Source organism: Mesocricetus auratus, unplaced genomic scaffold, assembly GCF_017639785.1.
Source record: "Mesocricetus auratus isolate SY011 unplaced genomic scaffold, BCM_Maur_2.0 Super-Scaffold_100676, whole genome shotgun sequence".
NCBI classification, from domain to species: Eukaryota; Metazoa; Chordata; class Mammalia; order Rodentia; family Cricetidae; genus Mesocricetus; species Mesocricetus auratus.
The window spans coordinates 41,826,204-41,970,382 of NW_024429266.1; the positions used below are offsets into that span (position 1 = coordinate 41,826,204).

At 36.8% G+C, this 144,179-nt stretch overlaps 1 pseudogene; it reads right to left on the minus strand.

Moving 5' to 3' along the window:
- Window positions 1-2,014: 2,014 nt before the first annotated feature.
- LOC101832193 lies at window positions 2,015-65,543 on the minus strand (annotated as a pseudogene).
- Between the last annotated feature and the right edge of the window lie 78,636 nt (window positions 65,544-144,179).

A 144,179-nucleotide genomic window follows, 5' to 3' on the forward strand; every position in this document is an offset into this window, starting at 1 on the left:
AGCAAGCCTCCTAGGGAAATCCACACAGCATAGGCTCATAAGACACAACAAAAGTAGTGAAAAAGAGGCTTGCCTGCCACTGTGCACCACTACAATACCAAGTGTCTGGTGGAGAATGGGAGAGAAAGAGAAGCAGAGCAGCTCATGTCCTGTGAAGAGAGGAAGAACTGGAGACTCCAAAGCAGTGAGAAGCAGCCTGATGTGAGAGGTCTTCACGGCCACATGAGGCCACATGGTGTCTTGGCCTGTGCTGCTACTGAGGGCCACACCTGGGTTTGTGTTGATGTTTGTGGCCTGTATGACCACCAAAAGCCACGTAGATGCTTGCGGTCTGCTGCCTAAAGCCATGTTGAGGGCTGTGGTGCCCATGTTAGCCCCTGTGCCCCTCCATGGCCCTGAGAACTGGTCCCGCCCCTTGATGAAGTTGACCCTGTCCCTGGTAGGTTGCAGTAAGGAGGCTTCAGTGGTGACATGGACCCAGGAGAGCTGGCCCTAACACGTTCCTGAGAGGAGTTTCCTGGGAGAGGACCAGCTGTCGAACTCAGTTGGAACCCTGGTCCACATCCAGGGATTTCAGTTGGCTCAAAAAAATGTCTACTCCATCTATGACCTGCTGGAGTGTGTGAAGAGACTGGTGCTGTGAAACCAGTGCCTCAGGATCTCCATGGACAACAGCAAGATATATTAGAGGAGTTTTGGTGAAGGTATAGTATTAATGGTATAGAAGAAGCCAGAGGCCTTGAACCAGACCAGCTACTCATTGTAATGAACATTTTGAAACTAAAGCTGTTTGGGCAAAAGGGGATACACCGTAGGTCTCACAGCCACTAAGACAAATGAATATGTGATGGAGAGGCAGGTAAACCAGAGGAGCAAAGCTGGTTTCTGCTTTTTTTTCCAATCTTTTTTCTTTTGGATGGAGAACAAATCTGGAGGGACTGGAGAATGAGAGGCATTGAGTTGCATGATGTGAAATTCCCAAAGAGTCAATTAAAAATTGTGTTATAAAAGAGAAGTGAGAAAGAGATTCTTCCTCAAAACAAGCTGGAAGGGGAAAGAATTAAGTTATGAAATTCGTCTTCTGATATATACCTGTAGCACAGGTATAATCCCCATTCACATTAAACAAACAAACAAATAAATAAGTCTACACATAAATAAATTTCAGAAGAGATTTGATGTAAACACACTTCTGACAGCCCAAAGCAGAAGGATAGTATCACTAAAAGAAAAAAAAAATGTGTCACAAGACTAGGCTTGCTACAGAAGACCTCTAGAAGGATCCTTCCTTGTCTCTTTAACATCTTAATGTGGCCATAATAATTCACTTTTTTATTCCAGTACCTTTCAACCTTTTTGCAGCTCAGATTCAAATTACCTTCTCTATGTCCTTGTCAGCTCATCTCTGTCTTGCCTTAATAAGGACACTAAAGTCAGTCTTTTCAGATCATGTTAAGTGAATCAGGGTGGTCTCAGGAAGACAAACTTTGTGTTTTCTCTCATTTGTGGTTCCAAGATTTACAGACACATGAAGTCACATGAAAAGTAGAAGCAATGGGAGTAGAAGGAAAGCTACTAAGGGATGCAGAAGACTAAAGAGGGGAATGGCAAGGAAGGGAAAATAGCGGGAGGATGTAGGGCAATATACTCATCCTAAAATACATATGTTTGTAAAACTTGGAATTAACTTATCTTCATTGTGTTGCTTTATTCAGTTCGCTCCGAGGGCAAAATCAATAGTAGGTATCAAAACATTATTCTCAGAGGCTCACAATCCTGATCAGTAAAATCTGAAAAATAGGAAGTGTTACCCAGGTTGCAAATAAAGCCTCCTGGAGTTCAGTGGCATTGTAGTGGTGTAAGGAAAGTAAATGTGACAGGTGTTAGCATCTAACACAATACTTTAAGCCTGCTCAGCTGAAAACAAATCTGGGACCCTTGTTGCAAACGCTGAATATACCAATGCCTGCTTCCTTTCATAGGAAAGATGACAGCACAGAACTCTTCCCAGGCCTTACTCTTGCTGAACTTAAGTGGTTCCTATTCTCACAGCACTGTCATATGAAGCCAGGATCTTCAATAGCTGTTTTGTTTCTAGGGTCCTTTGGACCTCCTTAAACCAGGCCTCTGCCACTCTTCTGGACTCCTCTTATAACTGATTGACAAACTTAGCTGCCTGCTCCAGGTGATTACATTCAATGCATATGAGAGAAAGTTAAATGTGTTTCTATCTTCAGGGTGGAGCTTTGCATTGGTTTTATTTGCTCAGGTGGGAACTGAAGTAGGGAGTACATACAGTAGGAGAGGAAGACTTGACACAGGTTATTTCTGGTTTCATCAATCATTGCTACCTTTCAGGCTAATTTTGAGCAGCATAGAAATGGGTTTTTAGGGTCTTCTTAATGTCTATCCCTAGTGTCAGGATCTCTGGGGTGGTGTCTGCAGTTAAAACCTGGCAAATTCATTATCAGAACAGTTGCCTCAACTATATTCCCCAATGGAGTAGTAGGTGTTTCTGCAGATGAGGTTTTTCATGCTGTGCTTTAATGCCTCTAATCAATGTTGGAGCTAATGGGCTTTTCTAGCAGTTTCTTCAGCAACTGCATGAATCTGAACAGACTGTCCTCAGCCCGGCATAAACACTGCTCAAGTCCAGACTGAAATTGTCAACTCATTCTTGTCTGTGACAACGAAACTTTAATTCTTGCTCAGAGAGTTTCTCAGACAGGCCCTGCTCAAATTCACACTTCAGCTCCCATTACTGCAACTTGAGGACATCTCATAAATGATCGGTGTGGGCATCTGCCTGTCAGTGAAGCTGGGTAAACATTTCACTCTCCATGGCATCTCTAGCTTATACTACTTTCTGTCCTGCTCAGCCTGTGTTTCATCTGTGTGCTGCTTCAATGTCTTTGCCTCTGAAGAAACAAAGGCCTGCTGTCCTTCTAGCTTTTGCCTTTCCAAGGCTAGCTCAATGTGCTGTTTCTCTGTGGCTCTCTGCTGCACTAGCACTCTGTGAAGCTGGTTGATGCTACCATAAGGCATGAGCAGTCAGAACATCTAAGACTAGGTCATAAATATCCATTTCCTTCTAGGAGTGAGTGACACCTGAAGTGATGTTGTTCAGCTCATTTCTAAATCTGTCCCTTGCTTGACCACAGATTCACGATGCTGAGACAGGATCATATCCTCCTACTGAGCAGTCTGGATCTTTCTGACCACATTATCCAGAACAACTATAATGTTGTGAAGTACCCCAATACCCCATCTGGGCCAATTACATTAGGTTTACACTTTTCACCTTCTCTAAGTCCGTTTTAGCTTCATTACTACCTTTCTTCTTTGTTCCTTCAGTGCACCCTCTGCTCTATGACACTGTGCCAACTTCTCAGCCATTTTGTGGTATTGTCCGTGACTGCTTTCCCTATGTTGGAGTGTGCACTGGTAGCTGAACCACAGCATTCTTGACTGAAGTAGCCTGCAGAATGATGGGCACAGTCTGGCTCACACAGTCTTCTAAGCCCTCAACTAGAGCTGACAATACAGAAGGGGGTTTTCCTTTATCAATGTTAGGCCAATTGTTATCTTTGTAGCATCCTCTTGAAGCACAAGGGCTGGGATTGGAAAGAGCATCACCTGCTGAAGCCAAAGTGTCTCTCTTCTGTTTTGGAGCCTGGGCTACAGGCAGTTAGGAATCTTTCATCACCTCTGATACACTGGAGAATTTTAGTGGACTAGACTGATTAAGCTTCCTTAGTGACAGGACAGTAGAAGGTTCAGAAACAAGAACCATCTCAAATAGCTTGTTTCAGTAAGGTATGGTTTCTTCTATACTTTCCCAAACAGGACTTGCAGTTAGGGTTACAGGAGAGTTCCTCAGGTCCTTCTACGAATGAAGAAAAGATAAGCTCCAGCACTTTTGCCAGCAGTCAATACAGAACTGTTTGAAATGAAATATCCACAGCATGGTCTCAGTGGATGGAGGACAAGTTACCCCCACAGACAACTATGGGTCACAATGGTCATACTGCATAAGGGATATATCCACAGCATTCTTGCTGAAAGGACAGTGCTCTAGCTGGTGTACATGGCAGTAGCCATGGTGGTACAAGAAGATGACATGAGTCCTCCTGTATATGCCTGAGTGTATACCTAAGCTTATTTTTAAAGATATCTTTTGATTTTTTTAAATTATATTTTTAGCTAGGTGGAGTCTCTCTCTCTCTCTCATCCCCCCCCCCACAAATCCAATACTCAAGGAGTAGAGTTCAAAGCCATCCTGGTAAGATTCAGCCTACCAGGGGTTAAATCTACATAGTGGAATCCCATCTCAACAACAACAACAACAAAAATAAATGAGGAAAGGAAAGAAAGAAAAGAAAACAAATACTTCTTTAATTTCTTGAATTTTAACGGATTTTACATATGTTTTATAGGTCTTTTATGATAATTATATTTAGCAAATGTTTCTCCTGTTTTGTTGCTTATGTTACTTGTCTTTAAGAGTGACTTTTTCACAGAAAAGAATTAGTTTTGTTGAGAATCATCATTTCAATTATTTTTCATTGTAATTGCCAGTCATGACATATTTAGATTGTTTAGATTGTTTTTGTGTTATCTTAGAGGAGTTTTGCATTGAGTTCATTTTTGTAAAGAACAATGTTTGTGTCCGAATTCACTCTTTTGCAAGCAGGTTAGTGGGTGTTTAGCTGTCTGGCGTGATATGCTTGAAATAACAATTTCAGTCATTACATTATATTTTCTTTTCATTGCATTCAGAAGTGTGTGTGCGTGTGTGTGTGTGTGTGCGTGAATGTGTATTTATAAGGGTTTATTTTAGTCCTCACTACTTTGTAAATTAATGAAAATGTGGAAAACTATTGCATATAATATGCCATCAGGGAAAATGCTCTAAAACAATAAGATACCACAACACACCCATTTAGGTGACATAATCCAGGATGTTGTGAAGAAAATCATGCAGTGAATACCTAGAAATCAGATCTCAATTTGTTAATGATGTCAACACAATGGTACAGCCACGTTAGAAATACTTTAGTTCATTCTTAACATTCTAGATTTCAATCACACACAATGTTTTAAGGCTTGTGTTTTAAAACATCTGCACAGAGAAGTTTACAGTAATGTATATATTATTGTCAAAATTTGGAAGCAAAACAAATATCTGTACATGTGAGTGGGGTAAGTAATGTGTGTTACATATAGACAGTAGACTATTACTTAGTGCAATGGATAGCTCTGACAGAAATTGACACAGTGGCAATTTTAGTGCATAATATTTTACATAAAAGACATCAAACTGAAAAGGGCCACATAGTGTGTGATTGACACTCAGAAAGAGGCAGAACTATAAGGACATAAAATAGGTTAATCCGTGTCAGATATTTTTGGGGAAAGGGTAAGATTAAGTAGAATAGAATTCGGCTGAGGGACACAAAGCACAGTCTGTATGGTAGCATAAGAGTAAATGCATACTATTATACATTTCTCAAAACCCTTACCTTACATAATATCAAGACAGAATTCAAATGGAGATGTTGACTTTAGGTTAAAAAGATGTAAATGGGACCTCCTGAAAGTGAGAAACTTCTGTAAGGCAAAGGACACAGTCAGCAAGACAAAAAGGCAGCCCACAGAATGGGAAAAAGTATTCACTAATCCCACATCTGACAGAGGGTTGATCTCCAAACTTTACAAAGAACTCAAGAAGCAAGTCTCCAAAACACCAAAGGACCCAATTAAAAAGTGGGCTGCAGAACTAAAGAGAGAGTTTTCAATAGAGGAGTCCAAAATGGCTGAGAGGCACTTGAGAAAGTGCTCAACATCCCTAGCCATCCGGGAAATGCAAATCAAAACAACTCTGAGATACCATCTCACTCCTGTCAGAATGGCTAAAATCAAAAACACCAACTACAATTTATACTGGAGAGGATGTGATGAAAGGGGGACACTCCTCCATTGCTGGTGGGAGTGCCAACTGGTTCAGCCACTTTGGAAATCAATATGGAGATTCCTCAGAAAAAAGGGAATAAACCTACCACAAGACCCAGCAACTCCACTCTTAGGCATATATCCAAAAGATGCCCATTCATACAACAAAGATGTCTATTCCACTATGTTCATAGCAGCATTATTTGTAACAGCCAGAACTTGGAAGCAACCTAGATGCCCCTCAACTGAAGAGTGGATAGAGAAAATGTGGTACATTTACACAATGGAGTACTATTCAGCAGAAAAAAAACAATGGAATCCTGAGATTCGCAGGCAAATGGATGACACTAGAAGAAACCATCCTGAGTGAGGTAACCCAGTCACAAAAAGAGAAACATGGCATGTACTCTCTCATATGTGGATTTTAGACATAGATCTGGGGAGTGCCAGCCTACAATCCCATGGCCAGAGAGAGTCTGGGAAACAGAAACTTCATTTAGTGGCTGATCGAAGAAGAGGCAGACTCCCTTGGTTAAGTACTGAGCTGAACTCAAGAAAGCCAGTAACAAAGAGGGAGGATTGATGACCAAAGGGATTAAGACTGGGCTGGTTTAACCCCCAGAAACAGCTGACCTGACAAAGGTTAACTCTTGAATCCCAGGCATCAGCCTGGCCAGCATGGGACCGATCAAGACCCCCTGAATGTGAGTGTCAGTGAGGAGGCCTAGGTAATCTATTGAGCCTTGGGCAGCAGATCAGTACCCTTCCCGTGTATACACATGGACTTTGGACTCCCATCCAACAATGTGAGGTGCACTCTCACCCTGAACTCTTGGGGAAGGGTCTAGGCCCTGCCCTATATGAAATGACAGACTATGGACACCCCCATGGAGGGCCTCACCCTCCCTGGGGAAATGAGGGGATAATGGGGGGGTTGGGGGAGGGCACGGGAGGAGGGGAGGGAAAGGGAGAGGAACCTGGAACTGACTTGTGAAGCAACCTTGTTTCTTATCTAAATTTAAACTGAAAAATAAATAAAGAAAAGAAAAGAAAATTAAAGATAAAAAAAAAGATGTTTTGGTTTAGGTTCATCAGTGCTTAACAATGTCCCATGGACGCAGATGCTTACAAAGGGAAGGTTATTGTTTTGACTGGAGAAGTAAGGCATATTAGAGAATCTATGTATCTTGGCTTCCATTGAAGGAGATTCACATATGCCTGATTTATAGCATATGCCTGATTTATAGCTTACAATCCCAACAAATGTTATGACTTTTTCTACCCAAACTTTCTGGCAATTAAACATGTTTTGCAACATCTTTGAGTTGTACTCTCATACAATCCCCTTCTGTCTGGATGTCTGGTTGTGAATCTTAATATTTGCTCAATGTGCTTCTGATATTCTGTGACTGAACAGATGACATACTTTCACATTGCTACTTTAGGATCTCCATGTGACTCAAAGTATATATATATATATTACAGCATCCTTTGGATGGAAACTTTTTGGTTGAATCTTGTCGTTCAAGAGACAGGGATCCAAATGTAAGCCTGTGATAGTAAGGTATTCTTTTAAATTTTAACAGATGGTTGGAACCGTTGTCTCGTTTTGATTCTTTGCCACTCACACGTTTGACAGAAGCAATCTTTTACAAGTGCTGACTTCCCAAACAAAGAATGATCTTTTATTTCTTTATGCCTGGGAAGCTCACTCTGCATTAAGTCACATTAATATGGAAGCTTGATATTTCCCTTGAGTGAGTCTAAATACTCTGTTCTTAAAAGGAGGTCTTTTTTTCTCTACCCTAGGCCATATATTATGATTCATTATGTTTTCTCATGACACCCCAACTGTCTGTGTGCCTATATAATATTACTTTTAACTGTTTTCCAAACACAGGCGACTAATTCATGGTAGAAACCATGTTTGTTGCCAGTAAATATGATGCTAACTTTTATCAGGTAGTTAACAAGATGATGACCTTCAAAGTATTTATTTATTTATCTACTTATTTTTTTATTTCTGTTGCTTCAAGATGCTTTTTTCTCTTTCAGCCACAACTCTGTGGGATATTCTGGCATCTCATTATCAGTGTCAGAAAATATTTGTTATTAGCCAATTCTACAGGAATAATTATAAAGCCCTGTAGGAGCATAATTTGCTAATAGACAAAAAATATTTGTTAAGCTAATTCTACAGGAATCACTGTAGTACCCAGACTAGTATGCAGAAAAACAAGACTGTAGTAAGTAATGTGTGTCAAGAATGTTAGTACTTAACTAGGTGCTTAGTTTCATAATCCTGTTAATCACATGTATTGGGATTCTAAAAGGGTTCTTAACCCACCTGTGTCTCACTCTTCATTCCCCAAATAGAAATAAAAGTGGAACCTGCTGAAAGTCTTAATGAGTCTTGTTGTAGAGTCCATTCATGAGGATGTATTGTTTAGTCACATACACATCATAAACTCAATTTAAAAATTTGTATATATGAATGTGTGTGTGTGTGTGTGTGTGTGTATAAATGTGTTTGTTGGGCATGAAAGCAGAAAGTAGACCATGATAGAGAAGAAGAAATGCAACAGGAAAGGAAAGGGGATATATGACATACAGGAGTGTAGATGGAAGAGAGTTGGGATCTACACATGGTGATTGATACAATATAGAGAGCGCTGTGTCAATGTGAGAATGTGTCATCTGCAGGAATGACGGAGGTATGTGGACTCCAGTCTGACAAGGCTCCTAGGATTGATGTGACTTTGAGGGAGATGAGTAATAATATAACATATATTTATCTTTCAAAGCAAACTACATTTATTAAGCATAAAATTAAACGAGAATTGACTAAAGATAAACTAATGCAGCAAATATTATATGCAAGCAAATAAACCCCGAGTTCCATGATGGGTGGGTTGATTGATGCAATGACACAAACATCAGGGAAAGGACAGGAGGGAGGTGTTTTACTTACTTGTGAAGAAAGTACAAGACATGCCCTGGGTCAACACATTTAATTCTTTGTTGAATAGTGTGAATCTCTAATTCATCCAGTCTTCAATTTACAAACTTCCACAAACCACATGATTGTTAAAACATTTTCCCTATGTGGGCTGGGTGTGGTGAAGTTCCATTATTCCCAACACTCAGATGCAGGTGGATCTTTCAGAGTTCTAAGTCAGCCTAGTATAACTAGTCCAGTTAGGGATACTTAGTCAGACCCTATCTCAAAAACAAACACTCCCAAATTAGTTCTGTGGGTCAAACCACAATAGTTTACAACTGTATTTCATTTCAGAAAAACATCAGTTAATTTAATCAAATATATATCATTACATATCTTATAGGTATATCTCAATATACCCATTAATAGCTAAAGAAGTTATTAAACCATACTATATTACCAATGAAAATGATAGAAGTGATGGATTCTCTTTCAGATTGTTTTGATTTATTTTTCTGCCTGCAATAATACTTTTCCCACTCATTTACTCAAACATTCTGCTATTGATTCAAGAAAAATGTTTGTTGAATGCATGTTATGTATAGATTACTGTAGCACTTCCTATGCATCAGCTTTTATAAATACCTGCCTCTCAACTCAAGTTCCAGTTACTTTACAAATAAACCATTCTGTTGTTTTGGTTTTAGCTATAGTGTAGATGGGATCCAGAACCTCATACATGCTGAGTACGAGTTCTATCACTGATCTATATCCTCAGTTCCCCATTCCTGCATCATAATTTTCTTCAAGGTTAATCTGCCTTTCAATTCACTGACAGTCAAGTTCTCTAGTCTTGGCTGCATGACTGCAAGGCCTGCATTATTCTGTGAAAGCCGCATTGCACAATTATGTAACTGACAGCCCAATACAGTCAATTGATCGAGCTTAAATACGACTGTGGAGGGGAGTGAGGTGGGTGAACGAACATTGTCTGTCTGATACACAGTATTTCTGATACTTGATACTGGTATTTCTAGCACAGTGAAACAACAGATAGCATGCTTGCCCTCTGCAAAAAATAGCTGAGAGTAAGTAAATGTTCATGAGGCATATTCACATTGGAGCCAATATTTTCCAGGCTCTCTCAAGCGGGTATTCACTACATTATAGACTATAAAAGGAATTTTAATCTTCATTATTTTTGGCTTTTCCTACTGCTTTTAATTAAGTTTTAACGGATTAAATGAAGTGGGGCATCTGAGGTTATACCAGAATGAGGAAAGAGCAGGTTACAAAATTCACTGAGGTGTAGTAGGTCAAGTCTGATTTGGGAGTTATCATTCTTAGCGATTTTTTCTCTCAGTTTAATGGCTTAACATTAATGCACTCAAACATTAGACAGATTATTGAGAATAGAGCTCCAGGTCAACTGCAGGAACCAAAATTATCATAGAAAGCACATGCTTTTAAAACCATTTTTTTTCAGCTCTTCCAAGCATTTCCCATGTCACCTTTGGCAGTAAGAGGATAATAGAAATTTTAGTTTCTCATGCATTTGAGAGTATCTAATTCCACATAAAATGATTTAAAAAATTAAATAGAAGCATTAGTAAATATGTAACTATAAAAATATAATGCAGTGGTGAATAGTTTTTTAATGTTAAACTTGATAGCAAAATAAAACACAAATAGCCTGTGGTTGGTGGCTCATGGCAAGAGGGAACAATCACTTAGTTGCTAGGAGTGGAAGTCCTGCCTATGGGCTGCTGACCCATGTTCCTGGACTCAGCAGGCAGAAGCTTCTGCAGTGTCTTTCTTTAGACTTGCTGACCCTGCCTATGGCTAGGACATGTAGGGCTGTTGGGAGATGTCAATGAAGATGAAACATGGATGACACTGCAACTTTCAGCCTAGCCTAAGTAATAGTAGAAATCCACTTCACCAACCACAGGATCATTCTGGCTGTGCCTTACCATGACAGTAACCATCAGCAGATCATTGACTGGCCAGGCAGCTGTGGGGGTCTTTAATGGATAACAGTCCTTATATTTTTGGTTGTGTGCCTAGCCTTTAATGACTGAGCCATTTCTCCAGTCTAGTCCTTAAAGAGGAATCTCAAGAGATTATGAGAATAGGTGGAGGTAAGATGACAGAAGTAGGTAAAAACAAATTACTTCTGATACTGTTTATCCACGCATCTTACAGAGCTGGACAGCATTTTCTCCTCAGTGCTTTAAATTTAGGAGGTTCTGAGCAAAAGTTTACTGTTTTAGCCAGTTGTGAGTTTCTCTCTATTGTGAAATACTATTTAAAATTAAGTAAATAAATAAGCAAAAAAAAACATAAAACACACAAACAAACAGAGATAGAGATAGCACAAGCCACTGGAACAAGAATCCCTTATCCAATCCATTTTCACTATGTATTTAGAACTAAACTGAGGACTGAATGTTTTCTCATTCTAAAATCCCTGTTACAAAATCCCAAATTTCAGTATGATTCATTGGATCCTAAGGACTCCATAGTGGTTCAGATTAGTGTCCTTACAATGAAATAACCAGAAATAAGCATCTATAAATAAAAAAGCAGGCCATTGCTGGACATGCAATCTGTTGGAGCTTGAACTAAGCTTTTCAACTCCCATTAAAAAACTATTGTTTGTTGTACATGGTTGTTTTGGTTGTCCTGGGTCTTTTGTTTTTCTATATAGGAACTTCTGGAGGCATCACCCTCCCTGACTTCAAGCTCTATTATAGAGCTATAGTCCTAAAACAGCTTGGTATTAGTACAAAAATGGACAAGTAGATCAATGGAATGAAATTGAACCCTGATATTAACCCATACACATACAAACACCTGATTTTTAACAAAGAAGCTAAAATTATACAATAGAAAAAAAGAAAGCATCTTCAACAAATGGTGCTGGCATAACTGCATGCTGGCATGTAAAAGACTGCAGACAGATCCATCATGCACAAAATTTAAGTCCTTGAACAAATTGGTACAGGAGACAGCATCCTGAGCATAACACCAGTTGCACAGATACTGAGATCGACAATTAATAAATGGTACCTCCTGAAACTGAGAAGCTTCTGTAAGGCAAAGGACAGAGCCAACAGGACAAAACAGCAGCCCACAGAATGGGAAAAAGTATTCACCAACCTCACATCTGACAGAGGGCTGATTTCCAAAATTTACAAAGAACTCAAGAAGCAAGTCTCCCAAACACTAAATAATCCAATTAAGAAATGGGGTACAGAACTAAATAGAGAATTCTCAATAAAGGAGTCTAAAATGGCTGATAGACACTCAAGAGAGTGCTCAACATCCCTAGCAATCAAGGAAATGCAAATCAAAACAACTCTGAGATACCATCTCACTCCTGTCAGAATGGCTAAAATCCAAAACACCAATGACAGCTTATGCTGGAGAGGATGTGGAGAAAGAGGAACACTCCTCCACTACTGGTGGAAGTGTCAACTCACACAGCCACTTTGGAAATCAGTATGGAGATTCCTCAGGAAAATGGGACTCAGTCTACCACAAGGTCCAGCAATTTCACTCTTAGGCATATACCCAAAAGATGCACATTTATACAACATGGACATCTGTTCAACTATGTTCATAGCAGCATTATTTGTAATACACAGAACTTGGAAGCAACCTACATGGCCTCTACTGAAGTAGAAAAAATGTGGTACATTTACACAATGAGTACTACTCAACAGAAAAAACAATGGAATCTTGAAATTTTCAGGCAAATGGATGACACTAGAAGAAACTATCCTGAGTGAGGTAACTGAGTCACAAAAAGACAAACATGAACCTTCATCCAGTGACTAATGGAAACAGAGGCAGACATCCAGAGGTAAACACTGAACTGAACTCCTGGAATCCAGTTGCATCGAGGGAGGAGAAATGAACAAAGGGGTCGAGAGCAGGCTGGGGAAGCCCATAGAAACAGCTGACCTGAACAAGGGGGAACTCATGGACACTAGCTTATGGCTGAGAAGCCAGCATGGGACTGATGCAGACCCCCTGAACATGGATGGCAGCCAGGAGGCCTTGGCAATCTATGGGACTCAGGTAGTAGATCAGTATTTATCCCTGGCATACAAATGGACTTTGGGTGCCCATCTCACACTGAGTGATACTCTCTTAGACTAGACACATAGGGGAGGGCATAGGCCCTGCCCTGAATGAAATGACAGACTCTAGAGACACCCATGTAGGGCCTTACCTCCCCTGGGGAGCAGTGTGGGGATTGGATGGGGTACTGAGGGTGTAGTGGGGAGGGGAGGGAGAGGGAGCTGAGATTGACATATGAAGCAAGCTTCTTTCTAATTTAAATAAAAAAATAAAGAAAGATTGAAAAAAAGAATGGACTTTGGGAGCCCAGTCTACGCAGAGGGATATGCTGTCAGCCTAGACATGGGGCAAGGCCTAGGCCCTGACCCAAATGGTATGACAGACTTTGAAAATCCCCCATAGAAGGCCTCACCCTCCTTGGGGATCAGAAAGGGGATGGGATAGGAGGTTGGTGGGTGGCAGGGGAGAAGGAGGAGGGGGGGTGAGGGAACTGGGACTGGCATGTAAAACAAGCTTGTTTCTAATTTAAATAAAAAAGAAACTATATTTTTGTAAGACATTCAAATAGCTATATTGTTTTAGTATCTCTCAGGGACTGAGATAAGTACAATTAATTTATGTAGAAATATTAGTGGTAAGAAATAAATGCTGAACCTCTTAGTTTCTCTTGTTCTTTCCTCTTTGAATATACAGACACGCACAAACACATACACACACAAACACACACACACACTTACTCACAAATAATCTCTCTCACATATACACTGCTTTTCACACAATACTCTCAAATGCATATACACTCAGACATTCACATCCTCACTCATAAATAAATACTCTCTCTCACACCCACACTCACACATACTCTCTGTCTGTCTGTCTGTCTGTCTCTCTCTCTTACACACACATTCACACACACACTAACTCATAAATACTCTTTCATACATACTCATATACACTCCCATTCATACATACTCACAAAGACACACACACACATACACTATCACAGACACACACAATGAAAAGGTATGAAGATCATGGTAAATGTTGAAAAGTTTAGTTTCATAAGGCAATTATAACCATTTTCTTTTTAAGTATATATATTCTTTATGTTTTTATGACTTTTATGCAGCAGTGGTAATATTCAGAGTATAATATTCTGGAGTTCACTTATTACTTTGAAACAAAAGATAAAGCATCATAACCAGTTTTCATGGCAGTGTATGATTCTTCCATGGTTTCTTAAACAGTGTTTCAGTGAATGTTAAGTAATGAATTATCCTGACTTTGTTATAGAAATCAAATTCATAATTTATGTTTTATAGCCTTAAGCATTTCTTGATTATTTTTGTCATTGTAGTATTGGGTTTATTTTAATCTATAGGAATCAGAATACTATCATATTCATTAATAATTTATAATAACATAATATTTTTGCTCATATTACATAGACATAAATAATAAGGAAAATTCATTGTGTTCTGTTTATATACATTCATAAATATGTAGATACATACATACCCTCAAAACTACATACATTTGTTATTTAGCATGAGTATTTACTCTGAGAAATTGAGTGTTACAATTGTTTTAATCTAAATATTTCTTTGCTTTAATAGGCACAAAGACATGTGGGGCAATGTAAAGGAACCTCTTCTCACTCTCCTATCATTCACGCAAAATGTTTAGAATTAGAGTCCCACCCTCAGAAAGATCCTTGGATCCTAATTTCCTCATGTGAGGAAACGTGAGGTGTCAGGAGATAACTAGTGCTGTATATCATATGCAGATATTTCAACACTAATCATCATACCCTTTTTTCTCGCTTCAGGTGTTGGCAAGAAATGCAAAAGTTGAAAAGTCTTTTTTTTTCAGATAAAACAATCTAAACATGAATCAGAGCTTATGGGAGTTATATACATTTTTCATGAATATTCATTTTCTAATTTTGAAAATGTTGCACTTCTCAGATGTGCTACTTTCAAAATTTTATATATTTAACTTTGCTGGGCTTATATACACGGAGATGTTTGTGAGTGTGCTTGTGCCACATGATTATGTTTCTTAGATCATTACAGAAAACGCTCATAAAAGACACCCGAAATGTGAGGATGAATAGAATAAAACTATTTGACTCATGTTCATCTCCGCAGTTAACAGACAGACAGACATGAACATGCAATAATGAGTCAAAGAGAACTGTAACAGAAGTATGTAGAGTCTGACAATCCAGTCTCTTCAAAAGTTTCCTTTGATGTTGGTCGATGATTGGACAATAAGCATGTAAAGTAATGCATATCTGGGCACTTGATAGATGTCTTCATAATGGATGAGGAACGTGAGCAGGAAAAAAAGTTATATACGCATGACTCACTGCTCTGTGGACACAGGCAGCTTGCTGTGTGCAATGAGCTCCATGGAGAGTTTTCTATTGGTTAAGTGTGAAATTCAGTTCATAAGGTGTTCACAGAAATGAAAGAAGCAAGGTTTGAGGATGTAGGCTACAGTAGATTTCCTGCCTAACATTGTAGAGACTCTGGTTTCAATTCTTAGAATTGAAAACAAACAGACAGCCCTCGATAAATGAGAAGGACTACAAAGGACATCTTATATGTAAGACAATGGTAGCCGCCAAAATATTTTAAGTAAGAAATTAAAATGCTCATCGTTTCATTTTACCTTATTTTCTTAGAGTCTGGGAGAATGAAAGGGGAAATATATGAATAGAAAAACTGGTGAAGAATCAATGAGGCTCTTGGTTCATTTGGAAGAAAAAAAATAGACACCTGAATTGAACTGATTTTATGGAAGAGGGAGGAGCTGTACGAACAAGTGAAGTTAGTGGTGTCAATATGATTTGCTGATCAGTAGTAAACTGACCTATGTCGTCTCAACATCGTATTTCCACTTGAAGGAAAAGTGGTGACGTAGCACACAATAAGGGAATGAGGATTGAGTAGTGATGTGCTTATGAAAGTCAACAAGAAATAGTACGGTGCACAATTGAGATTTGGTGGCTTTAGAATATGAGCTGTCTCTGGAAGAGTGACCTTGTGTAATGAGAAGAACGTGGAAGTAAACCAAGGAAAAGTCTTTAGAATACAAGCCCTGGAAATTACAGAAAGAGGATCCAGGAACCCATGTGTACATTTTTACAGTGCGATGGGAGGAGACTATCAGTGCAGGTGTGAGAAGGAAATAGCAATCAGTACTGACAAACATAGAAGGAGGTTCCACAGATGGGCCCCAAAGTGGCACTTATATTAGGTTTTGTATTATTTATATTTTACTCTGAATTAGCATGTTTTTTTCTGCTCATCCAGTGAATATATTACATAATCCAAAAGGGATATTTTTCCTTCTCTGGTTAAAGTGCCCAGCCAGATGGGCTGAGAAGAGGAATTGAAGCTGTCATACAGATGTACCCAACACTATGTAGCTATCCAACATTGAAACTGCCCTTAGTTTACACAGGATAGGCCATTGAGTATAAAATATAGTATATATTAGGAACAGCATGAAATGTAACACATGCTATCAACAACTTTATATTGTCTATATCTTCAAATAAGTATTTTAAATGTTCTTGGATATATACATTAGATTTTTAATTTTGATTTTTCTTCTTTCCTCTTTTAAAAGGAAATATAAAATCACTTGTATGGCTTGATTTGTGACTACCATAATTTTTTTGAGAGTAGTATTCTAAATCTCTGCTAGCTATCTCTATTTGTATGTTATCCAGTATGTGGAACATTCTTTTTCATGCTGTAAAGCTCAAGTATCCTCTGAAGCCCATTCAAATTCTGCAGTCTTCTATGATGCCTTCAATAGCTCAAATCCACAGTACCCCTCCATTTGTCCAAGTACTCATGGCTAATTGTTTACAATTAGAATATGATTATATGTGCATGATTTTGCTCCTGAATGATCACATTTGAAACCTGGCTCTTATAACACTGTTGCCTTTCTTTGACTGTTTTGATTTGTCACATTAAAGCTTTATTTTTATCAAAAATGCAAACAAACCTGTGTAAAACACATTAATGATAATATAAAGACCGTGATAAATTCATCTGGTGAAAAGAATTTATTTCTGCCCAATAAAAGAAAAAATAAAATTAGGCCACACGATTTCCAGTAAGCTCTGCTAATATACTTATTTCCTGACTAGTAGCATTATGTTAATTGAATCACAATAATGACAAAAAGTCTTGTACATATTTGCAGTTGTGTAATATTTAATGGCATTATCTACATTGGAAGGTAGATATGGTTGTCCTGATAGTTTTATATGACTTGATATTATATAAAATCAATAGAGAAATATGTTTTCCATAATACAGCAGAAATACTTCTATCTTTATCTTTGTAATAAAATATAAAATATAATTGCTCTATAAAAATGCATTGTTCTCAACTGAACAATGGTGGTACATGCTTTTAATCCCAACACTTGGTAGAGGCAGGCAGATCTCTGTGAGTTTGATGTCAGTCTGGCCTATATAGCTAGTTACAGGACATCTTGGGCTGTTTTTCAGAGAAACCCTGCCTGAAAAATCAAACCAAAATAAAAAGAAAACTAAAAAGTACAAAAATATCTGTTTCCTGATTCAAATGAACATGATTATTACTCTCAAATTATGTATTCAATATATGCTATCAGCCAATAATTTATACAATATTTCCCATATTAGAAGCATAGCTCATTACTATAAACTAGTTTTTATTATACAATAATTACTCTAGAAAAATGTAGAGTAAATAATAGGATTAGAAGTTACACAGTAGTCAGTACAACCATATATTAAGCATACAGTAGTTTATACTAGTCAAGAAAGAAAATTAAATTTAAAACACTAACACATTACTATTGCTGCCAGCTTAAACTTGATCAAAATAATAAATTGGTGATTAGCTAATATTATTTAATATAATTATGTTTAAGCCTATTATTTAACTACTTGATATATAATTGGGCTCAGAGTCTTGCTTGATAAATTAAATTCACGTTTACTTAGATATTATTTCCTACAAGTAAATCTACTCTTTTACATTTAGTCTCTTATAGCATTCATCATGTTTGTGCACAAATGAAAAGGGAATAAAACCTCAGTGGACAAATGTCTTGCTTCATGGCATGTTTTCTCTTCATATATAATTTATATGTAAAAGATTAGCCCTTATTGTAACAAAATTCTGTCTCTCATCAGTCCCGGATATTTGCTAAGGAAAAAAAGATTTATATTTAAAATATTTGTATACTTATTAACAGAGCTATCTTTTTACCCCATCCCCCCTCCCGCATCCGCTCCCTCCCAATACTCAGGCCCTTCTGTATGCTGAACATTTGCTCTTCCACAGAGGTTGGTGTGTAGCAGGTGGCCCGTGCCCTGGTGTATTATTCCATACACACATGCACATGTACAATTCTAATGGTACTCAGGGAATTATTAATGACAGTTTCATTTAAAAGAACATGAAATAGGAAGAGAGCTGAGTTCCAGGCATTAGAAATAATGTAAGGAAGGTAGTTCTAGGAGGATATGATCAAACGTTTTATAAATAGTGACATTTCCAAGAATAAACAAAAAATATAAAGTCACTGGGGTTAAAGAGGCAGATAGATCTTTGTGAGTTCAAAGCCAGCCTGATGTACATGGAGAGTTTCAGAATAGGCAGGTTTATATGGAGAGACCCCCCCATCTCTAATATATGGAGTGTGATAGCCATGTGTCTACATGGTGGGGGAAACAGTATACAGTTACAATAAGAAACGCAGAAATAACAAGGTATAATCTTTAAATAAGAGACTGGAAAATTCCAATAATGATTTTGCTTGTCTTAATATCATAAGTAGCTTTTTCCTACTGACCAAGTTAAGGTTCAAATTCTGGCTTGTGTTTTGTTCTTGTCAAACAGGTTCCTTTTTTTTTTTTTTTTTTTTTTTTTTGGTTTTTTTCGAGACACGGTTTCTCTGTATTGTTTTGGAGCCTGTCCTGGAACTCGCTCCGTAGACCAGGCTTGGTCTCAAACTCACAGAGATCCACCTGCCTCTGCCTCCCGAGTGCTGGGATTAAAGGCTTGCACCACCTCCGCCTGGCGTCAAACAAGTTCTTATGAACATAGAGAGAATGAGTTTAACGATGAGAATCTGTAGAGATTCTCAAGCACACTTGGAGGAATATCATGGTGCAGAAATATAATACCTATCTCCGTGAATTAGAAACCAATGATCATATTTTTAAAGGATAGAGATAAAAGGGTCAATTTTTAAAGAGAATATCAACTGCGATTTATGGACCCCTCACTTCCAAACAGGGGACTTAACATTTGTTTATAGGAAGAGTTGATAAATTACAAACAAAACAAAACCTGAGAAAGTCTCTAACTCCTAAGGTAATGAGATTAGTAAATATTCGAAGAAAATACAGTACTATTATTTCAATCAAGCCCCTGTGAAGACAAGCATGCATGCATTGGCTACTACCTAAAATATAGGCATTCTTGAAAGTAAATAACACGGTGGGGAGATGTTGGAAACAAACAGAATTTGAATCTCACTCCTTAGGTTTTTAGGCAAACAAATTTAGCTTTCACATAAACTCTTAAAATGAGGAATGGTGTTCTCTAGGTAATATGATTATTGTGAAGGATTATGGTATGAGTGAAATATTTGATCTGTTCTATAAAGGATTTATATGTACAATTTGATTTTTCAGTATAGTAAGTTATCAAAATGTTGCTGTAGAGCTAGATATACTTTATATAAGAAATGATATAAATTTATATTTCTGTATAATTGAATTAGACTTGGTCATTATCTTTACTGGAGACTGAAATTAAGCCTATTATGGCTGGGACTCCTTTACACCCTCCAAGGTTATGAGAAGAGCTGTCATGTTCAGGTACGATTGCCTGAGACTGATTCTGTGCTTTGCATTCTGGTATCCAATGATTTCCCCTTAAGTGTTGGTACCTAGAGATCCATCTCTAGAGGTCAGCTCCTTTAATTGTTTGAGATATAATTGCCAACAACTTGTTGAAACAAAAGGGGTTGACCTCCATTCAAAGCACCATTTATGACTCCTCCTTCAAAGAAGGCATTTCTTTGCCACTGAAAGTCTTAAGCAGCCACCTCTGAAATCTGATGTAGTCTCATGTAGTTACAGAGACAATAAAAATGTACAAGCCAGATTCACAGATTGCCCATTTCTTATTCTGGCTTTTACCCTGCGGCAACAACCCTTATCACAAATTTCACATGCTTGAGGAGATGTGTTATTTTTGCCTGTTTGTTTTCTAAAAAGAGAGAAAGATTTTTGAATATGGTCGGCAGGGAGTTGGGCAAGAATTGGGGCACCAGAAAAGTGTGATCAAAATATAATATACAAAAAAATTGCTTCTCAATTGAATTAATAACAAAGCAGGAAGTAGTATGTTGATAAATTATTCTGTCAAGGTAATATTTATTTTTTATATGTGCAAAATTATTAAAGACAGTGGCACTCAAAATTAACTTTTGCTTTTATGTGTGCCCCTATATAGAACTTTCATTAACAGAAAAGCATACAATGTGAATAGTATATCTAATTGCTTTAATGTGTTCACTGAAAAAAAGTTTTAACCAAATGTGATAATCTCCATTTCTAGAACAAGTTCAGTAAATTAGGTTCTACTAACTGTGAAATAGAAACTACTTTCAGTGATGGGACAGATTTGTGACTAATATTTTACTTACTAACAATGCAAGGATTTCAAACAATGTTTTCCTTAAAACATGATGCTGAAAATATCTTAGGAAATAGAAATCTAACTTATTTATTTGTCTTATAGTTTGATTATTTGAAATATTATGAGAGAACAAGGAAACTGTAGTCAAAAGTGAAAAACCAAACAAGAAAATCGTCTTGTATCAACTGAAGCAGAAGGTTTTAAGTCATTGGAACTTATTTATTATATGCTTGAGAGAATTTTGAGCTGTGCACAGCTGGGTATTAATACATGGGCAAGCACAAGATGGACCAGGCCAATGGTGCATTAACCAAATTCACTCAAATTGGAGAGCAGCTGGGTGGTTTGGGAAAGCCATTCTGGCACATAATTTATGCAAAGACCAAAATAAACACTACATTAAAAATATTAAAGAGAAAAAGCTAAGCTCCATTGTAAGACCTGGCTAAAATCAAATTATATCCTCATAAAAACAGAATTGTCAATCATAATATGTGAGAATTAGGGCTTTCCCCAGGCAATAAATCCTAAATTCTCAGAGTCGGTTGAAATGTAAATCACTTAGCCATCATTTTAAAACTAATAGATCTTCATTAGCAAAAAGGTATAGTTAGCTAATATAAAGTCCATCTAAATCATAATCCAGAATATTGTTGTTAATTTACAAATCACTTCTAAATTATCATCTGTCAAGAAAATTAAGACTTTGGCAGTTGTCACACTGGTAGGCTATATGGCTCTAAGGCTGTGAGGTGACAAGGTCAGGAGATCTCAACATCACTTCTCACTCATGAAAGTACCTGGAGAAATCTCTATACTTGTCCTGACTCTATGACCAAACTCTACTCTGATTTCATTTCTAGTACTACCCTGAGACACTCTTGCTAAAATCACTAATGACTTTCGTCCTATTAAATGTGGTGCTCAAGTCTTCATCCACATTTTCTTATTCATCAACAATAATTTACAAAGTGAAATGCATTTAACTTGATTTTGTAGGGTGTCAATGTCTTCTGGTGGAACATCTACCCCACTGAGTGTTCCTTTCCTTTGGTTTGGTTGTTTATTTTTAAATAAAATTATTCTGAAGAGTCTTCAATTGAATGTTGGGGTACATGCTTCCTCTATCTTTTGAAAAAACTCAAATTGTCTGAGATTATTTCCTATATAAGAGTTTCTGGGTAACTGTTTTCTAGGCCATCAGAAGATAGGAGAAGCAAGTTTGGGTTCATAGCAATGGCAGCAGCTTGACAACGTCATTGTTTAGTTACCCCAGCAATGTAGTGTTATGACTGTTTTGTGTACACTACGTGTAGTACATTATGAAAGAAACATCAATTTATGAAAGCCTTCATGTTTATATATGAGGCTCTTGTCTTTTTCCAGACACAGATACTGTAGTTATACCTTGGAATCTAAGCACATTTGCACCAGTGAGGAATATACTGACTTTATATTAGAGCAATGTAAGGAGATATGTTCAGAGAAGCTTTTAAAATTTTCACAATCCTGGAATATAAGTCAATCCTTCTTGCTTGGGAAATGAATTTATTTACTTCCTGACTGCTTGCTTGTACAAATGTTCTCAAAATAGTCTGGAGCATACAGACTATTGATGCACAAATCTATGGATACATGAAAGAACACCCTGGCAGATTAAAAAGTCTTTATGGGCTTTTTCTGTGGTCAGTAGGGCCCTGGATGATGGACAGACTCAAAATGCTCAAGTCTAACCATGAAGGTTTCAAACAGTTATGGTGGGTGCATCAGTCATCCTATCTTCTAACTGGCTAACTCTAAATTAGGGAAAGAAAACTATTCAAAGAAGTTTTTTAAAATTTTAAATAAATGTATTTATTTATTTATCTTACAACCCAGCCACAGTTTTCTTCCTCTTCTCCTCAATACCTCCCCACATCCCCACTCTGGGCCCACCATGTAGTCCACTCCTCCTCTGTTTAGGAAAAGGCAAGGCTCCCTTGAGTATCCTTGAATATCAACAAAGCTTGACATATCAAGCTGCAGTAGGACTAAGCACATCCCAATGTATTAAGGCTGGGAAAGGTGACCCAGTGTGAAGTGTAGGTTTCCAAAGGTCTGTAAAAGTGTTGAAGACAGACCTTCTTACTACCTTTAGGAATATCACAAGAGGACCAAGACACACAACTGTAACATATATGCAGAGTGCCTAGCTCAGTCCCATGCAGGTTCCCTGCTTGTCTAGACACTTTGAGCCTCTGTGACCACAGATTAGTAGTTTCTGTGAGTTTTGTTGTAGTATCTTTTACTCCTCTGCCTTTTAAAATCCTTTCTCCTCTTCTTCATGATTTCTCAAACTCAGCCTAATGTTTGGATGTGGGTCTGCAAAATTTGGAATCAACCTTCTACAAGACCATGATATACCATTTTGGGGCATATACTCAAAGTAGATGAATTATACCACAAAGACACTAGTTCATATATATTTATAGCAGCTTTATTTGTAATAGCCAGAACCTGGAAACAACCTATATGTCCTTCAACTGAGAAATGCATAAAGATACATTTCCACAATTGTGTATTACTCAGCTATTACAAACAAGGACACCAGGAATTATGCAGGCAAATGGATGGAGCTAGCAAAAAAATCATCATGTGTGAGGTAGACACTTCCAGACTCAGGAAGACAAACTTGGTTTGTGCTCACTTATAAGTGGATATTAGCTGTAAAATAAAGGATAACCATGCTACAGTCAGCTTCCTGAGGGTCCCCTTTGCTTTTTGCCGTCTTCCCCTCTGTTGATGGCAGCTGTATGTCTGTGCTTCCTTACTGCTAATGAAGTCCTTTCTTTAACTGCTCATGGTGTCTGCCTATTTGCTGTGCTTGTGATTTCTGACTGCCTCCTGTTCTGCTTTAGAATTGTTCTGCTCGTACATTCTTTAAACGTCGGAGACGATAAACCTGATCAAGAGCCTAAACCATAACTCTATGTGAAAATGAAATGTGGTCAGGTTGCTTCGGGACTGATTGACTGGCCTATGCTCTTACTGCCATTCCCTTCCCATTTTGATGGACTCAATCCCCTCTGGAATTCTAAGCCAAGTGAGTCTTTTCTCTAGGCAACTGTTCTAAGTCAGAATATTCTATAAAGTAATAGAAAGTACCTAACTCCAAGCACGCTGCTGAATGTGACCACATGCACCTAGCTGCCCTCAAATTAAAGATGAGGTAGCCAGTACAAGCAAGATAGCTGCTACTAGAAGCAAAAAAGCTCACATTATTATTTCAGCTGATGGAGCATTTACTTAGCACATGTGAGGCACTGGGTCCATCTTCATCCAGCAGCACATAGGCATGGTGGAACATGTCTGTAATTCTAGCACTCAGGAATTGAAACCAATAGTATTAAGAGTTTAAATTCAAAATTCATCCTCAGCCACTTACCATGTTTAAGACCAGTGGAGGTTACGTAAACCCTGTATCCAAAAAACAAACAAACAACAAAAAAACAAGGAAACAACAAAAACAAAACAACAAGGAAATAAATGAACAAAAAAGCTAATTGTAAAAAGTAACAATAAATAACAATAAGACCCCAATATGTAGCAGATATTGTTGGGCATTGAGAGATTGGACCATTTGTTATTGAAGTGGGGGCATTGAATGGTGAATTTCTGCACAAACAAATGGAATTTCTTTAAAATTTTAAACATAATTACTCAATACTGTGATGTATATAACACAATACCCGAAATGCGTTCTATGTGAAGTACAGAGGGATTTTTTGCTTGAGATCATGGTTCTAGACATTCTGGACCAAGATCAATAGACTACACTTGGTAGAGCATCAGGTGTAGACGGCATATTATTGTTCATCTGTGTGTTTGTGTGAGTCAAGAAAGAGGGAAAGAGAAGGGGAATGAAGAAGGGGTGAGAAAGAAGGGTGGGTTATGAGTACAAACTGGGTTCCCAAAATTTATAATCCCTTTGAGGACATGTTCTTAGCATCTTAGCTCCTAAATATCCACTTAGCACTATCATGGTGCTTAATATTTACAAAGGTTTTTTTTTATGGACTACTCAATATTCCCAATCCACACTCTATTGATTTAATCTCCCTACATAACAGGATTTTAAAGCAGGGAATTAGTATACATTTATACATGTATGATCATAGCAGCAGTACTTACAAGTATCAAAAGATAGTACTAAATTTTCTATTGTCAGTTGGATTAAATAAATGTGCTGTACACATAAAACAATATTGTTTAGACTTAAATAGGAATAAAATCCTGGTATTTGCTACACTGTCAATGACAAAAAAGGATATATACTTTATAATCATGCGCTCAACTTTCAGAATATTAATTTATCTAAGTAACAGAGACAGAATATTGAGTAACAGTCACTTGGTGGTGGTCATGGATGAGGGAGTGTTAATGGGAACAGAATTGCAATTTGGGATGATGGGAAGGTTATGACAACAGGTGGTTGTTAAGTACAGACAAATGTGAATATACCTCAGGGTCCTGAGTTACAATGACAAAAAATGATCAATTTTAGATTTTTCTATCCTTTTTTACAATAAAAAAAAAACTTGTTTTCCCAGTGATTGAGTTCACTCCTTGGTCAATTATGAATGTACCTTACCTACAGTTGCTCTAGTGTTTACATTCTACCGACCTATTTGTCTACTAATTAATGATATTAATGTAACCACAGAATAAAGCTTGAAATAAATTACTGAAGTTATCAATTCTATTTTGTTTTTTCTGAAGATTATCATTCCTTTGATTCTCAATAAATACTTTAGACTTCCTTTGTAAAATTCTTCAAGGAATGTAGCTCTATTTAAACTGATATAGTTGCCTAATTTTAGGTAAATCTTAGAAAATAAAAAATACAAATTCTGCAGTATTCTTATTCATGAGGTTTAATTTGACTATTATATTCATGATATTACATATTTTTCTGTGGTTTGGCTTTTTTACTTGTTTTCACGGCATTGCTAGTTTTTAACTGTATCAATACTGTATTACAATTATTTAGATTTGTAATTAAGCATTTTATATTTTAAACTATTAATATATATTACGCTTGTTTTGTTTATATTTCATTTTTCTTTTAAAAAGTCGTTGTATTGCTGTTTTATCTTAAGATATACAAATAAATTTATCAATGTGACTTGAATTTTCATACTATAGCTTTGTTTGTGAACAATTTTTATTGTATAAAAATAAAGACATTTTGATTTTTCATTGCAAGATTTTTTTCATTTCTTTTTTGTACTCTCTGAAGTTGATATAAGATATTGAATATATGTGGTTAGAGTGAACAGTATCTATGTCCTCTCACTTCAAAGAAGTGGTTAGTCTTTATCTGTTAGATATCATGATCTCCAACTCTATTTTCTTCTCTTCCTCCTGGTCCTTTAGAATGGATAACAAATAGTCTGAAGTAAGTGTCTTTTGTCCTACTAAGTATTTGCTCTTTGGAGAAATCTTGTTATATTGAATCACTGTCTGTTTTCACCTCTGTTTAAGTGAAACAAACATACAATGCTATTTATGTATCATCACCTCTTAAATAAAGAGCCAAACCAAAATTCTACATAGTTTTAATGTTTCATATATTGTTAAGCTTAGAATGATACCTACTTGATACTTTGTAAACCATCCTTCAAATATCAAGATAATATATACCTCATACTTGGAAACATTCTGTCTAAAACTATGTGTTTTTTTTTTCTGAAGAACCAAGCCATGTCCATGAATACAGCATTTTTGGAACATCACTCTTACTGATTAATTACATACAGCCCCATCCTGTTCTTCTCTGTCCAAAACATGGGTGATTCCCCATTTCAATCCATGTAAAGTCAAAGCGCTTATGACAACCACAAACTAAACAACGCTGGAACCTTATTCTCAGCAGTTGTATCTTTGATTTCCTCTCCTGAGTTTTCACCCTTGTTCTTTGTGCTCTACTGTGACCTCTCCCTGTATCTGAACACACAGAGAACCCTCCAGACTCATAGTCTGACATTTGTTCTGCCTTTTCCCACACTGGGCTTTGTTCAAACGGAGATAGAGCTTATTCTCTAAGTTCTGTCAGATCTCTGCTCACATTTCACTGTCATAGTGCCCCTGCCCAGATACCTTTGAATCAAGTCGTGCAAATCAGAAATCCTAATTTCTGCATTAGTGACTCCATCCATTCCTTGAAATTTGTGTTATACTGTTTAGATCTATAGATCATCACATCTTAGAAAAAAGGAATGCATTTTACCAGATTTGTTTCAAATGCTTAGTAAATAGATGAGGATTTGGAAGAATTTCTTAATTGTAAATGAAAACAAAAATAAGCAATGAATGATTTATTATATTTAGTCCTTCTTCAAATATTTAACTAAAATAGCACAGCCTTTAATGAAATACAAAGGCACTCTCCAAAGAATACCATTTTTCAGCAGATACATGTCTTCTTATGTATTAAGGTTTGAGACATGTACAAAAGAGTAACTTTCTCATGACTTTTGATCACTTAGTCATCAATCTATTCATCTGCCATGGAAAATATTTTAAAATCATAAGAAAGAGAAAGAAACAAGAAGGAAAGAAATGTGCAAATTTCCCTTGAATGCCTTATGGCTGGATGCTCTACATTCAGAAAAAAAAACATATGAATGTCTATGAAAATTTTCCACATTTGCCTCTGACCAGAATTAATTCTCTTATTCTACACAATCCAAATGTAGCATCCACACATGAGTTGGTTATGTGGTATGAGTAACACGCCTACTTCTGTGTGTTTGTCTGTCATAAACATGCCCAAATTGCAGAATATTCTAAGACCTCATTGATGCTCACTGCATATTTTTGAGACTATTTAAAGTAATAGAAAGACGAGGGAAAAGTTCCCTCTTTTCATCTTTCACTTACTTCACAATTCAGAAATAATGCTTTATATAAGATACTTGCATAGCATTAATATTTCTGTTTTAATATGCTTCTTAAACTTTACCAACATGAATTTTCATTTTGTTTGCAAATAGCAGTATTGTATGATTATAGTCAGCCTCATGAGAAAAACTAAAGCAGAGAAAATGAGGAAAATGTTAGATTTTAAAAATAATTCCCCAATTTGCATTGCTAAAATTATCTATGTTATGTTATTATATTCCACAGAGAGTAGACAATGTATTTCATAGACATCTAGATTTCAGTTTTTTCTTAGCATGTATAAAATAAACATAAATAGGTACACAGACATATATATTCAGTATGTGTATATATGTATAAATATACACATCTTAGTGCATGTGTATGTAAGTCTTTCCCTAAAATTTCTAAAAAATTGTAAAAATGTTTGCTTTGATGCTGCTGATAGGGCATGTTTTTAAGTTACCTGTCATTGTTTTTACTTTCATTTACTAAGATACTTTCGAGTTCCCTGTTTTAACACCATTAATGAAATAAATGCTCTTTACTGAAAAAGCTTCAAAGTCTGGTCTTTTTATAAATGGATCCCTAAATTAACTTCCTCTTGTTTTTCTTTAATACATGTTTCCTTCCCAGAGAAATAAAATTGTGTCGCAAAGAATGTGCCTTCATCAGAGAGTAAGAGGATGCACAAGAGATGTGGATTTAAGACATTCTAATCATTTAGCTCGTGCTACCCTTATAAAGAGTGAAAACTATTCTCTTCTCAAGTTTCTGTATTACATGTCAGGTGCAGCACCTGAAGCCAACCTCAGGAAACAATTTTTCACTCTGTATAATTGCAATGCAGCATGCAAGAGTCAAGCAATTCATTATGCTAGCATTCAGAAACAGGAGAGAGAAAAAAATGGTAAAAGATTTCCTTTCATTTATCTCTGTAAGAAAATAGGTGTTCACTCTTCACTGAAGCCGCAGATGAATTGAGCCTTGCTAGAGACAAATGAGGATGTATATGTCTGGGCAAGCCTGTTGTTGCCTTCTGGCTGCTCATTCCAAGGAGGTTACAGAGTCTTACTAATTTAACAATGAGAATTTGAACATTAAAGTTTCATTATCTTTGATTTTCTTGATGTACTTTTAGCAAACAACACTCTTGTTACAGGCCAGTATTGATGGAATAGTTTATAGGATTGACATTACACTTATTTATAATCTAAAATACAGCCTTATGACTATTACAGAATTTGTAATAATACATTACTAGTGAAAGAAACCAAAATTCATCTGTAATTCCATCTTTATTAATAAAGGATGGGGCAGTGGCTAGTCTAGACTTATATGGTATTGTATGTCTACTGTATTTTGAGCAAAGGCAGAAATGTGATAACTCAAATTAAAGCATATTATTACATTTGCAAATAAAATTGAATTTAATCTTTATATGTGAACTGTAAGTCCTAAGATGAAAATTATCCTAGCCCCTCTCTCCTCCCAAAAGCACTGTTTATATGTACATCATCTATTTACTGTCTATTCTGTTAAGTTCTGACCCTTAAGCTTATCTTTCATCATTACTGATTTTTGAGATGCCTATTTAAGATTGCAAAAGGAAGCTACTCATTATTCTCCTTAAATAAAATTACCCATTTAACCTAATGAAATTGCCATTCAAACCCAAATGGAATTCAGTTAAGGGTTATGTCCTCTCAGTATTCTGTCCACTCTACTTGATGGTACAACAAATGTTTTAAATGCATGACAAATTTAAGCAAGAGCCTTATTTGAGGATCAGCTTGTTTGCATCATTTGGGAATAGAGATGTTTAAACACGTATGTGCATATACTAGGGAGGAATACCTAGAAATTCATGCATGGGTATTTTTAGATGTTGGGCTCCTTAAATTAGTATCAGTCAAGCAACTGGCTTGTGGCATATATACAGATGGATCACAGCAGCCTATTCCAGCTGAGAATGGCAGATACTTAAGCAAGCCTGACACTTGTGAGACAGATGGCGAAAAAGATGATTATAAATGTCTTCTGGATTTTTAAAGCTTTCATAATACTGCCTATGTTTTCAGTGCAAAAGATGGACTTATCTTTCTTGCCATTCATCCTGTATTTATATGTATAACATACATACACATGCACACAGTTAGTGTTTCTGCATTAAAAATTTCCTGGTCACTCTTTAGGCTGGTTCAAAATCCAGCTTGTTTATAAACCAATTACATATGTTCTGGGAATCTAAACAAGGGTAAGCTGTGTGGACATGAAAAATTGATAGACTTTATACTGTCACTATAAACAAAGTAATGTGATGTATATACAAATGAGCATGAATTTTGTATCAGGAAAAATGAAAATCACACTGAAGTTCAGTCACTACCAAGTTATAGTAATCCAAGTATGTTGTTTACATTTTCAATACCACAACTGGTTTGTAAATGTTAAAAGCCCCCATCTCCAGGAGATCTCAGGGATATTCTCCCCCTAGCCATCATCCTCTCATCCTAGCTCCAGCAGGCATTGCCTGGGAAACTACCTGCCAGAAACACAAGAGAAGTAGGTAAACTCACAGCAGATTTTAACTTTCTCTCCTTCAAATTCAAACCCTCCTTACTAAACCCAAGACCCCATAGATTGTCCAGGTCTCCTCACTGACACTACATTCATGGAGTCTGGATCAGTTTCATGTTGGCCTCTCAGCCATCAGTCTGGGGTTCAAGAGCTCCCCCTTGTCTGGTCAGCTGTCTTTGTGGGTTTCACTAGCATGGTCTTGACCCCTTTGCTCATCACTCCTCCATCTCTGTCACTGGGTTCCAGGAGTTCAGTTCAGTGTTTAGCTGTGGATATCTGTGTCTGCTTCCATCAGTCACTGAATGAAGGGTCTAAGGTGGCATATAAGTTAGTCATAAACTTTATCATCAGGGAAGGGCTATTAATGTAATCTCTCCACTACTGCTTAGTTTACCAATTGGTGTTATCCTTGTAGATCTCTGAAAATCTCACTAGTGTCAGCTCTCTCCTCAAACCTATAACGACTCCATCTCTTATGGTATCTCTCATCCTCCTCTCCTCTATTCCTGCTCCCCATGCCTTCTCCTCCCCTCCTTTTATCCCCCTCTCTTTTTCGTGGTTCCCTCTCACCTCCCCTGATGTTTCCAGTCTGCTCAGGAGATCTTGGCTCGCTACATTACTTTTTTGATAAATAATATTTGATTTTTCCCTAGGTCCTGGCTCTAGTTTCTTGTTTTGGTCTATCAAGAAGTGTTGGGTATGGGTTCCATTTCCTTGTGGAGTGCACTGTAGGTCAAAACAGATATTAGCTGATTACTCCCCAAGACTTGGTGCCACTATTCCCTTACCATATCTGGCAGGCAGGACACCATTGTAAATAAAATGTTAATGATTGGCTTGGTGTGTTCATTTCTCTTGTGGTAGTTACAGAGTTCCTTCCTGTACAAAAATACTATAAAATATTGATTAAGCCATTGGTAGGCATGGGTGGTTTAATTCTATGCCAAGTGAGTTACATAGGTATTGTCTTCAGCAATGGGTCTTTGCTGTCAGTTTGTAGAAAGCAAACCCATAGTCTTGACAATAGTCTGACTAGTTTGCATATTCCTGTTGGACCCCTTTGGTCAACAACCCAATTATATGTAACCCAATCCTATTGCTAAAAACGACATTTGGTGACAAAAGAAGTCTATTTGGGACTCTGTCTTCCCCATTATTTGGTGATTTAATTTAGATTGTTTTCATATACGTATATATTTTAGTGCCATCCTAATGTATTAGGGTTCCATAATATTTTTCAAATGGTCACAAAAATTAGCTGTCTCTGCTCATATTCCCAGTCTCAACTCTTTTTTTCATTTTCTATCCCCATTTGATCCTCCCATGCAAGTAACTATCAAGACACCCATAACTATTTCATTTCCTTTTGTAAGGAAATATCTATGTAACACCTAGTCCCTTACTCTATAGTTAGCCTCTGTGTTTCTATGGATTGTGTCCTGGTTATCATTGACTTAATGGCTAATATACATGTATAACCAAATATATATCATAATTGTTTCTCTTGGTCTGGGTTATCTCCCTCAGAATGATTTTTTCTAGTTCCCTCCATTTACCTGAAAATTTTATCTTGTTGATAATCTAATCATAAATGAACATTAAAATTGGAAATTATACTTTCTGTATTTATTGAAATGGTTAAGTAGACTTTAATTTTGTTTTGGTGGTGTGCTGTATATTGAATTATATTTTCTTCCCAGAGACAAATCCATCTTGAACACTACGTTTGATCCCTCAAATATGCTGTCCAATTATTTTCTCATATCTGTGCATAATTTTTGGGATACTCTGACATTATTTTTCACAAATTATTTGGACAGCCTTTTATGTCAGATTGATACTTGTCTCACAAATCTGTAAATTTTCACTTTCTGATTTTTCATTTGAATTTAAAAAGCAATATTGCCATTTTCTCCTTTAGCAGCAGTAGAATGCCACGGAGAATTCTTTTTCTTGGAAGTTAAGAATAACTCACTTATTGGGTACAGTCCACAATTAGGGATGGTTCTAAAATTTTTCTCCTGTAATATCCAATATGAAGCTATAGTATTGATTTTTCCATTTTTTCTTTAGTTTAGCCTTGGAATATATAGAATAATTATATTTAAAAAAAATAAGTAAATATTCATAGTTAAACAGAAGTGAATTATCTTTCTGCAGGCATCTTGATCATGAATGTAAAAAAAAGAAATTTAAAGAGAATGGGAAAAACAGTTAGACCTAAGCTGGGTGTAGTGGCACACTCCTTTAGTCTCAGCACTTGGAAGGCAGGGGCAAGTGGGTCATTGTGAGTTTGAGGCCATATTGGTCTACAAAGAGAGTTTCAGAGCAGCTAGAGTTGTTAAACAGTGAAACTCTGTCTCAAACAAAACATAGAAGCAAACAAAATGTTAAAATAAACACACTGAATTAAGTTATCTAATAAAAAATCTACATGAATCTTTGTTAGTTTTTCATTGAGTATTGTACTTAAAGGTAATTAAGACAATGATACTATAGCAACCAAAAAAAGTGCTCATTGAAAATCTTAATCAGGGAACTAAAAATATAATCTCTTGGTTAAAAATTAGGAACGGTGATGTAGAAAGTTAGAAATGGCAAGATAAATGAGAATACATATACTGTTCATAGATTAGAAAAATTAAAACTTTATACTACATACAATGACTTATAGATTAAGTGTCATACCAATTAAAAGGTCCATGGCGTTTTCCCAGAAATAGAAAAGTGAGCATACATTCTATGGCTATAATTCTATGCATCATAGTGAATGATGACTACAACCAGATAATGGTCTCTTCTCAGTGAAGGAAATAACAACGTGGCATAAATACCTGAAATAGGGAACTATATTTGTAAATCACCTATATAATATGGAGTTAATATACAATATATACCAGATACCTGAGGCATAACAAACAACAAACAAAAACAAGTAAAAATTAGGCTATGACTCATATAGACATTTCTAAAAGAAAGACATACAAACAAGTGGGAAACCAAATTCCCTAATCATCAGGAAAGACAAAATAAAAGCACAAATTGATGATGTTTTGCTTGTGTTAAAATGAGTCTGAAAAGAGAGAAAAGGAATATGTATATACGGAGTAAAGAAAATCTTGTTTACTATTGCTGTGAATTTCATAGTCACCATAGAGAAAATTCCTGATATTCTTGAAACATTAATGATAGAGCTGTTTTATAGGCTGGCAACTCCAATGTCCAGTATATTTGAAAATGAAATGATGATAGAACTTCTGGGACATAGAGACACTGTTGTCTTGGATTGTTATGCCAGATGAAATAAATGAAGTAGAAAAAAACAAATACTGTATCATCTCACTTGCACGTGGGCCCAAACGAGTTAAACTTAAAAGCAAAGAGTAAGATGGTGGTTATAAGAAGGAAGTGGCCAGATGCTGTTTGAGTGATACAAAGCCTCACTTATAAAAAGTTTCAGCTTCCAAAGCAGATGGATCTCCTATGGCTCTAGTCAAGGTTACGGTCCTTGCAGTTGCTGACAGAGTAGCTCTTTTGCATGAACTAGATTGTGGTGATGGTTCCTAATTTATCTGGATCTAAAAATCATTAAGCGGCATATGTTAGCAATACACAACTTTACATTATCTCAGTAAAGGTGAATAAGTCTCATGAGGAGCTATGTATGGATAATTAGACATTTTCTTTGGTGAATTTAACTTACTGTTTATCACAAAATGAAGAGTTACTTTGTCAAAATCTCTAGCATAACATATCTATTACGTTTAGAGACTCTCTTAGCTGTGAGCCTCAAAATTCTCCACCGACAGGTTGAAAAGATAAACATATGGAAAACTTTATAATAAGATAAAACTAGGTGTGAATATTAAGGATCTTAGATTATGTACTATTCAATATCAAGATATGGTAAAATATTGTTGAGGCAAGAGCATTGCTATGTTTCTATATGTTAAAAAGAATCCTTTTACCAATGTTAGTTGCAATTTCTCATTTATCAGATGTCATGAGTGCCTAGATTTAAAGTTAGCTGCTCTATCAACCAAAACTTCATTGCAGAACCATAAAATTTATGATCTGATTATTCAATTCCTCATTAGAAGATACCCTGTTTAAAGTTTTATGAATCATTTTATGGTTTTATTGTAAAGTTAACATATATGTTCTGATAGAACCTAAATGTTTGCATCATAAGCATTAAACATTAAATTTTCTATTACTTTTACACAAGGAAACATCTTTGCCATGTAATACCCTGGAGTTTTGTCTAAAAATACAAAAAAGGATTGTGTTAACTATCTCTTTGAATATGTCTTGTGACAAAACCAATAACAGTACTTCATTATTAAATATATACATTTATTTAAAAATGATTGTAATTTGATATCTGCTATATTATTCCTATCACATCTTATTGAAATTCCTTTGATGCCACTGAAGTCACTCATTTATGAAGATGGAAATTGTCAACCAATAAAAATGTTAAGACATGCTGAGTCAGTAATCTGTATAATTGATATTTTTCTAAAGTTTAAACCACTATTCTTCATATTTTGACTTTCCTTTACTAAGTCCCTAAAATTCATTTGTTTACCTGTAAGTATTTCTGGTCATGGGAATGACAAATGCTGATTATCTCTGAACCATAATTAAAAGACATTGCTTTCCATTCCCTTGTCCTTATTTTTATCCATTTCTATCGTCATTACTGTGGCTTTCTTAGCTCTCTGTGTTGCTGTTTTCCTTTGTAACAAACTCTCTGACCATTTCAGCAAATGAAGACCATAAAGATGTGACTTCACCTGTTCTAGTGCTAGAATCAAGAGCATTTGGCTGGACAAAGAGCATTCCGACTCTTGTGAAAGCTGTAGATTCACAGAAAAAAAACAAGTATCATTCAAGTCTCAGTTCTTTCTGGTTATTTATAGATTTATGTTGCTCACACTTTTTTAAATATGTATTATATGAGTTGGGACTGACTTCCACACAGGAACAGATCTATGTAAAAGTAAAGAATAAGACCTATTATATTTGTGTAAACTAATTTTTTATAAATAATAAAACCACTTTTACATTTGTCATATTAGAGTTTAGTTACTAAATTGATTATATATTCATGAGCAACAAAATATGCTCCATATTGCAACATGCAGTCATTACTTTTCATTGTTAATGAACAGTTTGAGAGATTCCTAGGGGATTTGTGAGGCAAAAGCCTGGTTGTGTCTCTGCTGGAAATCCAGCTATGATTAGATTTTGAGAAATTTAACAATGAATTCATTAATCTGTGGGTGGACTTATAAAATTATATAATCAGGATATGGTAAAGGTAGGAGGTAGAGTCTACTTGGAGGAATTCAGGTGCTGCATGGTGTTATTAGAGGCTCTAAGTTGTTCTAGAGTTTTGGTTTGTCCTTTATGCTTGGTTTGTTTACACTATGAAGTGGGAGTGTTTCTCTGTGCTCTGGCCACCAACATGCAGCACCTTAATACTCTGAATCTTTGAACTACAACAAATGTTTTCTGTTTCTCTCAGGTATTTCCCTATAATAATGAGAAAAAATAACCAATATATGAGACATATAAATATTTATAGACACATTTTCAAAATCGATATATCCATTTTGTGTGTAATGGCATCAGTAACCAATTTAAATCCTATAGTTTGATCATTCCAAACATGTTCTTTTTTATTGTATCATAGAGTACTTCTGGCATGCCCCATATACATTAATAAGCTGTAATTCATTCAACTAAAAGACTGAAAATAAATTTACTTTTGCATTCTGATGCATACAAAGTGTATTAGGAAGAAACAATACCCATATTATTTAAATGATGTATGTTCACAAGAAATAATAAACAAATGATTCAGAAAAATATTCAAAATATGTTTACACTTTTGAACTTCTTCAGTCATAATGACAACTTACATATAAGTGTAATGTCTGATGCTCACTGTGCTGTATTTTATTTCATTCAGATCAGTTACATGCTGCAACTAATAGATTCCTGACATAGTTACCTTTAAATATCAATTTAATACAACAAAGGGTCATATGAGAAGAAGGCCTTAATTGAGAAATTGCCTAGATCAGATGGACCTGTAGCCTTGTCTGTCCAGAACTATCTTAATTATTAATTTCTGTAAGGAAGCCTTACCAAGAAAGAGCTTTCTCTGGCCAGCTGGTCCTGGGCTGTGTATAAAACCTAGCTAAGCGTGAGCTAGGATGAGCAAGCTACTAGGCAGTATTCCTTCATAGTTTCTATTTCAGCTCACTGCTTGAGTTCCTTCTCTGAATTTCTGTTTTAGTTCCTGTTCTATTACTGTGAAAGACACCATGTGCAAGGCTTCTTAGGAAGAAAGCATTAATCAGGTGCTTACTTACAGTGTCAGAGGGTTAGTCCATGATCACCATGACAGGACAAGGATGGTACTGGAGCAGTAGAGACCTTACATCTAGATCAGCAGGAAGGGAGTAGAAATACAGCAAGCCTTGGCCCTGTCATGGGCCTTTGAAATTTCAAAGCTCTTACCCAGGACAGAACTCCTTCTAAAAGTCCACACCTCCTAATCCTCCCTAAGCAGTCTACTAATTGGGAAAGAAACATTCAAATATATGAGACCATGGGAAGCAATTCTCATTCAAACCACCACACTTTCATCAAAATGATAAACCATGACCAGGATGTATAAGCCAAATAAACAATTTCCTTCTCAAAGTTGCTTTTGATCAGAGTGTTTTGTCAACAGAGTGATCCCTTGATTTTGGGCATCAACATTCAGTAGGTTGAAGTCCTAGACCACATGGAAGGAGAAAGCTAACTGAGTACCAGCCTTTATCCCTCTGCCTGATGGGTGCAATGTGACCACTGGTCTTTTACTCCCACTATTCTTGCTTCTCTCCATTGTGGATTGTATCTCTGAATTTTAAGCCAAAATGAATTGTTCTTTTTTTTTTAATGACCTATTTTTTTATTTACTAGTCACAACCTCCCCCTGTTTCCTCTGTCCCCATTTTCCCCTCCTCCTCCCCACTCCTCTTCTGTCTCCATCCATGAAAGGGCATGTCTCCTATGACTATCAATAAAACATGGAATATCAAATTACGGTAAGACCGAGGAAATTCCCATGTATTAAAGGTGGGCAATAGAATCCAGTATGAGAAGTAGGACCCCGAAATCCAGTAAAGGAGTGAGAAATATTCCACATTCCTGTTGTTAGAAGTCCCATAAGAGGACCAAGGTACAAAACTGTAACATACATGTGGAATATGTAGTTTAGACTCAGGGAGGCTCAATTATTGTGGGTTAAATCTCAGAGCCCCTATGAGCCCAGGTTGGTTGATTGTTTGAGCCTTCCTGTGGTGTCCTTGACCCCTCTGTCTCCTACACTCCTTTCTTTTCCTATTCTGCAGGATTCCTGAACTCTGTTTAATGTTTCGCTGTGAGTCTCTGCACTTGCCTCAATCAGTTGCTGGATGACTCCTCTCTGATGATAATTGGCCCAGGTACCAATCTGAAAACATGAGACGGCCAGTTCAGGCTACCTATTCATTAATGCTTTGTAAGTTAGTGTGATGGTTCCTTAGGAAACAGGGAATCAATCTACAACTAGATCTAGTTATACATCTCTTAGGCATTTATCCAAAGGATGTTCAACCATACCACAAGGACACTTGCTCAGCAGAACCTGGAATTAACCTAAACGACCCTCTACTGGGGAATGGATAAAGAAAATATGGTACATTTACACAATGGATTATTACCCAGCTGTTAAAAATAAGGACATGAGGAAATTTAAAGACAAATGGATGGAACTAGAATAGAAATCATCCTGAGTGAGGTAACACAGACTCAGAAAGACAAATGTGGTATGTATTCACTCATTAGTTGATATTGGCTATAAAATAAAGTATAACTATACTACAATTGTTTCTTTTTTAAGTGGGCTTTTTCAGGTATCTTCTCTCAATAATCAGAAAACTAACAAATGCATTGTATGGCAAATCTAATTTTTTAACTTTCGAGGAACATCTATACTGTCTTCTATAATAGTTAGTGATTATATTAGTTTATATTTCTACCAATGATATAATTAAATTAGATTTTGCCAATACCTTTCTTTGTCTTTCTACTTGAAATAATATAATGTCTAGTTTTGATTTTCTACATAATGATATTCATTTGCCCAGTCCCACTTACTAAAAAGCTTATTCTTTTTTTAACTGGTTTTCTAATAAAGTACTATTTTAGCACTATAACTTATTTTTAGAAATTAGAAATGGTAAGAAACACACATTATATTTTGGATGAAAAAGTGAAATATATAAATAAACAATTATTCCTAGAAGTAAGAAACAAATAACAAACAAAACAGAAAAATCAGTATAAAGTCCAGGAAGAGAAAAAAAGTTTCAAGGCTGATGACTGTATATAGACAAGAATATTGTCTTCAAGAAATCATTACTGGTTTGGCAATGGGGTTTTAGCCAATTATGAATTAAGGCTTAGATATCAACAGAAAATGAATGCAGAAAGCATGTAAATGGGCAAATGATCCAGCCTTTCCTTATTTACGTGAGTCTTCATTTCACATCAGGCTATATTCTTTGATCTAGGAAATACTTATTCATGTCTCATAACGTGATCTTGAGACATTTACTAAGCAGCGTGCTCCAAGCTTACTTGACAAAGATATAGCAGAGTCAGGAATTAAACACACATCTAACTTCAAAGGCTCTGTTGTTTTACTGTGTCAAACTATCTTCAAACGTGAGTCAAAAAGACTGAGTCTCTAAAGATTAAATCTGTAGATTCAAGATCATATACGTACTAAGACTATGCAATTGTTTACTTATTCATTCATTCCTTCATAGGGCATAGTGAAAGTTGGTATTAGTATTTGTTTAATATATCAAATCATAATTGTCACATTATTTTATTCAAATCTATTTTAGTCCTTAAGAAGCTACTTCCTTCCTTGTTTCTCTGTTGCTTCTGTCTCGTTCTCTTCTCCCACTTCCTGACACAAATCAGGTCTCTACTGCGTTTTCTTCATCTTAGAGAAGATGAAGTAAAACATAAATATATGCTGTCATTTTCTTTTTCTCTAATTTATGTTTACTACTCCTTATGAGATGAAATGCATTAGTTTTGATAGTCTCATACATTCATATACCATACTTTAATCAAAGTATTTGTCTGTATTCTCTTCCATACATTTCAGTTTTATTTATATTGCTGTGATAAAATTCAAACCACAAACCCAGAGATGCTAAGTAACAAGGAGGGTTCAAGGCTGTGTGTGTGTGTGTGGGAGAGGGGGAGATGCATGAGCTCACCCTGAAGGGGAATTAGAATAGATATTGTCAATGGATGGGGGAGGGTTTTTGAAGGGGGATGGGGTGGGGCGTGGGTGGTTGTGTGGAGAACTGGGAAGAGGGGAGGGATAGGAAACCTTGCTTGGGATATAAGAACAACAAAAAATAGTATGCTGAAAGCAACTTAGGGATGAAAGGGTTTACCTTACAATTCAAGTGATAGTCAGTGATGAGGAAATCAAGGAAGAAACTTGAAACAGTTAGTCACATCACATAACAACACACATACACACACACACACACACACACACACAATCAAGAACATTGGTCAAATAAACATGTGAATGCTTACTACTCAAGTATTTTTGCTAATGCTCAGAACCCCAAACCAGGAAATATTGCCTTCCATAATTGACATATCTTCCTTTTTCAATACAGGACAATTTGATTAAGTTAGTCCTTCAATTTTTTTATTATTTAATTTTTTAACATTTTTTTGGATCATATTCTTTCTCCTCTGAAGATCCTCCCTCCCTCCTTACTCACACAATCTCATGTTTTCTCTGTGTCTCTAAAACCACATGAAACAACAGCTGCAAAACAAAGCTTAAAAAACAAGCATCCTGGTGACCTACAATAGCAATCTGCCTTCAAGATATATGGGTACAAGAGTGACAGTAAATTATGAGGATAATCAAGCAATTTTCTCTGGATTTAAGGTCTACTCCATGAGATGAAAATGAAAACGGACACTGCTAAAGTGATCAGGAATCTGAGGATAGGTAGGTCATGGATCTGGAGAAAAATCTAATACTATTATTCTGCTAAATAAACATACCAATAAAATGACTCCTAATGACATATTCCTATACCCACAGATCTTGTTTTTGAGACAGTGTCTCACTGACTTTTGGGATTACCAATTTGGTGGGACTGGGTGGTCAGTAAGCTCTAAGGATCCTCATGGTTTTCCCTCATCAGTTCTGGGCATGCATACAAATGGATTTGGGGATTGTAGGCATGCATGCTCACATCTAGCTTTTTCAAGCTGTGGATTTGTTTTATATTATTATCATTATTATTATTATTTATTTTTAAGTTTAAATTTAGATTAGAAACAAGGTTGCTTCACAAATCAGTTCCAGGTCCCTCTCTGTTTCTCTCCCCTCCTCCCATGCCCTCCCTCCAATGCCCCCCAATATCCCCTCATTTCACCAGGGAGGGTAAGGCCCTCCATGGGGGTGTCCACAGTCTGTCATTTCATATAGGGCAGGGCCTAGACCCTTCCCCAAGAGTTCAGGGTGAGAGTGCACCTCACATTGTTGGATGGGAGTCCAAAGTCCATGTGTATACTTGGGATGAATACTGATCTACTGCCCAAGGCTCAATAGATTACCTAGGCCTCCTCACTGCCACCCCAATTCAAGGAGTCTTGATCAGTCCCATGCTGGATTCCCAGGCTGATGCCTGGGATTCAAGAGTTATCCCTTGTCAGGTCAGCTGTTTCTGGGGGTTAAACCAGCCCAGTCTTAATCCCTTTGGTCATCAGTCCTCCCTCTTTGTTACTGGCTTTCTTGAGTTCAGCTCAGTGTTTAGCCGTGGGAGTCTGCCTCTTCTTCCATCAGCCACTGAATGAAGGTTCTGTTTCCCAGACTCTCTGGCCATGGGATTGTAGGCTGGCACTCCCCAGATCTATGTCTAAAATCCATATATGAGAGAGTACATGCCATGTTTCTCTTTTTTTGACTCAAGCTGTGGATTTGAATTCAGGTCCATGAAGCACTTCCTGGAGTGATTAATTTACCCTGTTTCTAATAAGGCATCACTTATGGCTATATAATACTTCTGTGCATGAATATATATTCTATTATCAGCAAAGATTTCAACAGACAGAAGGATAAAGATATATAATAGAGGGGATTTATTAGATTGATGTGCATGATATGACGTTAATGATGGCTGTCTACATACAGGAGGGGTTGGTGATTTGATAGTGTTCAGTCTCTTGAAGCTGTGTGGTTTACCCAGTATCCCATTCTGTCACTGAAGGCCTGGAGGATTCTTAGAGCATTATTGATCTTCAGGACAAGTTGGTTTTTTAAGTCAGTGAAGGATAACAGCAGAAGTGGCAACAACAGAGTGCTTGCAGTCCCCATCAGGAATCAGAGGACAGTAGACAAAAGCATCACTGCTTTTCCTTTAACCCCTTTAGATCTGGGCAATCATCAGGAGGCACAGTGGGGTCATCCTCTTCAGTTTATTCTTCTTGAACAGACTCCCACTCACCCTGATTTTTATCATGTTGACAGTCAAGATTAATTATCGCAGACCCATCCTTTCACATTCTGGAAAGTGAATGAAGACCTCAGTCAGTCCCAATATTGTGTGGACTGCCAAAAAGAATAAGAAGTTACATGACAGCTCTTGACTGTGATTCTAATGTTTATAGACAATTTTGTAATCTAGATTTACCACTTAGGTAACATAATAAGCACCAGAGTGGGCACCTCTGGGAAAAAAAAGAACTGTTATTACATCCATTAGTCATAACAGAAAGCAAGATCCTTGGCAACAGCCCAAGAGCTGGTAACAGGACTAATTGTTTCTAAGGGCAATGGTGCTGGGATGATTGCCTGACACTTGGTCAGTTGTGCTGACTCTTGTTTCTGTCCTATATCATAATAAGAATTGGCAGCTGTTGAATGAGAATGGCAGTGGGACTATCAGTAAACTGTCCTTGCCACCCACCTAGTTTTGCTGAGAGTCCTAGGCTGTTGAAGGAGAATCACAGAGTTATCTAACAATGCCGCATCTGACCAGGCCTGAACCTTTAATAAAGGTATTATGCCAATGCCCCAGATTCAGCTCTAGTATTAGCATAGCAGCCACAGTGGCCATGCTGGTCATGCAGAAGTACTGTTTCCGCAATCCAATATGCAATGGAGAGGTGAGAATAGGCCCATGGACACAAGAGCCTGTACCCTTAGGGAAATTCAACATTCCACCAGAAATTCCTGCCTGGTGGTACTTAGTGTAGTGGAAAGAACAAAAGTTTCACATGTCAGGTCATTGTTGGTGGTCCAGACTTCCCAGGAGGCAAGATAAAATAGCCCAAGTCACAAACATGAAGGCTTCTCTGAGTAATTATAGTTCTGCTTGTGCAGTAAATCTAGAGATCAGAGATCAGACTAATCTAGAGACTTCTTTGGGGTGTGTGGCCATTCTATTCAGTGTAAGCTGAATAACACACAAGATAGCATACTGACACAAGTACATTTGTTAAAATGAGGTTTAAGTTGTTTCTAGACTCTTAAAAGACTGAAAAAGGTGTGTGTGTGTGTGTGTGTGTGTGTGTGTGTGTGTGTGTGTGTGTAGGGGGGCTGAGGGTTTGTGAATGTTTTGGAGCTAAGAGAGTCGTCAGTGACTATTCCTTGACAGTGTCATGGATTGAAAAATCCTCTTTTGACCAAATAACTTTCACATGTTGCACTAAAGACCTTGATTTCTTGTATGAGAATGGCCAATTCTACAATCGCATGTTAAGTAAGTGCTCATAAGACAGTTAAATTTTCACAGAGTTTGTGAAGAAAGTTACACTCAAGTTATTTTCCTTCTAAAAATTAAAATTTCAAGGTCTTTCGATTATCTAGGTGAATAAACATCATGTTCCTTCACAGCCAAAGACACACTGTTCTGAAAAATTTCTGAAAAGCAAAACTCCATAATGTATTATCCAATTCCATAATAGAAAAAAGTACTAGTCAACTCCTGGCTGTTGACTTTTCCCAACTTATACAGATCTTGTCTGCTGGACCTGGGCTCTGAGAACCTAAAAGAATGGGCTGACTACATTCTAAAGCTGTAGAGAACCTTACTTCAGTTTCAGTGTCCTTTTATACACAAACATAACAAAGAAAGCAAAGATTCCAAGGAAGGTTAAATGGGTTACAAAAAAAATCTCAGGAAAACATGATTAGAAAAACATGCAAATAAACATCTGTAAGCACACACTGAATTTTAACAAAGCAGCTCTTTCCCAGAATTTTCTCAGGACAGACCAATTTAAACATAATTGCCTGGCATATACTATAGATTATGTCTTGGAAAGCAAGACTGTAAGGCAGAAGGCCATATCCAGATGCAAAGAACAGTGAGGACATTTAGAATATTCTTTCACTAAATGAGATGCTATAGCTATTTTTTGACATCCAAAAAGAAAAAAAAAAGCAAAACAAAACAGAAAATAAAACAAAAAACCACATATCTTATAAAGTGAATGAAAATATTTAACACAGGAGGCAAGAAAACACATTCAAGAACAATCCAGGGAACAAAATTGTGTTTGGTAAAATCCTGTTGCCTGTTTTCCCTGGAGCTTCTGTCACAGATCCCCAAAGCACTGTTTATCATGAATCACTCTTTTTATTGTGTTCTGACACCTACTTAATGAGGATGGTAGCTTAAAATTTTAATAATATTGAGTATGAGAGACTGAATGTGTGAGACCTGGCATCAAGGTCTTGGGAACCCCATGCAATGTCCTTCTAGTTCTGAGAATTTCACATTGGGTTACTATAATAGAGACCAATCACTTCTGTTATCCCCATCCAAGTGGTAGCCAATCCCAACTCTATTTAGCTTCATAAAGCAGGGCTGCCATGTTTATCATGGTATAGCTGTAGGAAGTTCACCCTTTTTGAAACAGGTGTTAAATGATAAGTTTTAACTCTTAAAAATCCTTGCTTTAACTAGAAGCAAGGGAGTAGATTCACAGAGATGGATTATGTGTAGTCAATCTGGTAAGGCCAAATTAAATTTTGATACGTGACTTATAAGGCCCCCTGTTTATGAACACTATGTAATTCATGTGTCATGTGGTCAGAGATTTAAGCAAAAGAACACTGTGGTTTGCTAACACAAAATATATTTGATTTTTCTTCTATTTGATATATTCAATGATTCCTCAAAAATTTTGAGTGTTTTGCTATTGCTTTAACTGTAACTGAGGAATAAATGATGCAGTAATAACTAAATGCATGAATATTTGTCAATTAGTCGTATCAGCAGATATTAAATTCAATTAATGATAGGACTAATTTTAAGCATATTCATAAATCAATCATCACTCTATAATTTCTCCTGGAATTTTCTTTTAAATTCAAGTTTTCTAATTTCATCAAGTCTTGAACTTCATTTTATTAAATTTAACATGTGTGTATGCATGTTTCTGTTTGCCTCTTAGTTTTATCGGTCCTCTAATCCTTGTAGTTTATTTTCTTATTATTTCTTTTAATAGATGAGTTTTAAAGAGGTTCCTGTGGGGGGCTGGAGAGATGTCTCAGTGGTTAAGAGCACTTGCTTCTCTCTAGGGGACTCAGGTTTGATTACCAGTATCCACAGAGCAGTTAACAACCATTTGTAACTTTACTCCCAAGGAATCTGATGCTGTCTTTGATCCACTGTCACCAGACACACATGTGATACACAGACTTTACTCAAACTAAACACTTACACACACACACAAACAAAAAGAAATGAGTTTTGAATATGAGGTTCATTTCCATCTCACATTATTTGAAAATGTCATTTTTCAAGAACCCTCCAATCTGTATGCTAAGGGCTAAGGGTTGCCAGAAGTTCAATCTCCCATACACCACAGAGGTCCCAAGGTATTTTGACCAGTAATCCAAAAGATGAGAATGTAGTAGTACAGACAACATCAGTATGAACACAGACATTGTGTAGGGTCCTATTGAAACATCTACCTTCAGGAGTGTAAACTTATATTTTCATGGAAATGAGAAAGTAAGCAACACTGTTAGTAATTAGGCAAACATTAATCACAAACATGAGATACTACTTCATTCCAATTACAATGACTGGTACCAAAAAAAAAAAAAAGATGAAAGGAGCCAGGCATAATGGTCCACTCCTTTAGTCAGAGTAATCAGAAACAGGCAGAGGCAGATGGATCTCTGTGAATTCAAAGTCCAGCCTGGTGTACATAGTGAGTTATAGGACAGTCAGATCCTCACAGCGAAACAACAATTCAAAAACCACAAAAACAAACAGAAAACAAAATCAAAATGAGACAAAATAGTACACGAAGGCGAGACTGGGGAGAAAGTGGAATTTATTACACTAGTGGTTTGAATATGGTATGTCGCAGCAGGCTCATATGGGTGAATGCTTGGTTTGTAGATGTTGGTGTTGCTTTGGAAAGACATGGAAGCTCTAGGAAATAGAGATTCACTGGGTAAAGTAATGGGACTTTAGCTTCCATAACCATCTCACTTGCTGTCTTCTCTCTCCTTCTTACTGCAGGTTAAATGTGACCAGCTGCTCCATATACCTCTGGCCATTTCTTCCCTGTAGTGAAGTGTCTTAAACAAACTGTATGGAAAAATAAATACTTCCTCGTAAAGTGCTTCTTTTCAGTATTTGATCAAAGCAATGAGAAATCTAACAATTCACATACTATTATTGGGAATGTAAATGAGTAAAGCTGTTATAGAAAAATAATAGAGGTTATTCAAAAATAAAACCATCAAATGATGCAATCATCAGTACACAAAAAAATCTTCACTGGAAAAATAATTGAGGATATTCAAAAATAAAACTATCAAATGATACAACAATCAGTACATAAAAATCTTCACTTATAAGCAATAAAGGCAATATTTTTAGGCACCTGATTAATTTCTATGAAAATATTTTTCTCTAGTCACCACAAGTGACCTCAAGCAACAAGATTTAACTCTTTTTATGGTTAGTTGATATTCTATTGGTCATTCACAGGCACTTTTCTTTACTCATTCATCCATTACCTTCATTTTTGTGTCCTGGGCATATTTGCTGATGTAAAACAGGCACGCATTTTTCTTTAGGTGTAGTAATTTGATCCCAAGTTAATAAATTTTAAGATTACCTTTACAATGCCCAAGTAAATCTGTTTATATTGAAATCAAGGCATGTTTTAGGCTGAGACACACAGAAAGAAAAATTGTGCATGTGTGCCTTGCTGTGTATATAAATGATCAATACTTCTAATTTAGGTCAGTTAAGCCTTCAATAGAGGCTCTGTGCAAGTCAATACATGTAGTGGAAGGAGTCCAGCTGTATACGGTTACTTGACAACACTCAGCAGAGACTAGAATCACATGGGGCCCATTTGATTCATACAACACCAAAGATATACTTTCATTGTCTTTCTTTCCTCTTTTTCCCTACTACCGGTAATAGATTTTTTCACACTATGTATCCTGATTACAGAGGAGTTCCCTATAACCCCACACAGCTCCTATCCTCTTCCACTCTTCTGTCTCTCATTAGAAAACGAATAGATTTCTATTAAAACACAATCAATTAAAGTAAAATAATATACAACAAAAACTAATACATCAGAATGGACAAAATAGAAAGAAAAAAAAAACAAAACAAGGCAGAAGAAACAGAGACACACTTGTTCATACACTCAGAAATCCCATAAAATGCTAAACTGAATAGCACAATATACAAGCAAAGGAAATGTAGAGTAAAAGGAGAGACAAAATATAAACAAAATATGAATAAAATATATTTCTTTGAAAAAGGAAGATCTCTGACATGACATTATGAGGCAAAGAACTTCAAAAATGCCATTGAGTTCATTTTTGGTTAGCTATCTACTGCAGGACAGGGAAGATTCACATGGAGGAAATCAAAATATTATTTACAAGTGGTTATTAATTGGAGATACCTTCTGGGTTAAAGATGCAGACATATGCCTCAAAGGAGAAATAGACATTCAGTCCCTGTGCATGTTGCCTTAGTCCCTGTGAGTTCATATCTGTATAGAGCCTATTGATTTAGAAGGCTTTGTTTCCGTTGGTCCACCATCTCCTCTGGCTCTCACACACTTCATGCCTCTTCTTCTGAGGGATTTCCTGAACCCTGATGTGAGTGATGTGCTGGCTGAGTGTTGCAAGACCTCTTACTTGCTGGATAAATTCTGACTGTGAGTCTTTGTATTTGTTCTTACTCACTTGTTGCACAGGGAAGCTTCTATGATGGTGTCTCAGCAAGACACTGATATATGAGTATGTCAGCATATCATTAGGAGTAATTTTATTGCTTTTATTTTATTTAAAAACAGATTTTTCTCTCATATAATATATCCTAACCACGTTTTCCTCACCCTCTCCATCCTCCCAGCCACATCACTCTACATTCCATCATCTCCATATCGACTCTTTGTCTTCAGAAAGAACAAGTAGCCAGACAGGACAGAGAAAGGTACAATAAGACAAGGCAAAAGCCCTAATATTAAGGCTGGACAAAGAAACACAACAGGAGGAAAAGAATCCCAAGAGCAGGCTAAAGAATCAGATGTATACCTTCATCCACTGTTAGGAGTCCCACAAAAATACCAACCTAATAGGCATAGCATATACACAGAGGGCCTGTATAGATCATGCAAGCTCTGTGCTTGGCATTTCAGTCTCTGTGAGTCCCTAAGAACCCTGCTTAGTTGATTCAGTGGGCCATTCTCCTGGTATCCTCCATTCCCTCTGACTCCTAAAATCTTTTCACAGCCACTTATGTGGAGTTCCCCTGTCTGTGAGGGGAATGACTAGATTGAGTCCTCCAATTTAGACTAGTATTCACATAATATCTGCCTGGGTACGTATTCCTGCTCCCATATGCTGCCTGATGAATTCTCTCTGATGACAACTGGACAAGGTACTGATCAACGAGTATACATTTCATCATTCTTTATTTTTCCTGTTGGGTTTGGGTCTACCCTAGGTCTCAGAGCTATCCAATCTCAGATTCCTGGAAGAACAATAGTTTTGACTTTATCCTGCTTTCTTGGGCTACCTAATTCCACGTTCGTATCACCTAAGTAGTGTTAGATATGGGTTCTATCTTGTGGAGTGGGCCTTAAGTCAAATCAGATATTGGTTGGTTACTCCCACAAGCTTAGTGCTGCTATTGCACTAGCCCATCTTGTATGCAGCACACCATTGTGGCTCAAAGGGTTTGTCACTGGATTGGTGTTTTAAGTTTCTCCTATGGTATCAAAGGAATATTTTTAATGAGATGATTGATGAAATGTAATATAGTAAAAAACAAAAAACGTCTAATAACTTAAAAATGCCCTTCCTCCTAGATCCTTAACTCTTCTCATTCATTTTAGAGAATCCAGAGGAAAACTCTTGCTTATGAGATCAATAAAAAGAGAGATACATTGCTTGAAGTAAGTGGAACATTTGCAGACAATGGGAACAGTTGTGGATGGGGCGTGGTGCAGCAAAAGGCTGGGTCATGCAGGGCTGACGGAGAGTCAGAGAGGGACAAAGGACAGATGGGGACTGAAGAAAGAGAGGCTTCTTTGGAGTGATCTCCATTTTTTTCTAAGAAAACTCTAGCAACGTTTTGTATTATTTTTCAATATTTCTCAAGCAAAATTGAATTCTCAGATGTGGAAACATGCTGAAATATGAGTCAAGCTGAGTGGAATTCAGCTAAAGCAGTTTCAGTTAAGTGTCAGCTTGCAACAAAATGCACTGGATGATCTCGTTAGTGTTAAAAATAATAAAATCTATGCAAGTGGATTTGTAGGAGAAGAAAAATGAGAGCAGTATTCACAGTAATTTGGACAGTATATTTGGTTTTAGGAAGCAGAAGAGAGGAGATATAGGGAACAGATAATATCTCTCTGTATGTATTGATTCAGTGTTTGAATTTGGGCTTTTATGTGAGGATTAACTTTCTAGTCAGTGAAATAAAACATCAAAAATAACACATGTTGAATACTAAACATCTCTTTATATGGTTGTGGAAGGGCTGCAAGCATGTGGGCATTCACTAAGATTCCTGTCTTCAGAGTTGGGAAAGACAAGAGTCTAGATAAGTGGACTATACTGAACATTGTGTCTAACCTGGGTGTTATGTCATCAAATATAACACTCAAAACAAAACGAGTTGGCCAGTATACTGTCTCCTTGTTACCAGTCAGAAACATGACATCTTGAGAGGCTGAACAGCTTGCCTAAGTTCATGCAGCCTGTATGTGTCAGGACTAGGATTTGAACCTCATACTGAGTCTCTGAAGAACTTGACACATAACACCTTCACTGCGGCTTCCTCATGGAATTTATGAATATGTAATAGGTGGGAGTGGATATGCTATAAAAGAGAAATTAATGTCTGTAGATTAATTTTAATTACAGAGATCAATGTTAAAATAGTAAATACACATGCTATAAACCTTAATAGAGTATACTTATTCAGTGTTTCCTGTACTGCTTAAAATGTCCTGAAATAATAAGATGCTTTATGTCATGTATATATTTCCTTTCCTTTGTGTTTTTCAGTAAAGCATAATTAATAATTTTGGATTTTATATTTCCTGGTAAATATATGGACTTATCAGTTTTCACAAACTTTTTTTGAGAAGTACGGAGATTAATGAAATCATATTTCATCAAAAATTATCTTCTGTGCTATTCTTTTTTAATCCATCAGCACACCTAGTGCTGTAAGACCCCATGCAATTCTTCTCCTCTGAGTCTAGATGGCAGCAGAGGTGCAATTTTAAACTTTATTAGAGAAATAATGACAGGATGTTAATGAAAACCATGTAACTTTAGAAATTCGATAATGAAATTTTATAAAGTTTAATCTGGTGAGTGATGTTTTGTGTGTGTGTTGAATGTTCCAAGCAATTATTTCACACTATTTATGATGCATTCTAAAGTTTTCCTCAAAAAACCTCAATATAAACAATAACATTAAATTTAATATGCATTGTGTATAATGGCCACCAAATTTCACTTTTCCCAATCTATCAACTTGTAAGCAGTTTTAAACTCTCTATAAAAGAGAGAGATAAGTGGGGTGAAGCTGAAAGAGAAAACATTTTGAGATCCTGTGAGTTAAGAAATGCTAACATTAATTCTGCCTCTCTGGTTCCTTTCAGCAACCTATAATTACTTTTAGGAGATTAAAAACATCAACTCTAGCAGATGAACATCTTTAAAAGTATTGTAAGATAGCTGCTCACTAATTACACATTGATTATACAATCTATTTAAGGCACTCTCAGATTTAGCATAAAGAAGTAGGAGAAAGAGACAATGCACTATGACAAAGTGCATAATCCAATCAGGTAATGCTGACTTTCTAATCTTGTCCTTCTAAGGCCTGGCATTTGGTATGCTACTGTCTTCATACCCTGGCAGGAACAGCTGAGAAGCTCAAATGGACTCTATGAGAGGCAGGATAGCGCCCAAATGCAATGAAGTATGCAGAAACACCTGTGGGGGAACTGCAAAGGCGTAGACCAAAGGAGGAAAAGGACATGTGACTGTAGAGACCCTGAATTAGCAATCATTCTATGACTGCATCCAGATCTTTTGCTGAATTCTCACATCTACCTCAGCTGTTTTTCATTGGGCATCAGAAGTGCAGCAACAGAGAAAGATCATACCTGGAGGGCCAAATGGGAAAGGACCTACTGGGTACAGGATAAAAGCGCATGTTCTAACTGCTGTAACAAAATAGCACAAAGGGTCTTTCTTCAGTGCACCTTTATATAGTTACCTCTCTGTCCAGACTAAGAGGGTATTGCTGAATATAAGCCCTCTTCTCAGATCTAAAATGGTATGTGAACCTTCTATCATGTTTAAACAATCCTAGGCAAAGTACTGAAGAGTAGTACAGAAGTATTTACCTGGACAAAAGCCCTTGGGGTATATCAAAGGCAGCAGGTAAAGGGGTATGTGGCATCAGAGGTCATCATTCGTACTGACAATTAGCAAAATCACTGTAAAAGGTCCAAGTCAGACTCTGTGACACATCAGTCTAAGAGACTCTTAGCCTCCTTTCTTCGGGAGTTTGACATGAAATGACCACTTTTCAATTGGGATTACACTTTAAATTTCAGGGTCTAGACCATTTCTTAGGTTCCTTCACTTGACAACACAGCAGACGTTTATGACACTATAGTAAATTACTTGTATCAATTTTGTGAATTTATTCAAATTTCAATAATAAGTACCATAGTATTTGCAAAATAACTCAAGAAGTCAAGTGTAAAAAATAGTGACCTTGGTATTTAATTTAATTTGATTAGTTTATAAGTGTATGACAGTGATATGGTTATTGTGTCAAACAGAGATTAGAGAAAGGGAAGATAATGTGGCTAGTTCATTCTAAAAGTAACATTTCACAAACTCCATGGTGTCCTAAGCACTCACAGTGACACACTGCCAACACACTCATGGGACCTGGGTCCCTATGACATAATACTGCAATCCATCTGGTCACACATGCCTCTTACAGCTTGCAGTCTCCAATTCCAGTCAAAACAACTCAGAGAATTCCACATCTTGAATCAGCAATTAAAACCAAGTGTTAATCTCTTCCTTGGCCCAGCTCTGTTTTTATGTATACTAATGAAGAGTAATGCTAATACTATAGAACATTAAGGAACATAAATACCTAATATTTATTGATCTGCTATATTCAAGTACAAATTTTCCATGCCCTTCAGATACAATTACACTGACTTCAGGAAACTCTTCTTAGCAGAACTTCCAGTGCATTTTTAAGTCACAGTACTTTCCTCTGACTAGGGACATTCTAAATCTTTCCGTAGCCTCTCTGGGGACATAAGCACCAGGCAGCAAGAAGATCAAAGATCCAGTCTTGGCCGGTTTAGCTTCTTTGAGGCAATCTCTTGTGCAGGTTTCCTTATCTGCAGTAGCAGTGGTAGCATAGTGCATACTCAGAGAAATATATGGGCAGTTCAGCAAATACCAAATGCTCTGCTTGGTGCAAAAGTCAACATTATTGAAAAAAAACTGTGGTAATATAATGAAAATAAAAGAAGATATGCACATTTGTTACAGTTCTCTCTTGTTATCTTAAAAAATTATTTGACACAACATTAATTTTGTGGAGAATAAAACCTAATAATAGAAATTTGACCCTTTGTCTATATAATATATAATGTGAATTATATGAATATTATATGAATATTTGAATTAGCTTCTAATCTTGTACATATAGTTGCTTGGGAATGTTCTATTGATCATTGTTTTGGCTTGGTTTCCAGCAGCCTCCTTTCCTCAGAGAGTGTGTTTGAGAGAAGGCACTTCACTGGGATTCTGGTATTCTAAGTAGCATTTTCTTCCTGCCAGGAAACACATAGTGATCAACTTCCACAAGCTACTCAAAATTCCTAAGTGACATTTATAAAGAAAACCAAAATTCCTGCACTGCAGAAAGCGGTTCCAAATGGATAGAAGTAGTGGGAACAGAGATTTTCCACATATACACATATTAGAAAAATGCAATACATTAGGAAGTTACAATTATAGCTCAATTTTATTTTCAATTAACATTTCTATGAATTATTATTATCTCCCTATGTAAAATAGTTTTCTCTTCAGAAACTTACCATTGCATGTGGAAGAAAACTTTCTGGTATTTTCTCTTTTTCAGTATATGTTTCTCAATGAATGTTTTATCCTTTTGCTTAGAGTCATTTAAATTCTAAACCGTCCCTTGGAAGTTGCAACCCTTCAGGCATTAGCTGGCATCATGGTATACCCATAGAGAAAATGCCTCACCAGCCATAGAGATGGTCTGGCTTATAGCATGCTACTCTGATAGATATCCCTTTTCTAAGTGCTTGGCACTATGATATGCTGACCAGAGTTTTGGGTTAGCTCCTGACACCTGAAGGGCTTTTCATGTCTATATACAGGCAATATAATTTAGAATACTTGATGCCTGTGGGAGCTTCCGGAGGGCGGTAGAGATCTTTTATTAATCTCATTACCTAGCATCAAAGAGTTCTAGACTACTGGAGGTGACTAATTAATATACTGCTGGGAAAGTAATTACAATGTAGCAAGCACAGCTACAGAATAACACTCATCTTTCATTCTGACAAGGAGAATCTGCAAATTTATCTTTTCTCTGTTAAAGAGAATTTATTAATTTTGCCCTCTTGTTATATATGAAACATAATTATGCTTTTAAACAAAGGTTAACATGCATACTCTCAAACATTATAGACTCAGCATGGTGTAATTTGAACTACAAACCATTATTTTTGTTTGGTTTTAAATCTGTTCTCAGAATGGGAGAATTAGAAGGGGATAAACATGGCAAGTAAGGAATATAGAGGCAGAGGAGAAAGACAGGTAACCCAGACTTCTGCCTTGTGCACCCCAATACTCCTTCTTCAATGGAAGCAATTCAGATAGACTTGTGGTATTAATTACTTTTCCTTTACTTGAAATTTTGAGTAACATGGATTTGTTTGTTTGTTTGGTTGGTTGGTTTGAGTGTCAGTCTTTATGCTACTTTATCGTCATTATATAAATTCTTTCTCCACTACAGTTTAAAACTTTTTCTAAAGGGAGTAATTAATAATGGTGCTTTCTCAAGACTCCCACGGCTTTAAATATGATGCTTCACTCAAAGTGCCAAGAACAATGTGGTAAGTTCTTTATCAATTTCAACTCTCCTTAGAAAACCGTGTACATTGAGAAAACCACTGAACTGGAAAGAAGCTTGTTAGTCACCACTGGGGTACAGGAATGGAAGTTTTGTCTTTATGCTTTCACCAATGAACATTATCTAAAACTAGATTACTGCCCTACTATATAATAATTTGTGTTAATAAAGTTGTACAAAGGAGAGACTATAATGCAGTCCTGATGTGAGGCTGATTATCTCCTACAAATTCATCAAGTACCAAGTTTTCATTCTCTCTGAAATAAGTTTTAATGTTTTATAATAATGTGTTTAATGAAAAGTATGTGTGGATTTACTTCTGGTGCTATATAGATGAAATTGTACTTTTCTAACATATTGTCTGATCACTCACCGCTTTGAATTTCTGGTGGATCCTTTTGTTCTTGAAGTGGTTCTTTATCTAAGTACTGTCTGGATCACAGTCCACCCTCCAGATCTTTGGCAAGTATTTATTGAATCAATCCTGATCAAGGAATGATGTGTCTCTGTTGACCCTGTATATAGGCTCATGTGCTTGAGGCTAGTATTTATAAAGAGTTGAGCAGTTGATGGACGCTGCATCAGGATCCAGGATTAGTGCTTTGGACAGTGCTAGAATAAGGAATATAGAGCCGGAGGAGACAGACAGATAACCCAGATTTCTGCCTTGTGCACTCCAATCCTTCTTCTTCAATGAAAGCAATTCAGATTGACTTGTGGTATTAATTACTTTTCCTTTACTTGAAATTTTGAGTAACATGGATTTTTTTGTTTGTTTGTTTGGTTGGTTGGTTGGTTGGTTTGAGTGTCAGTCTCATGTGCATTGTCAAAGCCTTCTGGAGATGTTTCCATCCTGCTGAAGCCAATGTTCACTTTCTCTAGTTGGAATTCAGCTGTAACGGACACTCACAGCTCTTCATTAAAGTTCTCCATGTTGACAGAAGTTTCATTTTGCTGTAAACTAAGAGAGTGATTTCAACCATACAACTTAGTGTTAATCATCAGATCATGTCTCCTTCTGAACCTTTAGTATATTTTGAGTGTTCTCCTCTGTCTAGCACTGTAGATTTTATCCAGATTCTAGCTGTTTTCTACCTGTCCCCCTCTCAGGTAGTAAGTAAGCCTTCACTTACTAAGTACTGCCCTCCAAATATTCAAGGTTAAAAACATATTTTTTAACTGTGTCCCTGAGCCTTCATATATCTTTGGATGCTTGATTAATAACTAAATTTTTCCAGTCTGTGACATTGTAGCTATCCCAAATTAACTTCCATTGTTTTGTTTTATCTACAGTTTTTATTGTATTATTGATAAAATAAATTTAAATATATTTATATTCATTAAAACGCAAGCATTCAAAATAATTTTTATTTACATGATCATTTTCAGTGGGGATTTTGTTTAGCATTGCTTTTATTGAACACATTAAAAAACAGCTGGACAGGAAATTGTCTTCTAGAAGAGGATCAATCATAACTTTCAGCTGCTGATCATTGACATCATCCTAAGACACAGTAAGAGTTTCATGTGTATATATGAAAAGAAAGTGTGCATCAGAAATGCTAGGCTATTCTTGCTTAATTCTTTGAAACCACCTGAATGTATGTGGCTTGAAAATTCAAAATCAGGACTGGAGAGATGACTCAGCTGTTAAAGGCTAGGCTCACAACCAAAAATATAAATATTCAAAATTGTTAGGTTCTAGTTTTCACACTATAATAGTTATGAATTGTATGAGGCTCCTCATAAGACCAATGAGGCCACTATGTGTAAGGATTCAGGCATTATGCTGACCTGCCCGTGTCACCTGGCAGAATGCGTTTAGAAAGCGCCCTGGTCAGTGCAGGTTCAAAGGACCCCTTTAAAAGAAAGACCTCCACCTACTTACAACTGCTTTCTGCTCTCTTTTTCCTGCTCCTCTCTTTCCTTGCTCCTCTCAACTCATGCCTTTTTATTTTTCTCTTTCTGCTCTCTCTTTTCTGATTTCTTTCTCTCTCTCTTTCCTGCTGTTCCCTTGGGGCAGGCAGGACTTTTCCTGTCTCCCCCTTCTCTACTCTCCTCTCTCTGTCTCTGTGTCTTTTTACCTCTTTTCTCTTTCTTCCCCCATGTCCATTTCTAATAAACCTTCTCACTTAAACTCTGTCTGCCTGGTATGTTTGTCCCTTGCCTACCATGGAATCCGTTAAGGTTCCATAGGCTTTATCATAGCACTATGAATCTATAGTCACAGTTGCAAATGACTTGTATATTTGACCAAAATCATACTTAAAGGTTGTATATTTCTGTTTGCCTCATTAAGACAGGTAATTCAATATTCAGATTTAACTTTCACTAGGCAGTATTTTTTCACCAAAGACTCATAATTAAAGAAAACATTTTTTTTTTTTGGTTTTTGAGACAGGGTTTCTCTGTATTGTTTTGGAGGCTGTCCTGGAACTTGCTCTGTAGACCAGGCTGGCCTTGAACTCACAGAGATCTGCATGCCTCTGCCTCCTGAGTGCTGGAATTAAAGGGGTGTGCCACCAATGCCCTGCAAGAAAACAATTTTTTAAAAGTTCACAGGTTTAGAGCAATTAAGATTGTTAAGTTGGAACAAGATAAAAGAGAAGCTTGGGTAAAGGATATAAACACTTATTGAACATTTATATTAAAAGATGAATAAGGAAAAGGAAAAATTAAAAGCATAGTTTATATCTGGTGGGGGAAAAGGTTAAACCCTATTATTCATCATGTGTTTATCTATGTAGATTTAATTACGCTTTTTTGTAGTAATTTTTAAAATTTTAGAAACAATCTTATTTTACATAACAATCCCAGGTCCCTCTCCCTCTCCTTCTCCTTTGCCCCTCCCCCACATACCCCCAACCCACCCTCCACTCACTCCTCAAGGAAAGTGAGTCCTTTGATGGGGGATCATGTAGGAAAATAAGATGTACTTTGAGGGAGAAAATAGGTGTTTCTTTTTCTTTTCTTCTTTTTTATATTTAAGGCAAAAGCAAAATATGCTCCATAATGATAGACTTTCCATCATGTAATGTTTTCCTTTTCAGTTCTTCAAACAATAAATTATAAAGACATCCAATATATTTTGGAAAGACTTCCAGATAAAATTACCTTCCTGAAAAACATAAAACATAAATTTTAAGAAAAAAGCAAGATCCCCACCTATAAATATTAATCTTGTAGTAGAAAGAAACCACAGAGATTGTATTCCTTCTGTGTTCAGTATTAGACATTGAACCTATGACCTTGTACACTTAGCGAGTGCTGTGACACTGAATTCTAATGTAAACCCTTCATCTTTTTACTGCTTTGATTTAGTCATACCCAGTTGTCCATGATAGTCTTGAATTTGTTTTATTCTGGGCTGGTCTTGAACTCCTAGCATAATCCCTCTGCTTCAATCTTTAGAGTAACTGAGATTGCAAGCCAGTACCACCAAGCTAGGACTGAAGAAATTTCTGTGTAAGATCAGGGTATTTTAATGATAAGCTGCCTGGATACTCGAGCAACTACTGCCAAGAAGATATTCACACACCTGAGGCCAGAAGCAGACTAATTTTTTTCAGGACCCTGTAGAGACACAGTTTGTAAACTCAAAGAACACAATATAACCAAAACAAGAAGAAATAAGTTGTTGCTCCAATTAAGATGATGGAACATTTTTTGCCTAATATTTAACAGGGGAATCTGAAATCTTTGTTAATAATTTTGTCCTTTCTTGCCCATGCTTCTCCCCACCTTGTTCACAGCAAGATATATGCAGCAATAGTTTACCATTTAGCTCATCATTTTTGTGGCTACAACAACTTTCATATTATTCTTTAATTATTGCCATCCATGCCTACAACACTTGCATTCTCTTCATGTGATAGTCTGTGTTAACCATATACTTTTATTTAAATTGACTTTTATAGAAAGTTTCCAAGAGTTAGCATATAATATTTGTTCTTCTGTTGGCTTATTTCACTTAGAACACGTTTTTAAGGCTCATCCATGTTGTCACAATGTTTCAGAATGTTTCTTTCCAGGCTAAATCATACTCTGTAGAATTCTTTAACCTGTATTTTTCTATCCATTCAGCTATCAGTGGTCTCTTGAGTGACCTCTGGAACTTAGTTGTTATAAAAATGTTGCATTGAATATTGGTATAAAAAGATCTGTTCTATCCCTGCTTTAACTACTTTCAGGGAAATATGTATTCTCAAGATCTGAAAGTGCAACAGTGATAATTGCACATAATCTGTAAATTGTTAATGCCATTGAACTCTAATCCTAGTGATTAAAATGACAATTTGTGTGTCTTGTATTTTTTAACCACATATATTAGTAACTGTATTCTAATGTAGATGCACCATGTTTATATGTTTCCTCTAAAAATGTACAAGAGTTAAGGTTAGACAATTTCACACATACTTTCTAATATATTTTACTTGTTGTATAGATATCTCAAGAATGTGAAATCTATATCACACAGGGGTTGCTTTTCTCCTTTTTAATGGTTTTGAAGGTTCATAACAGCTATCAAGAAATATAAGAACAGAACAACATTTTGATACTCTGTCTCAATTTAATTTTTCTCTATGTGTCCATTTATGCCCAACATTGCAATTCCAAAGTGTGTGTGTGTGTGTGTGTGTGTGTGTGTGTGCTCAAGTCTTGGATTTCAGATTCTCTTTACAGTAGACAATCTCTGATACTCAGGACTAATATAGTGAGCATTATGCAGATTTTATTTTGTTGTTGACTTTGAATATTGATATTACGAATGTTGAATGAATATGACTATTACAATCCATATTAGTGCATTGAAAAATACATCATATTCCATAAATACATACATTTTCATACATCTATTAGAATACATTATTTTAAGATACACCAGGGGTACTTTGAAAATTACTATTGAACATGACTTAGCATAGTCTTTCTCAATATGGACCTTTCAAAATGCAGTATCAATATTTTAACTGTTTAATTATGAAATAGAAACATTTGCATTTGCAGGACTTTGGACATTATGAAACATATTGTATATTTTATGTGAAAGTAGCCCTTTATGAGTCCATCTGCTTTATGAACAAATTCATGAAAAGATGAATGACTTAATTTTGTACCTTTCCTGCCTCAGGCCCCCTTGAACTATCTTAAATGGTCTAATACAGCTGAAAAAGTGTGACACTGACCTGGATTTTTGTATGATTAGTTGCTATGAGCACTGTAAGTGACATAAAGCTTACGGTACACAGTAGGAATTACCTCTCCATCATTAGCTTTTTTCCCCTATGTTAAATTAAAGGACAGATTAATATTAATTTTATATTTTAATTACTTTTGTAAATATATATGTGCATACTCATGTGGAAGGTTGCCTGTGTGTGTGTGTGTGTGTGTGTGTGTGTGTAAAGCCAGCAGTTTGAGAGTAGTTTCACAAGTACATACTGCTTACTGCTTTGCTTGTAGAAACCAGGTATCTCACTGGACTGGACCTAGAAGATTCAGCTATGCTGTCTCTTCAGAGAGACAGAAGTATCCTCTTTGTCCTGGAATTCCAATTGCAATTCACCACACCCAGCTGTTTCATATGGCTCTGGGAACTGAACTCAGGTCTTGGTTTGCAAGGCAAGCATTTTACAGACTGAAATATTCCCCTGCTTTTAATTTTCGTTTTATAATTACAACTTAAATTAATAAATTTATTGGCAAGTATCACATTCTTTTGCTTTGTTGTTTTTTATTTGTACTTTGAGCCTTTACATTGAAAATTTTCAAAATATGTATGCTTTACATAAAATATATAAGTAAGAGTTTAAAAATAAAAAATAACATTTTATACCAAGATCTTTTACATAATTCAACTGTTTCATGTTTGTTCCTGGAACTTGCATAAATTGGTATTTATTTTAGAAGAAAAGCTAGCTATACACATTGAATTTGGAGACAAGTGAATTGATTCCTAGATAAAGTAGGCATGTTGACTCCTCAAAGAAAGCTCCTGGCTACATATAAACTCGTTTTAATCATTGGGCTCATCTGGTGTTACTGGTCAATTGCTTCCTTAACATCCATTTCCCAGTTTCTGCCCCAGACAAGGAAGAGTCCATAGGTAAGTGCAACCAGGTAAGTGATACTCAGTTATCAATTTCATATTGTCTAACTATGCTTGTTGAAAAAATTTCCCAAACATATTTAATGGTGTTAGACCTCTTAAATCAGAAAAATAAAATGAGAACTCTGTAAGCACTCTGCTGTCTCAGGCAGATTGGTGTGTAGTGTTTGTTGCATAAGATTGTTATCTTTTAGAATAATACTACGATAGCAGGAAACACATCCTCATTCTTTTGGTTTAATATAATACTAATTTTGCTTAAGATCAATTATACAGAAACTGTAACCCTCTAAAGTGAATGGTTTTTGAAATCATAATGGAAGAATGTTAGTATCAAATTTAAAGATACATTATGAGAATTTCCTTACAACTCATATTCAGTATTCTTTGAAATCAAGGTTAAGAAATGGCTTTCTTCCATTAACATTATATGGTTGTTAATGTTAGTACTTTGCAGACACTGCCTCCATCTACCTCGCTCTTCTTGGATTGTATTGGCAGTACTTTAACTTTTTCAGTATTCTGTTCCATTGGAATCACTTATATCTTATAACCACACGCTTAGGGCATTATTAAAGTTCGCAGCATTACATTTTTGTATAGTCAACTGCGTCTTGAGTTTTTTGATAAATTAGAAACATGCTTGCTTCACATGACAATTCCATCTCCTTCTCCCTCTACTCCCCCCACCCCCACCCCTCACCCAATCCCCATTCTGCACCCAGGGAGGATGAGGCCCTCCATGAAGGATCTCCGAAGTCTGTCATATCATCCTGGGTAGGGCCTAGATTCTCTCCCATGTGTCCAGGATGAGAAAGCATCCCTCCATGTAGAATAGGCTCCCAAAGTAAATTCGGATGCCAGGGATAAATACTGATCTAGCTCCCAAGGCCCCCAAATTGTCAAGGTCTCCTCACTGACACCCACATTCAGGGGGCCTGGATCAGTCCTATACTAGCCTCTCAGCCATCAGTCTGTGGCTTATGAGCTCCCCCTTGTTCAGGTCATTTATTTTTGTGGGTTTCACCTGCCTGGTCTGAAATCCTTTGTTCATCACTCCTCCCTCTCTGCAAGTGGTTTTCAGGACTCCAGTTCAGTGTTTAGCTGTTGGTGTCTGCTTCTGCTTCCAACAGCCACTGGATGAAGGCACTAGGATGGCATACAAGGAAGTCGTCAATCTCATTATTGGGGAAGGGCATTTAACATAACTTCTCCACTAGTGCTTAGATTTCCAGTTGGTGTCATCCTTGTAGATCTCTGGAAATCTCACTAGTGCCAGATCTCTCATCAAACCTATAATGACTCCCTCTATTATGGTAACTCTCATCCTGCTCTCATCTTTTCTTCCCCTAACTGAACATTCCTGCTCTCCCATGTCCTCCTCTCCCCTTCTCTTCACTCCCCCCCCACTTCTCCTCCATCTCCCTCTCCCCGGCCCCCATGTTCTCAGTCCACTCAGGGGATCCTATCTCATTCCCCTTTTCTGGGGTACCATGCATATCTCTCTTAGGGTCCTCCCTGTTTCCCAGATGCTCTGGTGGTGGGATTGTAGGCTGGCACTCCCCTGCTTCATGTCTAAAATGCATATATGTGTGAGTACATGCCATGTTTGTCCTTTTGTGACTGGGTTACCTCACTCAGGATGATTTCTTCGAGTGCCATCCATTTGCCTGCAAATTTCAAGAATCCATTGTTTTTTCTGCTGAGTAGTACTCCATTGTGTAAATTGTACCATATATTCTCTATCCATTCTTCAGTTGAGGGTTATCTAGATTGCTTCCAGGTTCCAGCTATTACAAATAATGCTGTTATGAATATAGTGGAACAGATGTCCTTGCTGTATGAATGTGCATCTTTGGGTATATGTCTAAGAATGGAATTGCTGGGTCTTGTGGTAAACTGATTCCCATTTTCCTGAGGAATCTCCATACTTATTTCCAAAGTGGCTGTACAAGTTGGCACTGCCACCACCAACAGTGGTGGAGTGCTTTCTCCACATCCTCTCCAGCATAAACTGGGATCTCCTGAAACTGAGAAACTTCTATAAGGCAAAGCATACAGTCAACAAGACAAAAAGGCAACCCACAGAATGGGAAAAGTTATTCACTAACCCCACATCTGACAGAGTGCTGATCTCCAAAATTTACAAAGAATTCAAGAAGCAAGTCTCCAAATCATGAAAGGATCCAATTAAAGAGTGCGGTACAGAACTAAATAAAGAATTCTCAATAGGGGTTTAAAATGTATCAGAGACACTTATGAAAGTGCTCAACAACTTTAGCCATCAGGGAAATACAAATCAAAACATCTCATTCCTGTCAGAATGGCTAAAATCAAAAACACCAATGACAGTTTATGCTTCCTGGTTTTTAAATAATTTATTTCAGAAAGTGATTTTATGAATTTACATGAATTTTTCTCACCCCAAAAAGGAAATAATGGGGAACCAGTAATCCAACTAAGAATGAATATCACAATTTGCAAGCATTCTGTTACTAAACTGCAACCTTTGATTTCTGTGAACCTTTCTACAGACATAATTTTTAAGTTTAAAGACACAGATGTCCCTGGAAATTATGTTTTGCAATGTGCTTGCTGACCTCAGTGGGTTCTTTCCATATGCTTCCTCCATGATGAGACTCTTCTTGCTTTTCCTTAGCCTTGGGCATTTTTTGATGTTTCCGTCTCAGTTGGTGGTTCTTTGTCCCTCCTCTGCTCATGGTGGAGCTTCATCCAGTGAACAGTGTTTTGTCAGACCTCTTATTTAATTGTCATCCACCAAGGCCCAACAGAGTCTTTGGAATTACTACACAATATTAGAAACAGCATTTGTTCTATTTCTTTAAAAGCCAGTTAAGGCTGAAGATGTGGCTATGGGGAGGTGTAGCTGCTGCACAAGAATGAGGATCCAAGTTCAAATCCTCACCTCCCACATAAAAAGCTAGGCATGACCCTTATAACTCCAGCACCTCTGTGAATTAAAATAATTGGATCACTGGAATTTTATGGCTATAGATACAGAACTAAGTTCAGTGCAAGACTTTATCCAAAAGCTATAAGAGTTATAGCACATGCCACTTGATGTCGTTCTCAGTTCTTTGTGCACATTCTTGGGAACCTGCACCTATTTCACACATGCATATACACCACACACACTCACAACACAAGCACACCAAAAAAATATAAACATACTACCTAACCATTTAAAATTTAGTAATTATGAAAGTAAAATGATTGAAAAATAATGCAATGTATATTGTATTTTCCTAAGAAGACTAACAGAACAGAGTTCTCAAAATGTCTACACTCAGAGTTATGAATCTTAATCCTGTGAAAATATTTCATTTAAGGTTCTAATCTAGCCATGATTCTGGAGCTCACTACACTAATCTTCATTGTAGTGGCAATAATTTGGAATTCAGAAATACCTAGGAGAAATAAATGAGTCTTTAAGTGAAAACTATTTAAATTATCCTACAAGTCTATTATTAAATAGAGATAATTATGTTTTACTTTTTACTTGCAATTTAACAGCAAATTTCTCCCAAATCCTAAAATAGACACATTGAACAATTTAAATTTTATATATACAATTCTAGATAAAATAAGGAGTTCTAATACACAAAGAATTTGTGGAAATTAGCATATACAAACCAATAAATATAAATAAATCCTAAAATAGACACATTGAATAATTTGAATTTTATATGTACAATACTTAATAAAATAAGGAGTTCTAATACACAAAGGAATTTGCGGAAATTAACATATACCAACCAAAAAATATAAATATTTATATTGAATTTAAACACTAAATGTTAAGTTGGACAAGGTAGAAATATTTTTATGAATATGACCTAGCTATAATTTTTAGATACATTCATAAATGTCATGGATAAATAAACAATAAGATCGTGGGAACAACAGACCTTGGCCGGAGGCCCACTTCCCCATCAGCCTGGGATCAGGCAGCTGTAAGACAATGTTTACTAAAAACAATATGGTGACCTGATAATGGCTAGCCCTGGGGAACACCCTGACCTTGACCTTTTCCAAAGACTGACTGCCTCTTCCTGACCCACCCACCACGCCTCTGGTGTCAGGGCATATATAACCAGCCAGGGGAAGAATAAAGTAGAGCCTTCTTGAGGAGCCTTCTGGAAGCCTTCTTGAAGTTTTCTTTACATCATCGACTGGTCTCTGTGGCATCAATCCCGACACCCTTTGCACATTCTCGGACACAGGCTGCACAGCGGTGTGGCATAAGACTATGAAAGAAGGCTTATTGCAGTCAGCATATACATTTTCATGAAGGCCAACCAGCCTGTGCAACTGTTTGGAGGTAGGAACTCATGTCAGACATAATGAAATACATATAGAACCATACATATGGCCATAATTTGCCAGAATAATCTGATTAAATATGTTAAAACACAATTGATGTACATGTTTTCAAATCGAATTATGACTTTTGAGGTCTGTCCTCAGGTTCTCAGGAATCATTTAGGAAAATTTAGAATTTTAATTTCAACCTTGCTCCCAGAATATTTAAGCTCTGCTGTTTACATTCTCCTCTGACTCATTTTTATTTACTTTGGATATTTTTAAAGGTCTGTATAGATGCACTTTATGTGGATCTGTGGATGGTTTATGTGCATCTGAGTGAATAGAACCTACCTGGTAAACACAGAGGTTTTGCAGCCATGTAGAGGTGGAATTGGAAGCAGTTGTGAATAAAAACTAATGTACAACACTGATGTATGCTTTTGATGCTTTTCTCCAATCATTAAATTTATTTAAAATGTATTTATGTTTGTTTGTGCTAGGTAAGGTTTAAGTACATAATAATATAGTTAAATATTACATTAATGATTCTTCTCCAATAAAGCCTTGTTAATAGCGATTATTCTGATTATAATATTAACAATAATAATAATAACTGATAATAATAAATATCATAGTCTATAATGTGAGAATACATGCAGGAAACAGGGCATGATGATGAATGTAAGTGGTAATTAACTCAAGTAAAAGTCTTCCTGATAGGCTGGCTAACCTTTGGTTCAAAACCTAACAGCGGGGAATGAATGTACCAAGTAACTGTCATTCCAAGCAGACAAGAAGCAAGTGCCAAGGGCCAAGGAACCATACGTAAAGCTTACGTAAAGCTCTCAGGGAATGGAAAGTTGTTTAGATTTTCCAGCAGTGTAATAGAATGTAATTGCAGGAGAGGAGACTGAAAAGGAATTGCGTGCCACAGAATAGATGCCAGACAAAAAACAAATGCTTGGGTTCTGGAAAGATACTCACTGGCTATGACGTTGACCAGGGCACTGACACTCGAATGCTTTAAGTCCCCATTTTCATGTTCCTTACAATGCGCCATTGTGGTTCCCAGTGTGACACTTGTCAGAGTGTAAGGCTGATGAAATTTGATAATACACAAGAAGCAGTCTCATCCTCATCTTGAAGTCACAGCATGTGTTCTTCAGATTGAATCAGATTTTCAAAAGCTTTAAAGCACCCAGTAACTCTCAACTCACTTCAATTTTTCTATAAACATCATTTCCACTCAAAAGTGATATTTCCCTGTCTCTCAGTCAAGGACTTGGAAAGATGTCAATGCTAGATATTTCCATCTTCTTGTTCCTGTCTAATCAACATTCTACTCACCTTCACATGACTTTTCTGCCCAAGGTCATCACTTGCTTCCATATAGCTAGCTCTTACTTTATATAATTGTTTTCTAGCATTTAACATAAATAGAAACTTTATTATTGAAGCATGTGCTGTAGACTGAATGATGTACCATCAAAATTCATAGATTGAGGTTTTAACCTCAGATGATAATTTGATGAAGTTGCTTCAGCAAATCAGTAAGGTCAGATAATGTTAGGAGTTCAGGGTCCTCCTGATAGACTTAGTGGCTTCAAAAGAGGATGTGGGAGGGCAGGTCCTCTAATGACATCCTCTTCATCATGTGAGGGGACAGTGGGAAGCTCATTAATTCTCAAATTCTTGTATGGCATGCTTATCTCAACTCCAAACTCTGGAACTCTGAGATATTGTCTGAGGCTGAATCACTCAGCCTGTGGAGCTTTAACACAGCAGCCCAGCCAACCTCAGTCTCTCCCTTCTTGTATCTTGTAACGGGCTGCAACAGCTGATCTGACCGCTCACAATTGACTACTGATGCTTTGCCTCATGTTTGGACGGACTGTTTTTCCTGAACTGGAATAATGTCTATCATTTTTCTCTGATACCCAGAAGCATGAATCAAATTTCTTTTATGTATTTCTTAAATATATCACTAATTAGAATGTCCATAAGTGAATTTATTTACTTAGTGAATGGCATAAGTCAATATTGTGCATATACATATAATTTCTCATGATACTTCTGTAACAACTCACCATCAAATTCACACCTAAATATTCCACATATTGTGCATGCATTTCTTTTTATCAACTCATCATCTTTTCCATCTTTGACTGTGTAGACCAATTATAGCACATAATTTAAATGCAATCAAATCATCCTGCCTTTCTTCTCTGTCATTCTCCACATCATTCCACATAATCTATTCATCTTGCAAACATAAAGTGTTCCCCTAGATCAGAAGCACTTGTGTATGCCTTACAGCAGAGAACCTGTTTGTATTTCCTGCCTGTTATAACCTTTCTTTCTTTCTGATTTGTAGCCATGCTGGTAGTATTAACTATTGGAAAATTTCTTGAGTTATTTTACCAGAGTATTTTCTATTCACTTTGTTGCTTCCTCAAGACCTTCTTTTCTTTTGACTTCACTGTATTTAGCCATGCTCTTGAAAAACAACTCATTCTTCACTTTTAGAGTGATTCTTCCTAGTGGACTCAATGCATGAGCAATTCATTCATTCATTCATTCTGGCTGCAGTCACTTCTTAGTGCCTCTTAAGGGAATTGCCCTGGGGATATTTGATTTTCACACATCAAATGGCCTTATTTAGTTTCACCAAGTGGTGTTCTAAGTTTCCTTTCAGAAGCAAAGAATTCTACATTTCAAAAAAATATATGGGACTGAGGTAGCTCAGTTGGAAAAAAACTTGATTGCATAGATGAAACCAAGTTCTAGCCATGGCACCACATAAGATAGGCTTAGTGGCATTCTTAGCTATGTAGTTGGTTTCAGGCCAGAGTGGCATACATAAGAACTTATATGATGATAATAATAATAATAATAATAATAATAATAATAATAATAATAATAATTTCAACGCAACAGTGGTGGGTTTTAAATAACTAGGAAATGACAGAAATATTTTCATATTTATATGTGCTCTAGAACGTCTTCTGCTCCACCTCATCACTATGGTCACTTTTTACTTTCCTCATTCCTAACATTATTCCAGTACTCCAAATAATGTACTCATATGTAAAGATTCAGAGCTATGATCCCCAAAATAAGGGAGACTATGTCTGTTTCTAGAGTGCCTCACTCAATTACTATTTTTTGGTTCCATATATTTATCACCCAATTTCATAATTTCATTTTCTTTACAGCTGAATGCTATTTCACTGCACAAGAATATATCATATCATCCTCTTTTCCTGAGATCAAGGACATTTAGGTAGTTTTGCAGCTATTGTGTAGAGAAGCAATGAACATGGCCAAATGATACTCTTGGAATAGGATGTCAAGTCCATTAGACGTATGCCAAGGAGTGGACAGATGTGTCGGATAGTATATCTGCTTTTATATTTTTGGAATTCTCCACAATTTCAGTAAATTGGTAGAATACAAAACTAACTTACAAAAATCTGCAGTCTTTCTATATACAAACATGTTGATAAAGAGCATGTAAACACTCCCATTAAAAATAGCCTGAAAAAAATATCTAGGACTAACATGAACCAAGGATGAAAAAGACTTTTCAATCTTTGAGTCAAAGGATTAATAAATTCCTGAAAATGGAAAGACCCCCTCACTTATTCATGGTATTAATTAATCATGGTATTAACTAGTAGAAGTAATACTATGAAAAGAGGATGAGAGGTAGGATGGGGGTTGGTTGGAGGCATTGGAGGATGATGGCGGGCAGGGGGAACTGGGATTGGTATTCAAAATAAGATTGTTTGTAATTTAAATAAAAAAGAAAAAGCATTTTATAGAATTAATGCAGTCTTAAAACTCATAAGTTATTCACAGTAAAAAGTTTCTAAAATTCATAAATAACAAAGGACTCTAATATCAAAAATAATTCTGAAAAAATAATGCTGGAGAAATCACCACATTGGATTGCAAGCTAAGTTATAAAACACTGGCAATTAAAACATCATGGTTCTAGCACAAAAGTAGACATATAGATCAGTGGAACAAAATAGAAGAATCAAGCATCAGTGCACACAACTACAGCCACATGACTATAATTATGCCAAAAATACACACTGGTAAGAACACACCATATATAACAAATGATACTGGCAAAACTAGATGTCCATATGTAGAAGAATGAAATTATTCCACTATTAATCACCCTGCATAAAAATCAACTCCAAACAGATTGAGCATTTCAATGTGAAACTGGGAACACTGAAGTCATTAGAAGAAACTCTGGGCAATACCTTACAGGACATAGACATAAGAAAGAACTTTCTAAATACTACTCAATTTTATCAGGAATTGGGGTTCAAAATTGGCAAAAGAAATCTCATAAACTTAAAGTCCTTTTCTACATAAAGAAAATAATCAAGGGAAATGGAACCTCACAAAGTAGATGAGCATCTTGCCAGCTATATATTTAATGGATAATCAATAACCAGAATATATAGAGAACTCAGAAAACAAAGATTACAAGTAAATAATGAAAAATAAGTAACCTAATTAAAAATGGACCATGGCTAATAAAAGAGTTCTCAAAAGACGAAACAACAGTGACTAAGAAATACATCAAAAAGTGTTCAGCATCTTTAGCAATTAGCAGAATTTGAATTTAAAACTGCTTTGAATGTGGTTGCCAGCTAGGAGGCCTGGGCAGTCTATGGGACATCTAACAGTGGAGCCAGTGTTCAGCCCTAGTGCACAAATGGACTTTGGAAGCCTATTCCCTATGAAGTGATATGATTGCAGCCTAGGCTCTCCCCCAAATAATGTCACAGACATTGATGCTCCTCCAGTGGAAAGCCTGACTATCCTTGTGGAGTGGATGGGGGTTGGGAACCATGGGAGGATGGGAAGGCAAGGGAATGAGTGATTAATATGTAAAATAAGATTGTTTCTAAGATAAAAAAAATAAAAGAACTGCTTTGAGATTTCATCTTACCTCAGCAGAAAAGCTCAGAACAAGAAAACTACTGACAACAAAATCTGGCCAAGGATGCAAGGAAAAAGAAACTTCCATGCAATGTTGGTGGTATTGCAAACAGTGCAGCCACTATGGAAATCAGTGTGTCGAATTTTCAAGAATCTCTTGTTTTGTGATGCCCTTTAATTTCTTAAAGTGTTAGGATAATGCATAAGTAATGATGCCATTCTTCATTGGGGAAGTTAGGGATGTTATCTCATGGCTCTATCTCTGTGTCAAACCAAGAGGTCCTTGAGGAAGGTAATAGATCTTGATCTAATTCTTACGTGACCATGAATTCTGGTGTATTAGAAATATTATTTGTCTTGGTTTGGATTTGACTACCACAGTATGATTTATGTTGCATTTTATACTAACTTTGGTGTTATCATTCTGTTAATGAATGCAAGTTCATGTCAGATAATCATGCATTTTATTTGAAGTACCATCTGAAAAACTGATTCATTCTGCTTTTGGGTACAAGTGCTCCCGATCACAGTAATACCTTAACCTTTGAAAAGTTTCATGAATCTTTTCCAGCAGTTGATTCCATAGCAAATTGCTCCATGGGATACTCTCCTTGTCTAGTAGTTCAGATTCAGATACTATTCTCAGAATCTAGCTAGCTGCAAGTATTTGATAATAAGAAATGTCAAATGATACATCTGAAGAACTATATATATGGATTTGGTATAGAAAACAATATTTTTTGACAATTTCTGTCTAAAACTTCACTCTTGGTGCATATGGGTTAATGGTTTCATCATTTATCTAATCTCCAGGAAGAGAGAGAGCCCTAACTGCTCTTGTGTGTGGATGTAACCACTCCAGAGTTCAGCATTCTTTCAGAGCCTTCCTCTCTCCAGTGATCTTTCAGGCCACCAGAAGAGTGGCATCTGATATTTGGGAATTGGAACCTGGCAGAATGATTTCCCTACTTGCCTCCCAAAACATCCATCTTTCAAGGGCACAAAAGAATAATCGAGGCCTTGCTTTGTTTCTCCATGAAAAAAATATTTTATGAAAATTTGGTAATATTCTGGGAGTTCACATATTTGGCCATATCTGAAATATTTTATTACAATGGTTATTCTTCTATACATTAGAACAAAGATCTTCTTTTCCTTAGTTATGGATCATCTATTAATCAATTATATATATACATATATATTAATTTATCTGTCTACCTATTAATTGATATATGTACATATTATCTATTTACCAATCAATCTACTAATCAATCTATGTATCCATGTACCTATCATCTGTCTATACATCTATCTATGTCTACTATTTTCATTTGTCTTCCTTGAAATTAAATTTATTTTGCTGTGATTATTATATCTAGTTATAAGTTATCTAGTATGAAAGAAATTCTTGCTATAGGGGAAATTGTGAGATGAAACTGTCATAGTCAATCTTTGTAATAAAATTGAATTACCATGTTACAATATTGTCCATTTTCATGGTAAAGTATAATTTTATGTTAAGTGAATATTATTTAATTTGGTTGCTAGTACTTAGTAAAAATAGTTTCTGATTTATGTTCATAAAATATCATCTGGAATCTTTTGTGGAAACTACCAAAGACCCTACTGATGGAAGAGGAATAACAATTACAGATTAGCATTGTATAAATTATTGTTGCCTGATTGCTATTTTTCAAGTGACAAAAATATGAAATAAAGTTACTATGAGTCATACTTAGAGAAATCACCTACATATAACTTATGGAAGATGAGAGATTTAAACTATCTTTAGAAAATAAATACTCATACGTAAAACCAGTAATTTTTAAAATTAATGTCTTTTCATTAATTGTTTCATTTGACAAATATTTACTGTTACATAATTTGTCAAGATCTAATTATTATAGGTTCTAGGAATATAATCAAGAAAAGAGAGATCTGTATGGTCTTTTTAAACCAACCTTCTAGTTTAGGGGAGATTCAAAACAAATAAACTTGTAGTAAAATATTATAAATGTGCCGTTTTTAGGAGGCAAGATACAGAAGAGTAAGGACACAGTGGTGTGATCCAGGAACATGGACTTCTAGCTTGTAAAGGCAATCAGAGATTTACAGAGTAGTTGGGTGAAATGTGGAAATAATTCAGGTATATATTCTGAGAAGGTATCTCGTCAGTAGACTATAAGAAAGAATTCTCATAAGAATTTCTGAGTTTGGTGTTTGGGCTTATAGCAACAACAAAACAAAGTTGTAGCCACATAGCAGAGTGCTAGACCTAGAGGGAGACTTGAGCTGCTAGGGTCTACAGATAACTGTGATGCATTGGAAAGTATACAGAGAGGTGGGAAAATAAAGATGGCTGAAGCAGATGAGAGACAAAAATGCCTCTTGCTTTGAGGCACCTCATTGTCTTCTTATGAAAAGGAGTCACAAATAAGTAAGCTGCTCTAAATGTGTTTAATTGTAGGTTAGCACACATATATTTAAAAGTAGAAATTGATAAATATTAACATATAAAGATGTTAACAGTTGAAAGAAAACATATTGAACATGTGGACAGGTTATGGCATTTTTGCAATTAGAATACTCTTCACATCACCAAATGTGCACTAGAAGTGATAAAGTAAGAATATTTTTAAAGTATGAACTCACACTATTTCCTTTCTGTGGAACTTAAGTAAAACATGCAAATTCCATTTAACTTTTTTATGAAAACCATCTTGCAAAATTTCAATTGAGAACGATTGGAAAGCAAAGAATGATTAGGAGGTTCTTGCCTGTTCTGTACTTAATGGAACTCAGACTGATGGTTGCTATGAGGCTGTTAAAGAATTTAAAAAAACCTAGACAATATTTCAAAGTTCTACCTAACTAACAATTTTTGTATGGAACAAAACGGTGATAAGTTGGGAATGACTCATATTCAGGGCTGAGCTTGTACTAGATAATGGCAGCATTTATTGTAATGAGCTGAGTAATGATAACTAACCTTTTAGGGAAATATTCAGAAATCATACTTCAGGTCTGCTAAGTGTTGAGTGAATATGAGATTTATACAACACACAGATTATATATGGTGCATAGGAACAAATAGTAGGATAAAAATGAGGAAGTCATCAGGGTATACATTATTTTCAAATTGTGAGGTCAGAGCAAGGCTTTCTATACAGCAGGTTCAGGAGCAGTTTAGGCAATGCAGGGAAAGTTAATCTCAAAATACATAGTTTAAAAAGTCTGCAGATCTATGTCAGTGGCAGGGTGCTTGCCTAGCCTACATGAAGCCCTGAATTCATCCTCCAGAGAAGGACCAGGGTAGCAGTGTAACATTTCTTTTCCTTCAGTGTGATAACAAAACATGTTTCTGGACATTTGAAAATATTTTTCCACCGAAAAATGTTATTTTCTGATTGGGAATTCTGGATATAAATAGAAGCAAGACAAAGACCTTGACATAAACCGTGAGCTGCCCCAAATGCAGATGCTAAGAAAGGATGTATAGTAAAGGAAAATCCAGAGAACTACCAATGAGGAATAGAAATTATGAAGGAACCATTAACTGAAAATAATAGACAGATAGCTTACTGTTTAGGATGAAATGATAGGTGTCCCCAAATAGCAAATGTTCTATTGACACACTTATGAGCAATAGTAGCATCTCTCTCCCTGGTAAGAACCGTGGTTCTTTAAAACAAGAACATTTTACTACTGCACTCCAGTGTTTGCCATTTCTAGAGGAGGGCCAACCTTGCTTCCATTACTGTGATAAAGTACTTAGACAACCTGAAAGAGGAAAGGACTGTTTAGGCTCATAGTTTCAGTAATGACTGGTTGATGCCATTAATTTGCACCCGGAAGGTCAGAATCTCATTGTAGGAGGAACAATTGGTGCAAGATGCTAAACTCATGGCAGCAAAAAATCAAGAGAGACAGAAACAGGGGAGGGGATGGTGGTGGAAGCAGGAGAGAAAGAGAGAAAGAGATGGAAAGAGATGGAGGTGCGAGGGAGAGAGAAAGAGACAGAGAGAGACAGAGAGAAAGGAGAGAGAGACAGAGACAGAGAGAAAGAGAGAGAGACACACACATGGAGAGGGAGGCAGACACTTAATAAGCTTGTTTCTTGAAGGTTTCCATCACCTATCACCTATGGACAGTGTCAGGGGGAAGAGCAAATCTCAGTCTTTAAGCCATTTAAGGAATTTTCAGGTGGATAGAGCATTATTACTTAAAAATCAAATTTCTTAAAGTGGTCTAACAGTTTGAGCTTACTTCCTATCGTCTACTTATTTCTTCATCCATAGCTAATGTTTTAAGATTACACAAGCATTTTCCTCTGATTTTACTCGAATTTATTAGACCAGAGCATCCATTAGGAGCCACAGTTCTAGATGCCAAATGTTTTCCAAACACTGAGGTTCCAAGAATTTATTAAGGTAATTCAATAACAATTTGGAATCTATAAATACACATTTTTCTTTGGTTTGGTTTTCAGTATAGTATAATTTGAATTTGGATTTTTGCAAGAAAATACTTTAGTTATTGAGAACACTGATAATTTTTATTATCTGTTAAATGAGATTCCTCTGGCCCCGATTTAATAAAAGCTTTTCTGTTGGTTCATAGAAATGTTGCACTTTAATCAAAACCGTTCTGAGATACCATCTCATTCCTGTCAGAATGGCTAAAATCAAAAACTCCAATGACAGTTTATGCTGGAGAGGATGTGGAGAAAGGAAAAACTTGTCCATTGTTGGTGGGAGTGCAAACTTGCACAGCCACTTTGGAAATCACTATGGAGATTCCTCAGGAAAATGGGAATCAGTCTACCACAAGACCCAGCAATTCCACTCTTAGGCATATACCCAAAAGATGCACATTCATACAAGGATGTCTGTTCCACTATGTTCATAGCAGCATTATTTGTAATAGCCAGAACCTGGAAGAAACCTAGATGCCCCTCAACTGAAGAGTGGATAGAGAAAATGTGGTACATTTACACAATGGAGTACTATTCAGCAGAAAATAAACAATGGAATCTTGAAATTTGCAGGCAAATGGAAGGCACTAGAAGAAACCATCCTGAGTGAGATAACCCAGTCACAAAAAGAGAAATACGATATGTACTCACTCATTTATGAATTAGACATGATTCAGGGGAGTGCCAGCATACAACCCCACTGCCAGAGAGTTTAGGAAACAGAACCTTCATCCAGCAACTAATGAAAGCAGAGGCAGATACCCACAGACAAACACTGAACTGAATTCCTGGAATCCAGTGTCAGAAAGAGAGAACTGATGGGCAAAGGAGTTAAGAGTGGGCTGGTTTAACCCACAGAAACAGCATACCTGAACAAGAGGGAGCTCTTGGACTCCAGATTGATGGCAGTGTGGAAAGCATGGGACTGACCCAGACCCCCCTGAATATGAGAGTCAGTGAGGAGGCCTAGGTAATCTATGGGGCCTTGGGTAGTATTTATCCCTGGCATACAAATAGACTTTGAGTGCCCATGCCACAGTACGGAGGTTCTCTCAGCTGGGACTCTTGAGGGAGGGCCTAGGCCCTTCCCTGGATGAATTGACAGTTACTGGAGATCCACCATGTTGTGCCTCACCCTCCTTGTGGATCAGAGTGGAGATTGGGTGGGGGTCTGGGGGACCTGGTGGGGAGGGCAGGGGAGGAGGGGAGGGAGAGGGAGCTGGGATTGACATGTGAAACAAGACTGTTTCTAACCTAAATAAAAAAAAAAAAGAAAGAAAGAAATGTTTCACTTTGAGGCACTTTAGACATTTTCTGTTAAAGGCAGACAAAGCCCTGAGATTATGGAAGGCTGAGAACAAGATGTCTGTTGTTAGGGCTGAAAACCCAATTCAAATGGAGGCCATGAGGTGACCGGGAGAGAAGCGTCAACCAATGGTAGTAGAAACAGGGTCAGCCTGGCAGATATCAGACTGCATGCTGCACTGACATGTCTATGAAGGGAGTTAATCCATAGGTCCTTTTTATCAAATACTCTACGACTCCAGAACCATCTGGAGTTCAATGAGAATATTCAGGATTATTTGTCCTGAGTATCTGAGTATTGATCTAAAAAATTATCTTTGAATCCATTGACTTATGAAAAGGCCAAGTACCAAATGCAATCATATGCTTCTTCCTCTGTGTATTAATACATATATAGACAGATGTGTTTGATCACATCTACCTCTTACTCCTTCCCCTTCAGCTCCTCCCATATTCTTCCCACCACTTTTGAATCTAAAATTCATGGATATTATCCTAAACCTACTGAGTGCAATTAGTGCTGTCAATGTACGCATGAGTTAGGAGCAACCACTGGAACATGGGCATCTTCATCCTGAGGAAAAACTGGCATAGAGATTCATTTCAAGAGTCCTCCTTCCCTCCCTTTCTCCCTCCCTCCCTCCCTCTCTCCCTCCCTCCCTCCCTCCCTCCCTCCTTCCCTCCCTCCCTCCCTTCCTACCTCCCTACCTCCCTCTCTCCCTGCCATCTTTCTCTCTTTCTCTCTCTTTCTTTCTTTCTTGTATTTTTTTCTTCCTTCCTACCTCCATCCCTCCCTTCTCCCCTCCATCTCTCCCTCCCTCCCTCCCCTCTCTTTACAATAAAATATTCAGGGCAGTGATGATGTGCTTGTGCATAATTTCAATACTCTGGAGGCTGAGGCAGGGGGTTCATGTGACATAGGTGAGCTTGAAATTCAGATTGAGATTCTGTGAAAGATAAATGAGTAAAGAATGAATCAATAAAAAAAACCCTGAAGTACTAGATGTTGGAAATATGTTAGGAAGCATAACAACAAGAAATCTAACCATGACTACAACAAAGTTGTCCAGTGATCTGGGAAATTTATTGGCTTGAGCTTCCAACCTTGAACTTTCAAAGAGAAGAGTGGATGGCTTTAGGGGAAACAGAGTGATCAAGTCCATCTGTGGCACTCCCAGGCCTACCAAGGCAAGGGACAATGAGAAGAAAGCAACTGATGATAGAGAGGATTATAATGGGAGTTTGGTCACCACAGCAGAACCAAATATCAAAATAATTAAGTATTCACAGAAGGGATGAAAAAATACAAGAAATATTTGTAAATATGATTCACACATGTCAGCGGCCACAGTAAAGAATTTTGAAATCACACCTCTGAGGATGCAGGTGCCCCAGAAGAATTTTCCATTGTTAGTGAGAACTGGTAGAATCAGGAGTTTATTCAGGGTTTGACACAGGCAGCACTCAGTATTTGAAGACACGTTGAATTAAAGAGGCAGTGGGCCACATGTATGAACATCTGATCTTTGACAAAGAAGCTAAAAATATACAATGGAATAAAGAAAGCATCTTCAAAAAATGGTGCTGGCATAACTGGAGGCTGGCATGTAGAAGAATGCGGATCCATCCATGTTTATTGCCATGCACAAAACATAAGTCCAAATGGATCAAAAACCTCAAAATAAATCAAGCAACACTGAACATCTTAGAAGAGAAAGTGGGTGGTACCATGGAACAAATTGGTTCAGGAGACAGCTTCCTGAACATAACACCAGTAGCATAGACACTGAGATCAACAATTAATAAAAGGGACCTCCTGAAACTGAGAAGCTTCTGTAAGACAAAGGACACAGTCAGCAAGACAAAAAGGCAGCCCACAGAATGGGAAAAAATATTTGCTAACCCCACATCTGACAGAGGGTTGATCTCCAAAATTTACAAAGAACTCAAGAAGCAAGTCTCCAAAACACCAAAGGATCCTATTAAAAAGTGGGCTGCAGAACTATATAGAGACTTTTCAATAGAGGAGTCTAAAATGGCTGAGAGGCACTTGAGAAAGTGTTCAACATCCTTAGCCTTCCGGGAAATGCAAATCAAAACAACTCTGAGATACTATCTCACTCCTGTCAGAATGGCTAAAATCAAAAACACCAACAACAATTTATGCTGGAGAGGATGTAGTGAAAGGGGAACACTCCTCCATTGCTGGTGGGAGTGCCAACTTGTTCAGCCACTTTGGAAATCAGTATGGAGATTCCTCAGAAAAATGGGAATAAACCTACCACAAGACCCACTCTTAGGCATATATCCAAAAGATGCCCATTCATACAACAAGGATGTCTGTTCCACTATGTTCATAGCATTATTATTTGTAATAGCCAGAACTTGGAAGCAACCTAGATGCCCCTCAACTGAAGAGTGGATAGAGAAAATGTGGTACATTTACACAATGAAGTACTATTCCGCAGAAAAAAACAATGGAATTCTGAGATTTGCAGGCAAATGGATGACACTAGAAGAAACCATCCTGAGTGAGGTAACACAGCCACAAAAAGAGAAACAAGGCATGTACTCTCTCATATATGGATTTTAGACATACATCTGGGGAGTGCCAGCCTACAATCCCGTGGCCAGAGAGTCTTGGAAACAGAACCTTCATTCAGTGGCTGATGGAAGAAGAGGCAGACTCCCACGGCTAAGCACTGAGCTGAACTCAAGAAAGCCAGTAACAGGGAGGGATTACTGATGACCAAAGTGATTAAGACTTGGCTAGTTTAACCCCCAGAAACAGCTGACCTGACAAGGGTTAACTCTTGAATCCCAGGCATCAGCCTGGGAATCCAGCATGGGACTGATCAAGATCCCCCTGACTGGGGGTGTCAGTGAGGAGGCCTAGGTAATCTATTGAGCCTTGGGCAGTAGATCAGTATTCATCCCTAATATACACATGGACTTTGGACTCCCATCCAAAAATGTGAGGTGCACTCTCACCCTGAACTCTTGGGGAAGGGTCTGGGCCCTGCCCTGGATGAAATGACAGACTGTGGACACCCCCATGGAGGGCCTCACCCTCCCTGGGGAAATGAGGGGATATTGGGGGGTTTGGGGGAAGGGCATGGGAGGAGGGGAGGGAAATGGAGAGGGACATGGAACTGACTTGTGAAGCAACCTTGTTTCTAATCTAAATTTAAACTTAAAAATAAAAAATAAAAAAATAAATTTAACATAAAAGAAATCTGGTGATATAAAAAAAAAAAACAGGCTGTGGGCATTTGTGTGAGCACATAGAGGAGTGAATGGAAGTCTTCCAGGAGCATCCACAGGAGCTGCAGGATTATCTGAAACCTCTCTGCTACTTGTTGCTACTGCATAGATAATGCATGCTTCATTTCATACCAGGACTTTCAGAATCCTCTGCTTTGTCGTAACTGATGGCTTTTGGGATATTAGAACCCTTTTATCGACAACATTGTTGAGGAAATGAAAGTGGAAAGAAAGGTAGAAGTAATTTTTGATTTCATGAATTTCATCTTCCCAGGAGGTGGAAATGGTGTAAGAACCACAGGATGCTGGATGACTCCAAGGAAGCAGTGTCATCCAGAGACAAGGGGCCAGGGAGGCATATGAACTCACAGAGACTGTGACGAGGTACAAGAAGATGACTCAACACAGAGAAGGAAAGGTGGATAGGAATTCCTACTTCTAACCAAGAAGCCATTTGCCATTGACCTCTGTTTGGGAAAATAAAATCAGTTTTTTTCCAATCCTATGTCATTAGATATATCAAGCAGACACCAAGGGATACCTCACGCCACACAATAATTGACCAACACAAAATGGACTGCATTTTGGTGAGGGGAGTAGTTGAACTTTTCATTTATTTATTTTTGGATATTTTTCTGTCTTTCTTGTTTTATTGTTGGTTTTGACTAATGCATTTCTAGGTGTTTATATGTTGGCCTGCAGTGTCTAGTAGTGGTACTATAACCTTGTAACTGGGTAATTTAATTTTCTCTCTGTCTCTGTCTCTCTCTGTGTCTCTTTCTCTCTCTCTCTCTCACACACTTAAATGTTTTCATCTTGCTTAGTTTTCACAAAATTAAAGCAATGTGAAACCACCATCTATATTAAAAGGCTCTTACCTGAAGCACAGAATTCTCCCTTTATCTGACCTAGCCCAGAGGTTTCTTTATATCTTACATTAAAGCTTACTATCCCTCTTTCCTCAGCTCCTCTGGTTTTGGCGCTACCTATAAGTCTTCCCATCACATTATAAAATATACTCTTTATTGAAAATGTTTTGGTGATAATAATGATCCTTGTATTGAACATGATAGGAAGAACTCTTATTAGCAAGCTACAACCACACCCCAAATTTGATAAATATTACTAGTTTAAATTCTGGATATAGAACAGCAAACCAGTGAAAATCTTGCAAATTGGCAACAAAAGCAAACAGTATGACAAGTTCAGCAAGTGATGTACTCTTGTAGAAGTCTTGTTGGTCTTTTCAATAAGATTTAATGGTGGAAGAAAGGAGGTACTGGTTATAAATTTAAAATGACAGGAGAAATACACTGGAATAAATAACATTTGTTGCCCTTAATTGCATCCAAAATGGGAACAAACTAGCTAAGAGAAGATTATTCTTAAGTTTGTTGGCTGTGGAAATCATGACTAAGGAGGATAACATCCTTTTGGTTTTGAGTTACTTACTGAAAAATGTATGGAAGAAATATTAATCTGTAATATACATAAAGTATCTTGGGAAAACTGTGAAATAAGTTGACAGACTGTCATCAGACTCCCAATCCATATCCTATTATATGGATATAAGTGTTTTGCTGAAATTTATTAGAGTACTAATTTAATAAAACCTAGCATACAGGACACTAATATACAAGTGGAGGAGATCCATTAGACAATATGTGTATAACTGAAGCCATTATCATGAATTAGTTACATTTAAATGCCTATAATCCCAATTTCCTCTTCACAGAACTTTATTCTTTTAGTCTATTCTTTCATGTTGTTGTTAACAATCTAACCTTTCAAGGATTCCATCCAAATCCTTTACAAAGGATTTCACACCAATAGATATATTTGAACTTGCTTCAATTTCAGTATTACTGGAACTTACTTAAAAGGCTTTTTCTTCAAACTTCCATTTTCTCTTGCTCTGCAGAAAATCAATATGAAGTTAAGAAGTTACTGTTATCTCGAATTACAAGAGGTTAACTCTTCCCCATCTACAGATAAATCTATTTTATAATGATATTAAGCAGACTTTTATCTTCAAATGTAAGTTTTTTAAAAGATTATTATTTAACAAGACAGTTTAAATAGTAGAATAGATAAATATTTCCTTTTACGAATTTATCTAGCATAAAACACGACTGAATAGAAAAAATCTAAGAATAAAAAATAGGAAAGAAAAGTCCAGAAATGTGCAGATTAGTGTTCACCACGCTTTCAAAGGCCCAGTGTGAAATGTGATTGAACTGAGTGTGAGATGATTACTTGATGCCCATGCCTTCCGAGTGCTAGCCATTTATAGAACAAATGCTAATTATTTAGCTCCTGTCTTAAAATGTAAGCACACTTGGGGTTTTATTATCTTGACAGTCAGCATTGCTTCTGCACTCCTGAGCCCTCTGTTTTACACTGAGATTTAATAGAATCTTGATGATATTCTTGAAGTTCAATAGTAAGTATGACACACACTGGGCTTTCTGTTATAAAAATAATACAAAGATTTTATGTAGATCTGTAGCTCAGTTTGAAATAGAGAAATACAATGGCTTGAACCCTACTGTTAAGCTTTACTGATAATCTTAGATCACTTCAGCTCAGTTAGAGCCATTTCAGACTCACCAAATAAATACTGTTGATTGATTTGTTTATTTACAGATCTGCACAGTTCCACTGAAAATTGAACGATCCTAATTGCACCTATGGAGTTTTATTTGGTTGCCTGTTACTGAGAGGTCTCATGGACAGGCCGCATGTTCTTTTCAGTGTGGTGAAATTCAATTTTGTCTTCCTTTGCAAGAAAGGATAAAAGTGGTTTCTTTGCACTGTGTTCCTGGGATGAGAAAAGAGACCATGACATTTATAAACCTCACTTTCAAAGTTATGTTTTATTTAATCATATGTTTCACTCCAAACTTGTATTCACTGTTTTCTTTAAATACAAGAAGCAATTTTACATAAAAATGATCTAGGATATTCGGTGGCAAAAAAGGTGTATGCACTCTGAAAATTCTCCAAGGGAAGAGTAACACTGCAGAGAATACTCTATGTGCAATGCTATAACTATACAGACCACTGTTGTCCCCAAATATCACATCATACAGTTTGTTACAATGGTTTTTCTTATTCATTATATTTAACATCTGGAATTATTAGATATGGGGCTGGGGAGATGGCTAAATGAGTGGTCTGAATTGTCTGATGCTCAATAACCAGACCTGAGTTCATATCATTAGCATACAGTAAAAAACAAACAGCCAAGTAAGGTGACATAAGCCTGCAATCTCTGAGCTGGGAGTCAGAAATAGAATTCTAGGTGCTTCCTGGATAGCCTAAACTGTAGATGATCTCCTGGTTCAGTGTGAGCTACTGTTTCAAAAGTTACAGTAGAGAGTGACAGAGGAAAGCATTAAGTATTAAACATCAATCTCTGGCCTCCACCATCAGATGTCTCAGCATGCATAAATACACACACACATGTACACACAGAGGTATAGAAAATACAGAGAATCAAGTGGTGTTTGTCATGGATATACTTACATTTTATTTGGATGTACTAAAATTAAACTAAGGGGGAGAAAGATCGCAGATCTATGAATTAAAGGAATGGGCTGGAAAGATAGATCAGTGAAGAACATGTTTTACGCTTTCAGAGACCCTCGTTCAACTGCCAGCATTCATATCAGGTGGCTCACAGCTTCCTATAAGTCCATCTCCAGGGGCATATAACACTTCTGACACATGTACATATACACAAACAAACATAATCAAAATGATATAAATGAATTTCAACAAAGAACTATTTAAGTAAATATATGTTACTTTTGATTAACATCATGATGTAGTAAACAGAACTTCTAGAATTTATTGAAAGATATCCAACTGTCATAAGGAAGTGAATGGTATCACTGGAATATTGGAGGAAGACCAAAATTTACAAGTCATCTTGTAAATCTGAACTAGACAAGCTCTACAAAAACGTGAATATATATTTTATCTAATAAGGAAAATACACACTATTTTTGATAGGGCAGAAAACATGTTTAAAGTAAGGCTGTGGAGGCCCTATCAGGTCAAGATTATATTGAGAAGCACTTCAAAATATCACAGAATTTTAGTTAAAATTAGAATTGAAAAACAAGGGCAATAAAAATATTTACAACAAAAGTATTGGATTTTCCCAACAATCCAATAATAATTCTTACCACGGAATTAATTGATATGAATTACAATTAATTATCAACACATTTGACAGCTAGGTTTCTGTTAAGTGGAGAGAGTCTTAAAAGGAACAGTCAAACTGTTAGGATGCACATCTCTTAATAGCCATGCCTTGCCAAATGGCAAATGATCAAAGTAATGTCCAATTGAAAGATACACCCTGATTTGAGAGGGTCTATTTATTCTCCTAGCAAAGGTACAAGTTAGTACTTCCTAAAGTAGCACTTGAACAGTTGTTAATTTGGCTTTTCTTGATGCTACGCGTCTGATAAATATAATTAGCATATTTAGCATGTGCATAAGTGAAGTATAATTGGTTGTCATTATGACTTACATACTTAGTAAATCCTGTTTTGAGATGAGTTGTCTAAACTAAATGTATAAGAGCATGGTAAGTTCCTATAATTGGAAAATAAGCATTGGAACTCTGAACTTAAGGCTGGCCTAAGAATTGTGATTTTAGACCATTTCCTTGGGGGCTTGAACTAAGAGTGGATTGTGTCTCGGCGAGGTTTATGTCTGGATAGCATAAAGTCAGAAGACATTCTGTGACTCAGGTCTGGAGACTGCTTCCTTTTACAACAATTGGTTCCTGTATTGAAACTTGTTTCTGTGCACATTTGGTAAAGATTTGCTTGCTAAGAAAGGAAGATTTGCTCAATTTGAGGTTTCTCCTCTCTGGAGAACACATACATTGCAATAATTTTGGTTTATTATTTACTTATTTATCATTTTGTTTTGCTGCTGCTGATGTTATCTGTTCTTGTCTAAGTTTAGCAAAGGCATTGTTATGGCTATTCCTACTTTTTCTACACGTGATTAAACAAAGAGTAGTCCCTTTTAGTCTTTTCAACCTGAAGCTTGTATGTATTTGTGATGCACTCCAGTAGGAAAATTCACCTCACTTTTGAAGTAGGACATTTCTTCGCAACTGATAAAAACATTTATGTGTCTACCAAGTGTCTTGGGTAGGATTTCTATTTCTGTGATGAAACATCATGGCCACAAAGCAACTTAGAGAGGAAAGGGTTTATTTGACTTCTATAACAATGTTCATTTTTGGAGGAAATCAATAACTCAAGCAGGGCAGGAAACTGGAAGCAGAAGCTAATGTATAGGTAATGGAGGAGGGCTGCTTATTGGCTTGTCTCCCCATGGCTTACTCAGCCTGCCTTTTTGTAGAACCCAGGATCAGGGGCCCAGGATGACACCATTCACAAAGGACTGCCCGTGCTCATTAATCACTTATTAAGAAAATGCCCTACAGTCTTACCTGTAGCCCAGTCTTACAGAGATATTATAATTGTTGTTCCATCCTCTCAGATGACTTAGCTTGTATCAAGCTTGCCTACAACATTCCAGGACACCAAAGATTACTGCATAATAAGATATACCAATGCATATGAAACAGAAGACCATCCTAACACTAAGATATTACATGAATTTGCTCAATAGGTCACACATCCACTAATTTTTTTCTTATTCATGTATCTGTGAAAGTTTATAGAATGCTTTATGAGGTCTGGCCCTCTCTTAGATGGAAGTGCTACAATACTGAGGAAAAATTCAGTGACCTTATATACTACTGTGACTTAGGGTTTTCGTGAAATGAATAAAGTTGATTAAATTAATAATATTTACTATGGTAATATTTCTATATAAAATTAAAATAATCAACTTTACTTAAACAATATGATCGGTGATAGAGAATTATATGTATTGCATCATGGAATTTAACTGGTTTCTTAAACAAATAAGAAAAAGAAGACTACATAGTCAAGACTGTTAAATCCTTTTATTCATGCACACACATTTGAATGGATTAACCAGATTAGAGGCTCAAGACAATGGTTTCATTTAAGAACTGAGTTTCCAGCTGCCAATACTCAGTCAAGAATCAAGATGGTGCCTCTGGAAGAACATAGTATTCTTGCAATCTGTCTTTACAGAAAACAAAATCTTCATCAATTGAGTGGACTGAGTTATACAAAAAGAATGATACATTCTTTGAAACAACATAAAATTTGGCTATACATATTTAAGGTGAACTAACTTTTTTTAAGTTAATAGTTGAGCAGTTTCTGGGGGAGGGCTAGGCCCTGCCCTGAATGAAATGACAGACTCTGGAGATCCCCCATGGAGGGTGCCACCCTCCCTGTGGTGCAGAGTGGGGATTGGGTGGTGGGGTGGGGGGTTGACAGAGGGGTGGGGAAGGAGCAGAAGTTGAGGGAGCTGGGATTGACATGTGAAACAAGCTTGCTTCTAATTTAAATTTAAATAGTTAAATAAAAAAAATAAAAAATAGTTGAGAAGTGTCAAAATGGAATGACAACTTTTTCACTCAGTGTCATGGAGGAGTGAGTCTTTTCATGCTGATTGTTATGATGTCCTATTCAAGCTACTGTTGACATTGTTTCAGACTTGGAAATACTTTTCAAGGTAGACATCCAAGTCTAGAAAAGTATAAACAGGGATCAGAGAGCAACTTAGTAAACTGCAGGTTTCTAATTCACAGTCACATTATGATCCTATTCCAACATGTATATTAGCCAGTCTTCTGTTCCTTTCCAAAATCTTGAAGCCCTTAAGATATTGTACTGATGGGAAATGAGTCCCATGATTCTCTAGTTGACTGCTTGCTTGTTTTTAACCACTCTATGTGAGTGATTTTACGGAAGGATTTTAGAGACAGGAACTTACTTTACGCATGCATTGTAACACTTTCTTTTTGCCTCTGGATTTCAGATTATAAATTGAATAATATTTATCAACAACTACATCAACTGTCTATTTAAAACAACTCTCTAAATAGGCATGTGCACATGGCCTTTAAAAGTCCATAATCAAAAGTTGATGAACATGCCTTGTGCAGGTGAGGCTTGAGAATCACTGTACAGCAGACATTCTTGGCAGCCCAAGTCAACAACAACCCTCCAGTGCTATTGAGAAACAGACTCAAGTAGAGGCTAGTCTGAGGTTTTTGAAGAATGCTTCTGCATTCTCCATGGGAGGAGGGAAAGAGGAAATTAAAGGGGACAAAAATGAAGCAGAGCAAGCAATGAAATTGATGCAGGCTTGATTAAGGCTCACCCCGGTCCAGAAGGGGCTCTGAAGAAGTGTCTTTCAGTGTTGTTTTGATTTGTCACACAAGCACAGTGGTTTATAAGTGTGTGTAAACAACGAATGGATATGATTGACTATTGCCAAACAGTTGGCAGTTCCTTTCTGACAGGAACACATATTCTTCAGTCAGGAGAAGGGAGCTGAAGAATGCATAACAGTATCAATTAAACATACGACTTGACCAATATCAACATATAGAGCAGCGTTATGATTAATAGCACTGCTCCTTTAATGTAACTATAGAATAGTGCTCTGTTTGAGGAAAATATATACAGTGATGTCACACAACACACACACACACACACACACACACATATAGACACACGCAATCTCACACTGAGTGATACATACACAAGTTGATGAATTATAAAGAGAGTGCCTAATGATCACTTCTAAGTGTAAGGACTATATAATTATGTGTTTATGTATATACACATTCTACAATTATTTTCCAAGATGTTTGGGGATACTTTGCTCTATTACATGATCCCATATTTGTGAAAACAAAACCATAGCTTGAGTGGGATTTATTTGCAATTGCTTTGTGAGTAAATTATTAAGGGGGCCAGTGGAGATTACTTTAACTCTTCTGTGTTGCAACCTCATAGGCAAGAAGGAATATCACAATGTCAGTATGCTTTAAGCATACAAGTTACTTAGCTGTTGGATCTTTTGCACATTATAAAGTCTCCCTAATGAATATTTTTAGAAGAATATTTTCATGTTTCAAAATGTTGCTGAAGTTGCCAAATGTTAATTCTGTGATGTTTCTTTAGAATCTGACTTTATAAGAGACAAGTAATCTGACATGCTTGGGTTACAACATGGTCCAACAATTGTCACACTCACTCTTAAACAACTATGGATTACTAATTTAATGATTTTTCACATGAAAAGGGGGTCTGTTTAGGATAGCAGTTCCATGAAGTCTGGCCAGTAAATTGTAAACAGATGGTACTAACATAGGCTCAGTTCAATCTGGGCTAAAAATGAAGAGACTTAAAGATAGAAATCTCTGTGTTTTTATTCAAGTAACTTAATACATATGGCTTGCTAAATATGTGTTTGAGACAATATTTTATTTGTGGAACAATATTGATGGAATTTTCTTATTTTGAAGGACATTTGGTTAAATTATTCAATGAACAAAGTCAAACTAGATCATGTTTGGAATATGATATATATATGTATATATAACTAAAATTTTGCTTTTATTAATGATCACTTGAAATAAACAATGAATTGAAAAGGTACCTAATATAATTCTGGTGTGAATGGAACTCTTGTTGGCAGCTCATTTTGTTTCAGCAGAACAGTTCAACAATTTGCAATCAATATAATATAGGCATTAGAATGTTATGTCACTGTTGCAAGGGCATTATCTTTTAATTTATTGTCTTCAACATTTAGTGCAGTTCTTATGTAATAGTTAAATCAATGAATGTTTGTTACATAAGTGAAAGTCTATATTTTTGACATTTTTATTATAAAAGCTTCTTAATAAAAATACCTTATCTATAGTCATTTTAAAACTTCAAAATTAAATATGCAATATTTGGTTTGTGGTTATGGGTATAAACCTATATGTTATTTTTTCTAATCATCTCTTCTTGCTGATCAAAGTACATAAATATCTTGTAGATATGGATTTATGTTAATCATGACTCAGAGAAGAAGACTATTTTTCTGAGATACATAAATTTTGAAAAGTTAGGTTTCTTTTTCAACATTTTAAAGGCACGATAGTTCTTTTGTATTAAAAATATTGTGTTGTGTGTTAAAGGACAGAACATAATGTCATTGACAATGTTCTTCATAATTCTTTTTAAAATGTGCTAAATGATATTCTATCTGCATCATTAGGTTAGCATACAGCAATGTCCTTTGAGAATAAGGTTTTGCTATAATTTCTAGTTGTAATTACTTCTCACAAAAGTGGTGTGGGCTTATTGAAATGACTTGGGGTGTGAAGGGTGAGAAGACAATACCTATGCTTGTAAATAATCACAGCTGGATGGCACGGCATGTTTATCTCACATAAGCTTGCCCTTCCAAGGTACAACATTTTTTTAGCATTGTAAACCTCTCTGAATGTGTTCTTTCTCCATAAAACCTTGACTTAGATGAATTCTGTGATTTAGATACTCTTCATGACATTTCTGAAATTATGATACAGATAATACTCAACACTGGGGGGTGCACTGGCCATCGTAAGAGATTTAGAAATATCACTTCAGCCCACCAAATAGAAGACAATCTCATACTCTAGTCCAAATATGAAAAAAGAAAATCTCTCCCCTCTCTACTCCAGGGAATCCTATGGAATAGGAGGCAGAAAATAGAAGAACCAGGATGGATAATGGGCACCAAGGGATAGGCTTTCTAAATATAGCAGGACTGATGCACACATGGACTCATAGAGACTTAGGCAGCATATTCAGGGTCTGCATGAGTCTGCATCAGATGGGGGCCTTAAGGCTAACTAACACATGCTCCATCCCTAATCCAGAAGAAATAAAATTGATAACCATATACAAATGAAAAACCATTTTCTTTTAAAAAAAGTAGTGTCACTGGGGATACAATCAACTCTTTCTTATAATTTATTTATTTTTAGTTTATGTGCATTGATGTTTTGCCTGCGTATATGTCTGTGTGAGGATGCCAGATCTGCTGGAACTGGAGTTACAGACAGCTGTGAGCTGCTATGTGGGTAGATACAATCAACTCTTAAGACCAGCCACCATGGCCTACAGGAAACAAACTCAAATGCAATTTTGGATGTTCTTTATTTGATAAGGTTTTGATGGAAAATTATTTTCTCTCTCTCTCTCTCTCTTTTCTCTCTTCTCTCTTCCTTCCTTTCTTTCTCCTTACACCTTACAGGTCCTTTGCATTTATTGTAGGACTTCCAGGTTCAGGAATTTCTCTTTTTTAAAACTCATTTTATATACCAAACACAGGTACCCCTCTCTCCTCTAATTCTGCTCCCCCTTCCTGAATCCTCCTCAGAGCAAGTAAGGCTTCCCATGGGGAGTCAACCAAGTCTGGCATAAAAAGTTGAGGCAGGACCTATTCCCTCTTCCCCTGCACATCAAGTTTGAGCAAGATATCCCAATACAGAGAATGCCTTCCAAAATGAAAGCCCATACACCAGGGATATATCCCAGTCCCACTGTCAGGGGCCCCACAAACAGACCAAGTCACCCTACTGTCACCCACATGCAGGTGGCCTAGTTCAATCCCATTCAGGCTGTCCAGCTGTCTGTACAGAATTCATGAGCTCCCACAAAGTCAAATTCAGGATTTCTGCATATACACACAGATATATCTGTGTCTGCATGCTTATCTCATGTTTTTGTTTTGGCTCCTGCCATTTTTGTTGTTGTTGTCTTATTCCTGTTATTGTTGTATTTTACATTATTTTAATATTATTATGAATTTCTGTTTGTCTTCTAATGAAAGACAGAAAGGGTGTGATTTACAGTGAGAGAATGTGTGGAGAATTTAGGAAGAGTTGGAAGAGGAAATCATATTCAGAATATATTGTTTTAAAACATCAATTTCCAGTCAGGTGGTGGTTGCACACACTTTTAGTTCCAACACCCAGGAGGCAGAGACAGGTGGATCTATGTGAATTCAAGGCCAGCATTGTCTATAAAGCAAACACCAGGACAGGCTGCAAACTAACAGAGAAACCCTGTCTTGAAAAACCAAAAACCAAACCAAACCAAACAAAAATAACAAACAACCAAAGACAAAATCCCCAAAGCCAAAACACCCCATCTATTTCCAATAAAAGAAAGAAAAAAATCTATGTAGACACTGGCAAGTTTCCTGCAGGACAAAATCCCACTCTGGTGTAAATCAGTGGTTCTTAATATTCCTAGTACTATGAAAATTTAATGCAGTTCTTCATATTGTGGTGACCCCCAACCAAAAAATTATGTATTATTGATATTTCATAACTGTAATGTTGCTCCTATGAATCATTATGTAAATATCTGACATGGAGGATATGTGATATGTTATCCCTGTGAAAGTGTGGGCTTGCAACCCACAGATGGAGTGCCACTGGTATAAATTATTGTGTAACAATACTTTCTTACATATATGAGTGTGTGTGTGTGTGTGTGTGCGATTACATTTTCAAGGGAATATCAGTACTACTAACCTATACTCCACTAAAACTAAAAGTGAAGTGCTAATAGTGGTATCAGAGAACATAGATAGTTGAGATAACACTATCTCTGTTATCCTACACATTACCCTAGCCACATCCCACCCACTGTTTATAGGTGAAGATAAATCAGAAAGGAGTTACCTCTACCTTGAGGGTATAGTCTGTGGTGGCTTTATCACACCAGTAAATTATTGAGGGAAGCTATCAGAATGTTCAGAAGCACGAATAAATATGTTGTAAAAAGACTTCAAATATTTCAGATTGACATACAATAGACAGATGGTTTAACTGGTCACCTGCCATAGGATGTGTGCATAAAGGTTACTTATAAATGATATTTGAAGGGGTTTGTCCTGTGGAGTGTACGTCTATGTGTGTATATGTTTACATGGCTTCTGTAGAAATACGAATATATGAATAGGTGTGTACTTTAAGTATAATTTTCTGAAATAGTATAAAATTGTCATATCTGAAAAGTTTTTGAAAAATCTGAAAATCCAAAGAGAAATTGTGTGGGTCATGGAAGTAGGCATTCCTTTTACAAGAGGGTGGCACTAGGATGGGAGGGAGAGGGAACTGGGATTGATATGTAAAATAATCTAAGATTGCTTCTAAATAAAAAAAAAGAAGTAATCAAATTCCATGTATATTTTGCCAAAATTTGATCTGTGCACAAGAATAGCAAAGTCATGAAAAAGATGTATCTTTATGTTGTAGTTCTTTCTTCTCTTTCTTCTCTTTTGTGCCTCAAACCTGGAGCTTCAAATGCTTTGATGAGGGTCTAACACAGTATCTTTAGAATTTGGCATGAGATTAAACTTTTCAAATGACTGAGACAACGTCGTTTACCAAAATTCACTAGAAGTTAGTGAGACCTGCCACAAAAAAATATTAGGATGCAAGAAACATTGATATCACAAGCCAATCTTAGGATAAACACCTCCTGATTAATGGTTAAATTGCTAGATACACTTGAATAAATTTATTTCAGGCAGATAACCACATTTTATCCGCTAGTATAATAGAACTAGTACTAATATGTTTTGAAAGTTGAGAAATGTAGACAGAAAATATGTTTTGAAAAGTTCTGTTTAACTTATTGGAAGTTTATTTTAGCTCGCTTTTTGAAGTTATCCTGTTTGTATGTATACAATATAGCTTGATAGTATGTACTCTCCAAACCATACTTTTGCATTCTCCATGATACCCCATCACAGCTCCCTCCCAACTTCATGGTCTCCTTTAGGTATATATGCATGTATTATACAATGAGTGTAATTTGTGTTGCTTTTTATGCATATAGATGGTTCAGCCCTGAAATAAAACTTCCTCTTCCTCTTTTACAGTAGTCAATTCCCCAGTACTATTCAGCTATAAATGGAACTCAGGGATGTTTAATTTCTTTGCTGGGATTTTTAACTGGCTCCATCTAGTGCAAATCCTTTATAATGACAGGTAACATGAGTCATGTGTTCAAGAGCCATGTCATGTCCATAGGATAGCAGTTTGCTGCCTTCCCCCACATCCTTTGGCACTTAGCATTCTTTTCATACAGCACCTTTTTCTCTATGATAGTCTATGAGCTTTTTAGTGCTTTAGAGTTATGAGTTCTTATGGGAATAAAACAAACAAACCACGTCTGATAGTGTTTAAATTTAAGTACCTCTCTCGTTTGTGGATTGAAGTTGTTTTAACAGCTACAAATAATTTAAATCAATGTTCAACCTCATACAAATTTAGCTATTTATCTCTTTATTATCTTCCATCTTTCTGGTCATAGTAAGGAAACAAAAGTGTACAGGATTGACCTACCTCCCTGATATCAAAGAAGGTCCTGTGATAATGAGGCCTTTGATTCTTCCTGGTTTCAAACTCATCCTCTTTCCTCTCAATGTATCTGGTGCCCTTGTCTCCTAAGCTAGTATAACAGAAGTGATTAATATAAGTGAAACAGTATGAGAATGACCTATCGCCAGCATTGCTCCATTTTACTAATTAGAATCACATCCTGAGTGGTACACTAAATGGCAGGAACCACAAAATAGATTGTTACTAGATGATTAGGATATTGGAAGAGAGTACACAGCCATTATTTCAAAAACAATTTTGCTACTTTTATTGATTTCAAACATAAGGTTATTGCATATTTATAAAGTAATTATAGTAATGGGCAATGGTCTTCTGTTTATATGTTTGTCTTATTGGTTGATGAATAAGCACTGTTGGACAATAGGGAAGCAAGACAGGTAGGACTAGGAGTTGAGGAGGACCCTGAAAATGTAGTAAAGAGAAGTTACCATGTGATCCAGGCAGGAAGTAATATAGCAGGGCAGAATCAGTATATAAGTAGGGACAAGCAGAAAATCGCTCTCTTCTCTGCGGAGATGCTAAAAAGATGTGATGTAGAACCCAGTGGGGCCCAGACCTTTTCTGCAGTAAGATAAGGCCATGAGGAAATACATAGATTAGTAATTTGTGGTTAAAAAAAAGGAAGACCAAGTTGCCAGTCAACAGCTTATAACTAATACAGTGTCTGCATGTTTCTTTGAGGCAGAGAATGGCAGTGGGACCTAACTAGACCAGAGAAAACTCATGTTATAATATGGTGTTTTATGACATGAACATTTCCAACTTCAAGGAAACAAACTTCTTAAGGATTCAGTCATAAACAAAAGATATATTCTGGAAATTACTCCACAAATAAGGATATTATCTTTCTATGTAACATAACTTCTGAATTGTTAGGGGAGGAGACAAGGATAAATTTGTTTTGAACAATAACTATTTGTCATGGATGTGTCAATTAATGTGCCAATTAATTTTATTTAATTGACATGGGTACAGTAAAGCTACATTTAATCTTAAAAGTAAAGACTAGTTTAGTGAATAAAAGGTTACTTCAGTACAGGAAGTATCTGTTGGATGAAATGGTGGATTAATAAAATAGTTTAGAAATATCTAGTAGTACACATGCACAAATGTATACAGAAGTAAACAAGCAAAAAATAGTCCTGCCGTTTAAGATTCTAAAAATCTTGAATAAGATGATAGAAAAACTTTTACAAAGTAGTTACTAAAATTGGTGTCAGTAACAAAAATACCCAAGTGTTGGGAAAAAAATTCAGAAAATAGACTGCCATATGATCAATGGATTTATGTACATTACAGTCAAATTATAAAACCTTATATTGTATTTATCAATCTCCCTGTTAAGTGGTTTGGTTCTCATCTCTCTCTCAAGATACATACATACATATGAGTGTATATAGATATACATATCATTTATGTAAGTATACAGATAAAATATCTCCTACATATGTGTACATACTTTCAAATATATATATAATGTTGGATATAAATATATTTATATTTTATCAAAATTAAACTTACATAAAATGTGTTTATAAAAATCAGAATTTAGAACACCATTTGAGGAATTAAATGAAACAATTTAATAATTCAGGAGAAAATGTTGCATAAATGTGAACTGGCATGTGGAGAATAATTAAATTGTAATTATGAAAGGTTAATGTAACAATTTACTTGTCCTGATTTTTAAAATTTAGATAACAGTGCAGATTTTTGCAATATGGCAAGCCAATTTGACTTGTTTTCAGTGGGAATTGAGCATCTGTGAAACTTTTATGTCATACTATAAAAACATATTTAATAATGATTATTCTATATATGTATAGCAACTTGTAGTAACATTTAGGGTTCAATAGTTTAGATGTAGTATGAATACCATGGTAATTTAATCAGTTTATGTGTAAGTTTGCTAATGAACGTTCTTCCAAGTTGATAACCATTATATTTATTCTTTTTGTTTTTGTTGTTTTTTTGGTTTTTGTTTTGTTTTGGTTTGTTTTTTGAGATAGGGTTTCTCTGTGTAGCTTTAGAGACTGTCCTAGAATGACCTCTTCTACAGCAGGGTAGTCTCAAACTCACAGAGCACTGCCTGCCTTTTGCCTCCCAAGCACTGGAATTAAAGGTCTATGCCACCATTACCTGACCTAACTTTATTCTTTACAACAGTGTGATATCTGTTTAATTTACCTTGTTTACAATTTTAATGTTCTATTTATTTTGAGAGTATTCACTATCTCAACAAAATTTAAAACATTTTTACATAGTATTCTTTATTCAAACTGTTCCCTAATAGAACATACTTTTAATGAAAAAAGATTATTTAAAACTTTCAAATGATGAAATAAATGTAAAGTATTTATTTACCAATTTAGTAAACAAAAATTCCAAACTATAAGGTTTCTTAATATAAATTATGATTTTTCTCTAGGCTTCTTAATTCTATATATATCTTATACTCTGGAATAAAGTTGAGTTGTCTAACTGAAGTCATATCCTGGTAGGCTATCTACATTGTTTCCACGGCTGTTTAAACTCTGTTTCCCACTTCTGCTCCCTCTTTCCTGAAGGATTAGTAGCCAATGATTCCCAAGGAAGAAAGAGAACCACAAAACCTATCATATTGAATTTGGCAAGATGAATCAACAGAAAGAAAAGAGCCCAACAGAAGGCACAAAAATGGAAACAAACTCTTTTGTGCACTCCGTAATCCCCCAAAACACTAAACTGGAAGCAAAAATATAAATGTTGAGGACCTCCTGGAAACCCATGAAGCCCTGTACATAATACTTTAGTCTCTGAGTTCATATGAATATTGTATGTGCTGGCTGACTCAGAGAGCCTTGTTTCCTTGGTGACCTCCATCTCCTCTACCTCTTACAATCTTTTGATTCCTTTTCCTTGTGTTCCTTAATCACTGAGGGGAGGGATTTGATGGTAAAATCCCATATAGGGCTGAGTGTTCCAAGATCTCTCATTCTTAGCATAATGTCTGGCTGTGGTTCTCTGTATTTTTCCCATCTGTTGGAGAAGGAAGCTTCCATAATGGTGGCTGAATAAGGTGATGATTTGTTCTATGAATATAGTAGAATATCCTTAGGAGTCATTTTATCACTATATCTTTTTTAGACCAATATTATTTTGTTTTATCCTGGGTCCCTAGGATACCTAGTATCAGGTTCTTGGTCACCCAAGCAGTGTTAGGTATTGGTCCCAATACCTTGTGGAGCAGACTTTAAATGAAATCAGTTATTGGTTAGTTACTCCCACAAGCTTTGTGCCACCATTGCCCTAGTATATCATGTAGGCAGGGCACCATTGTAGATATAGAGTTTGTGACTGGCTTGGTGTTTATCTTTCTCAGTACCTTCCTGTAACAAAGGTGCTAGAAAATAGCAATGAAGGCTCTACATAGCGCCACCCCAACCTTTCTGTGTTGCATAGGTGTTTTCTTCAGCAATGAGAACTTTCTGTCTGTGGAGGGCATCCTACAGTCTTGGCAATAGCCTAGGTTGTTTGGGGGCTCCAATGTGGCCTCTTTGGTAGGAATTCAATTACGTGTAACCCAATGCTGGCATTAGAAGCTTCATTTGGTGACAAGAGATGATATCTTTACTTCCTTTATGAATTTTCCTTGCAGTTATGAAAGAGCAGAACATTCATAGGTTCTTTCAAAAACAATCCAAGTGTCTTCATTTGACATGAAAGTATTTTTGTTTGAAGTAGAATGAGTAGCAATAATAAATGCATCGGAGAAGTGATGGAAACGTAGATAATAGAGCATACACTTTTATTTTGCAATCAAAAAAGATTATATATGTGATAAAATCAGATAATTTAGCATAATTGATAGCACAGCTTGCAATTCAGATGTTTTGTTTACTTTAAAAATTCTATGTTTTTATTTCTTTAATTCAATATTTCAATTTATGTATCTTCTTAGAGATTAATGTCTCAGGATGTCATCAACTACAATCCCCTTCTTTAATCAGAACCATGCAGTTTTTTGGAAAGAGTACTGAGACAGAGTAGAAATGAATATTACTGATAGAACAAACATAAGAAATGATTGAAGTAGAACTTTAATCATGAAAAATGTCTTTAAAACTCCTAAATATCTTTGGACTAAGTTTAATATTCTTAGCGCGTATTGAAATCTATATGAAATAAAAATATTCATAAACATTCGATACAATGATGTTAGAATCTTTCCATGCTTCTTTATATATGTTATATTTTTAATTTATTATGTTTTAATTATAAACAAATCTCAAATTTTTTGAACTTTTCTTCTTTACTTTGAAAAATTCAATTCTGTTTTTGTTTTCTGACCACACCTTTTCAGTATATGATGATGTTTTTTTTAGTGTCAGCTCTATAATTAAATTTAATACAAAAATTTGAATTAGATTTTAAATTTTAGAAAACATGGCATATAAACATACTTAACAGAGGAGTCTGGTCATCACTAACATTCCTCATTTTATTCTAATTTACAAAACATGAACTTATTTTGTTGGGGTACCCCGAATTGAGGAGGGGTCCCCAAGCTGGATTTGTCACCCCAAGAATCAAGAGTCCATGCGCCAATTGATGCAACACGCAAGAGGCTTTAATTAGGCATCTGCAGATGGGCCTCTCGGTCAGCTTTTAGACCAATTGGCCTCGAGGTTCAGTTACAATCAGCTTTTTTTTTTTTTTACTTTTTTTTTGTCTTCATCCATTTTTTTATTAATATTTTTTTTATTTTCCATTTTAAATTTAGATAAGAAACAAGGTTGCTTCACAAGTCAGTACGAGGTCCCTCTCCCTTTCCCTCCCCTCCTCCCGTGCCCTCCCCCCATCCCCCCCTGTTATCCCCTCATTCCCCCAGGGAGGGTGAGGCCCTCCATGGGGGTGTCCATAGTCTGTCATTTCATATAGGGCAGGGCCTAGACCCTTCCCCAAGAGTTCAGGGTGAGAGTGCACCTCACATTGTTCTATGGGAGTCCAGAGACCGTGTGTATACTTGGGATGGGTACTGATCTGCTGTCCAAGGCTCAATAGATTACTTAGGCCTCCTCACTGACACCCAGATTCAGGGGGTCTTGATCAGTCCCATGCTGGATTCCCAGGCTGATGCCTGGGATTCAAGAGTTAACCTTTGTCTGGTCAGCTGTTTCTGGGGTTCAACCAGCCCAGTCTTAATCCCTTTGATCATCAGTCCTCCCTCTCTGATACTGGCTTTCTTGAGTTCAGCTCAGTACTTAACCAGCCAGTAAATGAAGTTTCTGTTTCCCAGACTCTCTGGCAATAGGATTGTAGGCTGGCACTCCCCAGATCTATGTCTAAAATCCATATATGAGAGAGTACATGCCATGTTTCTCTTTTTGTGACTGGGTTACCTCACTCAGGATGGTTTCTTCTAGTGTCATCCATTTGCCTGCGAATCTCATGATTCCATTATTTTTTTCTGCTGAATAGTACTCCATTGTGTAGATGTACCACATTTTCTCTATCCATTCTTCGGGTGAGGGACATCTAGGTTGCTTCCAAGTTCTGGCTATTACAAATAAAGCTGCTATGAACATAGTGGAACAGACATCTTTGTTATATGAATGGGCATCTTTTGGATATATGCCTAAGAGTGCAGTTGCTGGGTCTTGTGGTAGGTTTATTCCCATTTTTCTGAGGAATCTCCATACTGCTTTCCAAAGTGGCTGAACCAGTTGGCACTCCCACCAGCAATGGAGGAGTGTCCCCCTTTCACCACATCCTCTCCAGCATAAATTGTCATTGGTGTTTTTGATTTTAGCCATTCTGACAGGAGTGAGATGGTATCTCAGAGTTGCTTTGATTTGCATTTCCTGGATGGCTAAGGATGTTGAGCACTTTCTCAAGTGCCTCTCAGCCATTTTAGACTCCTCTATTGAAAACTCTCTATTTAGTTCTGCAGCCCACTTCTTAATTGGGTCCTTTGCTGTTTTGGAGACTTGCTTCTTGAGTTCTTTGTAAATTTTGGAGATCAACCCTCTGTCAGATGTGGGATTAGTGAATATTTTTTCCCATTCTGTGGGCTGCCTTTTTGTCTTGCTGACTGTGTCCTTTGCCTTACAGAAGCTTCTCAGTTTCAGTAGGTCCCATTTATTAATTGTTGATCTCACTGTCTGTGCTACTGGTGTTATGTTCAGGAAGCTGTCTCCTGTACCAATTCTTTCAAGGGTACCACCCACTTTCTCTTCTAAGAGGTTCAGTGTGGCTGGATTTATGTTGAGGTCTTTGATCCATTTGGACTTAAGTTTTGTGCATGGCGATAAACATGGATCGATCCGCATTTTTCTACATGCCAGTCTCCAATTATGCCAGCACCATTTGTTGAAGATGCTTTCTTTATTCCATTGTATATTTTTAGCTTCTTTGTCAAAGATCAGATGTTCGTACGTGTGTGGGTTAATACCCGGATTTTCAATTCGATTCCATTGGTCTGCCTGTCTATTTTTGTGCCAATACCAAGCTGTTTTCAGGACTATAGCTCTATAATAGAGCTTGAGGTCAGGGATAGTGATGCCTCCGGACGTTGCCTTGTTGAACAGGGTTGTTTTGGCTATCCTGGGTCTTTTGTTTTTCCATACAAAATTGATTATTGTTCTTTCAAGGTCTGTGAAGAATTGTGCTGGGATTTTAATGGGGATAGCATTGAATCTGTAGATTGCTTTTGGCAGGATTGCCATTTTTACTACATTGATCCTACCTATCCAAGAGCATGGGAGATCTTTCCATTTTCTGAGGGCTTCTTTAATTTCTTTCTTTAAAGATACAAAGTTCTTACGATACAGGTCTTTCACTTGTTTGGTTAGTGTTACCCCAAGGTATTTTATGTTGTTTGTGGCAATTGTAAAGGGTGATGTTTCTCTGATTTCTCTTTCAGCCCTTTTATCATCTGTATATAGTAGGGCTACTGACTTTCTTGAGTTGATCTTGTAACCTGCCACTTTGCTGAAGGTGTTAATCAGCTGTAAGAGTTCCCTGGTAGAGTTCTTTGGGTCATTGATGTAAACTATCATATCGTCTGCAAACAGTGAAAGTTTGACTTCTTCCTTCCCAATTTGTATCCCCTTGATCCCCCTTTGTTGTCGTATGGCTATAGCTAGAACTTCAAGTACCATGTTGAAAAGGTATGGAGAGAGTGGACAGCCTTGTTTTGTTCCTGATTTTAGAGGAATTGCGTTGAGTTTCTGTCCATTTAGTTTGATGTTGGCTGTTGGTTTACTGTATATGGCTTTTATTATGTTTAAGTATGTCCCTGTTATCCCAGATCTCTCCAAGACCTTTATCATGAAGGGGTGTTGGATTTTGTCAAAGGCTTTTTCAGCATCTAGTGAGATGATCATGTGATTTTTGTTTTTCAGCTTGTTTATATGGTGGATTACGTTGATGGATTTTCGTATGTTGAACCATCCCTGCATCCCTGGGATGAAACCTACTTGATCGTGGTGAATGATTGTTTTGATGTGTTCTTGGATCCGATTTGCCAGTATTTTATTGAGTATTTTTGCATCAATGTTCATGAGGGATATTGGTCTGAAGTTCTCTTTCTTGGTTGTATCTTTGTGTGGCTTGGGGATCAAGGTTATTGAAGCCTCATAGAAAGAGTTTGGCAAAGACCCTTCTGCTTCTATTGTGTGGAACACTTTGAGAAGAATTGGTATAAGCTGTTCTTTGAATTTGTGGTAGAATTCTGCACTGAGGCCATCTGGACCTGGACTTTTTTTGGTTGGGAGACTTTTGATGACAGCTTCTATTTCCATAGGGGTTATAGGTCTATTTAAATTGCTTATCTGTTCTTGATTTAGTTTTGGCAAATGATAGCTGTCCAGGAAGTCATCCATTTCCTTTAAATTTTCGAATTTTGTGGAGTACAGGTTTTCAAAGTATGACCTAATGATTCTCTGGATTTCCTCAGAGTCTGTTGTTATGTCCCCCTTTTCATTTCTGATTTTGTTAATTTGCGTGTTCACTCTCTGCTGTTTGGTAAGTTTGGACAAAGGTTTGTCTATCTTGTTGATTTTCTCAAAGAACCAACTCTTCGTTGCATTGATTCTTTGTATTGTTTTCCTGGTTTCTACTTTGTTGATTTCAGCCCTCAATTTGATTATTTCCTGGCGTCTACTCCTCCTGGGGAGTTTGCTTCTTTGTGTTCTAGAGCTTTTAGCTGTGATGTTAATTCTCTGGTATAACTGTTTTCCTGTTTCTTCATGTGAGCACTTAGTGCTATGAACTTCCCCGTAGCACTGCTTTCAAAGTGTCCCATAGGTTTGGGTATGTTGTGTCTTCATTCTCATTGAATTCGAGGAAGTCTTTAATTTCTTTTTTTATTTCCTCTTTGACCCAGGGATGGTGCAGTTGAGCATTATTCAATTTCCATGAGTTTGTAGGCTTTCTGCAATTTGTGTTGTTGTTGAATTCTAATTTTAAGGCATGGTGGTCTGATAAGATGCATGGAGTTATTCCAAATTTTTTGTAGCTGCTGAGGTTTGATATGTTGCCAAGTATGTGGTCGATTTTTGAGAAGGTTCCATGTGGTGGTGAGAAGAAGGTATATTCTTTTTTATGTGGATGAAATGTGCTATAGATATCTGTTAATCCCAGTTGGGTCATTACTTCTATTAGACCCTTTGCTTCTTTGTTGAGTTTCTGTCTGGTATTCTTGTCTAGTGGTGAGAGTGGTGTGTTGAAATCTCCCACTATAACTGTGTGGGGCTTTAGATGAGATTTAAGTTCTAATAATGTTTCTTTAACGAATGTGGATGCCTTTGTATTGGGGGCATAGATGTTCAGGATAGACACTTCGTCTTGGTGGGTTTCACCTGTGATGAGTATGTAATGACCTCCTTCATCTCTTTTGATTGATTTTATTTTAAAGTCTAGTTTGTTAGATATTGGGATTGCTACCCCTGCTTGTTTCTTGGGTCCATTTGATTGAAAAATTTTTCCCAACCTTTAACTCTCAAGTAATGTCTGTCTTTGAGGGTGAGGTGTGTTTCTTGTATGCAGCAGAAGGAAGGGTTCTGTCTTCGAATCCATTCTGCTAGTCTGTGTCTTTTTATGGGTGAGTTAAGGCCATTAATATTGAGGGATATTAATGACCATTGATTGCTCATCCTTCTTCGATTTGCGATGGTTGTTGTTGGTGGAATTATGGGTGGAATTTCACCCCTTTGTTCTTTTGGCTGTTGGTAGAGAGGGATTCTCTAATGCTTATGTTTTTCTGGTTGTAGTTAGCGTCCTTGGGTTGGAGTTTTCCTTCCAAAATTTTCTGTAGGGCTGGGTTAGTGGACACATATTGGTTGAATCTAGTTTTGTCATGGAATATCTTGTTTTCTCCGTCTATAGTGATTGAGAGCTTTGCCGGGTATAGTAGTCTGGGCTGGCATCCATGGTCTCTTAGTGTAGGTAGAATATCTATCCAGGACCTTCTGGCTTTCAGAGTTTCCATGGAGAAATCAGGTGTAATTCTGATAGGTCTGCCTTTATATGTTACTTGACCTTTTTCCTTAGCTGCTCTTAATATTCTTTCTTTATTCTGTATGTTTGGGGTCTTGATTATTATGTGGCAAGGGGATTTTTTTTGTGGTCCACTCTATTTGGTGTTCTGTAGGCTTCTTGTACCTTCATTGGCATGTCTTTCTTAAGGTTGGGAAAGTTTTCTTCTATGATTTTGTTGAATATGCCTTCTGCCCCTTTGAGGTGGATTTCTTCTCCTTCTTCTATACCTATTATTCTTAGGTTTGGTCTTTTCATGGTGTCCCATAATTCCTGGATGTTTTGTGTTAAGGATTTGTTGGATTTAAGGTTTTCTTTGGTTGATAAATCCATTTCTCCTAATGTATCTTCAACACTTGAGATTCTCTCTTCCATTTCTTCTATTCTGTTGGTAATGCTTGTATTGGTAGTGCCTGACTGTTTGTTCAGCTTTTCTATTTTCTGCCTTTCTTCAGATTGTGTTTTTTTTAGTGACTCTATTTCAGTTTTCAACCCTTGCAGCGTTTGCATTGCTTCTTGCAATTTTCTGTTTATCTGTTCGTCCGTTTGTTGCCTTTTATGAATTTTTTGGTTTGTTCTTTCTTCCATTTCTTGCATTTTTTGGTTTGCTTTTTGTTCCATTTCATGGATTTTGTGCTTTGTTTCTTCTTCCATTTCCTGCCTTTTTTGGTTTGTTTCTTCCTCCACTTTTTTCATTTTTTGCTTTGTTTTTTCTACTATTTCTTGCATTTTTTGCTTTGTTTCTTCTTCCATTTCCTGCCTTATTTGGTATGTTTCTTCTTCTAATTCTTGCATTTTTTGCTTTGCTTTTTCTTCCATTTCTTGCATTTTTTGCTTCATTTCTTCTTCCATTTCGTGCCTTTTTTGGTTTGTTTTTTCTTCCAATTCTTGCATTTTTTGGTTTGTTTTTTCTTCCATTTCTTGCATTTTTGGTTTGTTTTTTCTTCCATTTCTTTGAGGGATTTTCCAATATCCTCTTTTAGGGCCTCTATCATTTTCATGAAAGTGCTTTTAAGGTCGTTCTCTTCTGCTTCCTTCGCGTTGGAATATTGGGGTCTTGCTGGTGTGGAGTCTCTAGAATCTGGCGGTGTCATATTTGTTTTTCTGTTGCTGACTGTGTTTTTGTATTGTCTCTTTCCCATCTCTTCTTCTAGTGGGTGCAGAAAGAGCCCCTTCCTGGTCTGGGGACCAGAGTTCCCTTTTGGTGGGTGCTAGTAAGTCCAGTAATCTGGTGGTTCTTCTATGCCTTGTCCAAATGCTGGTCCGTGGGTAGAGAAGAAGAACAGGAATCTGGGGCGCTTAGCCTCCTACCTGGTCCCCTGGACCCTATGCTGGGTCCTGTTGTACCTGATCCGGAACTGCTACTCCCCTGGTCTCCCTGGCTCCTGTAGTTTCCTGGTCTCTTTGGTGGGAGAGAAGATCTGGAGTCTGGGGTGCTTGGCTCCCGCCGGGATTGGGAGCTCTGTGCAGTTCCCAGGTGATCTGCAGGCTCTGGAACACAGGCCGGGAAGCTGGCCTGTTTACCTGATGCTCCCGCCGGGATTGGGAGCTCTGTGCAGTTCCCAGGCGATCTGCAGGCTCTGGAACACAGGCCGGGAAGCTGGCCTGCTTACCTGATGATGCCAGAGGGACAGCTACTTCCCTGTACTCCCAGCCTCCTCTCCTTTCCTGGAATCGTTGGTGGGAGAGAAGATCTGGAGTCTGGGGTGCTTGGCTCCCACCGGGATTGGGAGCTCTGTGCAGTTCCCAGGCGATCTGCAGGCTCTGGAACACAGGCCAGGAAGCTGGCCTGCTTACTTGATGATGCCAAAGGGACAGCTCTACAATCAGCTTTTAAAGATAAAAACCACAAGCTTTTGGGAGGGGTCCCTATCTCGTGACGGGGGAAGGGGGTACGTGACTCCTGTCCCGGGGAAGTAGATGTTTTCCTGATCTACATGTTGTAAATTCCTCAAACCTTGGCATGAGTTAATTATCTCTCCCTAAGTAAATAGTGTTATCTCCTTGTTTCCCACTAGTCTTGTTTGCCCATCTCTGACGCCCTGGTCAGTTCTTCACAGATGGTCGGCAGCCCGTAATTGGCCTTTTGTGGATTTAAAGCCCTTCTGCAATTAAGGTTGCTAAACCATACATTCCATTCTGTGGTATGGCCGGTTCCTGGGATGGGGTCCTTTGTTCACTTCCCAAGTTCTCTAGTGGGGTGCCCTCCTTGTTTAAGCTTATATTTTATTTCTATGAATTCAGGGTCTTTCAATTTAGTCTAAAAAGTAAAACACTTATTGATGGAAAACTTCAGTCATTGAAAGGGGAAGGACAGACAGCAGACAGATATACCAAGAAGTTCACATAAATCCCTGACAGCAAAGATTATGATGAGAAACTGTCCGCCCTCAGTAGCTCAAAATATTGACAAACTCCAGGGTGAAATAGTAGAGTCTTGTGGCCTCAAGATTGAATTACATTGGTGGCCCAATCATTGGAGACACATGTGTTCTTGAAGTCAATAGCCAGGAAGATTGAACACACTGGTTTCTAGAGAATCAACAGTCTAGGAAGGTTTTTAGAGAAGGCTTTGGAGGTGTGTGGTCTGATGATGCTTTTTAGATTGACATAGTGCTTTGTTCTCTTGTCTCACTTCCAGTGCCCTTGGGAAATGTCTCTTGGCTAGAAGATCATCAACCTCACTCGGATAAACTGTAAGGTTTCACCAGCATAGGTGGTTCTGAACAAGTCACAGAATGTAAACCAAAATATGGCTGTTGGAGGATCCTGGAAAAATAAGGAGAAAATAGAGTATCATGACATTGGTGTCTTCTTTGTTCTGCACTAGTTTAAAAAACTAAGAGTTTCTAACTTCAGTGGATCCCAGCTGACTGCTCTCACCTCCAACTTTAGAGGATTCTGAAGGACATGATTTCATTGTCTTTTATCCTGTTCTATCCTTTTCCTTCCTCTACCTACATCTGCCCTCCCATCCCTATCTTTTTTCTCTTTCTTTTATTGAAAATAAAGTTTTTAAATAAAATATATTCTGATTACAGTTTCCCCTCCCAATGTCCTCTGAGATTTCCTCACATTCCTTCCTACCCCATTAGAAGCAGTGCCCTTTATGTCTGTCATTCAAGTACCCTCATTGGGCAGTTTATTACCATCTGTAACTGTAGCTGCAGAAAATCTGATGCCTCTGTGCTCTGTTGTCACATATATCCATGTACACACATCGATATGCATATTCAAACACACCAGGAGTTTAAAATAACAAAAATAATTCTTTACAGATTTAAAGAGAACAAAGTTAAACAAAGACTGCAGTATAAATGGTAATTTAGATAACATACAATATTTGGAAATATTCAACAGTTGACAGATTACTTGTGACAATTTTATTAGTTCATAATTACTAAGTGAAAGGAAATCTTTTTAATATCTGTCTGGGATATAGTTTGAATTTTACACCCAACAGAGTGCAGCTGTATTTAGAACATAAGAGCAGTAGGAATGTAATTATAGCATAGTTAAAATAAATCTTTCTGTCAACAAATATCAAGATCATAAAATAAAAATATTTCTTACACTTTGTTAAAGCAGTTTTTGAGAAGTATAAATGAGATTCACATTTATAATTATAAAACATAAAGACATTTATACTTGGCTATCATCTTTCCTCTTTCTCTTTCTTTCTTTTTTTCTATTGTCTTCCTTCCTTCATTTCTTTTTTTATTGATTCTTAAATTATTTAGCTATTTTCACATGTTATTCCCATCTTCCTCTCCCTCACCTCCGCCCCTGGCCCTCAATGCCCCCTTCCCCCAACTCCATCCTCTTTCCCCTCTTCCCCTCCACAGGCAGGGTAAAGTCTTCCACAGGGACATTTTCACAGTCTTTAATATCATCCCGGCCAGGCCCTAGGCCCTCCCTCACGACTCCAGGCAGAGAGAGCATCCCTTCATGTGGAATGGACTCCCAAAGTCCATTTGTATGCCTGGGATAAATACTGATCTACTATCTGAGGTCCCATAGATTGCCGAGGCCTCCTCTCTGACTCCCAGGTTCAAGGGGTCTGGATCAGTCCCATGCTGGCCTCTCAGTCACCAGTCTGGGGTGCATGAATTCCCCTTTGGTCAGGTCAGCTGCCTCTGTGGGTTTAGTGAGCAGGGTTTTGATTCCTTTGCTTGTCACAAATTTTGCAACTGGGTTCCAGGAGTTCAGTTCAGTGTTTAGCTGTGGGTGTCTACCTCTGCTTCCAACAGCCACAGCATAAGGGTTCTAGGATGGCATATAAGGTAGTCATAAATCTCATTATCAGGGGAGGGCATTTAAGGTAGACTTAATGCCAGTTTGTGTCATTCTTGTAGATCTCTGAAGATCTAAGTAGTGCCAAATCTCAACTAGAACCTATAATGGCTCCCTGTGTTATGGTATCTCTCATCCTGCTCTCCTCTATTCTTACCCTGACTCAACCTTCCTGCTACCCCATGTCGTCCTCACCCCTCATCTTCTCACCCTCTCTTTCTCCCATCTCCCTCTCCCCTCCTCTTCCCCCATGCTCCTAATCCCCCCAGGAGATCCCATCCCATTCCCCTTCTCTGGGTTGCAAGCATATCTCTCTTAGGGTACTCCCTGTTTCTCAGACTCTCTGGCATGGGTTTTTAGGATTGTGATATCCTGCTCCATGTCTAAAATCCATATATGAGTGAGTACATACCATATTTGTCTTTTTGTGACTAGGTTACTTCATTCAGGATGATTTTTTTCTAGCGCCATCCATTTGCGTGCAAATTTTAAGATTCCATTTTCTTTTTCCACTGAGTAGTACTCCATTGTTTAAATGTACCACATTTTATCTATCCAATCTTCAGTTGAGGGGCATCTTGGTTTCTTCCATGTTCTGGCTATTACAAATAATGCTGCTATGAACATAGTTGAGCAGGTGCCCTTATTGTATGAATGTACATCTATTTTTTGGGAATATGTCCAAGAGTGGAATTGCTGGGTCTTGTTGTAGACTGATTTCCATTTTCCTGAGGAATCTCCATACTGATTTCCAAAGTGGCTGTACAAGTTGGCACTCCCACCACGAGTGGAGGAGTGTTACCTTTTCTCCACATCCTCTCCAGCATAAACTGTCACTGGTGTTTTGATTTTAGCCATTCTGACAGTAGTGAAATGGTATCTCAGAATTGTTTGGATTTGCATTTCCCTGATAGCAAAGAGTGTTGAGCACTTTCTCAAGTGTCTATCAGCCATTTTACACTCCTTTATTGAGAATTATTTAGTTCTGTACCCAACTTTTTAATTGGATTATTTGGTTTTTTTGGAAGCTAGCTTATATATATATATATATATATGTATATGTGTGTGTGTGTAGATGTATACATGAACATAGGCCTTTATTTTGTTTTATTGTAACTTTATATATATATATGATGGTGTTGGGGGAAATCACTGCTAATCAATTCTAGTGACATAGTAAAAGAAATAATTACCAAATGACAATTTGTAGAACCCTGTCTTCTGTGATAAGGTGGCATGCACTTCTCACATATACCCCATAAATACTACTGCAATTTGCTTTCATTAGTGTGTTATAAAAATACAAAATAAAAGAACAAACAGCAAATTACATTATTAAATAGGTGTATTTCTTCCAAGAAAACAAACGAACAACTCATATTTTCTGTCCAGAGTTCTACAATAATGATATACAATGTTTTCATTAGCTTTAGAAATTATTTTAAAGATATACATCTCTAGCTTTTGGAAGATTTTATAACAGACTTGTGGCAATAGGAGATAATAGTGTAGCTCACATAAAAAGGTAAACCAAAATCTACATTCTATCATCTGAAAATCAGGATGTTGGTTTTGGATATTATTTTATTGAATAAAAAATTACCTCCTTCTATATAATTCTTTCTCTTACAGAAAGTGTGTTTCCCAGAAACAGAAGGTCTAGTAAATACAGAGGATGGCTCCTGGCTTTCAGTAGCCATTCGGGAGAAAAAATATGTAGAACACACACCACAGTAAACCATTAAAAACCCTTATGGTTCACATTTAGATCAATAAAGGAATACAGATATGCAAATATAATAAAACTTTTTAAAATTCAAATATCTATTAAACGCTGAAAATATGTGACTTAACTCAGCTAAGTGAGATTTATTTAGGTGTTATAAAAAAATGACCCAAATGTATCACAGTCAGATTATGATTGCAGAAGTGAATATGCAAATACCTGCAATATTGACAATCATTAAAGTCTAGGGGTTTTTTTGCAATGTAAATTTTTTATTTTTTATTCTTATTATTTATTTTTAAATTTAAATTAGAAACAAGGTTGCTTCACAAGTCAGTTCCAGGTCCCTCTCCGTTTCCCTCCCCTCCTCCTGTGCCCTCCCCCAAGCCCCCCCCAATATCTCCTCATTTCCCCAAGGAGGGTGAGGCCCTCCATGGGGGTGTCCATAGTCTGTCATTTCATCCAGGAAAGGGCCTAGACCCTCCCCCAAGAGTTCAGGGTGAGAGTACATCTCACATTGTTGGATGGGAGTCCAAAGTCCATTTGTATACCCGGGATACATACTGATCTACTGCCCAAGGCTCAATAGATTACCTAGGCCTCCTCACTGACACCCACATTTAAAGACTAGTTTTTTAAAGCAAAATTTGCAGGTCTAGGATAAAGGATTATTTACTACATTATGGACTAGATTTAGTCATTTTTGTTTCTTGTTTGATTGTTGTCACAATATATAGTATGCAGCACAGCTCAAAGATTATGCAATTGAATGTAGAAACTCAAACAAAAGCATACATCTGGTTATCTACATGTGCTCTGAACAACACATCATATCACTAAAGTATTTCATGTCTTTTAATGTTCTCATAAACAGTTACAGTGCTTTGGTACAAGTTCAGAATCTTTAGAGTGAATGAGAATATCTGAAACATATTGTGTGACTTTATTACAATGTCACTTTATATTAGATTATTGTCAATTCCCCTTTATCCATAACTATCTTAAATTAAAATTACTCTTTCCTGTGTTCTCTGTTCTTTCCAGTAACTCATGTAAAATTCAAGAAATAAAGGTCTACTCCAAACACTTAAAAATAAACATGTTAATGTGTGATCTTTATATTTGATTATTTATAGTTTTAATTTGGAATATTCCTGTTTAAACAATGGGGAACAATCTTTACACCTGCATATGATTTAGGAAATAAGTATTTTAATTATTCAGAATCATTGTGATTCTAAGCCCAAAGGACAAAGAATAATCAAATGTGAGACTATGAGAATCAAATAGAATGTATTCTTCTCTTTCTTTTTCTATCTGTAGCTCCCTAATTACCACCCTTACCAAATATCAATAAGCACTAACTGAGCAGCCTTTAGTGAATGCTTAGCTAAAGAATACCTAGAAATTTAATGGTATAGAAATTCTTTCAGGAATTTTTTTTAATATTTAGGGCCAAATAGTAGAGGTCTATACTAAAGTGTACTAATATTGACACTATGAGCTATTGTATAAGATAAATTGTTGTGGGATATTTGTACTCTGTGTGAAGATGTATATCTGTGATTGGTGTAATAAAAAGATGAAAGTCCAAGAGGGACTTCCAGTCAGAGAGAGATCACTGAAGAAAAAAAAGGAAGAGTCACAAGCTAGATTCAAAGGAAATAAGTTAGGAACTATACAGACACCAGAGAGATACTGAAGAAGTCAGACATTCAGTACGGAACAGAGGTGATCAAGCCACATGGCAGAATGTAGATTAATAGAGACAGGTTAGATTAAGTTATAAAAGCTAGTGGGAAAAGAGCCTAAGCTGAGGTCAAGCTTTCTCAAATAATAATAAGTTACCATGTTATTATTTGCAGGTTGATGGTCATGATGAAAAACTACAACTACAGTAAATGTTATAATAATATGCCAAAATAGTATGTATGACAAAATGACTATGTATTAGGTTATGTTCAGATAACTACATTTTAGTGACATTAATTACAGGCTTAAAGAAGAACCTATAGTGTATTTCCATGTAGTAGAAAAGATGTTTATATAAAGTTGCAGAATCTAGCATAGCAATGAGATGGCATAGATTTTTAAGAAGATATATGCTTTGAATCACAGAATTAAAATTACCCTCTTAAAATATTATAATGATAATGTGTCATGATCTGATATAAATGATATACTAGTAAAATAAATTGGATCATCCTTTGATTAAAAACAACAATTATGTCATGCTAGATAATTGTATATGAGGCAGTAACTACTTAGTAGAATAAAAGGCACACAATTTCTATTTTTAAATATATCATAATTTAAATTCATGGGCATAAACTTAGGTTTTGTAAGATGTGTGGAAAATACCTTTTTGTGTTTGTATTTATCTAATAGTTAATCTATTTTACTTCAGGAAAATATTTTCTTCTAATAAAGTATTTGAATGCTGTTTATTGTATAATTTTCTACATTACTTCATAAATACAACTGTTTATTTGGCAAATGCCTTTATATCTTCACTTTCATGAACTCAAGCCAAAGCAAAAATATCGTAGAGCTTAGTGATGATATGCTACTGAAATATATGGTTAAAGTATTGCACTGAGTCTGACTGGATGCACTGCAGATCATGTATAAACTGGAATGTCCTTAGAGGAATAAAGTCCTTTTAATTTTCATGTATCATAGCCATAGACTTAAGAATGAGACAGTCACACAAAGCTAAAGATGAAATTTCATTCATTCCCTGCAGAAGCTGGAGAAAGCCTGATTATCTTTGGTGATAAATAAAGTCCTGAGAAAAATGCAACTGCAGAGTACCTGAGAAAGGGACTAAAAATTAATACCAGTGGATTCAGAAATAATTCAAGTAGGACTATATAATCTAAAGCTATAAATACATAATCAAATATGGAGATAGAAGAATGATAAATATTTTTGATTAGGGGTTGGAGTTGTGACTTATTTGGTAAAATACATTTTTGTATAAATATGAGGAGCTAAGCTTTGGTCCACAACACCCAAATTACACACTGGGCACAATGCATTCAACTTTAATCCTGGACCTGGGGAGAGAAGTTGAATCAGAAAGATCCCTGAGCCAATCTGGCTAAATAGTTTTGTTCAGTCAGTGAGCCCATTTCAGTGCAATAACAAGGTATTTCAAATCTCTTGTATTTCAGGAAAAGTCTCAAAAACTGAGGTGAATAGTAAGCCAGGAAGATACTCTGCATTGCATGATGGCCTTCGCATATACATATACACTTGTGTATGTGCATTAGCACACCATGAATGCATGCAAATATGAGTACACAGGCAGGAAATTTTTATATTGGTAATAATTCAATTTTTGTGAATAGAAAAAAATTGACACAATATAAAGAGCAACATTCAAAACAAAATGCCTGTTGACTAACATGAATACATTTTTATGAAAAACACAGAGCTATTGTGAACAAGTGATTTTTGTTAAAAATGTTAAGAAGAGAGTGTTGTATTAGATGTCTTCTTATGAGATAGAATAGCATAGCCAAAGAGCAATGTGGGGATATAGAGGTGTATGTTATCAAAAGTAGTCAAAGCTGGACCTGAAGAAGAAGCAGTGTAGGAGTGCCACTTACTGACTTGCTTTCCATGGCACTCTGCCTGATTTCATATAGTTTCCAGTCCCATCAGCCTAAGTTTGGCAAAGCCAGGCAGTGGCAGGGTCCTTCCATGTAATCACTAATTAAGACAGTGCTCAACAGATTTGTCCACAGTTAAATCCAGTAGGGACATTTTCTCAATTGAGAGCAAATGCCAATACTCCTCAAGTTGTTCCATACAACAGAAGCAGAAGAATAATTTCCAAACTCTTTTTAGGAGACTACAATTACCTTGGCACACAAATAATGCAAAGACACAAATAAGAAAGAGAATTACAGAACAATCTCCCTCATGAACATTGATGCAAAAAGACATGTATGACAAGAACTTTGAGTCATTAAAGAAAGAAATGGAAAGATCTCCCATGCTCTTGATAGGTAGAATCAACATAGTGAAATTGGCAGTATTACCAAACGCAATCTTCAAATTCAATGCAATCCTGATCAAAATCCCACCACAATTCTTCACCGACCTTAAAAGGACAATACTCAACTTTATATGGAAAAATAAAAGACCCAGGATAGCCAAAACAACCCTGTACAATAAACGAACTTCTGGAGGCATCACCATCCCTGACTTCAAGCCCTAGTATAGAGCTATAGTCTGAAAACAGCTTGGTATTGGTACTAAAACAGACAGATAGACCAGTGGAATCAAATTTAAGACCCTGATATTAACCCACACATTTATGAACACCTGATCTTTGACAAAGAAGCTAAAAGTATAAAATGGAAAAAAAGAGAAAGCATGTTCAACAAATGGTGCTGGCATAACTGGATGTGGACATGTAGGAGATTGCAGATAGATCCATACCTATTGCCATGCACAAAATTAAGTCCAAATGAATCAAAGACCTCAATATAAATCCAGCCTTGCTGAACCTCTTAGAAGAGAAAGTGGGAGGTACCCTTGCATGATTTGACACAGGAGACCACTTCCTTAACATAATGCCAGTAGCACAGACACTGAGGTTGACAAGTAAAAAATTGGACCTCCTAAAACTGATACGGTTTTGTAAGGCAAAAGACACAGTCAACAAGACAAAAGGCAGCCCACAGAATGGGAAAGGATCTTCACCAACCCCAGATCAGATATAAGGCTGATTTCTAAAGTACACAAAGAACTCAAGAAGCTAGTCACCAAAACACAAAATAATTCAACTGAAAAATGGGCTACAGAACTAAACAGAGAATTATCAGTAAAGGAATCTAAAATGGCTGAAAGACACTTAAGAAATTGCTCAACATCCTTTGCCATCAAGGAAATGCAAATCAAAACAACTCTGAGCTATCATCTTACACCAGTGAGAATTGCTAATATTAAAATCACCAAAGACAGTTTATCATGGATAGGGTGTGGAGAAAGGAAAACACTTCTCCATTGCTGACCGGAGTACAAACTTGTACAGCCACTTTAGAAATCAGTATGGGCAGTTTATTTGTGAATGTGAACCAGTCTACCACAAGATCCAGTAATTCTACTCTTAGGCATATACCCAAAGGATGCACTTTCATACAACAAGTACATCAGTTCAATTATGCTCAGAGCAGCATTTTTGTAATAGCCAGAACCTGGGAACAACCTAGATACACCTCTACTGAAGAATTGATGCAGAAAATGTGGTACATTTATACAATTGAATACTACCCAGCAGAAAAAAAATGGAATCTTGAAATTTGCAGGGAAATGGATGGAAGTAGAAGAAACCATCCCAAATGAAGTAACCCAGGCATAGAAAGACAAACATGGTATGTACTCACTCATTTATGGATATTAAATATAGGGAAAATGATTGCCAGCCTACAATTCTACTGCCAGAGAGTCTGGAAAACAAGGAGGGGCATAAGAGACGCATACAGAGACCCCCAGTGAAGTGCAAAGGGACAAGAGCCCCTGACCAAATGGGGAGCATGAGGAAGGGAGAGGGAGGTAGGAGAAAGAGGAGGGGAAAGGAGGGAATATATCATGAGGAATCAAGAAGATTGAGTGGGGAGAGGAATATAGGAGAGCAAAAAAGAGACGCATCAATATAGGGAGCCACTAAGGTTTAAAAAGAAATGTGGCCCTAGGGAATTGTACAGAGATCCACAAGGATGACCACAACTAGGACCTTAAGCAATAGTGGAGAGGCTACCTTCCCCTATAATGCCCTTCCCCTATAATGAGAATGATGACTACCTTAAATGCCATCCTAGAGCCTTCATCCAGTAGCTGATGAAAGCAGAAGCAGAGATCCACCCCCATGCACTGAGCCAAACTCCTGGAATCCAGTTTCAGAGAGGGAGGAGTATAGAACAAATGGGTCAAGACAAACCCACAGAAACAGCTGACCTGAGCAAGGGGGGATCTCATGGACCCCAGTGTGACATCTGTGAAAACCACATAGGACCAAACCAGGCCCCCTGAATGTGGGTGTCAGCTAGGAGCACTGAGCAGTGTATGGGGCCTCTTGGCAGTGGAACTAGGGCCTCTGGCAGTGGAATCAGGATGGATCGCTAGCACACGAATGAACTTCAGGAGCCCATTTCCCATAGAGGGATACTCTCTTAACCTAGATACAAAGGGGAGGGCCTAGGCTCTGCCTCAAGTGACTTGACAGATTTTGATGATCCCTCATGAAAGGCTTCACCCTCCCTGGGGAGTGTATGGGGGATGGGATGGAGTTTCGGTGGGGTGCATGAGAGGAAGAGAGAACTGGGATTGATATGTAAAATTGTTTCTAATTTAAATTAAATCTATAACAACAGAGAGTCATGCTTTCCAAAGGACTTAGCATCAAGTTTACATAAAACTAGCCATCACAGAAAGTAGAGAAAGAAAGAACAGAGAGACACATTATATCCATATGCATGTAATCAAATAACTCATAAATAACAAACATGATTTATTGGAGAACAGTCTCTTCAACAAATACAAGTGTAAATGCTTCAATTTGCATGTACTTTTTATACATTTACAAAATAACTTGGGTAGTGTAATAGGTTAGAGCCATTCAACAGAAAACACCAGAAGATCTAGACTGTAATAAAAAAGGGAATCTGGGTGATCTAAGGTTTGCTGCTGACTTAGAAATAATATGGAAACCATAGTCTATATTAGACTAAAAATCTTAGAATCTTAAATTTACAATTTGAAAATACTGTTATATGGAAGGCATTGTATTAGAATAAAAATAAATTCAGAGACTGGATAAATGTTTGCAAAATGCATATTTTGCGAAAAGTTGATTGGTAAAATATAAAATACATGAACTTCTTTAAAACTCAACATAAAAAGCAAAGCATACAATAAAATGAGAACAAAGTCTAAACAGATAACATATACAAACACAACATTATGTGAAAAACGCTTGCATCCTTGGGTATCTATAAATCAGAATAAAAGGATCCACCCCATAAACTTTTACAGCTCCAGTGATTCCAAGCATTAGCAATATCCTATACATAGAACTTAAAACAACAGAAACTGGCACTTGTTGCTCATAAGAAAATTGAAAAATAGCATGTTACAAAATTCAACGTCTCATGATAGTAATTGTGATCCTACACATTTACTACAAGGTGTTTAAACCTTATTTATTAAGAAAGCTTACAACAAACTTGGGTTAGTGGCTTATACCTGTAATTGCAGAACTGAAGTTGGAGCAAGAGAAGCATGAATTTAAAGGCAACCCTGGAATGGTGAGTTTCAGGCAAGACTTGGATTCAGAGTGAAGGCCTGTTGCAAAACATCCCAAAACAAAACAAACAGTCCTCAAGAAGTTAGACTCAACTTAAACATCCTCATATATTGTAAATGATAAATTAACTACATCCAGAACACATTTTAATGTTTTCAGCAATAAAAAAGAAATGAGGTTGTCATACAGTGTGAGTGTATATATAAAACCCTATCTGAAAGGTACTAGTACCATATATCTTGGTTAATTCTTTAACACAAGCTAGACTTATTTGGGAAGAAGGAACCTCTATTGAGAAACTGCCCCCATTGCACTGACTTGTGGGCACTGGGCATTGTAACTTTTATATGAGAGTGCCCAGGTCATTGTAAGAAGTGCCAGCCTTGTACAGGTTGCCTGGGTATATAAGAAAGCAAATGATGAAAGCCATTAGGAGTAAGTCAGTAAGGAGCACTATTCCATGGCATCTGCAGCACTCATGCCTCAAGGTTCCTGACTTAAGGGCCAGCCTTAACTTCCCTTAGTGTTGGACAGTTACCTAGGAGTGTAAGATGAATGAAAGCCTTTCTTCCCACAGTTTATTGTAGTCATGGTGTTTCATAACAGTAATTGAAAGAGAATTTAATACAAGATATTGTTCCACTTCCATGGCATTCTAGAATGTACAAACAGTGCTTATAGCAAAACTTTGGTTAGAATTTTCCAAGGATTAGTTGATTAGGCAGAACTAACAGTGTGGTGCTCAGCAGGCCATCGAGTTTATTCTATACAATGATGTAACAGTGATAAATTCACAAAATCCAGAGTTCTACAACACAAATAAAGTGCAATAAAAATATGTACTTTATTTAATATGTCAAAGGTTAGTGTTAAACCCCTTTAACATATGTCATATCAATGTAAGGTGCAGAAAAGTTTAAAAATGAATTAACGATTCTTGCCCAGTTTTTCTGTAAACCTAAAGTTGTCTTCCAAAAGCAAACAATATGAAAAAGGCTCACAAATATTCTCAAAGAAGCAATGATAAATTCAACAGTTTTGAAAAGCTACTCAATAATAAATATAATTTAATATATCAGAGAGATTTCTGAGAAAACATGAAAAGAGACACACTCTGGGAATTTTCCTGTGTTAGTCAGCTATCATATAAATGCTAAAATAGCCTGACAGAAATAGCTTGAGCGTGGTGATTACTTTGACTCACTGCTGTTCTGACTAATTTAGTAAGCCAAGGTGTTACATACAACAGCAGAAACTACCTTTAAAATGAAGTCAGTGATAAGAACAGAACAAGCCCAGGGCTCTTACCGCTTTATAGCAGGGAAGAAAGGCCGGACAAATGAGCTCAGAGACGGGTAGATGTAAGAGTTATCTGAAATCACATGGGCAGAATAGGGCATCCTTTACTAATATACTCATGTCAGTCAAACTCTAGGAGAAATACAGGAAGGAAGGATGTGAAAATGTATGTTAACCTCTATGAAGATGGTAAAGTGATACTCAGGGTGATATGACAACTTTAAAAAGATAACTGAAGGTTGGGTGGACAAGTATGAAAAGTAGCTGTTATATCTGGGTAGTCTAACCTAAACTCCAATACAAGACTGTTGGTTTTTCTGCAGACGATATTTCTGTTCTCTCTTGGAACATTGTGCTTAGTCTCTCAAGAAATTTAATATATTCCGCAGTAACAAACTTGTTCATATTTAGAGCTTTCAGGCGTATAGTGGCAATATTCCAAATTCAAGTCCATCTTAAATTGTCCTGTACCTTTCATGAAGTGAAGCAGTCCCTAGTAAATCTTTTTCCATGAGGCCAATCTCCAAACTCCATGGCTACTGTTGCTCTGGATGGCAGCAAATAATTTTATAGTAGAGATCATTTTACTCTTTGGCCAGCAATTCAAGATCCCTTACCTTGTATATGTTAAATGTGACTACATCAGCATGCATATAAATGCCCTTTTGGATTGTTTTGCCCCTCTTATCACATAGTTCCTAAGTTCCCATGACTGGTTATGCAGTAGGAATGGGGGACTGTCCTTCCACCAAGTTAGTGTACAGACTAGGCAAACAAACATTTGAATCACTTGATAGAATACACTTAATCACTATTTTCAACAATTTCAAAGAATACCTCATTTCTTTTGTATCTCAGCTTCGCCTGTATATCCATATGCTTCAGTTCTATACAAATCCATTGGAGTGTGTCCTCGCCTAAAATAAACTATTATTTTACATAATCCAAGTTTGGGACATGTGTTGAGCTACTAGAATGGAATATTTCTTATATGCTCATTTTCTTTCTAGGCAAACTCAGTAAAATTTGCAGGTCTATTATAAGATAACCTAATTCTGACTTCTACAACACTCCATTTTCATCTATGAAATATCATGCAAAGAATTGGGTCTGCTGTATCCTTCCAATTTGTAACGGTTTTCAGTGTAGTAGACCTATATTATAGGCTGACTCTGGCATTTTATAAGAAAGAGGAGAAGGGCGGAGTGCACCATGTAGGGTATTTTCATAGGTTAGTTTTTTAAGTAGGGACATTCCATCCTGTTTATTCAGCCAGCTGCAACCCAGCCACATTGCTACACCTACCTGTAAGAGAGTCCTGGAAATAGAGTCTGGCTGGGTAATTCCCTTTCCAGGAAGAGCAAAAGAAAATGACTTTGATAAATAAGTAGCCAGTCTGTGCTTCAAGTCATCTTAGACAGACAAGCACTTTGGAGAATTCCTGTTCCTGCTCCTGCAAAGTTTAATCAAAATCTATTATACTATCTCAACAACAAGGGCCTCCAGATAATTCATTTTTAAAACTACCCTTTTAAACACTGCTGTGAATTATCAAGTGATCTGTTTCCAAGCAGATAAAGTGCCTCATGATAAATATATACTGTCTCTTCTTTGACCCTTTAGCTATGGGGTTCTTAAAATACCAAGTCCTTAGATGCAAGTCCTGGCTCTCCTGACAGCAATTCAGGATGACACGAAGAAGCACCATTTTAATGCATTTTCCCCAAATGTGATAGCTCATCTACATGTAACTAGGGTCTGATTTATTTTAATCTATCACTATAGAGGAAGAATTTACTAAAAGGCCACAAAGCTATTTGTGATAATCATTAATTATTTGGTAAGTGTCATCTGTTATTTCTTTAAGGCACTTCACATCCCAGGACTGCTTCTAAATAATCTGGATATTTTATGTGATTTCAAATATAAAACAATTTAACATTCAGGGAAGAGTTTCACAAAGCCCATATGCAAATCCTATTTTTAGCACTGAAAGACAATCCTAGTAAATACATTGTAATTTAAATTGATAATGTTTATTGAGAATTATTGAGTTCTCTGTGTGTGTGTGTGTGTATGTGTGTGTGTGTGTGTGTGAGAGAGAGAGAGAGAGAGAGAGAGAGAGGTCTTAAATTGTTGTTGTATGTTATACAACATCTATCCTGGACTTCTCCACGTGTTACTAAACCTTTAGTCTCCCTTCTTAACTAGTTTTATATATGAACCATTTTCTCTAAATGAGCAGATATTGTAATTTTGATTTCATCGAGTTTTTGTGTTTATAATTATCTCTGACATACATAATCTTGATTCTTTTGTGACATTAGTTGCTGATTATTTCTCATTATTCATCTTTTCATTATTTTCCCTGGACAGTCTTAGGTTCTTTGCCTTTTTGTGTGCTGGTTTCCATGGCTGAATTATGTGAGAAAAAGCCCTTGTTATTATAGTCCACAGGCCTACTAAATCTGTCTTGTAAGACTGGATCCAGTAATTTTGTATCTGCTTTCCTTTGCTCATTTCTCTGAAGACTATGCCAAGTCACCATTTTTTTATTTTAAAAAGATAAAATGTTCCTTAATACATGTTTATCACCTGATAGATTCATTTTTTATTACAGTAGTAACTATGTAGATGAAAGAAAAGTAAACACTATAGCTAGCATAACATTGTTTCAAATTTGGTAAATGTTTATTGATCTTTAATTCAAAAATACACACTTCTCATTGTCACACTATTAAGGAATAAGGTTTATAAAACTCCTTACTTGACATAGCTTTTATTCTGAGGCAAGAGGAATGATGAAGATAATTAATAGTTCACATTGCATGTGAACTAAAGAAACTACATGTCCCTTCTTCAGACTCTCCCTGACATTTTCCTCACATAAAGCACTTTGGTTTGTAAATATTTTGCTGTCAGATACCAGTGATTTACTTAAGCAAAAATTTCTGACTGTCAGTTTAAAGGAAATGCCTGCATCACCTAAGAACCTCTTTGTCTAGTATTTCTAGTTCCTGTCTCAATTTAAGGATTTTCATAAAATTCATACCAACATGTAGCTTTTGGTAATTCATACCGATTATTTACCTGTCTGCATCTGTGATAAAATGCATGACCAAGTACATTTATACCATAAAGAGTTTATTTTGGTGTTTGGTTCCAAGTTGGTAAGAGTTGCTATGGAGAAGTATGGCAGAAAGTAGGGAGCATGGTGATGGAGAACAACAAACTGAGAGCTCACTTCCTCGGCTGCAAGCATAAAGAAGCCAGAGGAAACTAGACCAATGTGAGGCCTTTAAGTCTATATATTTTTTTTCTTTCATTATTTTTATTACATTTTTTTTAGAAAAGATCTTGTTTCACATGTCAATCCCAGTTCCCTCTTCCTCCCCTCCTCCCGCACACCCCACGGTCCACCGGAGCCTCCTACCCTATCCCCACTTCCTTCCACAAAGAGGATATCTAGAGTCTGTCATTTCACTCAGGCAGGGTCCAGGCCCTCCAAGGCTGAGATAACATCCCTCTTTGTTTTATGGACACAAGAAGTCCATTTGTATGCCAGGGATAAATACTTATCTACTGCCCAGGGCCCCATAGGTTGCCCAGGCCTCCTCACTGACTCTCACACTCAGGGGGTCTGGATCAGTCCCATGCTGGCCTCCCAGCTGTTGGTTTGGGGTCCAGGAGCTCCCCGTTGTTCAGGACAGCTGTCTCTCCTGGTTTTTCGAGCCCATTCTTTGCCCATTTGCTCATCACTCCTCTCTCTCTGTCACTGGGTTCCAGGGTTTCAGTTCAGTATTTAGCTCTGAGTATTTGCCTCTGCTTCCATCAGTCACTGGATGAAGGTTCTGGAATGGCATATAAGGTAGTTATCAAGTTCATTATTAGGAATGGCCATTTAAGGTAGTCTCTCCACTACTGTTTAGCTTGCCAGCTGGTGTCATCCTTGTAGATCGCTAGAGGTCTCACTGGTGCCAGATCTCTCTTCAAACCTATGACTCCCTCAACTATGGTATTTCTCATCCTTTTCTACCCCTATTCTACCCCCAACTCAATATTCCTGTTCCCCCATGACCTACTCTCTCCTCCTCTTCTTGCCCCCAAAACGGCAGGGATAGGGTGGGGAGGGGGTAATGGGAGCTGGGAAGAGGCCTTTAAGTCTTAAAACCTGCCACCTAAGCCTTCCCAGCCATCACCACCAGCTGGAAATTAAGCTGTTTTAATGTCAGATCCTATGGAGCACTTTTCTAAATCAAACCACTGCACAAGAGCACAAAAGGTAAACAATATGGAATTGATTGCAGTTTATTTACTTATTTACTGAAAAAATGTGTTCTGCACATTTATATTTGTTTAGACACTTTTGTTTCTGTAAGCAACATATAGCTGGTATGCCCTTTGTATTCAGAGCAGCAAAGAGTTTACTTAAAGGAATAAGTATTTAAAGTAAAATAAAAACTTTATGGAAAGGAATAAAAATAAACAAGATATAGACAAATATCAATTTTAAGTGTAGACTTGACTGGATTCTGGATATTTAAGACAGTTTGGTAAAACATGACAGGAGATAAACCTGTATCTTTCCAGGGAAGAAGGTTGGTATCTAATTGGGGTCACTGAAGTGGGGAAACATATCCTCAACATGGGCAGCCACAATCTAAAAGACTATTTTCTCCAGTAAAACAAAGGAAGAGAAGGACTACCACCCCACTAGAGCTTGATCTGAGACCAAACACTCTTCCTAGATTGAATGTTAGAAATCCATGCTTAGTCTGCCTCTTCTGGGATAGGGTGTTAGCACTTCAAGGTCCAGTTTTACATATACAGATGGTATACCAATGACCCTGGAGACTTAGACTTTCAGTATCAGATGAAGAATAGTGACAATGTTTCCTTGGCTTCCCAGTTCTCAGGCTTTTGGAGAGCTTTGGCTGAACTACCTTACCAGACTTTGTGGACCGTCTCATCCTCCACAATTTCTGAAGCTATGTCTCTCAAGAATTCTTTTCATCCCAAAAATTTTGTTTCACTAAAGAAACCTAACTAGTATAGGACTCCTAAGAGATCTGGAGATGTTAAAGAGGGATTCCAGATTGGTTTTATTGAAAGCTTGTCATGTAATAATGAAATGGATAGGAGAGTTGGAGCAGAATAAGTGTGGGATGGGCAGTACATAGTGAAGTAAAAGAGATTATTGAAATAAGTTCATTAGAGTATTTTAAGAAACTTACCTTTTATTCACGGTGAAATGGAAAGCTCTTATGAGATTTAAAAATAAAGGAATGTCAGTACAAACAGACAAAATTAGCACAAGATTATTCAGATAAGTGATGTATATCCTGAAATAGGACCTCAATTCTACTTCTTCGGGTGGTTTAATTTAGATTCCAAAGAGTTAAAAAGTGTGGTGGGATTGACATGTTCAATTAGAATACCTGGGCTCTAATGATACAGGAAACATAAGCCTGGAAAAAACAAGACAAAGGTGAGTAAGTATTAAGGGAGTAAAACAGAAGCAATTTTAATTTGGCATTTTCTTATCTGGAAATTAAGGGCTGTACTCTATCTTCAGGGAAGTCAGATTTCAAAAAGTCGTGATCTCATAGACCTTCTGAGGGAGGCATATATGCCAGAGTGCCTGGTAAGAAGAACTATCAATGAGAACCTTACCATTTGGTACCAAGTTAGAAATCTGCCCTGTTGATACAATTCTCCACTCCATTAACTTCTCATTCACTATGTCATTTAATAAGGACTTGATATTCGTACTTAGAACTGAAAATGGAAATAGGCGCTTGCATAACCAAGGTGAAGTCTGATTGTTTTCAGTTGTGGATTCTAAGTTCTCCCCCATCTCTCTCTACTTCTGTTGGGCCCCAGCCCACACGGACCTCTATGCATTGCTTGTCAGCTGATAGCCACAGGTGCATCCTACTACTCTGTAGACCTGGCTTACAGCCCCAGCCTTGCCTACCTGACATCAATATATATCATGTGGAAAACAGGAGCTCTTACAACTGGGGTTTCTCAACTGAGTTGTAAGTATGTACACAAGGTTGCTCACTCCTTACCACACACACACAGACAGACATACAGACACTGCACATGCACACACACACATTCTCCTGGTAATAAAGGTGGCAGACACATTCTCTTATCACAAACAGATAGATGCCTTGTGTTTCATTCCCTGATACCTTGGACTTATTCGTGGTGCAGACGCCCCAAGTGGAGGTTCCACTGAGATTGGCAAAGAAAGTCACACAGACCTGAACCATTGGGGTGGTGACATGCACTGCAGGCACAAATGTGGTGGCGTGGACGCCACACAATTCCACATTTGTTAAATAGAACTAGGTTGTGTAACTCGATTGGAAGAATAATTTATGAAAATCCTTTGTGCGCTTTTACATTCTTTTGTGAGCTCTACAGAAATATAGTTACACTGGCACAATTTGGTGTCAACAAGACTGTGTATGGGCTACAAAAAGACTTGGAAAGACTGGTATTTATGTCATTATTAAAACATTGGAAGAGATTTGTCTGAAGTTCCTGTGACATAGAATTAAAAACAATAGTGTTTTAATACTGATCCATGAAGGAAAGGCATTGGAAGTCAGAGTGGGATTGGAATTTGTATTCTGTTTGTAGGTTAGCTATTATTTAACTTATTTTCTTGATGATAAAATGGCACATAAACTTATCTGTGGGAGACAGACTGCTCATTTCAGAATTCTTTCTCACATCCCACAGTGCAATCATCTAAAACCAAGATGCTGTTATGCAGAACACAGATGAAGTTTCACTCTATATTACAAATGCATTGACTTAAACATGTTCTGCAAGAGACCACTGGAAGATAAAGCTATTATCCTTCCTACATGAACATTGAAATTTTATTATTTTTTTAATTTAACTCTTGAGAGGATAATATAAAATTCTATTGTGATAGAAATTGCTATTAAAAGTCTAGCTAACTTTTTTTGATTTATTGAGAATTCATAGCACATACTTTGAAAAGTTAACTCAAGGTCACAACACTGGGTACAGGGAAATCAAGAAATGAGAAGATGTGTGATTCAATAAAATGTCTGATAAAACAAACTCAGTTAAGATGTAAGTAAAGAAATCTAATAGCACTCTTCTTTGAAAGGATTTTTAGGTAGATTTTTAATGAAATACACAGAATACTGAAAACTTAGAAACCAAGGAAAGAAAAATGTTTCCCATGGGATCAAAACATAGTTCTTATCTAGTTTGTGTTTCTCCTGACAACCTCAAGGTAAGCTATTGAGGTGAACCCATATTGATTTATTTAACTTTAGGAGTTAACATCTGGGCAGAAGACCAAAACTGAAATGAAAGTTGCTGAACTTCCAGTCCTCAGGCAAAACCAGAGGGGACGTTTAACTTGAACTGTTATGTATAGTTTTGAAAAACTTTCCAGTAAAAGACATATTAAAAAGATGACTTTTACTGAGCAGTGTTTTAGAGGTTCATACATATTTATGATCTCAATATTTGCCTTTATTTATTTTTCTAATTAAAGATCACATGTTATCCATATTCACATGTGTAGGTTATAAGAAATTAATTGTTTAGAAAATATATTCTGAAATTTTGAAATTTCATAATTTATTTTTGAACTATGTTAAATAATAAGGACAACTTGAAAAGAAATGAATAAGAATTGGAATATTGCTATATATGTTTCAGAAATATATATATATACATTTTATATATGTTATATATATGTTATATTTTCATGGTTTGTATATAAATACATATATAAGTGTATAAATAACTAAGATTATAGAAATGTAAAATATAGTTATTACACATATAAATTTTTTCTCATGAATGTGTGTGTACATACATACTCAATTTTCAAATGTGTATTTTTGTGTGAGCTTCGCTATTCATAGTATGTGTGATTATGTGTATGGTGAATTGATCTGGGAATTTGGAAAGTGTATAGCAATAATTTTCTCATAGTCAGGAAATATTTGATGAATAAATATTTACTAACTTGTATTTGCTTCTATCTTCAAATAAAAAAAATTAAGCCATGAGGTCACAACCTGAATACATGCTTTATTGACTACTGGGAATCTCTGCCTTGTCCTATCAATAGTATACCAGCATAGCTATAGTGGTCTCCCAGGCAGACTCCACTAATAAGTTTGCTTCCAATTTTTCTTCATTCCCCTTTTGACCTAGACGTTGTCTCCATATTTGGAGTTAATCTTTTCCTAGGAAGTCACTGGATTGTCATTCTTCATATCCCTCATACATCCTCCACTATTTTCTATCTTAAAAGTGACGTTCTAGTCTGAAACAAACTTACTAGAATCATTAATAATAACATTTTAACCAGCCACTAAACTACTGAATGTTAAACTCTATTTATGAATGAATAGTATTTGATTGTCAGATAGGAATTTTTAAGTGTAAAGCTCAACTATTGTCTCTTTCTGCTTGAAATAGTGGCCCCAGCTTCCAATGACTTAGCATATCATTGAGATATCCAAATCTCAAACACCAAACCAAGCACCACTTCCCATTAAAGTCAAATAATTCCCCCAAGTGGGGCTCCAATGCCTCGTCTTAGTGCACTCAGTGCACTCTCTCTATCACTTGAAATTTTGCCATACGATTGTGTCTTCCATCCATATCAAATTGACAATGAGTAAATAAACCATGATCTTAGAGCTGATAACAATTCAAACTAAGTCATACTTGAGCTTTAAATACTTTAATAGCTCCAATGTCATTTTAATTATAGGATAAAATTCAAACATCTCAGTAAAATATATAAAAGTATGTTAACTGGAAACATTTTGATATAATTTCCAATAAGTACTTATTTTAATGTTCCAGAAATATGAAGCCACATATTATTCAATACAGCATCTGTTATCACATTTGATGTTAGTTTTCAGGCATCTATACTGGCCTGTCCTTGGGGTTCTGACGGGATATGCCCTCAGCTGTATCCACTAAGAGCAATTCCTGTGCATATTCACTATGTTCCCTTTTAAAATGGCCCTATCCACCTAACCTTCCCTTCCCCCCCTCCTCCCTCCCTCCCTCCCTGCCTCTCTCCCTTCCTGCCTCTCTCTCCCTCTCCCTCTCCCTCTCCCTCTCCCTCTCCCTCTCCCTCTCCCTCTCCCTCTCCCTCTCCCTCTCCCTCTCCCTCTCCCTCTCCCTCTCCCTCTCCCTCTCCCTCTCCCTCTCCCTCTCCCTCTCCCTCTCCCTCTCCCTCTCTCTCTCTCTCTCTCTCTCTCTCTCTCTCTCTCTCTCTCTCTCTCTCTGTGCATGCCTCATTCCTCTCTCCTGCTGCTTCTGTCCTAGGAGGCCAGTCTCTCCCTCCTCTTTCCCCTTTTTACGAACCTTTCTCTAATTAAAAACAAACAAACAAAAACCCCTGTGTTATGGTGTCTTTCTTTCAGTGCTGTTACAATGTTAGTTCCCTGACCCTGAAGGTTCTCCTGGCCTCTCTTTTCGCCAGCAGGCAGTTTGAGGCATGCCAGGATCCTGGAACCCAGTTCACATTAGACAGCCTTACTTCTCTGGATGGCTGGGTCCGTCCATCCAAAATCTTGGCATGTTTGGTGAGCCACTCCATCTTCCCTGCCTCAGGTTATTCCCCCAGTGAGGACTCACCTCATCTCTCAAGTGTGTTTTATTGCCATTAGTCCTCCTTAGGTCCTGGTATCAGGCAACCAAGTCTCTCTAGGGCTCTGAGCTTTTGGCCTCTCCCTTTTAGTGTCAACTCACTGGGTGTCTTGTGCCAGTCTCCTTTCTTGGGCCCTCAGGTCCTTCAGCCCCCTGCCCTTGATTGCTGAATCACAGAGGTGGCTTGTGCTTTTCTTGCTTGGTCCTAGCTTGATAAAAAACAAACAAACAAAAAACAAAACAACAACAAAAAAAAACCACTGTATCTTGTTCTATCTCACTCACAGGGAATAAGTCTACCATAACTCCACTACCCTGCACTTTGTAATCATTTTAAGCTGGGACTCTAACCCCCTGCACCTCCCTCAATAGATCAGTTCTCTTCCACCTGTAAAGAATCTGCTTTCTCTTTTGCTGATGGCTTTGCCTCCCATTCAATACCAACAATTGGATCTCTGGTGGGTTATTCACTTCTCACTGTTCCCCTGGATTTGACCCTTCCTTTTTCAAGCACATTACTTTCCTTGCCATCTGGCTTTTCTGGAAGTCCAGTGCCTGTGTATCTCTTGGTATCAGAACACTTGGCCCCCACCCTTTCCATGATGGTTCACTGGGTGGCCTATTCCTCTCTCAAAATAGACCCTCTCTGAATTTCGGCAATGCTAGGAATTGCATACCAAACATGTCCAGATGATGCTGTGGAGATTGGGAAAGATCAGGTGCTTTGAGCCCTAGGGAGTTGGCTTGCGACCAAGAATGACATTTTACAAGGTCTAGGAGGCACCTGATAGTCCCCCAGAGCCTGGACAACGAATTGAAACAGCCAACTACTCCATGACATGACTAGCATTTCAGCTTTCCCAGGTCCCCCAAAGATAAACAATGCCCCCACATCAACAGGAAATATTCTTGAGTAGTGCCTGCCTCACCTGCTACTCCTTCGTAACTCCTCACCTTTTTTATAATAAATTAAAAGGAAGGAATGTTAGTCTTCAGGCATCTGTACTGGCCGGTCTTTGGGGTTCAGACAGGATATGTCCTCAGCTGCAGCCACTAAGAGCACTACCTGTGCACATTCACTTTGTTCCCTTTTAAAAGGGCCCTGCCCACCTCCCATCCTTCATGTCTGTCTGTCTGTCTGTCTGTCTGTTGCCCCTTGCACCCCTCTTTACTCTCTCCTGTTGTTCCTTTCCTGGAGGCTGTTCTTGCCCCTCCCCTTTATCCTTTCATGATTCCTTTCCCTAATTAAAACCCCTCTGTTTGAACCCTGTCTCATGGTGTCATTCACTCATGTTTTTATTAAATTTTAAACTTTTATGTAAGTATGCAGTATAAACTATATTGGAAACATCTCAACCTATTATCCTCTCCTATTTCTCCCTATGGTTTCTGCTAATCATACCCATTATTTATGACATGGATGTTTCCTATTTCCCTTCTAATATTTAGGTCAGATATCACATATGTGAATTATTTACCAATCCAGTGACTTCTCTGGAAATCTTTCACTCAAGGTTTGTCAAAATATTTGTTCATACTTTGATACATAATTAATTATACTTTTGACATTGTAATATAATTATACTATTTTCGCGTTCATTTCCTCCCTCCAAATTCTCTAATATACTCTCCTTTCATAAATCTCAGGGGGTCTCAACTTTAGACAAACAACTGTAGGTAACCAAGGAATTCTGAGTGTAGGGAAGCATCCAACTGGTTATCTGATACAAAGAGGTCAGTCCTGAAAACATTCACCTGAACATCTTTAAAGGATTCATGATGAAAGATGCTGGTAAGAGCCTGATGACCCGAGACTGACAAACTCTTTCTGGAAAGTTCTTGTTTGCCCTGCCATGTACAGGACCCTAGCATATACTAATAAAAGTTAATAAAGAGTGCCAGCATTATGCTATGATGTCAGAACATGGGCCAAAAGTGAATCCATTTGAAGAGATTTCTAAGTACTTGTGAGAAGTACTTAGGAATTAAGAGTTCTATGACTTCAGTTTTTTAGAAAACATGGAATTATTCTTGGATTATGTTTTTGTGTTCCTCCTAGCTGTAATTGATATGAGTGACATTACTTCGGATTATTCATTACAACTTACTATTGCTGTTTGTTTATATGGATCTATGGAAAACCTCTTTTTTATGCCTTGTCTGACACACAAAGCTTATCTGCCATGTGTGACTCGCCTTTGTGATTGTACACTGTATTCATGGGACATCTCCTAATGCTCAGATCATACATTGTCTGATGCTATGAATAAAGTTGGCTATTGAATGAGACTTTATTCTGCCTCATTCATCACCTCCATTCTCCCAGGTCTCACTGCTTCTGGAGTAGTAAACAATATGTGGTTGATTTTTATCTCTGTCATATATTGAATATGTCATGTATACATTTTCTCCTCACTTATTATTTTCCTGACAACAATATCTGGTCTAGAAAACAAGCATTGAAGAATGTGTGTTTTACCATATTGCTTTCACAAACTGTTACAGTGATAAAGATAAATCTTTAATAAATATTTAACTGATTTTAATTATACATCACTATATCAAAGAGGATAGACAAAACAACTACAAGGGCCATATTGTGATTTGATCATATTGCTAAGCACACACTTGCAATGTGTTCACAAACATTGGGCTTAGTTCTGTTTCTTCCACTAGTAGTTTGAATGGGGAGGAATTACATTCTATAATAGTGTTCCATGATCAATGGTCAATGCATTACAAGATCTCCAGGGAATATACCAAAGCTGAGATTTTTACCAAACTCAATGTTTTGCTTGTTTCCTGTACATAAACACATGCAAAATTTAATGTTTCTTGCATATTAACATAGCACTGACCACAAAGTGCAGATTTGACTTCTTCAAGTACATCAGTAAAACTAGCACAAATTTTATTTTCTTCACAACTTCATGGGTAGATGTTTTTTCTTGTTCTATATTTTCACACACCCAGCATATTACATTTTGTCAAGTCAAGAACGTGCATCTTTTTACATAAAGGAAAAAAGAAAGTTTCTCCTTCACTCATTATATTACTAATCCTTGCCTTTGGAGATCTTTTGTGTTGTATTAAGAAAAATATAGGTTATTCAAACAAAAACACTGCAATTTTATCACAATGGATCTGGTAACTGAGACAGATGCTTTAATCCTAAGAGGTAAGCAATATTTGTGGTAGATAATCAAGGTATACAACAGAGTTGGTTGTTGTTCTTGGCTTTTTTTTTTGATTAACCACCTTATTGGCCTTTGTAGTATTTTCCTTAGTGTTTCATTGAGAAATATATTATTTCTTTTTTATTTAATTTAGAAACAATCTTACTTTACATATCAATCCCAGTTCCCTCTCCCTCCCTTCCTCCCATGTCCCCAACTGACTCTCCATTCCACCCCCCTTCCATAGGGGATCATCAAAGTCTATCACATCATTTGGGGGATGGTCTAGGCCCTCCTCTTTTTATCTAATCTGGGAGAATAGCCCACCATGGGGGAATGTGCTCCCAAAGTCCATTTGTGCCCTAGGGATAAATACTGGTTCCACTGTCAGAGGTTCCATAGACTGCCCAGGCCTCCTAACTGACACCTGCATTCAGAAGGCTTGGTTTGGTCCAATACTGGTTCCCCATTGACCTCACAGATTTCCAAGTCTTTCTCTCAACTCTTCTTCTCTAGGAAACCAGCCTTAACTATTGATCTACATAAAAATGTCTACTCCTGTGTTTAAAAGTTCACTGTCCCTTGTCCTTAAATAGAATTCCATGGTGTATTATGCTCATGCTTGATATGGTTGAGGGAAGTATTAAGATTTAGATAGCTCAGTGGTTAAGAGCACTGACTTTTCTTCTAGAGGTGCTGGGTTCAATTCCCAGCAACCACATGGCAGCTTACAACTGTCTATAACTGCATTTCAAGGAGATCTGATGTCTTCACACAAATGCACATAAAATAAAGTTAAATAAATTTTAAAAAAGACATAATCAAGGTGGGGGTTTTATCCCTGCCTTGTTTTCATTGTGGATTATCATTGTAACTGCCTTGTTCTTAAATACCTTTCTCTTCTCTTCATATTTCTGTGTTTGACACTGTACTGAAATCTATCCTCAAGTATATTTTTACCTTCTACATTAAACACATTTTTTCCAATCCAGCAGCATTAGGCTTTAGGTAGGAGAGAACAAAATGATAAATAGCTTTTTGTGTTATTTGGAGACAAGATCTAAGTTTAAGTGTCCCAGGCTAATCTGAAACTTAATCCTCAGCCTTGGCCTCACAAATTCTGGGATTTCAGGCAGATACTGACACATGCAGTTCATGGATTGCTTTTTTTAAAAAAATAACTGCAAAAATAAACTAATGTTACCATTGTCATACTGAGGAATTTTTTAAAAAGACTTCGTGCATTCACTCATATTTTGGGGCCTTATAAGGAACATATTGAGTCAGGCAGTAGATTCAATTCTCTAAATATTTCTAAGAATATTTGTTCACTTGACAAACATTTCTTTCCACATGCTGTCATTTCTGTCTAGAAGCAGAAACTCTATACATTTAAAGTGGTCAGATAGCAACTTCTCTGCATTACTAAAATGAAATAGTAAATACACATGATCCCTGGAGAAAGCAGGTTGAGGTATTGTTTTAAAACATATAGCGTTATAGTGAGAATAAGCTTGCTCTCACTCTGGTGTCATGCTTTTCCCCCTTTAGAGCTACACTGACAACAAAAGAAACAGACTGAAAGAGTAACTGGGTTTCTAAAGTGAAATGTGAAAAGCCAAATAATATTAGCATACACATTTGCAGTTGATACCTAAGAGAATGCTGATGGCTGCCTTGATTCTCTGTGCGAAATTATTCTTGCATGGCATTTGTAATTGTTTCTGTCAGTAAAATAGAAACCTTGCAGATATTTACTAATGTGCCTTGGAGAGCACAGAACCTTGGAGATTTGTGTAATGTACCTCTGGAAATGGAAATTCTACGGATAGTTCATAAACTAACTCCTCACCTCGTGATAGCAAAAATCTTTCTGAGGCAGTGTTTGTCCTTGGGAAATTCTACATTGTTAGTCTTCAATTTATAAACAACAGAAAAATCATGATAGTTGAAGACACTTAATATGTCTATTAGAAAACTGGGTATGGATCATAAAGTTAAGGTTTTTATGCTTTTAACTGTACTTTGTAGCTCTGTAGCTACACTCTCAAAGAAGCCAACATGAGACCTGAGCCATTTTGTCACCCTCTATTAGCAGTATTACAATTACAACATAAGACAATGAAGATGTGTAAGTTGGGGGAATTGGCTTAACAGTATAAGAAAACCCCATGGAAGATCTCTCTAAACTGCCTTTTTTATTTGAAATATGTCTATGCTCCTGTATATCATAACATATTTTACTTTCAGTTTGATTTATAGAAACTGAAACTACTAAAAATAGCAATTAGCTGTTTCCAACACTTGATTTGTAAGAAATTCGGCAGTAGGAAAATATAAATAACAAGCAAGACTAGTTCTATAAAATATTTATGATATTCACATATAGTCTAAAGCTCCAGTACTTATATTTTATATTTTTAAATAAATTCTTGTATTATAAGTGTTATTCTATATTTGCAATGTTACTATCAGAAACTCAGTATCTAAATTTATGTAATCCCAAGTTTATGTAGAATGTTTGACTTGAGTAATAAGGTGGTGAAAGTTATATTACTTTTCCCAAAGAGTGTCAGGGAAATAGAAGATGTAGAACAGCCATGCAGAAAGTCCTGCTGAGAATACAGGACTGCTCTTCTGTCAGCATCATTATGCTCTTGCTAGGCTAAGCAGAGATGCTCATTTTTTAAATATCACAAATTCAACTTAATAGAATAAAAATCACACACATTTAGGAATTGACTCAGAGTCTGTGAATATTAATCTATGTTTTAGATTTTTGTTCATCATAACAGGAAAAAATATAATTGAAGTTGCCAAAGGCATGCCATTGTGATAGTCATTTTGTTAGAGGCTGGTTTCAGTTCCAGGGCTTTATACTATGGAGGCCTTAGAAGAATACAAAAGGACAAGTAAGATCAATATATAACTCTTCCAAGTTTAGAGGCCAGAGTCACAGTACTGTACAATAACTTTCTATTTAAATTTAAAAATTCTTTCACACCTCATTCATAATGTTCATCCTTATGAATATAAATATGAAGGAAACATTGACTCTAACAGTCTTTGTCCCTTCAGCCAGCTCACAAATATAGACAAAAAGACTTATAGTAATTATGAAAGCTTGGCTTTTGCTTAGGCTTCTTTCTAATGAGTTCTTGTAACACAGATTAACCAATTTCTATTAGCCAACATGCAGCCATGTGGCTTGAGACTTTTACCTGTCCTCCTGCCTTCCTCCTTCCTCTGCACCAAACTGGGAACTGTCTGGAAGCCACATCTATACCTCTTGCCTAGCTATTGGCCATTTAGCTCTTTATTAAACCAGTGATAGTGATACATCTTTACAGAGTTTAATCAAATACTTCATCACATTCTATCCTTTCATACATTACAGAGGAGTAAAAGTTTTATACCCTAGTTTTGTAAATAACCTCATACCAACAGCAGCAATAATTGATGACTGAACTAAGATAAAACACACAACCATAATTTTTACAAAGGTTATAGAAGACATTAGATGATCTTGGGGATTAAGGAAACATTTAATCACTAAACATCAGTATCTTTTTTTTTTCCTATTTCTTTTTTTTTTAATTTTATTTTCCAGTTTAAATTTAGATAAGAATCAAGGTTGCTTCACAAGTCAGTTCCAGGTCCCTCTCCCATTCCCTCCCTTCCTCCCGTGCTCTCCCCCCCCCCCCGTTATCCCCTCATTTCTCCAGGGAGGGTGAGGCCCTCCATGGGGGTGTCCATAGTGTGTCATTTCATATAGGGCAGGGCCTAGACCCTTTCCCAAGAGTTCAGGGTGAGAGTGCACCTCACATTGTTCTATTGGAGTCCACATCAGTATCTTTTAAAGAAAGTAGAGATAAGTTTAACCATAAAAAGTATTCTGTAGTAAGATAACTTTAAGTTTGTTCCAGATGCCTCATTTTTACATTATCTTATCCTTGTGGGGTCTCTGTGTTTATCTGGCTGCATAACACATTCCTTTTCCCTAATGGTCCTGATAGAAGGTTATGCAAGTAACAAGGGACACTATAAAGAAACATCTCTAATTATCAGATGACAAGACTACATTTATACTGCAGTTCTTAGAGGTTTCTTGTATATATGAATAAAAGTTGAAAGGTGGCCTGGGCATGTGACTCAGAAGAGGTTCATGTGGCAACATACTTGACATCAACCCCAGCAACACCAAAAATGAAAATATCAACATATAGACAGAGTATAAGTAAATATAGATCACATGTAGTTTAATGTGTTAATGCTTCAGTAATTTTTCCTTTTATGAAAATATATTTTCACACATAATACATCCTGATTATACTTTCTCCTCCCTCTACTCCACCCAGTTCCTCCTCACCTCCTCTCCCATCCAGATCTCCCCACTGATGGGGGAAGTCCTGTGCATTTGTCCGCAAAGCACTGTTGGCCAATAGGGAACCAAGATATGTGGGACTAGGAGTCGAGGAGGACTCTGGGAAGGAGAAACACAGGGAGTCAAGATGCAACCGCCATAGGGGCCAGAAGCCTGGAAAACTTCTCCGGTAAGAGAAATACTTAGATTAACAATTATGGGATAAATTCTTAAGTCAGAGCTAGCCAGTAAGAAACAAGCAAGGCCAGACTGATGCAGCTCTGGAACCAGGCTGGCGGGAAGATTTCCCTATACATAATGGTGATCAGAAGTGGGATCATGAATTTCTAAGCAGAATGACAAAAGCTTTAAAGGAATTTTAGAAACAAAAGAGTGGAGAAAAGCAGGGGTTTTTGGTAGCAGCATTTTCTCAGGTGGGCTCTGTTTTGCTAGCGACAAGCAGAGACTCATGCGATTTTCTTAAAGGAGTCTTCTTGACTCAGCATAAGCAAGAAAAAAATGAATAAATAAAAATTAAAAAAAACAAGGTTCTTTTAAGAATTTCTGCTAACGATTGAAATGTGTCTAAGTACAGCTGGAAGTGACAATGACCACATCTCTGAGCCAGCAGCTTTTGCTGGATGTCAGCATAGACTAAGACTGTGAGCTGGAATCATGCTTATGCCCGCCATCTTGGAAAAACTGCAGCTTAAACAGCTGCAGTTTTAACAGATAAGACACGTGGCCAGAAAAACATAAAGATTTACAGTAAAGTCCGACTTGGATGAAGAAAAACTTCTAAAAGTTTACAGTGTGTTTAAAAATATATGTAAGATTGAGAGACAAAAAGAAATGGCATAGTGGTAAACAGAGAAGTCGGCTGTGGTGGCGCAAGCCGCTAGGATTTGCTGCAGAGGCAGAGGCAGGCAGATTTCCAAAGAGAAACCCTGTCTCAGAGAAAAATAAATAAAAGTAAAAGAAATATAATAATAATAATAGATAAATAAGCCATGTACAGTTGGAAAATACACAGAGAGTCTGGATACTGTATGCTATTGTGTTTTTCAGTTTTTTGATTGCTCAGGAAGGAACAACTGCTAAAGTACACTTGATTATAAATGCTACTAAATTAATTCAACTTATACCTTTTGAAAATGCCTTGACTTCATAATTTAAGTATAAGGATATGTTACTTTGAAAAAGAGTTTTTATTTATGTTTCTACAGAAAATGAAAAGCTGAGGATTCCTTCCAGGCTTCTGTGGTTTGATGAATCAAGAACCCCAGAAGCAGTGGGCCAGGTGTTCCAACAATTGAAACAGCTAAGATGATGCAGTCTTACAGACCCCGAAAATAAGGACTTATACAGGTTTCTGAGTTTTGTCATGATCCCCATGGTATGAACAGAGTCCCTTTCCAGCACGAAGCAGTTTGGAATGAGCAACGTCCTAATTCCCATCTTGTTTATAAATCTTTGTTTTCATTTAAATGGGATTGCTTATAATTGGTTAATGATCACAACCAAGCTCTTTTTTAAAGGAAAAAGGGGATTATGGTATGGAAATGAATACTTTGTATTGGTATGGTTTTTCATTTATTGATACAAATCCAAGGTCAATTTTGTGATATGTATATTTCTCCTCTTGATTAAGTATTGTGCTTATACTGATCTTTTAAAAAATAATGCACAATTAATACAAATTATAGATAGTTACTTATAATAGTAGAATTTATAGTTAGGTAAATTAGGTTTTCTAGATATATAGAAATATATTTGAGATAGACAGTCTTCAAACCTTTCAAAGTCCTTCAGAAAATGGCATTTAAAATGGTTTAGGGTTTTTCTTGACAATGAGAAATGTCTGCTCCTGGCAACACCTATTACGTCTGAGAGGAAGATGGGCATCGAAGAGACTTGTTATGGAGTTTGCTTTCGACATGGCAAGATTAGCCATTTGGGCAAGAAACTGCTCTTGCCTAGACTGCTTGACTGTTGCCGTATAAACTGGACATTCAGGACCCCATAGGAAAGTGACTGCTGAACTAAAACAGTCCTACAGGATTCCTGCTTCATGGAAGAGTCTATGAGACTTTCTGCAGAACAAAGAAAAATGACTGACAGACTGCCAATACAGATGGACAGTTTGAAATTTCCTGCTGTGCTGAAAAGTCTTCCAGACACCCTGTGGCCTATGGGCTGAAGATGGATGCCCCAACGTTAAAGAGGAACTTCGGGTGACTGTCCAGGCAGTAAGATGTCTCTGTCAATACTAGTGTTTATATATTATCCTTCTGCAAGGTTTCCCTTTACACTCCCCTTACTGTCTCTCCTTAGAAAACAAACAGGCTTATAAGGAACAATAATAAAATATAATATAAAAGATAAAAACCAAAATAACATATTGACTTAGGACAAAACAAACAAACAGAAGTAAAAGATCCCAAGAAAATGTACAAGAAACAGATGTAGACACCGAGACCCACTCTTTTACATACTCAGTAATCCCATGAAAATACCACATTGGAAGCCAGATATCAAACAAATTATCTTAGTAAGATTCCAAATTGTGTTGTGTTGGAAATAAGAGTTGGTATTACATGGAAACAAGAAAGAAGCAATGCAACTCTCTTCTGGAAATATTGTTCCTTACCCTAATTCAACTTTGATAACTGAACTTGTCTTCTTCACTCTTGTTCTACAAGGGAACTTGCACAATAGCCATATAGATATCAACTCTATTTTGGTCTAACCATTCATTGGTAGTAATTTCTTCCTTTCTAAGCTCCCATTCCTTAAACATACTTCTCACAGTGGCGTACATTAAACTCATTCAAACTTACAACCATATAAAAAAGTGAACTAGCAAACCTCCTATTGGTCACTTCCCCAGTCAGTTACAACACCATTTAAACAAAGCTCAGGGTACTCTCCCAAAGAGGTAATGCTGTTTTCTTCTGTATCAAGGTGCAGTTGAATGAACAGGGAATACTTTATTTGCAATTACGTATGAGTGTCTGTGTTCTTTGGTAATAAAAACAAATACAATTAATGGATTTAAGTACTGATTTGATTTGCAAGTAAGTTTATGGCAAAGTTTAGTGCTACACATGCTAATATGATTAATAAATTTTAGTCCATCATAGTTAGTTTACAACAATAAAATAAGATTAAAATTTATGGACATGGCAGGGTTAGTACCTTTTGTTTTTATGTAATATTTTATTAACATTGCTAATTTGATATAAAAATAAAATTTATGTTGATCATATTCCCTCCATACTATTACTCCTAGGTACACTATGGTTCAGTCTCCCCTTTATCTGCCTCAAAACTTCATGTCTTAATTTTGAATTTTAAAAATTGATTGAATGCAATTCTGATGCATATATGTATATATATATATATATATATGAATGTGGGGTCATTCATACAATCATTGGTCATTCCAATAATTAAAACTGACACTTCCTCCTCTACCAGCCACTGATTGTCAATAGCACCCCAGCCTCCATGTTGGAATGTCAACTGTATTGATCTTGGCCAGTCAACCAAGACTGCTTTGAGATCATGAGTGCACACATATGAAAATTTTTTATTTCATCTCTTCAGATTTATTTCATAAACATCCACTTGTTTATTAACTAAATTATTAAATAATGCTTGAAACTTCTTTCACTAATATCATTAACTGGAGTAACAATTTGACATTTTTGTGGTATAATTCACATGTAGTAAAGGTTAATTTTCAGACATGCATAGTGGGGAACACCTTTAATGCCAGCATTCTGGAAGCAGAAGCAGATGGATTTCTGTTAGTTCAACTCCAGCCTGGCCTACAGAGCAAGTTCCAGGACAGCAAGGGCTAGGCATAGGAAACCTTAACTTGAAAAACAAAAGAGATTAACTTTAGAAATGACAGGGATATATCTATCCCTCTTATTCTCTTATAGTTTATTTTACAGTACAAAAACAGATACAAAGAACTGTATTAACATTTAGAAACGTAGCCATGAGTTCTATATGTCTTACTTGTAATATAGAATTTTGAGCCACTGTTTTGCAGTATGTATTATGCGGTTATAATTTATTACTAACAAATAATTAATAACATTTAAAATGGCAAGCTTCTCAGGTCCAAATATTGTATCAATGTGTCACAATTCCTACAAATTGTTTAATTAGAATATAATTAGCCTTTCAAGAAGCCAAACAAAATCCAAATAGTTGTGCATAATTGTAATGACCATTGTAGCAAACTGAGGACTGAACTTATACAGCTTGAGAAAAGGCAAATTATATCTTAGTGGCTTTGGTTTATGTAAATGTTAGCTTCATGCTTAAGTTTACTTATAAAATTTCAGGGTATACCATGGAATTCAAAGGAGAAAATGTATATGCAATAGTTAAAATACTACCTGACAAATAGTTCTTAAGTTTCTTCTTTGAATATTTTTCCTAAGCCAGTGAATTTCAATGCTATTACCTGCTCAATGGTAACTGAAAAGATTGTTTTGCAATTCGCAGCATGCTGTGAAGCCTTGCTACATATGTCTAATTCTTTACTGTACCTCTCATTTATATATTTGTTCACATCTTTTGTTGTGTTATTTTTCTCTTGAGATGTAACAATCAATCTATGCCAGACATTTGGAGTGAAAGACTGAAAATGATGAAATCTAAGTCTAGCTTAGGAAATTTGTTATGTGGCATACTCATAAGAACATGGATTGGGGTTTACAGCAGTATGGGTGTATCAAATCCCCATTCCAGCATAGTGGTGTGGCGACTCATCCAATCCTGCATTCCTAGAGCTCCATGTGTAAGTTGTAGGCTCCTCCATTAGTCAAGAATTCTCTCCTTCCTAATAATTTCTGAATTATTGGATTATGATCACTTTGGAAAGTAATCATGGGAATCCTTTGTCAAGTTTCCTGAGTCTTGTAACTTTTGTGGGCTTCATTGGTTACCTGCATCTTAAGCAGCATCTGCTCAGGACACAATGATTCAATTCTGAGAAAAAATTCATAATATATTCAAATATTGTTAGGAATCTAATCATCTTTTAAATAGAATTTAGCATTCTAATTCACTAGTTTTTTTTATACAGCATTCAAATAAATATGCTCCTGTTTGCTTTAAGAACATCTCTCACCTGGCTTTCTAAAGTGTCTACTGACTTGTTCCTTCATTCTGAAGCAACATTTGCAATGAAACAGAATAAGTTTTTGGAAAGAAAGTTTTTGTCAAAACAATTTCTTACATAAAATCCTTTAATATCTTTCAGGCAGTATGAGCTCAAATCAAAGGTCTTTAGTATTCCATTCATGAGATAGTTTATTGTAGGGAGAGATCTTACATACCTCTAGCGCTGACCACAATCCTGTGGGTGTGTTCACAGGTACATAGAACATATGGGGATAAAAAGAGCTGGGGGAGGAGACTCTTTCTCTTTGGGTTCCAGGTTCAGCCTGGAGAGTGGTCTGTAGACCTTTGGTTCTTGGTTTTCTTGCCTTCTCACAAAAATGATGTCTCCCTCAATAAAATATCATAGGACATCCCTATTTTGTATATCTTAATATTTCTACCTTAATTTACAATAGCGAAAGTCCTTCTTTATATGTATTTCTCTTATATGGTTAATGAGTATTGACTGATTGGCCAAGCAGGAAGTGATGTATCTGGGCAGAATCAGAATATAAGCAGGAACAAACAGGAAATCACTCTATTCTCTCCTCTTCTATTCTCTGCTCTGCTCTCCTCTTCTCTGTAGAAACACTGAGCAGTCTATATGTAGGACACCAGAGGAGTAACAGGTCCCTGGATCTTTCTCTGGTAAGATAAGGCCATGTAGAAATACACAGATTAGTATATATGGGTTAATAATCAAGAAGTCATAGACAGCAGCCAACAGTTTTATAATTTATATAGAATATGTGTGTTTCTTTGGGGAAGAGAAGGGTGGCAGGGCCTAGCTGGGTCAGAAAACTGACCCAACCTGGCCAGAAGCATCACAAGTTTATTGTCTAAATTTGCCTTCAGTGTTAAATCACCTAGATACCCATGGTGGATTCAAATATGAGCATTTGAAGATGAATGATTTTGTATGGTGCTCTAATTACCAATTTCAACTCACATATGATTTTCTGTTTGAAATGCATTGCTGATAATAATCCCTGGACTATGTTTGCAGGTTAGAATAAGTGCCAGTCATGGGCCTTGAGATCCCACTGACTTATTTCTTTAAAGTATTAATCATATTACACTCCATTGAACATACTTTTCTCTGACAGTTTCCCATTTGCTCGGCTTTAAGAGATGTTTTGTATCTTTTTCTTTTACATGCCCAAATGTATCACATTTTTTTCTAACTGTATCAGGATAAAGCTATCTTAGAAATGAATTGCTGAGAGATGCGCAAACAAAATTTACACAAAATTTTCACAAAGTTGTATCTTGGTTCACAAGGGTTTGGCTGTAAAGCTCTTACAGATGCTAGAATCATGAATGAGCAAAGCCCTTTTATAAGCTCGAAAATTGTTTGCATATCATCTATGTATAGTTGAGGAATGTTAGGACATTTTAATATAAATTAAATTATGTGACACATACACTCACTCTAGAGTCACCCACACACAGTCACAATCACACATTAAAGTTCCCTTCTTCATGAGTTTGAAATCCTAAGACAGCCACCTACAAAAGATTAAGTAACCCAGGAGTCTTAATTAGAGATGGGATGGAGGAAGTCTGTCAGCCAATCAATTGCTCAAAGTAATGGAGCAACACAGAGTCAATTAGCCATACTTAATGTATTAACGGTTCACGAAAACACAAATAAGCATAACAGGAATAAATCAAACTGATTTTGATCAAGATCACACAATGCTTTTTAAAGAATTCTGAGGAAAAAAAACTGTCAACCTGTAACATTGAGGTGAATCATTGTGCAAACATTGATAGGTGCTCTACAATGAATCAAAGCCATTAATACACACACACATACACACACACACACACACACACACACACACACATATATATACATAGATGTGTGTATGTGATAAAATATATATCTGATATATATATGTATTTATGGTAAATATCCATTTAATATGATAAAAGGAAATTGAACTACTGATATAATAATATTGGCGATGGAAAATAAAAACCCAAGCTTCATATTACTAATTTATAACAGCTAACCACAAACTAGACCAAATATTACCATTAACCAGGGATGATATCTGGACTTCTTTTAGATGCACAGATTTATTTTTTCTCCAGTAGGATATGAAATATATCAATAATGTCAAGGACAAAGGGTAATAGATAAATTGATTTAGAACTTTTTATTACAACAGATTTTAAAAGGAGATATACAGGTACCTAAGATTAGTTAAAAGGTTCAAGGGAACTTCAAATATTCGTCTGAGTGAGACTCATCTTAGGGATACTGCACCCTCTTTTGTTCCTGATATGAGTGATCTGTCTTGTTTATTTTTTGTCTTCATAATAACTAATAAAACATTTAAAATTTTTTTCTAATTAATGAAATTTCTATGACCTGGTTTGCTGATAGTTTTGTGCATTCTTGATTTATCAACAGTTACTCACATGTCCCCCATGACATGGACAATATCTAAATTTTCTACACTGTCAGCTTTACCTCCTTCATTTTTATCTTTTTCTCTTGGCATTATACATGTTAAAGAATGTAATATCCTCTCACAGAATCAATATATGTGTTACTGTGTAATTCTCCCTGATAATTTTTACGCTAGATAAGTATGGTGCCCATACTCACCCTCTCATTTAATCCTTATCCTCACCTTTGCCTCTTTGAAAATAGTTTATTGTGTTTTCTGCTTTATTAATATTGAAAATGATTAGGCAATTGCCATGGATATTTGCTGTTTGGTGTTACAGTCTAAGGGGTCTGCATTGTTAAATGGATACCTGAAGTTAATTTTGGAAAATGTTGGCCATTGTTACTTTTAATGTTTCTTCTCCTTCTTTATGTCTTCTTTTGTTCTTATACAAGTGTATATGAGGTAGGTCTAAGGTCCTCAACTGATGACTGATTTATTATTTTTTTAAAGATAGGCTCTTAGTTTATAGCCCAAATTGTCTTGAACTGACAAATTTCATGCTTTTGCTTCTTGAAAAATTTCCCAACCTTGCTATGTACTCTTCTGCTTTTCCTCATTAATTATGTGTGATTTTAGTTTACAAAGCCCCAATTACATATTTCCAGATTTACTTATTATTACTGGTTTTGTGTGTGTGTGTGTTTGATCATTTGAGGACTCAGTAAGATTCTTAGCTAAAATTGGAAAGACAGAGTGCAGTGAGGCTATCCATTGACCTCCATTAAGTTAGATGAGACTCAGTAAAGTCTTTCATCATAGATAGTAGGCCTGTGAAAGGAAAAAAATCTCTGTCGTTTTCAAAATGACACTTTTCCTTGAAGAAAACACTGAGGCATTTGTAGGAGGAAAACAATGCTGCCATTAACCATGTGACTTACTAGAGGAGCATACAGATGAGGTAATAAAAGAGCGGTTTACCACACCACTAACCACACCCACTTTAGGCATGACTAAAGACATATAAGGACATAGGCATTGAACTATGTCACTAGCCAGGCCCAATTTTGGGCATGGTTAGGGGCGTTACTGGGGGTAGGTATAAAAGACTGAACAACGGAAGCCTCAGTCTCTTTTTCCTGCTTTTGGCTTCCAGTTCGGTGGTGGAAAACTACTCGGCTAATCTGGGTTACTTGTATGGTCTCTTGTGTGTAATTTCTACAATAAATACTTATTTTTACTTTCAGTAAGTGTGCTGTTTATCATTGCGGCATCATTTTGGTGACAGAAGTTTCATAACTGGATCCAGGTTTAAAGAGACAGAACACAAAATGGAATTACTTACAGGAAAAATGTGTTCAACAGACAGAATAGAAAAAGTGGAACATAATGTTGAAAGGTTTAACCAACAAAACTGTCGCATGTTTGATGATTTCACTAGCAAACTACAAAGACTGGAACATAAGATTGAAATGGTAACAGAAAAGATTTGTTCCATGTCTGAGAGCAATGACAAACTAGCTGATAGAACATCATTTCTGGAAGGCAGTTTACATGCCATTGAGATACTTTCTAAGGATGAGAATATTAAATATTTGGAATCACATGTAAATGATGAATGCAAAAAAATGAACGATTCCATGACGTTCTTAGAAAATTATTTGTCCCAAGAACTTCAAGAGCTCAGAGAAACAATGATGAATAGACTGCAGGTTTTAGAAGACGTCCAATCTGATACTTCAGAATAAGACATATAGGCAATAGGTCACGACAGGAGTTTCCGCACACCTCTCAAATGCTGGAAAGATCTCCCTAAGGTTGCTATGTGTTCACCTATGGTTTTCCCAGTATCTGTAACAGAAAAACCAGCAATGAAAACGCATTCAAATGGTCCCATTGCTTATCAATGGGAACCTATACAGATGAAGGACCTAAAGGGAATCAAGGAGGCCATTTTTTCATATGGTCTTCATTCTCCCTATGTCAGAGAGCTCCTAACCTCATGGGCCACTGCAAATAGAGTAACCCCAAAAGACTGGGCCCAATTAGCCTCGGCAGTGCTCCAAAATTCTTGTCAAATTCAATGGAGAGCATTAAGGAGGCAAGAAGCGAAAGCCCTAGAGATTCAGGAATTAAAGAACGGTCATGAAGCACCCCAAGACAAGATTCTTAGGGAGGGTGCTTACTCTGACACACAGGTTTAGTCTGCATATGATGAGCACATGTTGTCTTTATGCCATACAGCTGCTTCAAATGCTTTGGATAAGGTTTGTGAAACAGGAGAGATAACGCAACCCTATACCAAGGTAGTACAGGGTCCAAGGGAAAGGTTCACTGAATTTTTAGAGAGATTATCCAGAGCAATAGAAGTACAAGTAGCAAATCCAGAATCTAGGCGACTCCTTATAGAATCTTTGGCATATGAGAATGCAAATCCACAATGCAGGCAGATACTTTGGCCATTAAAAATAAAATCAGTGCCATTGGAGGAATGGGTCCTATATACAGTGTACCTGGAATGTAAAAGTCAGGATACAGGAGCTTGGGTAGGTGAAGCTATTTCTACAGGCTTGAGGAGGCACCAGGTTGCCAAATACTCTACCCGTGTCGATATAGAGGCCTGGGTAGGGGAGGAAATCTCCAAAAGTTTAGCAGATATAAAGATGCCACATGCTTTAACTGTGGTAAAATAGGGCATCTGAGTAGGAACTGTAGACAACGCATTCCTAGAAATAATGCTTTTACCAGGAATGCATCAAACAGAAGACCTCAGCCTCCTGGTCTCTGCAGGAGGTGTGGAAAGGGAAAACATTGGACCAAGGAATGCTGGTTGACTACAGATAGACAAGGTAGACCTTTATAGCCAGGAAACATAAATCGGGGCCTCAAGCAGGCCCCCCAAAACAAGATTATCCAGTCATTCCCAGTGACAGTGGAGGACAGCCTCTCCCAGGACAATTAGAAGATCCACTGCCCATTGTAAATAATATGGCACTGGATAATACATTAGCTCCAGAGGATGAATCAATTATATCAGGAGGAAATACAAAACATATATTTTGGCAAACTTCTATACAATATCATAGACCCAAGTTACCAATTAAAGTAAATAATATGATGATTAACTGCATTTTGGACACCAGAAGTGACATCACCATCATTAATCAGAAGTCTTGGCCCCAAATTTGGGCTTTAAAAGAGGTTAATGTTCAATTCTTAGGGATTGGAATCCTATCCCAAGTTAAACAGAGCATTAGACGGATTGACTTTATTGGGCCAGAAAGCCATATGTTGCAGATATTGCTATAAACCTCTAGGGTCGTGATCTATTACAGCAATGGAA